At 40.6% G+C, this 144,179-nt stretch overlaps 2 protein-coding genes across 2 annotated transcripts; one reads left to right on the top strand and one right to left on the bottom strand.

The window, feature by feature from the left end:
- Window positions 1-32,849: 32,849 nt before the first annotated feature.
- Window positions 32,850-105,035, top strand: aadac (arylacetamide deacetylase). Its single transcript, XM_034168275.1, has 5 exons — window positions 32,850-33,114; window positions 47,855-48,083; window positions 54,894-54,963; window positions 78,370-78,541; window positions 104,035-105,035. The coding sequence occupies exons 1-5, from the start codon at window positions 32,974-32,976 to the stop codon at window positions 104,653-104,655; spliced, it is 1,233 nt and encodes a 410-aa protein (XP_034024166.1). The 5' UTR covers window positions 32,850-32,973; the 3' UTR covers window positions 104,656-105,035.
- Window positions 105,036-119,540: 14,505 nt separating this feature from the next.
- LOC117509237 (succinate receptor 1-like) lies at window positions 119,541-121,014 on the bottom strand. Its single transcript, XM_034168951.1, has 2 exons — window positions 120,841-121,014; window positions 119,541-120,648 (listed from the first exon to the last, which is right to left on the bottom strand). Exons 1-2 carry the CDS (start codon window positions 120,841-120,843, stop codon window positions 119,701-119,703), a joined length of 951 nt encoding a protein of 316 aa, XP_034024842.1. The 5' UTR covers window positions 120,844-121,014; the 3' UTR covers window positions 119,541-119,700.
- Between the last annotated feature and the right edge of the window lie 23,165 nt (window positions 121,015-144,179).

The raw sequence follows: 144,179 nt of genomic DNA, 5'->3' as shown, positions 1-144,179 counted from the left end.
GGATGTAGGTGCATCTCTCATGAAATCAGTCACAAACATTATCGATGCATGATCTAATCTGTAGCATTTTATTATTATTTTCACTGTCATCCATTGTGCACATCTCTTGTGCTTCTTTGTCTTTCGGCCATTTTCTCCTCTGCTTAACCCTATTCAAGACTTTTGGCAATTGCTTTCTCCATATTATGCTCACTAAAGTCCTGAATAGGGTTAAATAAACTCTTAAGAGTCTGAAAAGTCCTCTTAATTTCTAACATTCTCTCACCTTGGGATCTTTTTAAGGGTTAAAATTCTTTATGAACAACATCTTAATAAGGATTTATGCTTGAATTTTCAGGGAGAATGGCAACAATTCTAAAATCTGTCTTCGAATTTCATTTCTAGGAGCAACTCTGAAGTAGGAGGCTTTGTGAATACAAGCCCAGGTGTTTAGAGTCTGTCTGGCACTCCCAACTGGGCCAGTAGATTGATGAGTGTTGACTTTCTGTATTGTGGCTCTCTCTCAATTGGGCAACAAAACCCCTGACTGCTCACCTGCAGAAGATGTAGTGTAGGTTCAAGGTTTCTTTATTGTCCCCATGGGGCAATTTGTTTGCAGCAGTAATTACAACTCAAACAGTATAACAACAGTACAACTACAACTAAGACATTTACAAACGTGCATTGAGACAGCGAATAGCATTTGGAATCAGGGACTTTCTAAACCTGTTAGTTCTACACCGAGAGACAACATAACGGCGGCCAGATTGCAGCAGTCAGTAAAAAGTCATGCCAAAGAGGATGAGAAGGGTCAGCTATAATGGCCTTAGCTTTTTTTTAAAAATCTGACCTTAAATATTTCATTAAGATCGTTAAGTGAACCTCTGGTGATTTTACAGCACACCTTCACAATGTCCATATGACGATTTCGCTGCTTGATGGACAATCAATCAAACCAACAAATATAAGAAAAGGTTAAAATAGATTCAATAAAACATGAATAAAATATTTTCATAAAAGAAGTGCCCACATGAAAGTTTTGAAGCTTCCGTAAAAAATACATGCGCTGGTTGGCTTTTTTACAAGCTGCATCCATTTGGGGCTCAAAGCACAGTTTATCATCAGTGATGGTCCCCAAGTATTTGTACTCCTGGACCCGCTCTACACACCGGTCATTTATGAGAGCTGGAGGGAGAACAGAAAGTGACCTGCCAAAATTAATAACCATTTCTTTGGTTTTGGTCACACTGATATCTAAAAAGGATGTGTTGCACCAGTCAATAAAATCTGATCAAATTGGACCATGCTCGAGGTCTTCCTTATTTTAAAAGTGACACAATGACAGAATCGGCAGCAAATTTAACAATGTGACGATTAATGTATTTACTCTGACAGTCATTGGTGTATAAAACAAATAAAAGAGGAGACAGAACACATCCCTGTGGTGCTCCGGTGGAGGAAAAAAGAACATCTGACAGCTGCCCATTCACCCTAACGCGCTGGGACCACCCAGTTAAAAAGTCCAGAAGCCAGCTAACAATGCTCGGTTCAAAATCAAAAAGGTTCATTAGTTTATCTGCCAACACATGAGGCTGAATACAGTTAAATGCAGAGGAAAAATCTACAAAAAGTAAATGAACCAAAGATTTTGCTCCCTCCAAGTGCTTAAGAACCAAATGTAAAGGTACCCCAGTGGCATCATCAACACCTCTACCCGGTCTATAAGCAAACTGTAGAGGGTCGAGTTTGTCTTGTACCAAATCCATTAGTGATGTCTTGACCAATTTCTCAAAGGTTTTCATCACTAATGAGGTAAGTGCCACAGGTCGGAAATCATTCACTTCCTTTGGGGATTCATTTTTTGGAATGGGAATGATAATTGATTCCTTCCACAGACGAGGTACACAATGTAACTGTAGAGACAACTGGAAGATATAAGTGAAAATCTCTGCCAGTTGCTCAGCACAGTTCTTTAAAAGCCTACCTCCAATGCCATCTGAGCCAGGACTTTTCCGCTCATTAATTGAACAGAAGGCTTTCCTCACAGCCTCTCTATCAATTATTACAGTGGGAGGACCGAGAGTAACATCTTTAAAGACAGAAACCTCCTTACTAAAATCATGAACATCAAATCTGTTATAAAACACATTAAGATCGTTGGAGAGGTCCAGATCAGTTTTCTCATTAAATGAGACAGTGTCCTTTATAGATAACATTCCCATCATATTTTTCACACCTTCCCATGCAGGTCGGGCATTTCCAGCACTCAGTAATGTTTCAACCTTATTTACAACCTTGCAAGTTTAAGCTCTTTTTTAACTTGCTTCCTTAACTCACTGTACTGCTGAGTGTCTCCTTGGTTAGTAGTGTAGGGTGGTTCTCTCCCTTTTTGAGTGTCAGAACAGTCAACAAACTAATTGTGCATGGCAGGAAGATTGGCACCACCATTGCGCTGCAGAGCCTTGGTTTTATAACCTATCACTGCCTTAATTCAGCTCCATATGCTGCAGGGGTTGTTGTATATTAAGTGTTCCTTAATGTGCTGTTTGTATTCATGCTTGGCTTCTTTGATGGCTGTCTCAAGGTTCTCTTGTGCTGTTTTATAGGCTTACATTTGCTTTTCATGGCAGCACTTCTGCAAGTCAGCACTGCTCTTGGCCACAGCAGTGAAAGGAATGGGTAATCAAACAACAGAGGCATTTTGGAAGGTGATATGCAGCCCTCCCAAATCTCAACATCATGTTGAACCTATAGTTGATGAGCTTGAACCACAACACAATCATAGAAAATCAGCCGCTCCCTTGTCTTCACTCTGGGTTGCCACAGCAGATTCAAGATGGATCTGTATGTTGATTTGGCTCTAGTTTTTTCACCTCTAATATTAAACGTGATTAATCACTTTACTTAAAGCACACAGGAAATCCACATAAAAGCTTTCTTTTAATGTATATTATCTCCCCAGGACAAATAAAATGGAATGCTATTGGGAGTAGGTGGTGTGGCCTAAAACTTATGGCATATTTTTTAATCATGGAGGAAAACAATATATCCATCATTTCAAATTGTCAGTCTAAATGGTATGTCAGTTGCATTGCAGCTATCAATTATTTAACTCTATTACTAGGGCATATTTCACATTATGAAGGGGTAATAGAATATAACGTATTTTATTTCCCTGATTTTTTTGCTTCATATAGTGGGTTGAACTGTGAGACCTGGGGCCTCATGTACAAAGCGTGCTTTCAACAAGAAGTTAGTTATATGTTCATAAACAGGATAAACAGACATTCTGTAATGAAGACACTGTTAGGTCAGATTGAAGATTTGTCAGAAACACTTTAGAAAACAAAAGGTAACATTCTGGCACTTCAGACTCTGGAACAAAGCATGCTTACGCACAAAAACGTACGCACACCCATCTCCACGCCAACTTTTTGATGCATCAACAGTGACATGACTGAAAATGTGCGGGACGTCATGCAAAAATCCTGGCTGGTGTACACGTGTGTGGAGAAAACATTTTATTATGTTGTTTTGCACCTGTCTTAAAGTAACCCTGATGATGTATTATTACACTAATTGCACAAATTTGTTTTTGTAGCCACTAACGACTGGGAGTGAAGCATGCTGGGGTCATTCTGAACTGGGAGTGAAGCATGCTGGGGTCATTCTGAACTGGGAGTGAAGAGCTGGGGTTATTATGTTTTTGTAAGAGAGAAAGAGACTTTCAGATGCCTGTTGATTAAAGGAATTATGTGCGCCTGGGAGTTTGAGATGGCCACTCACCCTCCCTTCGCGCACACACTAGAAAAGAGGGAGCAGAGCCATGCTCCGATAGAGTCTGCTGCGGGTTACGTGCAAACGCCCAGCCGGTTGACAAGCGCACTCTGCCGAAGGTGTTGGCTCTCCACCTTAAAGGCGTCACGGTAAGAGAGAAAGAGATATGCGCTGCAACCACTTGTGTTTGATGTAACTGCTTTTGTGGGGAATAAATATGCGCCTGTTTGTTCTAGCAAAATGCAGTCTGTGTGATCATTTCTGTGTGCCGATCTGACCGAACCTTGTTTCAAAACATTTTTGGCGTTGTCGGCAGGATACGGTTACGCTCAGACTACACACAGAAATGTCTTGTTTTAGATTGGGAAAGAGAGATGCGGAGGTGGCATCTCAACAGGAAGTAGTAGTCCCGGGGTGGGATGGGATTACTTTTAAAGAAATAGGCCAGCTTCTACGGTGACATGGGGGACACCCTGGGCCGTGGACTGGAGCAATTCCCACCGCGACTCCACCAGTTTTATGTGAGATGTTAAAGCGGGTGGAGGTTAAAACGAAAGCTCCATTGGGAGGTATTTTAGAGACGATGATGGATTTGTGTGCACTCATTTTGACACGTCTGTCATGTTCAGGAATGTTAAACACACCTGCTGTCTTGAGTCTTGATTTTTTTTTTTTTTTATGTATAAGTTTACAATGAATTAGTTGCAGAAATGTTATATGTGGAAAGTGGGAATTTATTATTACTAGCACTGTATTTTCTGGTGTATAAGTTGCACCTGTTTAAAAAAAGCCTCTTGAAGATGAAAAAAAAATTGCACCTTTTTTCTGCATTATCACTACTTTGGGACTTTTGTGCATCTTGTTTTTGGCATTTCTTCTTTTGTATGGGGGGAGGAACAACAATGCTCATTTGATATGGCAAAAGAAGCCATACAGCAGGCTGTGTCCTTAGGAAAAATGCAATCAGGACCAGTAGAACTTCAAGTGTCTGCTCTAAATGATTATGCTAATTGGAGCTTATGGCAAAAACAGAACAGGATACGAAAACCTTTAGGGTTCTGGTCGAGGAAACTCCCAGATGCGAGGATGCGTTACACGCCCTTTGAAAAACAGCTCTTGGCATGTTATTGGGCGCTAATTGAAACTGAATCACAAACGGTAGGACATGAGGTAATGATGAGAACACACATACCCATTTTGACATGGGTAATGAGTAATCCTACCACTCATCGAATAGGGACAGCTCAGGAGGCTAGTGTAATTAAATGGAAATGGTATTTATCAGAGCGGGTAAAATCAGGTGAAAAAGGAGTTTCATTGCTGCATGAACAAGTAGCTGATACTCCTGAGGAAGATGAGGTGCCTTTTGAAGTTCAACCATTGGAGGAATCTCCTGTAAAAGCAGGAAAAAGTGGGATGATTTGTCAGATGATGAGAGAAGTCGAGCATGGTTTACTGATGGATCCTGTCAATATCAAGCAGGAAAAAGGCGATGGAAAGCAGGAGCTTTTAACCCACAATTAGGCCAGTCTCTGGAAGAATTAGGAGAAGGAAAAAGCAGTCAGTGGGCGGAGTTGAAGGCCGTGCATATGGTGGTCATGCAGGGAGGACCACAGGGCCTCCATATTTATACAGACTCATGGTCAGTGACCCAAGGACTACTTACCTGGATGCCTACATGGCATGCCACTAATTGGAAAATACATTCTAAGGAAGTTTGGGGAAGAGAATTGTGGGAAGACATTTGGGAAAAGGCTAAAACAATTCCTATTACTGTGATGCATGTAGATGCACACACTAATGGACAAGACTCAGAAGCTTTATTTAATAAAGCTGCAGACCAGTTGGTAAAAGTAATGACAGAGCAAAGACAATCGAGTCCAGGATTGGCGAGATGGGCTCATGTCAAAGCAGGACATTGGGGAATACAAGGTACTCTTAAATGGGCAAGGGACCGAGGTATTGATTTAAAATTGGATGATGTAAAAACTGCAATAGCTGAGTGTGAACAATGTCAACATTATCGGAAGGGTGTTCCTCAACATTTGCATGGGCAGTTAAATCGTGGTAAAAGTCCCGGTCAAATTTGGCAGTTGGATTTTATTGGACCACTGCCCATGTCCAAAGGATGCAGTCATGCATGCACTGCTGTAGATACATTTTCTGGGGTCTTGGTAGTGCATCCATGTAAATTTGCAAATCAAATGGCCACACTTAAGTGTTTGGGAATAATACAGCAGTATTATGGATTACCAGTACAAGTTCAAACTGATAATGGTATTCATTTTACAGGGAATAAAGTAAAAGAGTGGGCCAAAGAAAATCATGTTGAATGGATTTATCATATTCCCTATTACCCGCAGGCGGCGGGGTTAATAGAGCGAATGAACAGGCTTCTTAAAGAGACCCTACGGAAGCTGTCAAAAGATCGCACTATGCGACATTGGAAACAGGACTTGACTACTGCTGTGGATCAGTTGAACAATCGGCCAATAGGGTCGGGATCCACACCCTTGATAAGAATGATTTCAGGAGAAGAGATAGAGCATACTACAGAAAGCATCAAAATGTGGAAAATTGATCCACAAGCGGAATTACCTGTCAGAGCAACTCCAGGCTCAGCAGGACTGGATTTAAGAACATTGACAACCGTAACATTGGTACCTGATCAAATTCAAGTGATAAAGACAGGGTTAGGCCTGCAGTGTCCAAAGGGGACATATGGACACATTTTACCACGTAGCGGTTTATCACTCAAAGGTTTAACCATTCAAGCCGGAGTGATAGATGCAGATTATCAAGGTGAGATTGGAGTGGTTTGTCGATTATTTGGAGAACAACCCCTGATATTGAATAAAGGGGATAAAATTGCTCAATTAATAATCAAACCCTGTGAAATGGGGATGGTACAAGAAATACCAAAACCCATAGTAATAACTACACGAGGAACGCAAGGCTTTGGTTCCTCAGATCAAGCAGGTGCCAAAGTTTGGGTTAAACAACCTAACGGACCGCCTAAAGCGGCAGAAATTATAGCTCAAGGGAATGATGCAACTGTTAGTATACTCTATCAGGGTGAAGAAAAATGGGTAAATGTGCCTGTATCAAAGTGTTATGTAAGAGAAGACTAATCATTGTCATTCTACATATAGTTATTCTTGTATTGTTTAGATTAATGCCTTGGTGGGAGTTGCTGATCGGGCGATCAAGGACCACAGGAGGTGAACGTCGTCATGGCAACCAGTGGAAGCCCCGGAATTGGAGGTGTCGGCTGTTGGGTCATACTCCTCCTTGTAGGAGGTGCCATGGTCTCCAGTTGTTGGGGGATGACAGAAGGAAACGAACTTGAAGAGATATCATTGTTTCAAACAGGATGGAAGAACTCTGCCAACAACAGAACGCAAGCACTAGTAATTGCAAACTATGGCGATGTGTGAACTGTTTTGCCAGACACCATATACCAGTATTTACTATGGGATGTAATGTCACTCTTCGTGCTAGGGTGAACATGTGTGTTTTTAATATGACAAGTTATTCATGTAGTAATGTCAATGGAACCACCTGGACTATTAAACCGTGGAGTAAAGTAATGATCAGTAATAGTACTGAAATTAAAGGGAGGAGATCATTCCTGTATATGCTGTGGGTACTACCAATAGAGGCTAAGGCAACACAAACCCAGGTTGCACCTTTAATTGATACCTGCACCTATTTGGCACAAGCAACAGTGAAGACAAAGGTATATTGGCAAGTTACCTTTCCAAATATTCCAACTTGCAAAAGGCGCCGAAGAGTGTGGTATGACACTTTATTAGGAGGAACAGGAACTGTCCTAGGAGTATCAAATACAGTTGATAATGAAGTGACCAGAACCATGTTGTCAAACACAGGTCAGTATTCTTCTCAGGTATTACATCAGATAGGAGAGTGGTTACCAACAGCACTGGTGGGACAAGTACAAAACGCTGATTTATGGCAGAAGAATTTTCGATGGCAATTGAAGTTATGGAATGAAACCTACAATTCATTGAAAAATCTATCCCATATAGGAAATTGGACAGTATGTGCAGTACAAACTATTCATGCAGAAGCTCAAAGAGAAAGATTTCAGCGTATAGTTACTGCAGGGAACTACTATGATTGGAGATGGATTTGGAATATAACCGATACCTTATGGTTAAAGTTACGTCCAGAATTTACACAATGCAATGAAACAGTGTGTACTGGGCATTGGACCCAGTACAATGTGACACAACCAAAGGTTGTTTGTAAATATCAGGTATTACCTGTAATAACAGCTACTGGTTATTGGTTTTTGCATATGGACGGAGAGTGGTTAGAACCAAAAACCAATACGACTTTTGATACTAAAATGTGTGACATCACTGATAAAGGAATGGCCTGTGTGCTGCAAACTGGATATGCTAATCCATGTCTAACCGACTCAGAGGTTGTACTTTGTGATTGGACTAGGGAAACACCCAGAGAAATGTTGTGGCAAGTTGGCCCACATGCTCTGTGTGTCGCAACAATGAAAAATAATTCACAGGTACCTTCGGTTCCGTATACTGGCTGCCTGAACAATGTGCACCTGTGGCATTGGGGAAACCGGACTTATCGTTTGACTAATTATTCTGTATCAAGTCGGCTGACTTCGGTACAATGGGATGTATTGCATTCCCCATGGAGTCTTTCCCTGGAGCATTTCAAATGCGCATTGGAACAATCTACGGAAATTCAGCAATTAATAGAGTCACATAAGTCCAACGTCTCCAGTATCATGGTGTCTACATTAATAACCAGTGACTGGGTAAAACATGTAGCAAAATTAGTACAGCAAGCATCAGCACACCACTGGTGGGACATCTTTTCAGGAATGTCTATTACTGCCAGAAACACCTTAGTGCCCCCTTTAATAGTGTTAGTAATAACAATATGTGTTATGACTTTTTGTAATATTTTTACATGTATATATGTTATACGATTAAGACGGGAAGTGGAATGGGTAATATTTCAACGAATGCGATGAAATTGACACTGTTAATTCATGATCCTTTTGGAGTAAACCAATATAATGTCACATTAGACCCCACAACATCGGGTTTTGTATATGAGTATATTGTTTGGAACAGGTATAATCAAGACTATATTACTCAAAATTTTGTTTGTGAATCACTAGAAGAAATGTGGGAAATGCTATGGCAGGACATAATCGTTGGAATAGGCTGGAGCCCAGCATTACCTGAATCTGCTAGTGGTTACATAAATTGACTGGTGCAAAACACCAAGAGTGGAATGTGTGGAGAAAACATTTTATTATGTTGTTTTGCACCTGTCTTAAAGTAACCCTGATGATGTATTATTACACTAATTGCACGAATTTGTTTTTGTAGCCACTAACGACTGGGAGTGAAGCATGCTGGGGTCATTCTGAACTGGGAGTGAAGCATGCTGGGGTCATTCTGAACTGGGAGTGAAGAGCTGGGGTTATTATGTTTTTGTAAGAGAGAAAGAGACTTTCAGATGCCTGTTGATTAAAGGAATTATGTGCGCCTGGGAGTTTGAGATGGCCACTCACCCTCCCTTCGCGCACACACTAGAAAAGAGGGAGCAGAGCCATGCTCCGATAGAGTCTGCTGCGGGTTACATGCAAACGCCCAGCCGGTTGACAAGCGCACTCTGCCGAAGGTGTTGGCTCTCCACCTTAAAGGCGTCACGGTAAGAGAGAAAGAGATATGCGCTGCAACCACTTGTGTTTGATGTAACTGCTTTTGTGGGGAATAAATATGCGCCTGTTTGTTCTAGCAAAATGCAGTCTGTGTGATCATTTCTGTGTGCTGATCTGACCGAACCTTGTTTCAAAACAACACGTTTCTACAGTTATTGTTCAACTGCCGACATGTAGAGGTGATGCTGGTATCCTTTAATAGTGTGAAAAGAAGTCATCAGAGTGATGTGCATACCAGAAACACAGTGGTGAACATTTAAAACACCCACGTGTTTGCAGTTATATGGGTGGATATAAAAGTGATGCGTAAAATGGCACTAACAGTGGCTGCATTAGCGTTATAAGAGGACCTTGCAAATGGTGCAATCCAAAGTGAGCGTGTAGTCAGGGGACGTGAGGATTTTTTTGTAAATGACAATAATTGGCTCATAAACCGATTTCACTTACCAAGGGTACTGTTACTGGAGTTGCACGCAGAATGCGGTTGGCCCAGCGTGCAGTACAGTGAGGAGCCAGGCAGTTGTCTGTGCCCACAAAGGTGCTGACCATGCTGTGGTTCCTGGCATCATGGGCATTCCAGCATGAGCTGGCTGACCAGTCAGGAGTGTCCCAGTCAACCTTGAGCTGAGCCATGCCAGCTGTTTGGAACACAATCATCTGAATGTCATCCAGGTAAATCACATTCCTACATTTACCCTCAGGGGTCCGAGGGCAGTTTTTGGATGGTTCACTCGCCTGGCATAAATGTTTTATTGCTGTTAAAAGCTCACCCTGTATCCCACAATCAACTAGCATGTCTTTTTTCAGGACAACCTGTGCTTTCAGAATATATATGCTATAGTTGTGTTTTATAAGTATAATAAAGGTTTACAATCAGAAATAAGAAAGGAAAAAATAAAGTGGAGAATAATTTTCACACATTTATTCAAAACACACAGCAAACTATAATAACTATTTAACACTTTATAAAGGTTGTTTGGGATCTTGTTTAAAAAATGTAGAAAAATAAAGATTTTAAAATAAATACAAATGCACATTTTGAACAATATATACAAAATGGTCTATGCATTTTGTTTGTCTTTATGCCACATCTCAAAGCAATTTCTGTCTGCTTTTACACAAAGGCTTACAACACAATTTTTTTATTCTGATGGAGTTTGACTCTCTCTTGGAATGTGTTCCTGCAGTGTAAACAGCCGCTCCTCAGACTCTCTTGAAAACAGCATTGGTTTTCAGGGACTTTTGCAACCACTGTTTGCATTTTGCTTCGTGACTTCATGTGCCAGGCCCATTTCATGAGCTCCCATTAACATGAAGTCTTTTGTGTGGGCAGCATTCAACATTTGGTCCCTTAGCTCCTGGCTGTGAACACCACAAACAAATCTATCTCTTAGACTTAAAGTATTGTTCAAAAATGCTTCAAATTTGCATTTTGAAGCCACCTTTCTGAGACTAGTCATAAATTCACTGATAGATTCATCTTCCCTTTGCCTTTGGATGTTAACCTTATCTGTCAGCGATAAAGTTTGTTTTTTGGCACAAAGTGGGTGCACAGAAGACTTATTAAATCGGTCAAATTGCATTCAGATGGCTTTAATGGTAAACAAAAGTCCATAAGCAACATCTGGTTTCATTTTCCAATGACGGTCAAAACACTCCCAATATTTTAGGCAGCTTAGGCAGCCACGAAGAATTGCTCTAACCTTTCAACATAGGCTTCAAATTCTCCATGTCTCCATGGAATGATGTGTTCTAAATGCAGACAGTATTGGCTCAAAGAGATTATTCTCAGTGAGATGGTCCACAAGCTGCTGTGAAACCATTTTTTTTTTTCCAGAATTTTAAAACTAAATGATAGGTTTGATATTAGCCTAAGTAATGGTTTAATCACTGGAGATTTGAAACATTTAGAAACAGAGCCTGAGGTTAGTGACAGATTAATAATTTCCAACACAATAGACCCAAGAGTGGGCCACAGGTCCTTAAACAGTTTTGTTGGATATGGGGTCAAACAGAAGTATGGTTAGACCTTACTTGTCTGAAATGCCTTGAGGCAACTCTGTTATGATTTGGCGCTATATAAATTAAAATAATTTGAAAAATTGCAGTACCATACTATGCCAGTATGCTAGTCATACGAAAGGCAGAATAAATGTTTCTCAAGTCTGGACTTGAATGTTTTCACAGAACCAGACTGTTTTACAGTGGGGGAAATAAGTATTTGATCCCCTGTTAACTTTGCAGGTTTTTCCACCTACAAAGAATGGAGAGGTCTGTATTTTTTATTGTAGGTACACTTCAACTGTGAGAGACAGAATCTAAAAAAAAAAAAAAAAAAATCCAGAAAATCACATTGTATGATTTTTAAATAATTAATTTGCATTTTATTGCATGAAATATGTATTTGATCCCCTACCAACCAGCAAGAATTCTGGCTCTCACAGACCTGTTAATTTTTCTTCAAGAAGTCCTCCTATTCTGCATTCTTTACCTGTATTAACTGCACCTGTTTGAACTTGTTACCTGTATAAAAGACACCTGCACACACTTAATCAATCACACTCCAACCTGTCCACCATGGCCAAGACCAGACCATGGCCAAGATTAACAGAGGATCAAATACTTATTTCCCCGACTGTATCTCCATGGGGAGATCATTCCACAAAACACGTGTGCTATAAGAGAAGGTTTTGTGGTCAGCAGACTTTTTATTCACCCTAGGGACACAAAGTAGTCCTGCACCCTGAGAATACAGAGCCCGGGCTGGTGCATAGGGTTTGATTAGGTCAGCTAAGTCGGGAGGTGCTCATCTGTGAATAATTTTAGAGGCTAATAGTAGAACCTAAAAATCTGACCTCACAGAGACAGGAAGCCAGTGTAGAGTCGCCAAAATGAGTGTAACGTAGTCGAACTTTCTGCTTCCTGTCAAGAGTCTGGCAGCAGAATTTTGAACCAAATGGAGAGCCCTAATGCTGGATTGCAGTAAACCAGAAAATAGAACATTGCAGTAATCCAAAAGAGACAAATGCATGAATCACGGTCTCAGCATCAGCCATAGACAGGATGAGATGAATCTTCACTATATTTCACAGGTGGAACCATACATACATAAAAGACTATACATAAAAGTCGTACAGCACAAACCGTTTGTACAAGTAAAATTTGCTTTGCCATGTCACGTTGCAATACCTCCATATTGCCACACCCTACCCCCACTTTGGGAACCACTATTTTAGGGGAAGCATAAAATAGTCTTTGTTGTCATTATACCAATGGGGGGGTACAATGAAATTGAGGCTGCTCACGCAGACCTACTGTTCACCACAAAAAAGAAAAACAAGACATCTTAGCATGACAAAAAGGTAACTGTTGGTACTTGTGAGACAGAGGAGCTGAAATTTGTCAGTGTGCAAAAGTGATTAGTTCTGCTGTCTCTTACATGAAAGTGGACCATGAAAAAAAAAAAGCTGAAAACTTCTGGTAAGAGCTGAAGGCCTGAAGCCTCTGGTGGGGGTCCGGTGGTCCTCCACCAGAAAAATTTGAAATCTCAAATGCTCTCAGATGCATTCTGGTAAATTTTCAGTTCTATTTACTGCCAGCAACTGTTTGGGCATGGAGCATTAATGGATTCTGAGGTATGCTATCAAAAATAACCCAGAAACGATGACTAGGAATCATCGATTTCCGGGAATTTCCAGAAAACTTTCGTCACTGCTCTTTGCAATCAAGATTAAAGTGAAGTTTGTGCAGTGTTTTATGTATATCAGACAGAACGTACATCGTTTTGACTCACATTGACCTAAACCACATGACTCCACGTGACTTTAGAGTTATGATGTATTACGATCGTTTCAAACATTCTCACAGCAGAGGTGGATATTTTAATTGCCCAGTGTTTAAAAGAAGACAAGTGTCTCATCCCATTAACCATCAAACACTAGTTATTCAGCCCCCTGCTGTTTAGATACAGTATGGGGCTTCAGGATCCATGGTGTGATGAGATTTTAGTGAACCCCTCTGTGAGACTGATCACTGCAGAGCACTGGAATGCTAAATTACTTCTTGGAATACAAAATTACACTTCACACACTGAGGGATTCCCTGTGGCATTCCTGCCTGCTTTTTCACTTCCAACCAGTGGTTGTATCTCAGCTTCGAAGCAAAATCAGCTTAGTTAGTTGGTAAAACTTTAATGGAGCTCTCTTCACTTTTTGTGATCCTGGTGGGAGATGCATGGGATATGCGTGGGTGAAGTTATCTTCATCTACAGTACATAGAGCCATGCTTTGCAATGCTATCCCATGTGGTGTGCAAATATTCTGCTGTCTGTGAGGGCTGGCAACCGCACCAGCAGATTTCTTCACTCAAACAAGAAACATGGGGTCTGAAGTATGAAAGTGTTTGCTTACATTGTAATTCATGTCGGCAGTAATGACACCCGGTTACACCAATCGGAGGTCACTAAAATTAATATTGAATCGGTGTGTAACTTTGCAAAAACAACGTCAGACTCTGTAGTTTTCTCTGGGCCCCTCCCCAATCAGACCGGGAGTGACATGTTTAGCCGCATGTTCTCCTTTAATTGCTGGCTGTCTGAGTGGTGTCCAAAAATGAGATGAGCTTCATAGATAATTGGCTAAGCTTCTGGGGAAAACCTGGTCTTGTTAGGAGAGACGGCATCCATCCCACTTTGGATGGAGCAGCTCTCATCTCTAGAAATCTGGCCAATTTTATTAAACCCTCCAAATCGTGACTATCCAGGGTTGGGACCAGGAAGCAGAGTTGTAGTCTTACACACCTCTCTGCAGCTTCTCTCCCCCTGCCATCCCCCCAATACCCCATGCCTGTAGAGACGGTGCCTGCTCCCAGACCACCAATAACCAGCAAAAAGCTATTTAAGCATAAAAATTCAAAAAGAAAAAATAATATAGCACCTTCAACTGCACCACAGACTAAAACAGTTAAATGTGGTCTATTAAACATTAGGTCTCTCTCTTCTAAGTCCCTGTTAGTAAATGATATAATAATTGATCAACATATTGATTTATTCTGCCTTACAGAAACCTGGTTACAGCAGGATGATTATGTTAGTTTGAATGAGTCAACACCCCCGAGTCACACTAACTGTCAAAATGCTCGAAGCACGGGCTGAGGGGGAGGAGTAGCAGCAATCTTCCACTCCAGCTTATTAATTAATCAAAGACCCAGACAGAGCTTTAATTCATTTGAAAGCTTGACTCTTAGTCTTGTCCATCCAAATTGGAAGTCTCAAAAACCAGTTTTATTTGTTGTTATCTATCGTCCACCTGGTCGTTACTGTGAGTTTCTTTGTGATTTTTCAGACCTTTTGTCTGACTTAGTGCTTAGCTCAGATAAGATCATTATAGTGGGTGATTTTAACATCCACATAGATGCTGAGAATGACAGTCTCAACACTGCATTTAATCTATTATTAGACTTAGTTGGCTTTGCTCAAAATGTAAATGAGCCCACCCACTACCTTAGCCACATTTTAGATCTTGTTCTGACATATGGCATAGAAATTGAGGACTTAACAGTATTCCCTGAAAACCCCTTTTTGTCTGATCATTTCTTAATAACATTTACATTTACTTTAATGGACTACCCAGCAGTGGGGAATAAGTTTCATTACAGTAGAAGTCTTTCTGAAAACGCTGTAACTAGGTTTAAGGATATGATTCCTTCTTTGTTATGTTCTTCAATGCCATATACCAACACAGTGCAGAGTAGCTACCTAAACTCTGTGAGTGAGATAGATTATATCGTCAATAGCTTTACATCCTCACTGAGCCCAACTTTGGATGCTGTAGCAAGAGCCTTAAATCAGAAGTGCCTGACTCCGTGGTATAACTCACAAACTCGCAGCTTAAAGCAGATAACCCGTAAGCTGGAGAGGAAATGGCGTCTCACTAATTTAGAAGATCTTCATTTAGCCTGGAAAAAGAGTCTGTTGCTCTATAAAAAAAAAGCCCTCCGTAAAGCTAGGACATCTTACTATTCATCACTAATTGAAGAAAATAAGAACAACCGCAGGTTTCTTTTCAGCACTGTAGCCAGGCTGACAAAGAGTCAGAGCTCTATTGAGCCGAGTATTCCTTTAACTTTAACTAGTAATGACTTCATGACTTTCTTTGCAAATAAAATTTTAACTATTAGAGAAAAAATTATTCATAACCATTCCAAAGACATATCCTTATGTTCGACTGCTTTCAGTAATGCTGGTATTTGGTTAGACTCTTTCTCTCCGATTGTTCTGTCTGAGTTACTTTCATTAGTCACTTACTCCAAACCATCAACATGTCTATTAGACCCCATTCCTACCAAGGAAGCCCTACCGTTAATTAATGCTTCGATCTTAAATATGATCAATCTATCTTTATTAGTTGGCTATGTACCACAGGCTTTTAAGGTGGCAGTAATTAAACCATTACTTAAAAAGCCATCACTTGACCCAGCTATCTTAGCTAATTATAGGCCAATCTCCAACCTTCTTTTTCTCTCAAAAATTCTTGAAAGGGTAGTTGTAAAACAGCTGACTGATCATCTGCAGAGGAATGGTCTATTTGAAGAGTTTCAGTCAGGTTTCAGAATTCATCATAGTATAGAAACAGCATTAGTGAAGGTTACAAATGATCTTCTTATGGCCTCAGACAGTGGACTCATCTCTGTGCTCATCCTGTTAGACCTCAGTGCAGCTTTTGATACTGTGTTATGTGTCGACACGGGTTGAGGAGCGGACCTGCGTCTGACGGAACCCAGCGCTAAAACAACCAGAAAGCGGTTCCAATAACAACACAATTTATTTTCCCCCTTTGGTGCATAACAAAGTGTACAAACAAAAACTGCGTCGGTCTGGCGGAGTGAAGGACGGCACGCTCTCCAGCGCCCAAAAGGATCGAAGCCCGGCGCTTCTGGACCCACGTTCACTGCCAAACACCCCCCAGGTGGACACGACAAACCGACTCTGCGAAGGATAGAAAAGGTGAGGTAAGTCAGCAGCTACAACTAATATCCTTCAAAAGGCACACACTAACAGCAACACATTCAGGTCCGAATTCAAGCTTTATGTAAATGAGCAGCTTCTCACAACAGGTGGAGGATCATCAGTCCGCATGCCACGGCAGTGAGAAGCGAGCTGCACAACTCTCATCAAAGTTCAAATATACTACGTAACAAAATACCAAGTTACTGTTAACAATTATTCAGATAATCAATCACCTCTGATGTGTGCTGACAGCATGTGTCTCTCACCCTTCCTCCTTCACAGGCACGATGTGTCAAACCCAGGCGCGGTCCTCAGCGTCTCACAAACGAACGTCACAAGGTCGAGTTCCCAGCAATTCTGCTTGAATCACACATGACTTAAATGCAGAACGCCATCTCATTATCTGCTTCAGCTGAAAGTCTTTAAGGTTGCACGTGAGCACCATCCACAGGTGCTGCACATCATGTTGACGAGGGTGAAGGACTCTTCTGCCAGCACCTTCTCCACAGACAATAAATCAGTTTGCATACCACCTGGAGAGCAAAGAAAAGAAAAGAACACCAAAATGTCCAGCCACACCCCCCAACACACAACAGTACCCCCCCTTTAACGGGAAGCCTCCCGGCGACCGAACAGACCAGGTCCGAGAACAGCACCTCCCCCCGGGGTCCTCGTCAGGAAGCAGACAGCGTAACGCTCCCAAGGTCAACCACAGACAACAGGACAGGGCACCGCAGCTGGAAGGCTGGCTGGCATCAACAAAAACCCCAAAACAGTCCAGATCCCTCCCAGAGCCTTTCGGCGGCTCATTTTGGCGAACGGCACAAAACATCAAGCCGGGGAAGGGAACAGGAAAAACTAACCCGGCCCCAACCCCAAGGCGCAGCGGAAAACCGGAAATACATTCGGTGCCCCAACTCGACCATACCCCAGCCTATCGGGAGGGGTGGAACTACCGAAATGGCGAACGGCAACAGATCGGCCCACCCCTCCGACTGAGGTATGTTCCCGCTGCACCACACCCCGGCAACACCAATGACGAACGGTACAAAGGCCCACTGAGGCTGGAGTGGAACCGGGCCCTAACCAAACCAGAAAAAATGCACCTAACAACCCCCCCCTAGGTGCAGAGGTCTTCTGAGAACACTCAGCGTGACCAACCTGCACCACCCCACAACCCACAAGACGAACGGTCTTGGGGCGAGTGAGGTTGGGGTTAGGGAAGTAGGGAAATAAAAAACAACAAAACAAAACGACCCCAGACCCAAACAGAAAATACCTAAATACAAATAATAAAAACCAACGATTAACTGAGTCCAGGATGGGCTTCGAACCGCCTGTCGTTCACTCCACCAGATACGCCCCTGAATCCCCAAACAATTTATAACCCCTTTCAGAAAAAAAAAAAACATTAGCCCAAACAAATGTTTTTTTTTTTTTTTTGTGTATTATTTCGCCTGTCCCAGAACACCTGGAGAGACGTCACCACTATTTTTCTTGACGCTTCTATGACAGGGCAATATAGCGGCTTCAGCTCGTCCGAGCTGCATGTGCTCATCTGCAAGAGGAGCCAGAGGTCTCGTTGGAGGAGTCTCAGTGGGGCGAAGAAGAGGCAGCCCAGATCTGTGTCGGGGAAAGCCCCGAGACGAAAAAACCCGTTCTGATGGCCGCCCTCTCTCGCATCCATGGTCCTTCATCCGATCATCTAGACGAATCACCAACGATATTAGCTCATCTAAATCATTTGGCTCATCACAGACTACTAGCTCGTCTTTTAATGGATCATTGAAACCAACCACAAACACTCCGCTTAATGCTGCGGCATTCCAACCGGACTGAGCAGGATAAATTCGGAAATCCACAGAATAATCCGCCGCACTCCGCCTCCCCTGCCTGAGATTCAGCAACCGCTGGGCAACGGTATGAGCAAAAACCAGAGAACATTGCATCAAAAACGGAGCACAAGCTTCAACTTTTCCCGCATAAGGCTCCGGACGACAAATAATCAATTCGGAAGCCGAATCTCTGGGTGACGAAGTTATCTGCACCGGTATCGATGGTGCCGCAGCTGGAGCAGCAGGAAGCGAAACGGCTTGCGCTGCAAGCTCCGTAACGCGGACATCTGTTTGTTTAATTTGGTTTGTGAGATGCTGTAATTGCTCCCATATTTTCTCCAAGTGTTCTTGAACTCTTTCGGCGAATGGAACCGCCTCTGCCGCTGGGTCCATTATGGAATGGCCGGGAACTACTGTTATGTGTCGATGCGGGTTGTGGAGCGGACCTGCGTCTGACGGAACCCAGCGCTAAAACAACCAGAAAGCGGTTCCAATAACAAAACAATTTATTTTCCCCCTTTGGTGCATAACAAAGTGTACAAACAAAAACTGCGTCGGTCTGGCGGAGTGAAGGATGGCACGCTCTCCAGCGCCCAAAAGGATCGAGGCCCGGCGCTTCTGGACCCACGTTCACCGCCAAACACCCCCCAGGTGGACACAACAAAACAACTCTGCGAAGGATAGAAAAGGTGAGGTAAGTCAGCAGCTACAACTAATATCCTTCAAAAGGCACACACTAACAGCAACACATTCAGGTCCGAATTCAAGCTTTATGTAAATGAGCAGCTTCTCACAACAGGTGGAGGATAATCAGTCCGCATGCCACGGCAGTGAGAAGCGAGCTGCACAACTCTCATCAAAGCTCAAATATACTGCGTAACAAAATACCAAGTTACTGTTAACAATTATTCAGATAATCAATCACCTCTGATGTGTGCTGACAGCATGTGTCCCTCACCCTTCCTCCTTCACAGGCACGATGTGTCAAACCCAGGCGCGGTCCTCAGCGTCTCACAAACGAACATCACAAGGTCGAGTTCCCGGCAATTCTGCTTGAATCACACATGACTTAAATGCAGAACGCCATCTCATTATCTGCTTCAGCTGAAAGTCTTTAAGGTTGCACGTGAGCACCATCCACAGGTGCTGCACATCATGTTGATGAAGGTGAAGGACTCTTCTGCCAGCACCTTCTCCACAGACAATAAATCACTTTGCATACCACCTGGAGAGCAAAGAAAAGAAAAGAACACCAAAATGTCCAGCCACACCCCCCCCAACACACAACATACTGTTGACCATAAAATTTTATTACAGAGAATAGAGCATGCCATAGGTATTAAAGGCACTGCGCTGCGGTGTTTTGAATCATATTTATCTAATAGATTACAATTTGTTCATGTAAATGGGGAGTCTTCTTCAGGGACTAAGGTTAATTATGAAGTTCCACAAGGTTCTGTGCTAGGACCGATTTTATTCACTTTATACATGCTTCCCTTAGGCAGTATTATTAGAAAGCATTGCTTAAATTTTCATTGTTATGCAGATGATACCCAGCTTTATCTATCCATGAAGCCAGAGGACACACACCAATTAGTTAAACTGCAGGAATGACTTTCAGACATAAAGACATGGATGACCTCTAATTTCCTGCTTTTAAATTCAGATAAAACTGAAGTTATTGTACTTGGCCCCACAAATCTTAGAATCATGGTGTCTAACCAGATCCTTACTCTGGATGGCATTACCCTGACCTCCAGTAATACTGTGAGAACTCTGTGAGAAATATGTAGAACTGCTTTTTTGCATTTGCAAAAGTGATGCTGAAAGTGATGCTGAAAAGCTAATTCATGTATTTCTTCTAGGCTGGACTATTGTAATTCATTATTATCAGGTTGTCCTAAAAGTTCCCTGAAAAGCTTTCAGTTAATTCAAAATGCTGCAGCTAGAGTACTGACGGGGACTAGAAGGAGAGAGCATATTTCACCCATATTGGCTTCTCTTCATTGGCTCCCTGTTAATTCCAGAATAGAATTTAAAATTCTTCTTCTTACTTGTAAGGTTTTGAATAATAAGGTCCCATCTTATCTTAGGGACCTCATAGTACCATATCACCCCAATAGAGCACTTTGCTCTCAGACTGCAGGCTTACTTGTAGTTCCTAGGGTTTGTAAGAGTAGAATGGGAGGCAGAGCCTTCAGCTTTCAGGCTCCTGTCTTGTGGAACCAGCTGCCAGTTCAGATTAGGGAGACAGACACCCTCTCTACTTTTAAGATTAAGCTTAAAACTTTCCTTTTTGAAAAAGCTTATAGTTAGGGCTGGATCAGGTGACCCTGAACCATCCCTTAGTTATGATGCTATAGACTTAGACTGCTGGGGGGTTTCCCATGATGCACACAGTGTTTCTTTTTATTCACCTCTTTTTGCTCTGTATGCACCACTCTGCTTTTAATCATTAGTGATTGATCTCTGCTCTTTTCCACAGCATGTCTTTTTCCTGATTCTCTCCCCTCAGCCCCAACCAGTCCCAGCAGAAGACTGCCCCTCCCTGAGCCTGGTTCTGCTGGAGGTTTCTTCCTGTTAAAAGGGAGTTTTCCTTCCCACTGTCACCAAGTGCTTGCTCATAGGGGGTCGTTTTGACCATTGGTGTTTTTCTGTAATTATTGTATGGCTTTTGCCTTACAATATAAAGCGCCTTGGGGGCAACTGTTTGTTGTTATTTGGCGCTATATAAATAAAATTGATTTGATTTGATTTGATTTACAGACAAACAGATTCTGGTTGAATTCTTTGTTCATGTTCATCCTTGATGTTAACACATTTACTGTGCCTCACCAAGTTAGGCTGCATAGTGACCAAGTGGCTAATGTCCTCCTTTCTGGAGCACAGAAATTTCCACAGAAAGGTTCCTGGTTCAAGGCTTCCCTGACTCACTCTCCATGTAATGTTGAGTTTTGTCAGGAAGGGCATCTGACATAAATGTTGGGCCAAATAAACATACAGATCCGGACTGGTAACCCCAAAATGAAAATGGGAAAAGCCAAAAGAACTGACTTTTACTATGGCACATCAAATTCTTATACTTAAGGAATTCAACAAACACCTCAAGTGGTAATTATTAATATGAGCAGCAAATTTTAGAACTTTTTAATTCACAGAGCTCCCACTGAGAGAAGCCTGAAGTCGCTTTGGGTTCAAACAAAACACGACAACTATATGGGGTGTGACTTTTTTTTCCAAACTCCTCAGTTTAAGATCCTGTAAACCATAAAGTTATGGCATAATTAGTAGTGTGGTCACTTTGAGTGACAGCTTGTCTGCGCTACTGAGCTGAGACTCAAAGAAGAGAGGCCACGAGCTGTGGCTGCTAGCTGTTATGAGCATTTTATTACACATATCTGTAGTAATATGGCTTTTTGTGTAGTTAATTGTACTAATGGATCATGCAAGACATCTGTGCTTCAGTATTTCTGTCGAGTGAACCTTTGTTTCATTTCAGGTGTGAATGACATTAGCACATGTTGCAATTATTGGTGGCTTGATGACATTAGGTTCACTTAAAACATTATTACTAAGGATATAAGTGGGTGTGCAGTGTTGTGCAGCCCCACTCTTCCTTCGCCGCATGGATAGAGGTACACATCATAACCTGGATAGTGTATTCTCCACTTCTTTAATATGCTCCTGCAACTACATTCATGGATCACTGATACAGCTTAATGGCTGTGACTGAACAAACGACATAATAAAAAGACACAAAGGGGGCGATGGCAATCGGCTGTGTAATGACCGTCATGTGGAACTTGTGGATCCTTGAAATATCAAAGCACATTAAGCCCTGTGAAACAAGAATCAGTATCGGACAGCAGGACAAAATTCTCCATGGCTGCTGTGTACAGCTTAAAAAGGAAACAGCAGGATGTGGTTGTGTTGTTGTCCAGTCTGGTTCACAATTATTGGACTGTTCCTTTGTTTGTTTTTTTGTGTTGGCTGCACCAGTTAAAGCACAACTAGAAGAATGGCTGACTGTAAATCTCTTAAAAGGGGAGGCCTACCAGAGTGTCAGGGGTACAGGCATGCGGCTGACCAAGAGCAAGTATAGCCACTAGAAAGGCTGGGAAGTCTGTTAAGCTGCAGTCAGAGAGTAGCTGGTGCATCACGCAGATAGACAGGAGGCCAACGGGGCAGTCGGGGTGTTGAGTAAGCAAAACTGGGAGAGAGAAAATGGATTTGAAAGCTGCAGTGTCTGGGTTCCTGGCTTCATTTTCTGGTTGGATTATTCTGTTATGACTTGTGAGGATTTAACCCAAAAAGCAAACAGCAGCCACACAGGAGTTAATTTTCTATACCCACTTATTCCAATTAAAGGTTGTGGGAGAGTGAGAGCTTATACCATTGGTAACTGGGCAAGTGGCAGGGTACAACCTCAACAGGCCATCAGTAATTCGTAGAGTGACACATAGACAAGCATTCACACTCACAAGCACACCTACACCAATTTAGTGTTTCTAATTCATCTAACCTGCATGTCTTAGAACATGCAGGAGTAATAAGTCAATCATTTATTTTTTCCTTGACAAAGGGTTGACTCCAAATTATGTTACAATGTGAGTTCCAAACTGGGAAACAGTCCAAATGATCAGGAGCAACAGTGGTGAGTCAGCAGCAGCAAAGAGCAAACGGGAGATGATAAAACATAGGACTAACACAGCAAACAGGACAAAATAATCCAGCAATTAAAATGCTGAAAAGTGACAAACTTGAATAGTGACGTTAACAACATGACGCCTGTGCGTGTTGGGAACACCAAGTCACAGGACCACGAATAATATACTGGTCTGTTTAAAGTTCCTTGTGACAGTAACAGTCCTATCTGGGTGTGCTGAAGGATGTAATTTTCAGAATCCTACTTTATTGGATAAACAGCCACATTTAATTTTGTGGTGATTTCTCTTGATAGATAAAATGGTCAACACTTCAAGACAATGTGTGAGTGTTAGTTGAAGCAGCAACAGTGTAAATACTAGCAAGAGCAACCATCTTTATGTAAAACAAAGTAGCGAATCATCCATCCATTTTATAAACCTGCATTTTCAAATTAAGGATCATTACGGGGCACCGGAGCCTATTCCAGTGGCCAAGAGGCAGAGTACACTCTGGACAGGTTGCCAGTCTATCACAGGACTGACACATGTAGACAAACAAACACATTCACAGTCAGTCACACCTCAGGTCAATTTAGAGTCGTCATGGCCTACATCCGTCTCCACACTCACGTTCAGATGTATCACAAGTGAAATGATCATGGAAACGTACGGTACTTTACGCAAAAATCCTGGCTGGCGTACGCATGTTTCTACAGCTATTGGGCCACCTCTGACATGTAGAGGTGATGCTGGGACACTGTTAATAGTGTGAAAAGAAGAAGTCATCAGAGTGATGTGCACATCAGAGACACAGTGATGAGCAATTACCACACCCACGTTTGCAATTATATGAGTGGATATAAAAGCATGTGCAAAGTGATACGTAAAATGGCACTAATAGTGGCTGTGTTAGCGTCAGAGGACCTTGCAAATGGTGTAATGCAATGTGAGTGTGTATTCAGGGAACATGAGGATTTACTTGCAAATGACGATAATTGGCTCAGATACCAATTTTGATTTCCAAGGCCACTGTTACTAGAGTCACACACAGAACTGTGGCCGGCCCAGAGCAAAATACAACCAGTAGCCAGGGGCTGTCTGTGCCCACACAATTGATAACCACACTGGGCTTCCTGGAACAGGGGCTGGTCGATCGGTCAAAGGTGTACCTGAAGTGAGCAGCTGTGTGTTGAATTAATTGATTATAATGGAGAAAAACATTAAAGAATAAAACAATTGTTCTGAAATAAAGGCTGTAGTCTGTGTTCATTTCAGAACAATTTTAATGGTTTCAAAAGCAACAGCTATCACTGAACTATAATGTTTGGTCAGTAGTTTGGGACTAATCTCCCTGCTTTGCAGTAGGAACAGAGAGCATTTATAGTGCATGCAGACTGGTTGTTGCTCTCAGTCCAACCAGAGAAATGTTTACATTTTCTGGAAATCAGAATATTAAATACCAACAGCTAGCCTCATATATTTATTTTTTGTTATTCTAGAGTATTAGTCTTGCAGCAAATAATTTAGGATTTTCCTCAGAGCCTGGTTTAAACTGTTTTACCAGTGTCATGTGTTAGTTTCTCCACTAGATGGCGCCTTCAGTTTTGTTTCACACTGAATCAGATGAGTGACTGATTATTGATAGACTCTTACCCTGACTTTCTGTTCATGTATTGCCAGATACTTGTGTGCCGTGTTTGTCTGTTGCCTTACTTGCCACGTTTTGCCTCGCCAGCTTCCAGAGCTACCTTCAATGATCCAGGCAGTCTCCAAGAGGATCAAACCTGAATGCCGCCCTGTGACCATGACTGCGTCTTCCAGCTGTGCGCTTAAGACACTGAAGCATCCCGCAGCAAAAGCTCAGTTCTTGGTCTCGGAGGCAAGCATTCCACCTGGTGCTGAACCCTGAAACCTTAGTTGATATTATCCTTCAAGACTGGCTCGGGATCCTGCATCTTTTCAAAAATATGGGAATGATAGTCAAAAATAATATGTATATCTCACAGACATGAATGGGCGAAGCTCTTCAGCATCTCACCATGTCATTTAGGTCCTTCAGACTTTTTTCGTAAATGCTTCTGGAGAGCATTAGCACGGATAAAAATCTTAAGCTCCCATGAGATCTCCTGTCTTGTCAGTTCAGGAAATGTTCAACATTTGACTTCATTTGACTTTCTTTAACCCTCTGGGGCTGACGCCGTTGTGTACGACGGCTGAGACCAAGCTTTACTAAATTATAAATAACTTTTTAATGATATGAGATAGAAACTTACTCTCTTTTTTTGCTGAAAAGTTAACTCCGTGGACTTTCGAGCCAGCCATCGGCCATCATTGTACTCCTCATAGAAGCTGTGTGATGAGGTGCACAATATGAGTGTCCAATCAGAATTGGTTCACCATCACATGGTTTTCCAAAATCTAATTGTAGGGCAGATTTACCACATGTGATAAACCAAAGATCGTTTTTTTAGCAGTGATGTGTTACGAGGTGGCCCGTTTGAGTAGCCATCTGGCTGTTTGCGCCAATGCGCCCTGCGCTATTACGCACAGCGATCAGTGAACAGGGTTGGGTAGGATTACTTTGAAATGTAATCCAAAAGTAATCAGATTACAAGTAATCCAAATGTATGTACATGTCAAAGTAATCCTACCCAACCTTGTCAAACCTTGTCAGTGAAAGTGAGCAGATGGAGGGCCTCTGATGACAATCTCACGTGCTCAAACACAGATTGTGTGCGTTTTAGAGATGCTCCACTCCTCATTACCTGTGAATGTTATTGAATAAGCCTGTGGCAAGCTGTCTCGCTCCGGTGTAAAGCATGGTTGACCATATCAATGGAGCGAGGGGGGAGGGGCCGCTCCTCAGAGTGTAAATGGGTCAAAGTGTCAAAGCTGCTTTCAGAGCAGGACAGAACACTCCAAAACACAGTAGAAGTAGAAGTTTGTGATGTGACCTTTGTGTAGTAGCAGACAGACACTGCTTTGAGATGAAGATGAACAAAACGCATAGACCATTTTGTATATCCTTTCAGAGGATTAAATACAACAAGAACAGGTTAATTTAAAAGAAAAAGATAAAAACCGGGGGGGACTTTCTAAAGTTAAACACACTTGACATTTCTTGTTTCACTGTGGACTCAAACTTTGGCACTTCCTGTTTCAGTCTCAAATTGTCACTAAATTCCCACAAGATCCCATGAGATGTCCTGTCTTGTCAATCCAGGAAGTGTCTGACATTTGACATTTCCTGTTTCACTGTGGACTCAAAATTTGGCACTTTCTGTTTCAGACTCCACCTCCCACTGAATTCCCATGAGATCCCATGAGATGTTCTGTCTTGTCAATCCAGGAAGTGTTCAACATTTGACATTTCTTGTTTCACTGTGGACCAGTGGCGGCCCCAGGAAATTTTTGTTGGGGGGGTAAACGTTGGAGGGGCTCCACAAAATGTCATCGAAATGAACAATATATAGTAAATTGCTTTATAAATACCAAGGTATATGCTTTAGTCACCCGTGCTCCTCTAAAATGTGGTATCAATGCACACACACACACACACACACACACACACACACACACACACACACACACACACACACACACACACACACACACACACACACACACACACACACACACACATCACTTAGAATGATTACAAGTTAAGTAAACTTGCACATAGGTATAAATAAAGATAAGTGAAGTTTTAAGAGTGGCCGTAATAAATATTTAGGAAACCTAATTTTTTGGAGTATAGAGTTAAATTTGTCTCATTAATACTTGCAAATGCGCAGAGGGTGATTTACAAATATCCTTTGATTTGTACACGTACTTTATGAGCCACAAATACAAATTTCTGATTTGTAACGTGTGTGGGTTTTTACAAATAAAAGCTTATTTGCAAAACTGAAAATTCTGTTTGTGAAGGGTGATTCAGCATTGGTGGACCACCAAACACACACATTCATCACTTTGCTCAGTTATGCAATATTGAGACATTCTCAGCGCAAAACTGCAGTTGAGATCCACAAATATGTCAGTCGCTATTCACATTATTGGCAGAATTATTGGGGGGCTGAGGTGGGGCTTGGCTCATTATTGGGTGGGCTTAAGCCCTCCCAAACCCCCCTTGGCGCCGCCACTGCTGTGGACTCAAAATTTGGCACTTCCTGTTTGGGACTCGCTGTACCACCAGCGAGCTTCATGCCGCTTCGCTCATAATATGCATATGTCGCAGACATGAACGACCAAAGCTCGTCAGCATCTGACCATGTCATATGTCCCCCCCACCACCTTTTTAAGCATTTTTCTTTATTTGCCTCTTACATGCCTAGAAAAGCTCCTCACCATCTAACCATGTCCTTTAGGTCTTTCACACTTTTTTTTAGTAAAATGGTTCTTGGGAACTATAACCTTTAAAAGGTGGGGGGGGGGGGCTTTGTAAGCATTTTCCTTATTTTGCCTTTCAGCTTCTGGAGGGGCTCTGCTCCCCATACCCCCTACCTTTTTAAGTATTTTTCTTTTTTGCCTTTCTGCTGATCCACCTAATTACAACCCTCTTAACCCCCTGCCACTTTAAGCATTTTTTTTAAATGAAGATGAAAATTAATATCCAACGTTTTCAGCTAGTTGACAGTAGGGCTGCAGGGCTGGATCCAGAGTGAAAATCTGACATGCATTTTTGCCCATTGATAAAATAAAAATTGTACACGTCATTATTCAATAATCTTCATTTTTTTTTATTTGTGTGCAACATACACTGTCACACTTCTTTTAATATATTTATTATACTTCATGGACCATAGTAAACACTTATTATTTGTATAAATATGATGTCCTAAAAAAACAACACTATAACAAAAATTGACTGTAAACAGGATCAAATTTATTGCCAAAATCTTTCAATTATACCTGAATCTATATATGATATTTTTCAATTGATAATTCAATAAAAAGATGACTGCATGTACAACCCCTGGCAATAATTATGGAATCACCGGCCTCGGAGGATGTTCAATCAGTTGTTTAATTTTGTAGAAAAAAAGCAGATCACAGACATGACACAAAACTAAAGTCATTTCAAATGGCAACTTTCTGGCTTTAAGAAACACTATAAGAAATCAGGAAGGCAAACATACTGGTAGACCAAGGAAGACATCAAAGCGTCAAGACAGAAAACTTAAAGCAATATGTCTCAAAAATCGAAAATGCACAACAAATGAGGAACGAATGGGAGGAAACTGGAGTCAACGTCTGTGACCGAACTGTAAGAAACCGCCTAAAGGAAATGGGATTTACATACAGAAAAGCTAAACGAAAGCCATCATTAACACCTAAACAGAAAAAACAAGGTTACAATGGGCTAAGGAAAAGCAATCGTGGACTGTGGATGACTGGATGAAAGTCATATTCAGTGCTGAATCTCGAATCTGCATTGGGCAAGGTGATGATGCTGGAACTTTTGTTTGGTGCCGTTCCAATGAGATTTATAAAGATGACTGCCTGAAGAGAACATGTAAATTTCCAGAGTCATTGATGATATGGGGCTGCATGTCAGGTAAAGGCACTGGGGAGATGGCTGTCATTACATCATCAATAAATGCACACGTTTACGTTGATATTTTGGACACTTTTCTTATCCCATCAATTGAAAGGATGTTTGGGGATGACGAAATCATTTTTCAAGATGATAATGCATCTTGCCATAGAGCAAAAACTGTGAAAACATTCCTTGCAAAAAGACACATAGGGTCAATGTCATGGCCTGCAAATAGTCCGGATCTTAATCCAATTGAAAATGTTTGGTGGAAGTTGAAGAAAATGGTCCATGACAAGGCTCCAACCTGCAAAGCTGATCTGGCAACAGCAATCAGAGAATGTTGGAGCCAGATTGATGAAGAGTACTGTTTGTCACTCATTAAGTCCATGCCTCAGAGACTGCAAGCTGTTATAAAAGCCAGAGGTGGTACAACAAAATACTAGTGATGTGTTGGAGCGTTCTTTTGTTTTTCATGATTCCATAATTTTTTCCTCAGAATTGAGTGATTCCATATTTTTTCCCTCTGCTTGGTCTAAAAAAGTAACCGTTACTAACTGCCACAATTTTTTTTTCCTGATTTCTTATAGTGTTTCTTAAAGCCAGAAAGTTGCCATTTGAAATGACTTTAGTTTTGTGTCATGTCTGTGATCTGCTTTTTTCTACAAAATTAAACAACTGAATGAACATCCTCCGAGGCTGGTGATTCCATAATTTTTGCCAGGGGTTGTATTCTTAATAATAATATATTGAGATACAGACAGTTCACAGAAGACATTTTCCATTGATACCAATCAAAATTAGAACCAGTCAAGCAGGTAACAATATTCATCATGTCCATGACTAAATATACTAAAACAAATGAATCACAATTGTACACATATCACATTTGTGATATGTGTACAATTGTGATGTATTTGTTTTAGTATATTTAGATTTTGTTGTGATTTGGCACTTTATAAGTTGATTAAATTGAAACTGAATTGAAATTGAACAACATTTTATTGAGTCTTAAAGTAAATCAATATGAAATTGGTCACTGGATCCTTAAAATGTGGACATAATAAACTCTACATGGTGGATCCTTGATCTCTGGACATAAATAGGAATAAACAAAATCTGTAGTTTTTGTCAAAAGCATTTCCTTTCAGACATTATTGGCATGAATGTCTTTCCATACATCTGAGCTGAGATCTTGCAGCCGCTGTGCTTCACATCAGGATGTAATTTGTAAATATGTATAAAGTGAATAAAATTGGTCCTAGCACAGAACCTTGTGCAACTCCATAATTAACCTTAGTCTGTGAAGAAGACTCCCCATTTACATGAACAAATTGTAATCTATTAGATAAATATGATTCAAACCACCGCAGTGCAGTGCCTTTAATACCTATGGCATGCTCTAATCTCTGTAATAAAATTTTATGGTCAACAGTATCAAAAGCAGCACTGAGGTCTAACAGGACAAGCACAGAGATGAGTCCACTGTCTGAGGCCATAAGAAGATCATTTGTAACCTTCACTAATGCTGTTTCTGTACTATGATGAATTCTAAAACCTGACTGAAACTCTTCAAATAGACCATTCCTCTGCAGATGATCAGTTAGCTGTTTTACAACTACCCTTTCAAGAATTTTTGAGAGAAAAGGAAGGTTGGAGATTGGCCTATAATTAGCTAAGATAGCTGGGTCAAGTGATGGCTTTTTAAGTAATGGCTTAATTACTGCCACCTTAAAAGCCTGTGGTACATAGCCAACTGATCATATTTAAGATCGAAGCATTAATTAATGGTAGGGCTTCCTTGAGCAGCCTGGTAGGAATGGGGTCTAATAGACATGTTGATGGTTTGGAGGAAGTAACTAATGAAAATAACTCAGACAGAACAATTGGAGAGAAAGAGTCTAACCAAATACCGGCATTACTGAAAGCAGCCAAAAATAACGATATGTCTTTGGGATGGTTATGAGTAATTTTTTCTCTAATAGTTAAAATTTTATTAGCAAAAAAAGTCATGAAGTCATTACTAGTTAAAGGAATACTCGGCTCAATAGAGCTTTGACTCTTTGTCAGGCTGGCCACAGTGCTGAAAAGAAACCTGGGGTTGTTCTTATTTTCTTCAATTAGTGATGAGTAGTAAGATGTCCTAGCTTTACGAAGGGCTTTTTTATAGAGCAACAGACTCTTTTTCCAGGCTAAGTGAAGATCTTCTAAATTAGTGAGACGCCATTTCCTCTCCAACTTACGGGTTATCTGCTTTAAGCTGCGAGTTTGTGAGTTATACCACGGAGTCAGGCACTTCTGATTTAAGGCTCTCTTTTCAGAGGAGCTACAGCATTCAAAGTTGTGCTCAATGAGGATGTAAAACTATTGATGAGATAATCTATCTCACTCACAGAGTTTAGGTAGCTACTCTGCACTGTGTTGGTATATGGCATTGGAGAACATAACAAAGAAGGAATCATATCCTTAAACCTAGTTACAGCGCTTTCAGAAAGACTTCTACTGTAATGAAACTTATTCCCCACTGCTGGGTAGTCCATTAAAGTAAATGTAAATGTTATTAAGAAATGATCAGACAGAAGGGGGTTTTCAGGGAATACTGTTAAGTCTTCAATTTCCATACCATAAGTCAGAACAAGATCTAAAGTATGGTTAAAGTGGTGGGTGGACTCATTTACATTTTGAGTGAAGCCAATTGAGTCTAATAATAGGTTAAATACAGTGTTGAGACTGTCATTCTCAGCATCTATGTGGATGTTAAAATCACCCACTATAATTATCTTATCTGAGCTAAGCACTAAGTCAGACAAAGGTCTGAAAATTCACAGAGAAACTCACAGTAACGACCAGGTGGACAATAGATAACAACAAATAAAACTGGTTTTTGGGACTTCCAATTTGGATGGACAAGACTAAGAGTAAAGCTTTCAAATGAATTAAAGCTCTGTCTGGGTTTTTGATTAATTAATAAGCTGGAGTGGAAGATTGCTGCTAATCGTCCCCCGCGTGCTACGAGCATTCTGACAGTTAGTGTGACTCGGGGGTGTTGACTCATTCAAACTAACATATTCATCCTGCTGTAACCAGGTTTCTGTAAGGCAGAATAAAGCAATATGTTGATCAATTATTATATCATTTACTAACAGGGACTTAGAAGAGAGAGACCTAATGTTTAATAGACCACATTTAACTGTTTTAGTCTGTGGTGCAGTTGAAGGTGCTATATTATTTTTTTCTTTTTTAATTTTTATGCTTAAATAGATTTTTACTGGTTGTTGGTGGTCTGGGAGCAGGCACCGTCTCTACGGGGATGGGGTATTGGGGGGATGGCAGGGGGAGAGAAGCTGCAGAGAGGTGTGTAAGACTACAACTCTGCTTTGTGGTCCCAACCCTGGATAGTCACGGAATGCCACACTACTATTATTGTGAACACCCCCTTTTCTACTTTTTTTTTTTACTAATAGCCCAATTTCATAGCCTTAAGAGTGTGTATATCATGAATGCTTGGTCTTGTTGGCTTTGTGAGAATCTACTGAATCTACTGGATCTACTGGTACCTTGTTTCCCATGTAACAATAAGAAATATACTCAAAACCTGGATTAATCTTTTTAGTCACATAGCACTACTATTATTCTGTAGCAGTAAGATTTTCATTGGGCCCAAAATCCCTGGCAGCTCCCCTGCCTGCTCACCTGAACATAACGACCTCACTCAGGTGTGCCAGTGATGACGTGGCAGACATCTAACTGGTTCATCAGATGTGAGCAGGGTCAAATAATAATGTGCCTCATTTTGTGCAGCTGGTTGGAGTCATCACCTGATTATGTCACTTGCAGATCTCAGCTTTTGTCAAAGTACTCAGTGAATCATTTTCTTACACTGATCGCTTCTAAAGCACGAGTGGGGAGTCACGCTGGCTGCTGACAGCCAATCCTACCACGAAACGACACGTGTTTGACACAGTCAACAATATTATAATTAGCTTAAGCTACCCTGCAACTCTGAGTGTTGAGCAGTTCTGAGCCCTCACTCTCTCACCGCTTCCAAAAAATCAGCGCGCACTGCGTCTGCTGTGGATCAGCCACCCTCCTCCCACTCAAACCAAACCGGCTTCAAACAAACAACAACAACAACAACATTTATCAATGTGATTTAACGCCGCACTTGTTTTCACTTCCTGATCGTTGCGTCTCAGCTCAAAGTTTTGCTTCGTAAACATGCATGCGCGCCGCTGCCTAATATGCGCGCTGGCGCTCCCGTGCGCGCGCACTGCTCCCACTTTATCCACTGCACGAACACACGTGGTTGCCAAAGGCAAAGTGCACTTTAATGAGCATCAAACGACACTAAACGTCGGTCACATTTAGGTTCGGTGGCACTGAAGTAAAAGCGGATCCTTTGGATTAGACGCGTCCTGTTTGCGCGCTGCGTTCGCTGGCGGCCGGAGACGCACTTTTGTGGAAAAATGAGGTCGACAAGCGTCGTTTTAGTCGTCGTAGTGTGCTCATTTAGCGCTTATTATATTTATGAGCCCATTCCTGAGAATATTGAGCAGCGATGGAAACTCATGTTGACCAACACGTTCTTCAGAAGTCTCAGCCACCTGGTAAGAAAAAAAAAGATTTAGTTTCTTTCAAACTCCCTCTCAGTACTTCAATTTATTTTAATTCTTGCCTAGTTCAGCCACTTCCAGCCTGACAGGCAACTGCAAAGTTGGTGCCAAAGTAATACAGTTAATTTGGCATTGCAAAAGTTTTTTTTTTCTTTTTGTGTTGGGGTCGATGTGCTGGTTTCACCAGATTATGTCAGATGATAATCCATCCGTTGTATAGGCTGCTCACCTGTTCCAAGAATAGAACATATTAAGGGAAGTGTGACTCAATCTGATTTATACAACATACTAAGAATAAAACATAGTTAATTCATATTACTGCACATAATCAATTGATTTCAATACATTCCTGCTGCCACTGAAACTTTATATATATATATAGTGTGTGTGTGCTAATTAGACACATGCACCCCCACCTCCAAAAAAAAAAAAAAAAAGTTGTGATTGTCAGGTGTGTTTTAATTTTGACAACCTCTTGACAAACAAATGTTTGGGAGCCATGTGATTTTAAATGAATGAATGAATGACTAAACAAATTTTTAAAAAAATACCAGGAAAAACAGCCAATTCTAAAAGTTAGCGTTTGGTTCTCTTTCATGACATATGGCTAAAGTTTTTGTGCATTTTCAAAATGAAGTGGCTATTCTTCCTCGACTGGAAGTGGACTTGCGTTGGCTGTTTGTCCAAATTACCATGTGAAGGGAGCATGAGAGAGTGATGCAGGGAGGCCTGGGGTGGTCTGGGGGGTTAAGGTTAGGGAGGCGAGGGTGACACAGGGGGGTGATGTGAAGTCTGAGGAGTTATAGTTAGGGGAAGGGAGAGGGTTTGAAACAGCAAAATAACAAAAACCACATCATGAAAATATTAAAAACCCAATGAGTCATGTGATGATGTCATCGCACTTGACTAATCACATGTTCCGGACAAATTAGCCAAAGTCCGTCCTCCAGAGAGAACATAGAGAGGGCCGACTCCCACAAAATGATGTAATCTGGACGCCATTTTGATTGTAACTGGGGCAGCTTGGCTGCTGCAGTGGAGTGACGTTTTGTAAACAAAACTTCTCTTGAGTGTAGTAAAGGCTACTGTAATGCACTATTTGACTTTAGAACACAAGGAACTACTATTACCAACATTTATTTAAACAGCTGTTATGATTGTGGAGTGTCCAGAGTGGAAAATAAGGCGCTGTAAGTATATCATAACCTAGGCAGCCTGATTTTTTATTTTTTTGTTTTTTAGTTTTATATTTATTTTCTGTTGTGTTTTTAATCAGGTTCTTTTTGTCACTTTCTCTAAAATTGTATTGTAACATTATTAGTTATTACTATTGTTATTAATATATAAACAAAATAAAATTAAAACTATTACAATTTGTAATACATCTGACTTTTATGACAACAAACGCTGAGCCATTATTATACAGAAAACAAATGCACACAAACGTGCTGACAGCTGCAACAGTTTAATGCTAACTTTAACATTGAAAATGCCATAGACATGCTAACGCATTAGCATCAGTCCAGTTTTTTTAGTTATTAAAGACATCTATCAACTGTTTTAGAAGACCATAACGGGTTTAACATAAAAAGTAAATATTACTCAGAGACATATGCTCTTTAGGGTGTTAGCGGGGGAAAATTAAGATAAAGTGAAATAAAACAATGAATCAACGAAGCATTAGATCGAAGCACTGCTTTGATCTGTGAATCACTGCTTCTATTGATTCAAAGCAAAGCTGCGCTGCAGAAAAGTTGATTACAGACCCGCTGCAGGGTCTGTAATCAATATAGAGAAATTATTTTCCTGACCAACACCCCCAAAAACAATGGCCACTCTGAAGGACTGATAAGGGAACTGTTAAGCAAAAAGGTTATTGATGTCTGTGAATCGAATCATTTCTTAACGATACCCTTGGAAGGAGTAGAATGCCACTTCCTTGTTTGTTTTGGTGTACTTGGTGCAATTGATAGCCGAACACTCAGTTCCTTTAGATCTTGATGCTTGTCTGATGCTGCTGGTATGATAGTTATGATCCATGGTCATGAAAAATGCACATAAACAGAAACTTTTGTCTCTAATACGACTCACAAAGACTGCCATTGTGCGTCTGTAGCAACACCCAGCTACACACATTCAAAATGGTGGCCGGCGCTTAGCCAATTACAATGCAGCATATTGGAAGTCGGAAGTCTGCCGTCCTTCTGGTCACTGAAGAATTTCCACTGCCTTTTCAAAATGGATATTTCTGCAATTTTTTTGCACCAGCTTCATGTTAATGGCGCCAGTCCTGGTGAGGGTCCTCAAAGCTTTCTTAACTCCTTTTTAAAAACTAGCTATACTGCATGTTCATCTCTGACATTTGGCGTGTTCACAGGTACAGATAAGGACCAAAAAAACATGTTTTGGGCCATGTTGGCATCTTTTAACATGGAAAATGCCCACAATGTAAAATCTGGACAGGTTAAATTGCTTGTGAAGGGTTGTTAATCGTAGGATTTTAGCACACCAAAGACCAATGATGCTTGTCAAAGACTGCTTTCTATATATCATATATCATTTATACTTTTAGTTCAATTAGAAGAGCATCACAGTAAGTTGTTTTTTTTCCAAATTCAAATAGTTTAAAAATTTTAGAAAGTGACTGAGTGATGCCTTTTTACTTTCTGCCCCCCCCCCCCCCCCCCCCCCCCCCCCCCCCACCCACACACACACAAACCCCTAAAATAGACAAGTATAATTATGTTTCAGGTTGGACTTGTTTTTGTCCTTTCTCCTCTGAAGCAAATACTTAGTGGGTTTTTGTTTGCAAGCGAGTGGGAGGAGTCAAAAACAATGCAGAGCAAGTCGCTACACTTAAATAAAATTAGCAACATAACACAAGACAAGCAGTTTAGCTCTACAGTAATTTCTATTTATGTACACGTATGAAAATGGTCAATATGACTTTGACGTTGCTGTGCACCTGCTATGCTTTCTTTGGCCTTGGTGATGTTGGATGCTCCTTTTGCGATGACTGAAAATTAGTTTCCGGGTCGTCCCCGTAAACCCATGTCTCATCACCAGTGAAGACTGTGTTGAGGAAGTTGTGGTTGCTGTTCGCGCAATCAAGCATGTCCTGCGACACTTATAGACGCAGAGGCCGCTGCTCTGCCGTTAGCAACTTCAGCACAAATTTTACTGGCACTCTCTGTATGCCCAAAAGCTCCATCAAAATGGAATGTACTGAACCATCCATGGCCATAGTTTATATTCTGCCAATCACTTGGTGATTTCAGCTTGTGGATGGCCTTCCGGAATGTGATGTGTAGCTATTTTTGGAGTGGTTAGACCACTGTGTTGTTTGTGTTATGCTCACGGCATCATTGCCAAAAGCCTGTTGAATCTTGAGTGGTTTCCGCTTGAGTATTATGTAAGTAAATCTGTGCCATCAGAGGTTGAGAAAAAAAAAAAAAAAAATGTGTGTATATATATATATATATATATATATATATATATATATATATATATATATATATATATATATATATATATATATATATATATATATATATATATATATATAAAGCATCAAAATATTCAGCCTCAAAAAATACGAGGTCTGTTAGAAACGTATCGGACCTTTTTATTTATTTATTTTTTTTCAAAAACCTGATGGATTTGAATCACGTGTGCTTGCATGAGCCAATCTTGAGCCTTCGTGCGCATGCGTGAATTTTTTCACGCCTGTTGATTGCGTCATTTGCTGGTAAGCAGCCTTTGTGTGAGGATGGGTGTAGTCTCTCTTCGTTTTTTCTTTGCAAGGAAAATGGCGGAACGACTGGAGCAGCGCGACTGCATCAGATTTTGCCAGAAACTGGGCGACAGCCAGGTGGAAACCATTCGGATTATTCAGACGGCTTTCGGTGACGATGCTATGGGCATCACACAGATTAAGGAGCAGTACAACCGGTTTAAAGACGTCTGCACAATGGTGGAGAGCGAGCTGCGCTCCGGTTGGCCATCAACATGCAGAAATGACCAGATCATTTCCAAAGTGAATCTGTGGTGATGCGGAACCGTCGTGTGACTATCCGAGAAATTGTGGAAGAGGTGGACATCAGCACTTTTTCAGCACATTCCACTGTGACAGAAGATTTGGCCATGAAAAGAGTTGCAGCGAAATTCATGCCGATGGCTTCGGAATGAAGCTGATGGCGGAACAAAAGCACCATCTGTTGAAGTCTCACAGGATATGTTGTGACATGCTCACCTCTTCTACAATTTCTCGGATAGTCACACGACTGAAAAGCCACCGAAAGCCGTCTGAATCTTCCGAATGGTGGAAGAGGTGAGCATATCACAACATGTCCTGTGAGACTTCAACACGGTGGCACTTTTGTTCCGCCATCAGCTTCGTGCCAAAGCCATCAGCATGAATTTCGCTGGAACTATTTTCATGGCTAAATCTTCTGTCACAGTGGAATGTGCTGAAAAAGTGCTGATGTCCACCTCTTCCGCAATTTCTTGGATAGTCACACGACGGTCCCATATCACCACAGCCTTCACTTTGGAATGATCTGGTCATTTCAGCATGAGCACGGCTCGCTCTCCACCGTTGTGCAGACGTCTTTAAACTGGTTGTACTGCTCCTTAATCTGTGTGATGCCCATAGCATCATCACCGAAACCGTCTGAATAATCCGAATGGTTTCCACCTGGCTGTCACCCAGTTTCTGGCAAAATTTGATGCAGTGGCGCTGCTCCAGTCGTTCCGCCATTTTCCTTGTAAAGAAAAAACGACGAGAGACTACACCCATCCTCACACAAAGGCTGCTTACAAGCAAATGATGCAATCGACAGGCGTGAAAAAATTCACTCATGCGCATGAAGGTTCAAGGTTGGCTCATGCAAGCACACGTGATTCAAATCCATCAGGTTTTTGAAAAAAATAAAAAGGTCCAATACTTTTCTAACAGACCTCATAGAAAAGCAGGGAGAAGCAATCGATCCCTGTTTGTCATCCAACGTTTATGGAAGTAAATCTGTGATGTTGTATGATCGAGACAGGGATCGATTGCTTCTCCCTACTTTTCTATTTTTTTGAGGTTTAATTGTTTTTTTTGTTGTTTTTTTTTTTTTTTTAGGTTGAAGTAGGGCTGCTCGATTATGGAAAAAATCAGTATCACGATTATTGAAACGATTATTTTTTTTTTAGTTACACAATGCATTTATTCAGCATTTCTCACTCTTAAAAAAAAAAAAAAAAAAAAAATTGTTGTAGACAATGTGCGCAAAACCTCCAAATTGAAAATGTACTGTACCTTACCTGTATAAAACATAAAATGAATAAAATAAATATTAAAAATATCATTGTATTATTTTTCTGTTTTCCTCTCCCTTCCCTGTTGTCACTGACCAGTTGGTCAGTGTCTTTGGGCATCTCCCTGACTTGTACTACTAGGACATAGTGCGGCTGCATTGTTTTTGTTTCAATTTATGTTCATTAGTTTGTGTGTTTGTCATCATTCCCTTGACCACGTCTCCTTACCTCCTTTTGGAGAAATTTATCTGTTCATTTATTGTTAAAATATAAATTGAAACAGCTTTTTTAAAAATAATAAAATAGTTGCTGCTGAAAGAGCCTTTTATTTAGAAGCAGATGATGTTATGCTGGATTCTCGGGACCAGATGAAGGTGTCTTCTGCAGCTTTGAACTCTGGTGCTGTTTCTTTCAACTGGACGTGGTGTTCAGCTCATCAATGGAAGTTTGGTTGTCTGCACAGCAAATGTTCCTGATTAGGACAAATAAAAATATTTCTTTAAATATAAAGAAACACTAAACAGTTTATATATAAAAAAAAGGGAAAAAACGGGGAAAAACTATGGAAAAAAAAAAACACCCGAAAAAATAAGTTATTTAAAGTTAAGCTTTTGTAGTGTCTGAAAAAAGCTGTAGCTTTATTTGGTAAAAATAAAAAGACTGAACCATTTACAAATTAAAGCGTTCACTCAGATCAACTGTGCTAAAAGGCTAAGCTAATGTTAGCCGATCATTAAACTTTCACAGCAGTTCAGTAAATGTCACGTTTTATTTTTACATTATTCTCACCTCGATAAAGCTGCAGAACTAAACTCCATTGGGCAAACTGGGACTTTGCATATATCCAAAAAGTGGGAGATTTCGGACTGAGTAGGTTTGCTGCCTGCCTCGTTCTGCCCAGGAATGATGCCTGAAGGCAGGCTTCTCCGTGCGGATTGGCTCGCTGTCGCGGTTCGATCGATATCCCACCAAGTCGTCAGTCCTCCCTTGGTCGGCGTCACTCCGAAAAGTAGCTGAAAAAAAGCTTCTCCCAGCAGGGTGATGGGAGAATCGTTCTACTGTTGTTTTTTAAAGCTTTTTTGTGGTTCAGGCGACGCAAATTCAAGAAGGTGATCGCTGAACTTTTTTCAGGTTGTGGAAACAGCTAGTGTGATGTAGCAATCCTGCCCCCTTGCCGCTTCCGAAGCGACGCATCTGACGTCATGCGTCTTGGGACACGTTGACGGATTGGCCTGATGAAAGGCCCTTAAATTGTTTCACTCGATTATACGAGTTTGGAGATCGTTTGATACAAATATCGATATTGCGATCGAAATTCGGTTAATTGCACAGCCCTAGGTTGAAGTTTTTTGAGGCTGAATATTGTGATGCTAAACAAACTCAACCTTAGAAATTCAACTTCAAACTCTGATTTTGATGCTAAAAACATTCGACCTTAAAAATTCAAATTCTGATGGCACAGATTTACTTCCATAGAGAGTATCGCCACGATTGTGGCAAAATTTGATGCAGTACTTTTTGCTCAAGTTGTTTCATTGTGTTACAGCAAATGAGAGTCCAACAGGTGCTCAGTACATGTTTATTCTTAAGGCTGACTGCTAGGGACTGATGCGTTCTGCGGGCAGGAAAAAACTCATGCATGTGCATTGTGCAATAAGGTTCCCTGCACCTCCCAATCAAATGACAATTTGCACGCTTCATTTGTTTCCGTGGGATAAAATGAGCTTGGATTCGGTTTTAATGTACTCTCTGTGTGTGTGTGTGTGTGTGTGTGTGTAGCCACCTAATTGAAATTAGAATAAAAATGCAATGGGCCACAGTTTAGTAAAACCATACCATGTTCAAATTGGTATGAACAGACATTCAGTAATTATAAATTGCATGAAAGGTGTACATCTTTACTCTAATTTGACCATATAATTTTGATAGGCAAGCTATAACATACATTTGAAGCACGATAAATAAAGGCTTTAACCCTTCCACCAAATTCTTCTTAACCTTCGTAATGCACAGTATTCAAGTACTGGCACGTAAGATTCACCCAGTTACATGCCTTTTATGTGTTGAGCAGCAAAAAATTAAAAATGCAGATTTCTTTAATCTTGTCAAAACTGTATCAGCTGTGTTTTGAATCATTTGAAGAGTTGCTATACTTCTTCGTGGTAAGGTTAAAGAAAAAATAAATAAGATAAAACATTGCAGTAATCAAAAACATGCTCATTTAGGGTCTACGCCCGACCAAGGCAGCATCTTTACATCTTCAGCTGGTGAAGTAAAAGGATGCCGTTCATATATACAATGTCTGGAATGACCAGTTTTACTCAGATTTTCAGAGTCATGTTCTACCACCAGCATGTACCACATTTGCTGCCTTCAGCCTTAAATAAGGGCCACCTCTAACGATGTAATCAGGGTCACAGAAAGAATATATATATATATATATATATATATATATATATTTTTTTTTTTTTTTAACAGCCTAATATTCCCTTTTCTTCAATTTCTGTAAAGTAATACCAAATTGGATAAATTTTTTGGAATTTGGAATAGAATGTGCAGTGTTTCCAATGCATTTGCGTGTGTGTAAATATAAGCTTTTACAAGGATTTTGAGCAGTTCTCAATATTTTGAACACTACTGTACAGTGACCAGTAGTATAAAATGCACTCTGCTCCAACAGCACAAGTATTGAAGAGGAGGCTGCCTCAATAGCTGATAACAGATCATTCACCACTGTTAGTGCACTTTCAGTGGAATGGTGTGTTTTAAAAGCAGACTGCAGAGGTTCAAAAGATTGTTCTCTGCTTTTTGCTTTCTCAAGAAGTTTGGAAAAGGAGTTGTTTATAATTTGTCAATATGCCCTTGACCCGGTTAGATTTCTTAAAATGAAATCTTAAGAATGGCAGTTTTAAAACAAACAGGAACAAGTCCATTTTCCAAGTGACATGTTAACAGTGTTAAACACTATAAAAGTCTGAATAATGACTAAAGAATCCAACTTTGCTTCTTGGTCTCTACTTGTTCAAGCAAGCAAAGAGTACACACCATACCTACCACCTCTGACTAATTCTTGAAAGAAATGGTGCCAAATTCTGACAGAACTGGTTTTGAGTGAGTCATTAATTCATTCTGAAGGCTTTCCTTTTATAGCTAAGGAAGAAGGCTGAAATATTGTATTCCTAATATGAAGTCGCTCCGAGGCGACGTCGTCATCCTGTTTCAAGCTGAAAACCTCCAAATTTAAGCCTCTGTTGACCCAGGACGTCGTGAGAGAACAGAGAACTTTCAGAAGAGGTCGGAATCAGCAGTTTATCCGGACATTCCACTGTTAAAGGAGATTTTTTTTAATGAAAGACGTGTGGTCGGATTGGCGCGTTGGCTGGCAGCCGGCGCAGCGCGCCTGCCACAGGAAAAACACCTCCGTTGGAAGCCTTAAGGACAAGTTGGAACATGCCCTGCTGTTAAACAATTTCTCAGATACTCACTCAACTGAAAGCCACCAAAAGCTGCCTGGATTTTACAAATGGTTATCAACACGGAGGTGTTTTTCCTGTGGTGGGCACGCCGGGCCGGCTGCGAGCCGATGCGCCAATCTGTCCGCACGTCTTTCATTAAAAAAAATCTTTAACAGTGGAATGTCTGGATAAACTGCTGATTCCGACCTCTTCTGAAAGTTCTCTGTTCTCTCACGATGTCCTGGGTCAACAGAGGCTTAAATTTGGAGGTTTTCAACTTGAAACAGGATGATGACATCGCCTCGGAGCGCTGCGCGATGTCCCGCTCTGTGGGAAGTCCTTACAGGGATAGAAACAATCCAAAATCTCTCATCAGCCATTAAAATTTACACCGAAAACCTGCTGAATTTCTCAAATGGTGTCCACTCGGATGTGCCTCACAGTTTTTGAAAAATTTTTGATGAAGCACAGCACCAGTCTCTCACCAACTTCTCAGACAATGAAAATCTGACGAGGGGGCTGGACCACTCCTTCCACAAGGCGTGCTCACAGGCGAATGACGTCACTGACAGGCGTGAAAAAACTCACGCATGCACACGAGGGTTCAAGCTTGGCTGATGTAATCACATGTGATTCAAATCCATATAGCTTTTTAAAAAAAATAAAACTGTCGGTTTCTTTTCTAATAGACCTCGTATTCATACCATTGAAAGAACGTAAAAACATTATTTGCTTTATATAATAGCTAAAATTAGATCCTTGTCATTTGATATTTTATTAATTTATAAACAGAAAAGGGACTTACATTTTGGTGTTCCACTGTAACGTGTAGTCCAGTGATGCTGTGCACTGACTTCGGACTTCCGTTAAAAAAAAGACTGTGTAGTTCCTCGGTCCAGCCAAAAATCACATCAGTGTTTCATGTGATCAGCTCTTCATACATCCAGACAGCTTACAGCGGAGTGGATTTTGTGTGTGTGTGTGTGGCAGCGTCAGTTAGCTCAATCAAATTGTGTCGTTGTCCCCTGCACATGTGCGTGCATGCAACTGGCTCAGTCGATGGTGTATGTCCTCAGTGCAGCAAAAAAAAACAAAACAATCACATCAGAAATGAGTCCTGCTTTTCTTTCTCTCTTCCTGCTAACAGACAGCACAGTGGATTTGTTTTGTGTGTGTGTGTATCTTACAAGAATTAGGAACATCAGTTAGCTCAATCAAATTATGTCTCGGGAGAGTCGTTTTCCCCGTGCGGTTACATACGTTTGGTGCCATTGCACTCTGCACACGGGCGCATGCGCGCACACACATACACACACACACAGCCTGGTCGGTGCTTGTGTGTGTGCCGTGTGCTACCAAAAAAAAGAATGTTTGTCCTCAGTGCAGTGAAAAAAAAAAAAAATCACATCAGAAATGAGTCCAGCTTTTGCTCTCTCTTCCTGCTAACAGCCTCCAGGCAGCACAGTGGATTTGTTTTGTGTATGTCTGCGTGCGCGTATTGCACAAGCATGTGTGGGCATGCACATAATCGCGATCATGTGTGCATGTGGACGTGTGTGTGTGTGCATGCGTCCGTTTGCAGAATGCAATGGCACCAAACGTATGGAACCAAATTTGCACTCTAAATGGAACCAAGCCGTGCTCTGAATATAATGCAACACCACAAATGGGATAAATTAATCCATGTCATGTGACATCTCTGGTTCCCTCCCCTCCTGTGGTAATGATGAGGTGTTTAGCAGGCTGACATCGTTAAATAGGTGGCTTGTGCAATTTTGTATACAGCAAGGTTTTAGCTTTATTGATAACTGGCCAGAAAATCCACTATGGTGACAGCGCAGTTTATCTGCCAGGGAGGGAAATTCAACAAGTTGAGACTATGGCCTGCTTCCATAGACGTGACCATAAAAATCATAGAGGGATATGCTTTGCAAACTTAATCCCCATTACTACATTCAATGATGTTGAAACTAAGGATGGCCCAGTGGTTGTTCCAGCAATGGCAAAAATTTTCTTGTCTGCTACCGACAATGCGCATGGAATGTCTCAAATGTAAACCTACTTCTAGGCATCTTATATATGCTGTTCTGGAACCACCCCAAAACCAAAACAGTTCAACTGTCAACCCCACTGAGGTCCTTAGTCTGTGTCTCATTAACATAAGATCACTATCCTCAAAATCATTGTTGATTAATGATCTAATTATTCATCATCACTTAGATATGATTTGGTTATGTGAAATCTGGCTTAAACCTACAGCTGTCCTCCCCTTAAATGAGGCCTGCCCACCAGTATATACATTTAGTCACATCCATCATAATGCGAAGCAAGTCGGGGGTGTTGCTCTTATTTATAAATCTGGGTTTAGCTTATTAACTGTTGGATCACAAATATAACTCGTTTGAGCATCTGATTCTCCACTCTGCTCAAGATATTACGCATTGCCAAGGTCAGAAGAATAAAAATCAGCCATATTACTTTGTCACTGTATATAGGAATCCTGGCTCATATTCTGAATTCTTAGATGAATTTGGTGCATTTATCTCTAACTTGTCAAATAGTGCAGATAACATTCTGATTATTGGTGACTTTAACGTTCATATAAATAAGCCTTCTGATCCCCTCTGCAAATCATTTATGGAAATTGTGGATGCATTAGGATTTCCGCAATGTATTCAGGACTCGACACACATTAGTGGAAATACCCTGGATTTGGTTCTCGCACTTGGTATTGCTGTCACGAATATTGACATCATGCCTCTTACATCAGTGGTCTCTGATCACTCAAGTTTACAGTTTCGCTGCCGTGTTTAGTGGAACAACAACCTTATATATCACTACAGCGATGCATCAACTCCTCAACTAAGACTGAATTTGAAGCTAAACTGCCTGATGTCTTAGCATCACATTTGGCAAATACCCAATCAGTAGACAGTCTTGTGGATAGTTTAAACTCAGTGCTTAAAACTACACTCGACATGATTGCGCCACCTGTGTTAAAACCGCACTCCCCCAAAACACAGTCACCTTGGTTCATTGATTACCTTTGTGACCTCAAGCATAAGGCAAGAGGTCTAGAATGGAAATGGCGTTGTTCAAAATTATAAGTTTTCCACCTTGCGTGGCGTGACGCTATCTTAGACTATAATCAATCAATCAATCAATTTTTTTATATAGCGCCAAATCACAACAAACAGTTGCCCCAAGGCATGCATTACTGGCTACAGAGTGGATCTATTACTCTGATTTGATCAACAAAAACAAGCATAACTCAAAGTTCTTGTTCAACACGGTGGCAACACTTATTCATGGACAACCACCTGTAGTTCACTCTCCTTTTTCAGCACAGGATTTCCTGCATTACTTTGAGAAGAAAATGGAAGACATTAGGTTAAACAGATCCCAGCATGCCCTAACTCAGCCACTATGCCCTGCTATTGAGGTGGGCGCCATTACTGAGGTATTACCTAGTTTTACAGAATTTGATAGTATCTTACTAGGCATGCTGACAAAACTCATAATGTCAACAAAAAGCACAACCTGCTTATTTGATCCGATACCAACAAAACTGTTTAAGGATCTGTGGCCCACTCTTGGGCCACCTGTGCTGGAAATGTCTCAAATCTAACCTTATCTTGACCCTAGTGTATTGAAAAACTATCGGCCGATATCAAATCTATCATTTTGCTCTAAAATTCTGGAAAAAGTGGTGTCACTATCTTACTGAGAATAATCTCTTTGAGCCACTGCAGTCTGCTTTTAGAAAATATCATTCCACAGATACAGCTCTCACTAAAGTGGTGAATGATCTTCTGTTTACAATGGATTCCGACACACGGTTCTGGTACTGTTAGATCTCAGTGCTGCATTTGATACCATGGATCATCATATTCTACTTGATAGGCTGGAAAATCATTTTGGGATTACTGGGAGTGCCCTTGCATGGCTAACATCATACTTGACCAGTCATTCTCACTGTGTTTTGTACAGTAACACTACCTCTGACCTTAGTGACATGAAATTTGGGGTTCCAAAGGGGTCCGTCTTAGGCCCCCTGCTTTTCTCCCTTTATATAGCTCCCCTTGGGCACATATTGCGGCATTTTGGGATTACCTTTCACTGCTATGCTGATGATACTCAGTTATACATGCTGATAACTGCTGGTAATCTCGTTCACATAAAATCCTTACATTACCTTGCATCAGTGAGAAGTTCGATGTCTAGAAACTTCCTACTTTTAAACTCTAAGACTGAAATGATGGTTCTTGGTCCAGTGAGACATCTGCATCAATTTGGCCAGTTAACGCTTAACCTAGGCTCAGGTGTCATACATCACACTGACAAAGTGAGGGATCTTGGAGTAATTTTTGATCCTACATTGTCCTTTGACCTCCACATTAGAAATATTACGAAGACTGTTTTTTTTTTTTTTTTCCACCTGCAAAATATAGCGAAGATTCGTCCCATCCTGTCTATGGCTGATGCTGAGACCCTGATCCATGCGTTTATCTCTTCTAGATTGGACTACTGCAATGTTCTATTTTCTGGTTTACTGCAGTCCAGGGGTCTCCAGTTGGTTCAAAATGCTGCAGCCAGACTTCTGACACGAAGCAGAAAGTTCGACCACATGACACCCATTCTGGCATCCCTTCACTGGCTTCCTGTCCCAGTGAGATAAGATTTTAAGGTTCTGCTACTAGTCTAGAAAATTGTTCACAGACTGGCACATCCCTACCTAGCTGACCAAATGAAACCTTACATACCGGCCCGGGCTTTGCGTTCTCAGGGTGCAGGACTACTTTGTGGAGACTTTCAAGTCCAGACTTAAGACGCACTTATTTTCCCTTTCGTATGGCTAGCATACTGGTATAGTTTTGTTTAATGCTTTTTACTTTTTTTTAATTCATTTTATTAGGAAACTGAGCATGCCACAGCCTCAACTTTACCTAAATACTGTGTCTTTTAGTGAAGCTTAGGGCTAGTGGCCGGTGATCACCTTAGTATTTCTTTTTTTTTTTTTTTTCTTGTTGTTTAATGCTGACAAATTATACTGTATTTCTTGTCTTTCTGATGTCTGGTTGTTTTTTCTCTCTAAGGTGCAGCTCCATCCAGAGATGGGAATTGTATTTGTGCTGGAAACTCTCCTGTCCTATGCACCAACAGCATTTCCTGTATATTCGTTCTGTGAATAGTTCTGTAATTTATGTCTGTAGCATGGCCCAAGCAGAGGGTCATCCCTTTGAGTCTGGTCTGCTTGAGATTTCTTCCTCAGAGGGAGTTTTTCCTTACCACTGTTGCTCTGGGGGTTACTAAGGTTAGACCTTACTTGTGTGAAGCGCCTTGAGGCAACTCTGTTGTGATTTGGCGCTGTATAAAAGAAAATAAATTGAAATTGAAAAAAAAATTGGAATACAAAGCACCAATCAAATGACAAGGATCCACTCAGCTATATATATATATATATATATATATATATATATATATATATATATATATATATATATATATATATTTTACTATAAAAGGGGATGGGGGAAAAAAAAATGATTTAATACATCTTTTATCAAAAAGTTGTTCCTTTCAACAGAAATTATTTTTCCCCAGACTGAAATTTTTGCATGACAATAGAAGCTTAGAAATTATGACTTTGGTTCATTTGTTGTCATCACAGTAGATAGACTTCATCCGATTATCCACATGCCAGCAAACCACTGTACCTCAGCAGACTTTATGAAACTAAATATCTTCAGGGCACCTTGGAAGAAGCAGCATTCACATGACTCCAGCCTCCATGCCTTCTCTCCCTCTTTACGAAGGTCACACTTTGGAATTTTAATCCTTTGCCATTTTAAAAGCTGACTGTTTTCAAATCATAAACTGGCTTTGAATGTATTATATAGATGAGCAGTGGCTTTGATATGATGAATGGGGTAAACGCTCATGTGTGTTGCCTTCTGACATGCTCTCTTCTTTTCCAGGCAGACTTCAGTGAATTAATGGGTCTAAAGGACTACATGGGGGTTATGTACTTCATTACTGTGGTTGAAAAGGTCGTACCAGTGTCAGACCAGCATGTCAAAGTGTCAGAGGAATTATTTGATGGAGTGGAAGTGGTGACATATCAGCCAAAGCAGCATGGCAGTGACGGTGACCTTCAAAGTGCCATTATTTACCTGCACGGTGGAGGATGGTGTCTGGGCAGCTCACGTGAGTAGATTAACTGTACCACAGTCTGTGACTTAAAAGGATAACTAGCTGCTATACATGTCCTCCTTACTAATCTTTTCATGGTACAAAAATTCATCCATTACTCAGAGGGAGAATGGATTTGATCCTAATACAGCATTTAGAGCTTCATGTGGACTCAGAGTCCTAAATGATGAAGCTCTTCAACACAGTCTGCCTTCTGGGTCATTCCTGTTTGCTGGTAACATTTTGGCTACAAAATTATAGAAAACAAAACAAAAAATCAAACAGATTTTTCATGTTTTTAGCATTCTGCCAGAATAGTGACATGTTAAAGTTTTAGGAATGCATATTGGCCAAGTTCAGGGACGCAAAACATGATAATTATGGGCAGATCTGGTGGGCTTCAGCTCCAGAACCATTCTCCTTGATAGGGGTTGGACCTTATTCTTCTCTGGAGTTGCCCAGGGTGTGAGGCTTTGGGCAGATGTGGGGATACTCACGAGTCCCCCAAATGATTGCCGCTACGTTGGAGTTTACCCCGGTAGATGAGAGGGTCGGCTCCCTGCACCTTCGGGTGGTGCTGGTTGGGAGGGGATTCTGACTGTTTATGTGTATGCACCGAACAGCACTTTGGAGAATCGGCACAGCAGAGGCTGTATTGCATTTGCTCAACCATATTTTTGTGGCGAAAAGGGAGCTGAACCAAAAGGCGAAGGTCAGTCTGGTCAGTCTTCATTCCGACTCTCATCTATGGTCATTAGTGTTGGATCATGACTGAAAGAACTCGATTGTGGGAACAAATGGCCAAAATGGGCTTCCTCAGAATGGTGGCTGGTGTCTTCCTTAGAGACAGGGTGAGAAGCTCGGTCATCCGTGTGGAGCTCAGAGTAGAACCGCTGCTCATTCATGTTGAAAGGAGCCAGCCGAGTTGGTGTGGGCATCTGTTAAGGATGCTCCCTGTACACCTCCTGAGAGAGGTGTTCCAGGTATGTCCATCTGGGAGGAGACCCCGGGGAAGACCCAGGACTAGGTGGAGAGATTATATCTCCACACTGGCCTGGGAACGCCTCGGGATCCCCCAGTCAGAGGTGGTCAACGTGGCACCGAAAAGGGAACTCTGGGCTCTCCCGCTGGAGCTGTTGCACTCGGGACCCAATCCCGGAGAAGCGGTTGATGACTGAGTGATAAGTGTACAGACACTGGTCATGAAGATATTCCACACAGATAGGGGCATATGTGTTATCGCAAAAATGAGCTCATCTTGGATGTTTCTTATACCATCATAGTATTTATTATATATGTGTGTGTATTAAAAAAAAAAATTCTAAAATGCTCTTGGCTGTATGAGCATTGTGTTCTTTATAATTTGCTGTTTAATGAATTATTAAGAGCCTATTGTCTTACATACAATTTGTACATGTTCAATAAAGCCCCTCTGTCAATTCATCAAAAACAATATTTACGTTTTAACAGCAGAAGTTGTGCAGTTCAAGGAATATTTGTCGATCACCCTCTGTGCATTTGCAGGTGTTAATGAGGCAAATTTAACTACGTAGAAAGTTAATTTTGAGTTGGCGTAAATTAGCATGCATGCTAACATCTGCAAAATGTCCTGTAAATGACTCCAGAGGTGTTATCGGGTTACAAAAACAGCATTTTCAGTTTTTGAAGTGTTCATTTCTTGCTAGCTTTTACCAGTGGTGGGCACAGTTCGCTAATTAGCAAAGCTAACTTTTTTGGTAGCTGATTAGCTTTTCAGCTAACTTTGAAAATCATCAGCAGACCAATTAACTTGCGCTAAATTTACTTCCCATAACTTTTAGACAGCTAATATCTTGTTGCGGGCATAGTGAATAAAGCTGAACAGTTAAAAACATTTGTAAAGCCTGAAATCAGATATTTTAGTTCCTGCCTGTTAAGTGTTTTTTAGCAGACATCTTCTGCCAGCAGAGGAGACTTGGCTACCATAAAGAAAGGAAGAGAAACCTCAAACCTTCAAAATTAGTGCATTACTTTAAAACTAAAACATATAGCTGATATTTTCACTTCATAAGAATGACAGAGGTGCCTTGGGCAAGGTCCTTAATCCCCTAGTTGCCCCCGGTGTGTAGTGAGTACCTTGTATGGCAGCACCCTCACCTTGGGGTGAATGTGAGGCATTAGTCGTAAAGCGCAGAGTTGCCATCTCTCACACATCTGGCATGACACTCTCACTTTAAGCATCAGTCCCACGCTCAAATAAGAAATGTCACACCAAAATAAAAATATCTCCCATTTATTTTCTATTGATGACTAGATTAGACCAGACCACAGCGCACTGTTTCTTAATGAAAAGAGTGTAAAGCATGCACGCAAAACAGCTGTTAAGAGCCAATTTTTGTAAGGATCAGGCGGGCTGTGATTTTTGCTTTGAACTTTGATGACCCCTGGCAAGGTCACCGTTTGGTTTTTGGTCGAGAAATTTTGGGAAAGTTTGTTCTTTTTAGGTTCCATCTCAGAGCCAAGTTTCTTTGAAATCCGAGTCGACTTGAATCACTAATGTAAACCTGCCTGAACATCTGCTGACAACATTCTCCCTGCAGTATATGTGATCATTTATGAAGACTTTAGAGAGTTCGAGCAAAGCTTCAGAGCTTATGGTTCTGAGTCAGCCACTGAGGCAGCATAAAAAGGTTTGGATAACAAGGTAAACCCATCAAAAGCCTAACTTTGGGTCCCTTGCTACTACAGATGGAGCCCATCAGACTAATTGTGTATTGAGACTGTCGGCTACAGACTTCAACTGGTTCTAAACTAGGTAATTTAAAGGACATATTGTACATTATTTAATGTCCTGGTTTGCAAGAATTAATGATTGTAAGTCTATCTCTGCACGTTCTGAAAATGTGTGGTTGCTGATGCATTGTATTGATAATTCTAATGACTGAGAACAAGCGCTTTGAACCACTAAATCAATATGAAGCAATTGTGTTGAAATGGTTGTTTGGAGCAATTAAATATGGCGACATCTGCTGGCCAATCTTTAACATAACACTTGCATGGAATGTTTTGAATTCATATAAAAATGCAAAAAATACAAATATATTAACTAAATAATAAAATACAGGGTAACAAAAAATGTATAGTAACTTTTTTCTCTAATAAATAAATTGATTGTTCTCTTGTTGAACCAATTCTTAGAATAAAAACTGTCTAACCCCATTTTAAAAAAGAGGTTTTGCTTCACAAACTCTTAATTTGATGAGGCGGACCATTAAATAGATTTAGCTCCAGTGGACTTGAAGGATGAAGCCCCACGAGTCTTCACCTGAGGAATGACCATATGGCATATGTCGGTTCTTGTTTGTTTGTTTTTTGTGGCAAAATATTGACCATTCTAAATTTAGCCAGGCCTATGTGCGTCCAGGGTTGTGCAGAGAGGAGAAAGCCAATGATCTTGTTCTGCATAATCTGTCACCTCCCTTGATTACACTTGGTCAGGCCAGAATACCAGGCTGCACTGGCATAGTCCATATGACCCTGTATCAAGGCTGATGGAAGAAGTTTTCTTGTATGCAAATCCAAATCTTTTGGCCTAAACTTGCTCATCACTTTGTCAGCTGTAAGATCACCAGATTAGGTCTGATCTAATTCGAGACCAATATATTTTACACAGGATTTACTCATAATTTTATTTTACCAGCATTGTCATTCCCTAGGATGAAACAGTCAGGTGTTTAACCCCTTCTAAGCCTGTATATCTCATTGATGGGAAGTTTGACTTCATATTTGTGAGATACTGACAAGCCAAAAATGAATTGGGTAGTAGGGGGGTTAAAGACATTAATAATATACTTGTTATAATGTGATTGTGCCATTATAAAATACTGTATGTCATAGAGATGCAAATTGTGAAACGTTGTTCAACTAGGACTTTTATGACCATCTTGTACAAAAAAGGGGGATTTGGGGGCTCTAAAGGTGTTTTTTTTTTTTGTTTTGTTTTTTTTTTTTTTTTTTTTTTTTTAAACAAGATCATTTCAGCAGTGTATGTTCCTCTTCTCTACAGTTTTGGCGAAGACTCTCACAGGAACGGAAGCTGCTGGCATATGAAGATAGATTTTTGTCCATCTTATAAAAAGCTGGATAATCCGCTGCCTCCAAAATGAAAATGGCCCTGGGGAGCATTAGCATGGCTAAAACCCTTCAGCTTCTGTGCAGCTTCACCCCCCCCCCCCCCCCCCCCAACCAGGGCCCACTTCATCCCCAGCCATTTTAATCATTTTTCATTATTTGCCTCTTACATGCCGGTATATGAGCTTCCTGAAATATTTTGGAAAAAAGGAAGGATCACAGACATGGAGAGGAGAAGAATCACTTTTCCCTTCTGTTATTATTTTTATTAGTAAAGGAGGACTTTTTTTTTTTAATTAGGGTTAGGGTGACGACAAATTTTCGGTGTGCGCATGTCACTCCAGCCAAGATCCCAAATTTGGCAACCCTGAAAGTGCTTTGAATGTCTGATGCAAATGGAAAAGTGCTATATAAATGCAGTCCAAAATACAACAAATTTATTATTCTTAAATAAAACTTCAGGGTGAGAAAAGGCCAAAATAACAAATAAATCAAACCACCAAAAACCCTGTTCTTACTTAGTGCTCAAATAAAACAACCAAACAGTGGTCTGACCTCAGCTCCCAAGCAAAAAACAGGAGAAAACTATCAAAATAACATGGCTTCTCACCCCTACTAACAAAAGGTGTTGGACTGCTTTTCAAAACAAATAGTTACTAAATTTGCAAAAGGGGGTTAACAAATTGCCAAGTGTCCTCAGACATGCACATGTCTGAGGTTGGGAGCAGGAAGAAGATGAAGCCCTGGAGGTTAGTTTCACCCTCCTTTATTCGGTTAAGTGTGACGTAACGCATCATGTGATTTTCAACTTCCGGCTCCAAACAAAAAAGTTGCGCTGTCATTAACACTGAGAACTGCACTGAGACGATCTGATCAGGCTGCACTTAAACCGTTGCACATGGACAACAGCATTAACATCGCAACATAAAACTCTTTGTATATTTTGCCTAAAACTCTCCTACATACATTAACTGGGTTTTTAGACGTTGTTACTGCATTTGTTTTATGTAAAAATGTCAGACGCTCAGGTTGTTTCTCCGTTATTTTCAATGGGAGTTGCTGCGAGCTGCGATCGCTTCCTGTTCATGTCGTTCGGGGGAAAGTGAAGTTTGCACTTTAACGTCCTGTTTATTGTAATAAATATTTTTTATTAACAAACAGGCATGTATATTTTACCTGTGTATAATAAAATATGTAAAGTAAAAGAAAAATTTTATTAAGTGTTCAGACCATATAACCAGACAAATGCGGTTAATGAGGTGGAGGTGGAGAACGGAGGGACGGAGGTTTGTGCACAACGTAAACACAAACTAAACTTAAACTATAGATCCTTAAAAGGATCAAACAGACGTAACTTTAATTGGAAACTTGGAGGTCTTTGGACCCGGAAACAGATTTATCACGTGATGCATTACGTCAGCGCTTAACAACCGGATAAGCCGGGGCCTTCATTGCTGGACCAATCAGCTGGTGCCATCTGTACAAGCTCACCTAAAAAAGAGACAAACAGCGCCTCACCGAGGTGGGGAGGGTAAATACACACATGCCACAAAAACACATGACCTCAGGGTCATAACACCTTTTTAACTGCATTTCATGCATAAAAGGCAGACAAAAAACAAATAATTTGCATAATCTTGTACAAAATACTGTACAGTAATTATAACAGACAAATTTTGCCCTACCTGGACAGAAGAGACTTGATGTTAGTTCCTCCATCACAGCAAGGGCTGCAGTGCCCAGATGTTCTTGCTTCTTCTTTTTTCTTCTCCTTTCAAGTGTATTGACAGATTGCAAACAAACATGGTGAATTACTGTCACCTTCTGCGGCAGCAGTTGTTTGTGAACCAAGACTTTGTTTGAAAAGTGGTGTGTTTTTCATTCAAAAAATATGGTCATGAACTGATTTGTTCATAAAGCGAGCCATTCAAGAGCCGAGGTTCTACATTTAGCTAGCTAACCTTTTGCAGACAAAACTTTTATAATTTTGTCAAAATTTTGTTTATCGAACAAACATTCTCTATAATATAGCCTAATAAGATGGAGCTGTGTTTTGATGTTAGTCTTGCTTTCTGTTTCTTCGGCTTTGTAAAACCTTTGTAAAAATCTTGTAACTGTTAGAGGGGCCTCAGCAGTGGTTCACCCCTCTGACTCTGGTCTGCTTGAGCTTTCTTCCTCAATATCATCAGAGGGAGTTTTTCCTTACTGCTGTCTCCTGTGTGCTTGCTGTAGGGGTTGGTAAGGTTAGCTCTTACTCGTGTGAAGCACCTTATAGTCACAGTGAAGAGTGTTGGGGGGGGCGAAATGTTTTCCTCTTGCGAGGGGGAGTGTAACAGAAAATAATTGAGATGCACTGGATTAGAGGCATTGTAGCCTGGTCTATAACATAATATATTCTCAGGTTTTTCAACACTTCATGTTTTATCTGTCTTGTTGAAGTTGATTACTTTGTACTGAGAACATGACAAAACTGAATGCATATGTCAACAAAATGGAGTGTCAAACCCAAAAAGCTGTTTTTAATGACTATTTTCTCTGTTTCAGCAGTTAAGTAGAGCTAAATATATAATTTAATCCATTAGTATTAAATATGTGACTAATTTTAGATTATAATATTACATTATGTAGCGGGTACATCTCTGTTGTTGATGTTTTAGATGTCAGTGTTTGTGATGCCAGTCTGTGATCTTACCCATCATTGTTCTCTCTGTGCAGGAATGGGTCCATATGATCTTCTGGCCAGAGAAATGGCCACAAAGCTAAATGCAGTGGTGCTTGCTGTTGAGTGAGTATTTCATAAGCATAGTTTGTATATCCTAATTTGCTGCTTAACGGTGTTTAAGAAAAATACTTACTGGGCCAGAGCCATTTAACTTGGAGACATTTATGATCCAAGAGTATTTCAGCATTTAGCAGTGGCCTCAGTATTTTATTTAACTGAAAGATGGAATAGTTTGACAATTCTGCATAGTGTTTGAATAGAACAGGACACATTGTCTCTGATTGCTTAAAAACTCAACTTTTTGTGAGGTTATAACTTAATTTCTCTATCACACAAATTATTCCTGTTGACCTAATTAAAACTAGAGCACCGCGCTCGTAGATTCCAAACCTCCACCAACACTAGCTTGGAATTCCACAAAATTATAACTTGGAAAAAAACATTTTTGAGGTGAAAGTCCTGTTAGAAGTGGCTTTTCATAGTTTTTTCAGTTTCTGAATTCTCTTTCCGGTAACTTTCACAGAACATTGGTTATCTCTGGTAAGCACAATTTGTCATTGCTTTTTGGCACTTGGTTTCCGACCGATAACTGTAAGATAAACAGGCCTAAAATTGGAACCTCCATCCAATTTTGTTGGCGTAAATCCATAACTGAAAAATGAACGTGATTGAGGCACTTTTGATTGAGATATAATGCAAAATGGGCTTTCAATATTAAATTCAAATGTCCTCGGTCCAGATCAAACTTTGTGAGGCGATAGTAAGTGCCAGTCTTCACCTCACCCTCAAATATATGTGATTGGGGCATGTTTGATTAAGATATAAAATATACATTAATTGGGGTTTCAATGTTAAATTTAAATGGCCACAAAATCAGTTATCTGGATCTGATCAAGATCAAGCTTTCAGTCGATAAAGGATACCATCCTACATAATGCTCTCAAATATGAAATAAATTTGATCTTTTTTGAAAGTCCTGTTAAAGATGGGGATTTTCCTGACTTTGACCTATGACCTTGAAAATTGAATCAGTTCTTTCCTCTCTTAAAAAAAAAAAAAAAAAAAAAAAAAGAAAAAAAAAATTTACATAATGATATATGAAATATTGTGGGGTCCAGGCTGTTCACAAACAGAAAAAACATAACCTCCGCCCAACTTCGTTGGCGGAAGTAACCAGGTCACTCTACACTATAGTCTATCTTTCGCTGCCTGTCTCGTTTCCTCATTAAAGATAAAATGACATCAGGTTTGTCATTATTGCTGTGGTAAAGTTGGAAATTATTAAAATTTGATTACAAGTGTTGATGTGGTTATTGCACTCGCAGCTATCTGTGGTGTAATTTTCCATTGTCCTATGATTGAACACACCGTAACATCCGATTTACCATTTTCCGCATGCAGCAAACGTGAAGGCAGCCTTGGTGTTACGGGCTATAAAATGCAATGTACACATTGATTTTTTTTTTTTTTTTTTTTTTGTATATCTGTTAAAAAATTTAAAAAGATGTGAGCTACAGGGGCTAACATGGTGCAGGTTTTCCTTGCAACTGATCACCTCAGCATGTGGTTTTACTGAAAAGCTCCTCCCTTCAATTTATGTTGCATTCACACTCTGAAGATTAGCCTGGTGGTTGCTGATGGTTAGTGAAAATTGAACATTGACAAGCACCGAGGTAATCCAGACTCCTTGGGAGCGAAGTGTGTCAGTTGGTCAACACTTTGTCGTGGTCCTGGGAAAAGTTTTCAACATGCTTAAAATCCCCTATACCTACGTCACCGCTATTACACCATTACTGGTCAGTTTACCTCCGTTGGTCAACGTCGTAGGCTTGACTGGACGTATCACCTCTTCTGGATCCCTTGGGCATGAAGTGTGAATATGTAGAATCTGTAAATCTTGACACACCAGTAACCAGTTCACAAAATGGCAGATGTTGAGGTTCTGTAGGCTATGTCACTTGATGCAAATGTTAAGTTGATGGTCAGCTCTGCGAAGCTATGCTACTGCTCAGTGGAAGATGCTACCAATGCACCTGCCTTCCGATGGTGAAAATTGAACTGCATCCAATAGTAAGTCACTGGACCATTGCCGAACATTCAGCTCCGCCAGGCTAAGGTCACCCTCCATTGAGATGCATCGACCTGCCTTGAAGACAGGAAATTTGGACCTGTGGAGAAGCCTTCTGTCATTTGAGATTTTTGTGGGTCTGTGTCAGCCAGCATCAGCCACTTCAAGTCATCAAGTTGATGAGCCTTTTAATGTCCTGACATTCTGTGAAATCGGCTGCTGAGATGATCAGTTGCAAGGAATGTCTGTCCCTTCTTGGCTCATGATGGTGCACTTTTGCCTAACACTGCTCTAAACTGTAACTGCTTTTTTTAATCCTGTGCTTTTTTTTTTTCCTTTTTTTTTTTTTTTTTGCTTGTTGAGAATTTTGTTCTCCAGTATAGTCAGCATTATTCTTAGTAATCTATTGTATGCCAGGATTTGTGTTGAGGCATGACTCAAGAATTGAACCCTCCACAAATCCTAAGGCTCATTGTGCTGGTACTTATCCCTTGGATGCTGCAATGTGGAGGAGATGAGTTTATATCAAGGCTGAGTGGATCCTTGTCATTTGATTGATGCTTTGTATGTCACGTGACATGGATTATTTGTTCCATTTACCATGCAAATTTTGTTCCATACATTTTTGCACCATTGCATGCTGTGAACCCCACCCACGCACACACTAGTGAGGGCGGTGTTTAGCTAAACATGGCAGTTTGTTTTGCTGACGCACAGCAATTTGAACGAGCTAATTGACGGTGCTAATTCTTCTAACACACACACACAAAAAACAAATCCACTACTCCATAAGCTGGCTAGAGGCATGAAGAGCTGTTAATGATGAAAAGCTGGACAAATTTCTGATGCAATTTTTCGCTGTTCACTGGCAGTGTTAATTTAACACTGGTGATTTTACTGTGTAGCCTTGTTCAGTCACCTTGTTTTTCCAAGTTGACTGAGAACAATTTTGGACTCCTACTTAAAGTTTGTGTTGGATTGTTGATTTCAAAGCAACAGTGGCGCACACCAAAATGCAAGTCCCTTTTCTGTTTATAAATTAATATAATATCAAATGACAAGGATATATTTTACCAGTTATATAAAACAAATAGACTGTTTTTACATTCTTTCAATGGAAATATTTAATTTGGTGAAAGCTGGAATAAACCATTCAACTCGGCTTCGCCTCATTGAACGGAACATTCCATCTTACACCTTCATGAAATATTCGTACCACTGAACTCAAACATTCATTATTTGGATACTATGACTTTCCAGGTTTAGGGCACCAGACTGTTGCATGTTACTTCTGGGTCCAAGGCTACACAGTAAAATCACCAGTGTTAAATTAACACTGCCAGTGTACAAATGGTCCCACTCTGACCAGAGTGGGACCATTTACAGCTTGGTGGACTGGGACTATTCAGATGAAGTGTCTTGATCAAGAACACAGACGGGTAGTCTGAAGCACACATCTGAATTCAACCACAGTTAGATTCCAGATGCGGTCCATCTCTTGTTCCACAGAGCCACATGATCTGCACATACCCAGCATACTTGGATTGCTATGTTCAGCACCTAAAGGTGGCATTGGTGTTACTGCAACTAGAGGTTCAGATTGTTTAAGTCCTTATCTCAAATGAAATTGAGAGGGAAAGATAACCTCCAAATTTTAAACTTTGTAAATCAAATGCTTCCAAAGCTGGGCTGTAGGAGGACAAATTCTTCTTGGTTTGCTGTATGGGTTTGGAACCTGAGGGATCTACTACGAAGAGATGTTACCATGCCCATAATTTTTAAAATTGAGATGTTTTAATATACTGTGAAATCTCTAATTGAATTATTTAGTACACAACAGTGGTTATTAGGTTTGCTTGTAAATCATGGATTTTTGGTTTAGTCTCTGTGCGTACCACTAAAAGAGGGCATGTAACGTGATATGGACTGTTCTTCCGCCACAGTGGACCAGTCATCTGCTGCATATTTTAGTCATGAAGAGCCTTTTTATGGGGTGCCGTGAGGATTATGAAGTCCTCATTACAGCTAAAGAGACAAAACTGTTGCTGCCAAAAAAAAGAGAGGAATGCCGGGCGTGTAAATTTATAACTTAACGAACACACACATGTATCTATCTTTCCATCTAGCTGTCTCTCTTTATATATAAATAATTATTTTTATTTTTTTAAGGCCTACTGTGGGAGGCTCAAGCCAAAGTTTGAGCAATTTATTTGTCTCATCTGTGCCTGGATTGTTTAAAGTGTAGCAGTTGTATAGTGTTGCAATCATTTTAACATCAGACTAACATGAAATATTTTAAACACCTTTTACTAGACATTTTATGACTGGGAAAGAAGCAAAGTAGACTTTTTTTTCTTTTTCCCTAACTATTTCAAGAATTGGGGGGGAAGTCACATGACTGCTGTCTGGCTCCTTTTTGGTTTTTCACTTTTAGATACAAACATATAAGTGCATTGATTCATTCAGTGTGCATCAATTCAGTTGATGGGCTGAGTCATGTTGCATCGCTCGCTGTCTGCTTACATTGAATGCACCGCGAACGGTTCGGGACACTGGAGCAGCCAGTGTTATTGAGGGTGTTTATCGAGAAAATGATTATTTCTCTGTTGATTGCAGACTGCAGCGGGTCTGCTTGAAGCAACGAAGCAGCACTGTGACCCGTTGTTCTCTGCGTTGCTGGTTTTCAGAAGCAGCAAGTCCACTGGCGTGAGCACCAGCCGGTGGGTAAACTGACATTGTCCACAAAGTAAAGGAAATAATAATATCCTCTATTTGTGGGACTAAGTGCACAGCTCCAAAGAGCCACGCAGATTCCGGTCTGAATTAATAACTTCAGAGCGACTCGCCATTTTAAATCAAACGACACCTCTTTCCAAACTTTATAATATAAACTACAACAGACCAAAACTGGGTTTCACCCCCCCCCCCCCCAAAAAAAAAGACATCCTCTGTTTCTTATGAATTACATCCCGACGTGCAGCGCAGCTGGCTGAAGAGCTCAGTGCAGTCTGTGAAGTTACAGTTGTCATTAATATCTGAAAGGAAATGCTTTTGACAAAAACTTATTTATTTTTATTATAATAAATAAACAAGTTATAACTTGTTTATTTTTGTCCAGAGATCAGGATCCACCATGTACATCAAGGATCCAGTGACCATGTACAGATTTTCTTATTTTTATTTTACGTATATCCAGAGATCAAGGATCTAGTGACCAATTTCATATTTATTTACTTTAAGACTCAATAAAATGTTGTTGACATAGAAAACCTATAAAGCCTACTTTTAGTACACAGAAAATTCAGAGGAGGGAATCAATAATGGTATCGATATTGATTAAAATCTTATAAATACTCATCACTCACTCATCTTCAACCGCTTTTCGGGTCGCAGGGGCAACAGCTCCAGCAGGGGACCCCAGACTTCCCTTTCCCGTGCCACATTGACCACCTCCGACTGGGGGATCCCGAGGCGTTCCCAGGCCATTGTGGAGCTATAATCTCTCCATCTAGTCCTGGGTCTTCCCCGGGGTCTCCTCACAGATGGATGTGCCTGGAACCCCTCCCTTGGGAGGCGCCCAGGAGGCACCCTTACCAGATGCCTGAGCTGAGGTGGGTCCATGCGACTGATCTTATCAATACCCATTCCTAATTGTATTGCACCAATTCACATTTTGAGGAATTGAAATGCCAAAAAGCGCATCGAATTGGGAACAGAGGTGAATCGTATCTCTATATGTATCGCTGGTAGTGTATCAAATCATTGTCAGTGATGAGATTCACATGCCTAGTATACAAGTATCAACTCTCATACTAGGTGAAAACCACACTTTCATGTTGTCAAATATGGCACCACAGTCTTCCTGCATGTACACAGACTGAATAGATTGTCACCATCTGTGCCACTGTGTAAGAGGATCAAAATATTATCTGGCATGCGCAAACACAATTAATTTGACAATTATTTGCATGTTTATTTTAATCACAAATCAAAACTAACTAGTGTGTTGCCCGTTGGATCTACGGGCTCTAGATAACAATTTCTATATACACAATAGACCTATTTCTGTGAAATATTGTCTACAAATCTGTCTAAATCTGTTCGTGAGCACTCCTCCTTTGCCAAGATAATTCATCCCACCTTACAGGTATGGCACATCAAGATGCTGATTAGATATCATTATCTAGGTGTGCCTTAGGCTGGCCACAGTAAAAGGCCACTCCAAGATCTGAGACCAGCCACTTGGACAGCTGCTGCAACAGTCGGTTTGCAGAACCAAAGAATTTCTGCACAAACTGTCAAACTCAGAAGTTCATCTGCATGCTCATCGTCCTCATCAAAACAATGTCGGACTCTGTAGTTTTCTCTGGGCCCCTCCCCAATCGGACCGGGAGTGACATGTTTAGCCGCATGTTCTCCTTGAATTGCTGGCTGTCTGAGTGGTGTCCAAAAAATGAGGTGGGCTTCATAGATAATTGGAAAAGCTTCTGGGGAAAACCTGGTCTTGTTAGGAGAGACGGCATCCATCCCACTTTGGATGGAGCAGCTCTCATTTCTAGAAATCTGGCCAATTTTCTTAAATCCTCCAAACCGTGACTATCCAGGGTTGGGACCAGGAAGCAGAGTTGTAGTCTTACACACCTCTCTGCAGCTTCTCTCCCCCTGCCATCCCCTCATTACCCCATCCCTGTAGAGACGGTGCCTGCTCCCAGACCACCAACAACCAGCAAAAATCTATTTAAGCATAAAAATTCAAAAAGAAAAAATAATATAGCACCTTCAACTGCACCACAGACTAAAACAGTTAAATGTGGTCTATTAAACATTAGGTCTCTCTCTTCTAAGTCCCTGTTGGTAAATGATATAATAATTGATCAACATATTGATTTATTCTGCCTTACAGAAACCTGGTTACAGCAGGATGAATATGTTAGTTTAAATGAGTCAACACCCCCGAGTCACTAACTGTCAGAATGCTCGTAGCACGGGCCGGGGCGGAGGATTAGCAGCAATCTTCCATTCCAGCTTATTAATTAATCAAAAACCCAGACAGAGCTTTAATTCATTTGAAAGCTTGACTCTTAGTCTTGTCCATCCAAATTGGAAGTCCCCAAAACCAGTTTTATTTGTTATTATCTATCGTCCACCTGGTTGTTACTGTGAGTTTCTCTGTGAATTTTCAGACCTTTTGTCTGACTTAGTGCTTAGCTCAGATAAGATAATTATAGTGGGCGATTTTAACATCCACACAGATGCTGAGAATGACAGCCTCAACACTGCATTTAATCTATTATTAGACTCAATTGGCTTTGCTCAAAATGTAAATGAGTCCACCCACCACTTTAATCATATCTTAGATCTTGTTCTGACTTATGGTATGGAAATAGAAGACTTAACAGTATTCCCTGAAAACTCCCTTCTGTCTGATCATTTCTTAATAACATTTACATTTACTCTGATGGACTACCCAGCAGTGGGGAATAAGTTTCATTACACTAGAAGTCTTTCAGAAAGCGCTGTAACTAGGTTTAAGGATATGATTCCTTCTTTATGTTCTCTAATGCCATATAACAACACAGTGCAGAGTAGCTACCTAAACTCTGTAAGTGAGATAGAGTATCTCGTCAATAGTTTTACATCCTCATTGAAGACAACTTTGGATGCTGTAGCTCCTCTGAAAAAGAGAGCTTTAAATCAGAAGTGTCTGACTCCGTGGTATAACTCACAAACTCGTAGCTTAAAGCAGATAACCCGTAAGTTGGAGAGGAAATGGCGTCTCACTAATTTAGAAGATCTTCACTTAGCCTGGAAAAAGAGTCTGTTGCTCTATAAAAAAGCCCTCCGTAAAGCTAGGACATCTTTCTACTCATCACTAATTGAAGAAAATAAGAACAACCCCAGGTTTCTTTTCAGCACTGTAGCCAGGCTGACAGAGTCAGAGCTCTATTGAGCTGAGTATTCCATTAACTTTAACTAGTAATGACTTCATGACTTTCTTTGCTAACAAAATTTTAACTATTAGAGAAAAAATTACTCATAACCATCCCAAAGATGTATCGTTATCTTTGGCTGCTTTCAGTGATGCCGGTATTTGGTTAGACTCTTTCTCTCCGATTGTTCTGTCTGAGTTATTTTCATTAGTTACTTCATCCAAACCATCAACATGTTTATTAGACCCCATTCCTACCAGGCTGCTCAAGGAAGCCCTACCATTATTTAATGCTTCGATCTTAAATATGATCAATCTATCTTTGTTAGTTGGCTATGTACCACAGGCTTTTAAGGTGGCAGTAATTAAACCATTACTTAAAAAGCCATCACTTGAGCCAGCTATCTTAGCTAATTATAGGCCAATCTCCAACCTTCCTTTTCTCTCAAAAATTCTTGAAAGGGTAGTTGTAAAACAGCTAACTGATCATCTGCAGAGGAATGGTCTATTTGAAGAGTTTCAGTCAGGTTTTAGAATTCATCATAGTACAGAAACAGCATTAGTGAAGGTTACAAATGATCTTCTTATGGCCTCGGACAGTGGACTCATCTCTGTGCTTGTTCTGTTAGACCTCAGTGCTGCTTTTGATACTGTTGACCATAAAATTTTATTACAGAGATTAGAACATGCCATAGGTATTAAAGGCACTGCGCTGCGGTGGTTTGAATCATATTTGTCTAATAGATTACAATTTGTTCATGTAAATGGGGAATCTTCTTCACAGACTAAAGTTAATTATGGAGTTCCACATGGTTCTGTGCTAGGACCAATTTTATTCACTTTATACATGCTTCCCTTAGGCAGTATTATTAGACGGTATTGTTTAAATTTTCATTGTTACGCAGATGATACCCAGCTTTATCTATCCATGAAGACAGAGGACACACACCAATTAGCTAAACTGCAGGATTGTCTTACAGACATAAAGACATGGATGACCTCTAATTTCCTGCTTTTAAACTCAGATAAAACTGAAGTTATTGTACTTGGCCCCACAAATCTTAGAAACATGGTGTCTAATCAGATCCTTACTCTGGATGGCATTACCCTGACCTCTAGTAATACTGTGAGAAATCTTGGAGTCATTTTTGATCAGGATATGTCATTCAAAGCGCATATTAATCAAATATGTAGGACTGCTTTTTTGCATTTACGCAATATCTCTAAAATTAGAAAGGTCTTGTCTCAGAGTGATGCTGAAAAACTAATTCATGCATTTATTTCCTCTAGGCTGGACTATTGTAATTCATTATTATCAGGTTGTCCTAAAAGTTCCCTGAAAAGCCTTCAGTTAATTCAAAATGCTGCAGCTAGAGTACTAACGGGGACTAGGAGAGAGCATATCTCACCCATATTGGCCTCTCTTCATTGGCTTCCTGTTAACTCTAGAATAGAATTTAAAATTCTTCTTCTTACTTATAAGGTTTTGAATAATCAGGTCCCATCTTATCTTAGGGACCTCGTAGTACCATATCACCCCAATAGAGCGCTTCGCTCTCAGACTGCAGGCTTACTTGTAGTTCCTAGGGTTTGTAAGAGTAGAATGGGAGGCAGAGCCTTCAGCTTTCAGGCTCCTCTCCTGTGGAACCAGCTCCCAATTCAGATCAGGGAGACAGACACCCTCTCTACTTTTAAGATTAGGCTTAAAACTTTCCTTTTTGCTAAAGCTTATAGTTAGGGCTGGATCAGGTGACCCTGAACCATCCCTTAGTTATGCTGCTATAGACGTAGACTGCTGGGGGGTTCCCACGATGCACTGTTTCTTTCTCTTTTGCTCTGTATGCACCACTCTGCATTTAATCATTAGTGATCGATCTCTGCTCCCCTCCACAGCATGTCTTTTTCCTGGTTCTCTCCCTCAGCCCCAACCAGTCCCAGCAGAAGACTGCCCCTCCCTGAGCCTGGTTCTGCTGGAGGTTTCTTCCTGTTAAAAGGGAGTTTTTCCTTCCCACTGTAGCCAAGTGCTTGCTCACAGGGGGTCGTTTTGACCGTTGGGGTTTTACATAATTATTGTATGGCCTTGCCTTACAATATAAGGCGCCTTGGGGCAACTGTTTGTTGTGATTTGGCGCTATATAAAAAAAAATTGATTGATTGATCAGGGTCTCGACCTGACTGCAGTTTGTCATTGTAAATTACTTGAGTGGGCAAATGGTCACATTCAATGGCTTCTGGCTACTGATTAACTGTATGTGAAGATGTGTTGCACTGCGTAAGGTAGTCGGTGGTCACACCAGATACTGACTGGTTTTCTGACACCCCCCCACCCCCCAGACTCCCCCAATAAAGCAAAAATGCACATTTCAGAGTGGCCTTTTATTGTGGCTAGCCTAAGACACACCTGTGCAATAATCATGCTGTCTAAACAGTATCTTGATATGCTACACCTGTGAGGTAGGATGGATTATCTCTGCAAGGGAGAAGTGCTCACCAACATAGATTTGTGATCAATATATAAGAGAAATGGGTCTTTTGTGTATATAGAAAATGTTTTAGATCTTTGAGTTCAGCTCATGAAAAATGGGAGCAAAAACAAAAGTGTTTATATTTTGGTTAGGCTTGAGCCGGATACTCGTTTAATTTTTGATGAGCATGATCCGAGTAAAACCTGTCAATATCTGTGTTCGTGCTGAAGGAAAATCCTGATTGGCTAACTGACTGTCTTTACACTCTGTGATTGGCCTGTCACACACAGTGCCTGCCCCTCCCTACACAGACACCTCTCTGCAGCTTCCTGCATGCACACACACACAAAGGATATCTCTCTCTGTGCTTGGCTTGACTTTAGCTCATGTTGCTGTGTCAGTATTTAATTTTTCTTCAATTTGCCTCTGTTTTGGTTTGTATGGTATTGAAAGTTACTTGGGGAACTTGGTTCGTAACGTACGTGGTGCATTTGACAAGACAGAGCTGAAAGCAGCTCGTGTTGTTGGTCACTGACTCCACTCTGTTCATTTTTTTTTTTTAAACAGTTTTTTGCTGACTGTGATACAAAGTCAGTTGGAAAACTTTGCTTGAACTGAATGCAGTGCTTTTGAGAAGAATACAGTGAACAAGGCTGACATATATTGCCCGAACAGGGAGAGAATATATTCACAAGAGCAATTTAGTTTGCCATCACCGAATGTTTGCATGAATCACCAAGTTTACACAGATCACTAAAAAAACACAGTCTGAGACCAACCTCTCACTCAGTCACACAGACACATTAATCAAAAGGCCGAGAACATTAGGTAGTAAAAATAAATAAATAATTGGAAAAAAAGCAGTTTGATCATAAAATTTTAAATAATAAAATAATAGTAATAATAATAATAAAGAAAGTTGTGTTGAGTATGACAACTGTTGTTCATAGATACTTAGTAATTCATAATTTCCTACTACATTGAATCTCAATTCTGAGGCTTTTGTTATTCATTCATACCTTTAAGAATATTCATGTTCTGAGTTTATAAAAAAAACTTGTTCTGTACAATAGTTCCTTTAATGTTGTGATCAAAAACATTGAATGTCAATTCTGAGGCTGTTCTGTAAATATTTATTCATACACTTAAGAATATTCATGTTCTGAGTTCATAAAAAACTTGTTCTGTAAACAGTTCTCTTACTTTTGTGGTCAAATCATTGATTTGAGGCTGTTCTGTAAATGCTTTCAAATAAACAATAAATACAGCAACATCTGATCAATCCATATCAATTTCAGACTTAAAATAATGTACACATGTAAGCCCCACCCATTTCCAGTTAAACCACGCCCACTTTCGGTTCAGGCCCGTCCACTCCAAGTACAGATACAGATCATTTAGATGGTTGAACGGATACAGACAGTGGTATACTCGCTCATCCATAATTTTGGTTCAGTGTAATTACAGTAGATTAGGTCACTCGGGTGTCTTGAGCAAACCTTACTAATAATGGAAAATACCTGACAGATGTGATTCTGGACTCTTTTACCCCATTCCAGTGCAAATGCACCAAATCCAGAACCCATCCCATGTTAAATACCATGACCATCTCCTCAAGCAACACTGCAGACAGGCTGAATGAAGGTGAAGGAAAGACAAACCACATATCTCTGAGTATACTGAAGTACAGTCTAACTGCCAGAATGCTGTGTAGGAGACAAAATCTCAATATTCATCTAATTTCTATCAGCTTTTCTTATCAGTGTTATTTAAATTATATAATGGCTGAGAAGCTAATGTTTTCATTATCAGATTAGCTTTTCAGATAACTTTGAAAACCATCATCGGACCAATTATCTTCCGATAAGTTTTTTTTTTTTTTTTTTTTTTTAAGACCCCTAACATATTTTTGCAGACATGGTGAACAAAGCTTAACAGTTACAAACATTTACAATGTCTAAAATCAGTTGAGTGCCTACCTGTTAAATGTTTTGTAGTTGATGTGCAGTTCTATCCTCTGCAAACAGAAGAGAACTGGTTCCAGAAGAAACCACTCTATCCTCTGCAGGCAAAGGAGAACTGGTCACAGAAAAGAAAAAAGCTAATTTATTTTGACCCATACAATGCGCTGGCAGTATCACCCAAGTCATCCAGAGGCATACAGTTTTAACTTATGGTTAAAATTTTAACCAAACTAATTTCGGACATGTTATTTAAGTTAACGTCACATTTGAAGTTTTATAAAGTGAAAATATCAGATATATATTTTAGTTTTAAGGTAATGCACTAATTTTAAAGGTTTTAGTGTGGCCATGCTGTGTCCAGGTGCATTATGGGTAATCTCTACATTTACGACCGAAGAAATGCATTTGAGACACTCTGATCAGGCTCCACACAGACAACAACATTAAACTCTTTGTATATTGTGCCTAAAACTCTTGTGAATATATTCTCTGGGTTTATAGACGTTGTTACTATGTTTTATGTAAAAATGGCAGAAGAAGCTCAGGTTGCTTCTCCATTATTTTTAATTAGAATTATTGCAATCAAGTCCTGTTGTCAGGATCTGTGGTGACGTTGCGCGGCAGGCAGGTGGACACCAATGCAGACTCGTTACTCAGATGGAGTATTAGTAAAGGTTTAATCAGAAACAGGCTTGGTCGGTGCACAGGAAGACAATCGGACAGGCGGCGGTACAGACGGTTGTCAGGCGGAGGCATGGTCAGTAAACAAGCAGAGTTCCAGCACGGGCAAACAGGTACATAAGAGGTGGCAAAAAACAGTCAAAAATAGGCTGGGTTCAGACACGGAGAAGCAGGTTAACTGGCTCAGGCAAAAGGCAAGGTCAAGACAGCCGAAGGTCATACCCGACAAGGAAACAGACTATGGCAGAACGAGAGGCTTGAACGAGGCAAAATGCACACGAACTAGCAGTGAGTGATGGAAGACAAGGGGTTTAAAAGCAGAGGATAATCAGGGCGTGTTGAGGTGCAGGAAAGAAGGCGTGGCTGAGTGAGACAAGAGTGGAATGACAGGTGGTCGTGTCAGACAAAAGCAGCAAGGAGAGGAATGTGACAATGACAGAACAAATGTTAAACAATTCCTAAAATCCAAAAGTGAGAAACAGAATCAACAAATGAAAAGGCAGAAACAGAACAGAAAAAAAATTAAAGGCTGGATCAAAACTAGAGAAGAACTCATGTGGCAGGAGTGTACAGAAAAACCTAAGGGACTAATGTGCTCAAAACAGAGTGAATAACCAGAAAATAAGATGGACTAAACTAAAACATAACTCAGTAAGTGGCTGACGTGTGACATAATCCTCAAAACCTAATGTGATAACACAGAATGACTAAATAACGAACACAGATTAAACTAGAACCAAACTTAACGTGGGTGAAGTGTAACCAATCATAATAAAAGGGTCGGACAGAAGGACAAAGAGAGGGAAACAGATGGAGACTGGGGGACAAAATCAGATTCTGGGCAGGTCCAGGGCTAAAACATGACACCTGTTTGTGCTTTAGAGTCCTGCTTATGTCAAACACTGTCTGACGGTTTTGTTCCAGAGTAATGTAATATATATATATATATGTGTGTGTATATGTATGTCTGAAATTCAGGTTGCGTTTATTAAATTCCATGCATCTTAAACGTAGCAGACGCAGATTATTTGGAATTTGTTTTGGGCAGGTTTTCACATATGTCCTATTTATTTTGACACCGGTTATATCAGATGGTTGTTTAATTACAACTTGGCTTTGTTTTACAAATGCCTTTTTTAACAAATAAAAAAAGTCATTTTTACAAAAGCACATTTACATGTAAACACCAACACACACCTCACATTAACGTGTTGGTTTTTACATAGAATGAATGAGTCAACCAATCAGTGTTAGCAGAGGCTCATTTACCCATAATCCCTTTGGCATATGTCTGTTACAAAACTTCAGAATTAGTGCATTATTTAAAATTAAAAGATATGTTATATTTTAACTTTGTACAAATGACATAATTGACATTAAATGAGTTATTCTAACGGCATTCATTTTATTTATAAACCAAAACCATAAGTCAGCACTGCTTTATTTTCCAAGACCTCTGCCTCACTGCGATGCTGCTATTGAGTAGAGAGTTGAGCTTCTCTGCTGCAAGCTATGTAGTAAACAGGAGCTTCCAGCAGTGGGCATGTTGCTCAAAGACAGAAGTGCTGACTCATTGTTTGGTTCTGTGGTCACCTGTGATGCTACCAGAAGCGATTGTGGTGTTAAAACTCAAAATCAGCTTGTTAGTAGGTGCAAGTGTACCGGAGACAATACTGGAACTTATCGGTTAGCTGTAGCTTCCGATAAATTTTTGGGTGGTTTATCGATTTACCTTTATAAAAGATAACTTTTCAGTTGGCTGATTATCAGTTATCAAAGCTAACTTTTTGGTTAGCTGTGCCCACCACTGAGTGAATCCTTGTCATTTAATTGGTGTCTTGTATGTCATGTGACATGGATTATTTGTACCATTTGCCATTGTGTTTCATTTACACTGCAATACTTATAAGCGTGCAATTTTGGTGTTCTATGAAATGTGCTATTGCACGCCCTGACCACCGCGTGTGCTCACACCACTGGGGATGGCTTTTAGCTAAACATGGCAGAATTTGTTTTGCTGACAAATGACTATTTGAATGAGCTAATTGACGCTGCTAATTCTTCTAACACCAAAACCCCCCCCCCAAAAAACAAAGTCCACTATGCCATAAGCCGCCTGGAGGCAAGAAGAGCTGTTAGGATGAAAAGCTGGACACATTTCTGATGCAGTTTTTCACCGGACTGAGGGAGTACACAGTCTTCTTTATTGTTGTTGGTTGTTTTTTTTTTTTTGTTGTTGGTTGTTTGTTTGAAATTACGCAAAGTCAGTGCACAGCATCACGGACTACATCTCTGACTGTTTTTCCAAGTTGACTAAGAACAATTTTGGACTCATGAAATATTCGTACCATTGAATTGAATATTCATTATCTGTATATTATATAATGGCTAAGTGGATCCTTGTCATTTGATTGGTGCTTTGTATGTCACGTGACATGGATTATTCGTCCCATTTATGTTGCATTGCATTTAGAATGCAGTTTGGTACCATTACATTCTGCACGTACATACACACACACACACTTTTTTTTTCTCTGCATTGAGGAAAGTTTTTTTTCTTTTTTTTTTTGTACACGTGCACAAGTGGCTTTCCGCTTGTGTGAGCGTACCATGCGCATGCTCACACAAGCCAGGCGGTGCTTAGCTTTGAAACAAACATGGCGGCGTTTGTTTTGCTGACGGACGATGATTTGATGCACGGCATGGCAGACTTCATAGTCAGAATTATTTTTGGACTCCTATTTAAAGATTGTGTTGGATTGTTGATGTCAAAGCAGCAGTGACGCACCAACGCTGGATTAATTTCTGACTTATTTTTTTCATTGCACTGAGGAGGTACCAAAATGTAAGTCGCTTTTCTGCTGTTTGTAAATTAATATAATGTAAAATAACAAGGATCTATTTTAGCCATTATATAAAATAATGAATATTTTTACATTCTTTCAATGGAATGAATATTCGGTGAAAGCTGGAACAAACCATTCAACTCAGCTTCGCCTTGTTAAATGGTATGTTCCAGGTTTCACCTCCATAAAATATTCGTACCATTGAACTTGATAAATATTCATCATTTGTATACCATGTTGTAAACCTGTGTACCTCTCCTTTGATAGATGCTTCATCTACCACCTGTGAGAAGTTTCTTCATTGATAATGTCATCAGTCAGATAGAATGCTGATGATAAATGTAGTGTTGAATTGTCTGCTGTGCCTGAGTAGTTTGAGCCCGTTTTTCTTTCGTTCCTCACTGAGGTCATGAAGCGCGTGAAACCTACCAACTGCCTCTTATTTTTTTTTTACTTTTTTTTTTTTTTCAGTGAAGGTGCTGAAAGAGGTTTTTAATACTGTTGGGTCTCCTCACTTGTCAACACTCTAAGTTCAGTCTGTTCCAACTGCTTTAAAACATGCTGTGCTTAGGCCCCTTATTAAACAAAAACCTCACCTCGATTCTTCAGTTTTGTCCAATTATAGACCTATTGTTCATCTGCCATTTCTTTTTAGGGTTTTAGAAAAGGTTGTTATGCAGTTACAGTGCTTTTTTTTTTTAATTCCAGTCTACAATTAGATCTCAGTATAACACTGAGCCAACACTTTTTTAAAAAAATGCATAATTACATCACATTCTGACACAGGGAGTCCTGTTGTACTGGCACTGTTGGATCTTAAAGCAACCTTTGATACTGTGAATCACACAGTACTTGTTTCTCATTTAGATAAATAATTTTGTTGGCATTCATGGTGCTGTATTTATGGTTTAAATGCTATTTGGCTGTTTCTGTTTTGATTGAACTTTCCTCATCACATGCTCCTCATGTGCCTCAGGGCTCTATTCTTGGCCCATTTCTCTTTTCATTGTATATGTTCCTTTAGGGTCAGTTACAACAAAGCACAGTTGGCCCTTATATTGCTACACAACTAATCTGAAGATCTACTTGCCTATGAGGTCTATTGCAATTGATGCAAAGATTTAATTGTATTAATGATATAAGGTAGTGGCTGTCACAAAATTTCCTTTTTCTGAATGACAGTAAAACTGATACTATTGTTTGCACACTCATACGTGCCAAATGCTTTTGGTGTTGTGGCTAATTATTTAAAACCAACAGTTAAGGATTTGGAAGTGATATTTGACAGCTGTTTGAGCAACATAAACTCTGTCAAAACAATATATATATTTTTTTTTTTCACTCCAGCATCATCTTATGGCTCAAGTAAACCTCTTCCTCAGTAGAGGTGATCTTGAGAAGACCATTCCCTCTTAGGTTCAGACTTGATTATTACATTATTTATTTATGACATCACTTATTACATCAACCAAGGATGTAATTAAAAGCATTGGCGTTTATTTGTGTATCTGTCTGTTAGCAGGATTAAGTCAAAACTACTGAACTGATTTTGACAAAATATTCACCACAGATACATATTAGGCCATAGAAGAACCCATTAAATTTTGGAGGTGATCGGGATCAAGTTTCACTTTATATAGGCTTTGAAAGATTACTGTTAGCGGGATAATGTCAAAACTCCTGCACAGATTTTGACAAAAGTTTCAACACGGATACATACAGTTGTATGCAAATATTTGGGCAGCCCTGATAATTTTCAAGAAATTCCTTCCATGGGTTGTCTGGATCAGAAATTTCGCTTAAATGTATCATATAGCAGATGAACACAGATATTTGAGAAGTGAAATGAAGTTTCTAGTATTTATAGAAAGTGTGCAATAATAATTTAAACAAAATTAAGCAGGTGCATAAATTTGGGCACACTTCTTGATTGACTTGACTATTGACTTGAATACATTTAGCACCAGTTATTGGAACACAGAATTTGTTTGGTAAGCTCATTGACCCTTGACCTCCTTACACAGGTGAATCCAAACATGAGAAAGGGTATTAAGGTGGCCATTTGCCTCTTTGTATCTCTTCTAATGAGTGGCAACATGGGAGCCTCTAAACACCTCTCAAATAAGCTGAAAACAAAGATTGTTCAACATCATGGTTTAGGAAAAGTATGCAAAAAGGTATCTGAGATTTCAGCTGTCAGTTTCCACTGTGAGGAAAATAGTGAGGAAATGGAAGATCACAGGCACAGTACTAGTTAAGGCTGGAGGTGGCAGGCCAAGAAAAATCTCATAAGCTGAAGCGAAGGATGGTGAGAACAGTCATAGTAAACCCACATACCTGCTTCAAAGACCTACAACATGATCTTGCTGCAGATAGTGTATCTGTGCATTGTTCAACTATACAGCGCACTTTGCACCAAGAGATGCTGTAATGTAGAGGAAACCTTTTCTGCATGCACGCCACAGACAGTCACTTGAGGTATGCTGAAGCACATTTGGACAAGCCAACTTCATTTTGGAAAAAGGTGCTGTGGACTGATGAAACTAAAATTGAGTTATTTGGATATAACAAGGGCCGGTATGCATGACTGAAAAAGAACACAGCATTCCAAGAAAAACACTACCTACAGTAAAATTAGGAGGCTGTTCCATTATGCTGTGGGGCTGTGTGACCAGTGCAGGTACTGGGAATCTTGTTATAGTTGAGGGTCACATAGATTCCAGTCAATATCAGCAGATTCTTGAGAACAATGTTCATGAATCAGTGACAAAGTTGAAGTTGCACCGGGACTGAATCTTTCAAGACAACAACCCTAACCACTGCTCAAAATCTACTAAGGCATTCATGCAGAGGAACAAGTAGCAGGCTGTCCATGCTCAGAAACCAACAAACCTGAGATGTTTTGTAAAGAACACTGGTCCAAAATACCTTCAACCAGAATCCAGACTCTCATTGGAAGCTATATGAAGCATTTAGAGGCTGTTATTTCTGCAAAAGGAGGATCTACTAAATACCAATGTTTTTTTTTTTGGTTTTTTTTTTCTGTTGAGGTGCCCAAATTTATGTACCTGCCTAATTTTGTTTAAAGAATTATTGCACACTTTCTGTAAATCCTATGAACTTCATTTCATTTCTCAAATATCACTGTTTGTCTACTGTATGATATATTTAACTGAAATTGCTGATCCAAACAACCAATGATTTATAAAGCAAAATCATGGAAATCATCAGGGGTGCCAAACCTTTTACATACAGCTGTATTAGGCCATGAAAGAATCAATTAAATTTTGGAGGTGATCCGGGTTCTGGATCAAGTTACTCTTTATATAGTTTTTGAAGGATTACTTCAAAACTACTTCACAGATTCTCACCAAATATGCACCACAGATAGATATTAGGGCATGGAAGACTCCACTGAATTTTAGAGGTGATCCGAATCCAGATCTGAATTCTGGATCAAGATTTCCCTTTATATAGTCTTTGAAGGATTTATTCAAAACTACTTCGTGGATTCTCACCAAATTTACACCACAGATAGATATTAGGCCATTGAAGACTCCACTGAATTTTGGAGGTGATCTGGATTCTGGATCAATATTTCTCTTTATATAGGCTTTTTAGGATTACTTCATAACGAGTTCATGGATTCTCACCAAATTTGCACCACAGATAGAGGCATGGATTCCACTGAATTTTGGAGGTGATCTGGATAGGTGGATGGCAGAAATCTGATTGCTCTTGTTGTAACATGCTTTATGCTGGTGTTAAGCAATTATCCCTTGTTTCAAAATACTGTGGCTGTTTCAAAATACTGATAGTCTTTTAATGAACATTTCCAGATGTGATCATATGTTAACCCCCAAAACGTGAATCAGCTACAAATCATGAATTATCTGCAAACCGTTAATTGCAAAACGTGAATCCTGAAAAAAGTCTCCCAAAATGTGAACGTGGGTCTCGCAAAACATAAATATCATTCATTATACAAAGATAGATTGATTCAGTTTCATTAGTTTATGGATTTCAATTAATGGATCCATTACTGCAGGTGAAGAGAGGGACAGAGCTGTCAACTGATCACTACCTAGTGATGAGTAGGCTCATATTGTGAGGTAAGCCACTTAGCTGACCTGGAAGAACTAAATGTGCGATGAGGATTTTTTGGAGGGGGGACATTTGGTGGAAGAGCCTCTCAGTATGGCCTTCAACTCTGAAAAAACTTCCCCTAGATCCCTAGGGAGGTTGGGGACATGGAAGCAGAGTGGTCCATGTTCAAGGCCTCCACTGCTGAAGTGGCTGCTTTGAGCTGTGGCCAGAAGGTGGTCTTTGCTTGTTGTGGTGGCAACCAAAGAATCCACTGGTGGACTCCAGTGATAAGGAAAGTCATCAGGCTGAAGGAGGCCTTTCATGTTTAGTTAGCACAGAGTTCTCCGGAATCAGCGGATGGGTACCGGCAGGCCAGAAGGACTGCAGCTTAAGTGGTGGCTGAAGCAAAAATGTAGGCACAGGAGGAGTTTGGCAAGACCATGGAAAATGACTTTCAGTCAGCCTCAAAGTGGTTCTGGCAGCCTGTCAGGCGTCTCAAGAAAGGGAGGCAATTCTAAGCCCAGGCTGTGTTTAGTAGTGGAAGAGAGCTGCTAAACTGGACTGAGGATATTGTCAGGCAGTGGAAACAACACTTTGAGGATCTCCTCAACCCTACTGATATGCCCTGCATCAAGGAGGCAAGGATGGAAGACTTGGGTGGATCTGGTGCCATTACCCTAGTAGAAGTCACTGAGGTTGTCAAAAAACTCTTCGGTAGTAAGTCATCGGGGGTGGAAGAGATTCGTCCTGAGTAGTTGAAGTCTCTGAATGTTGTTAGGCTGTCATGGCTGACACACTTATACAACATTGCGTGGAAGCCAGGGATAGCACCTCTGGATTGGCAAACTGGGGTGGTGGTCCTCATCTTTAAGAAAGGGGACTGGAGAGTGTGTTCCAATTACAGAGGAATCGCACTTCTCAGCCTTCCTGGGAAAGCCTTTGCCATGGTACTAGACAGGATACTTAAGTCATTAGTTGAACCTCATATTCAGGAGGAGCAATGTGGGTTCTGTCCTGGTTGTGGAACTATGGACCAGCTCTTTACCCTTGCAAGGATATTAGGTGGGTCTTGGAAGTATGACCAATCAGTCTACATGTTTTGTGGACTTGGCAAAGGCATTTGACCGGGTCCCTCTGGGTATCCTGTTGAGGGTGCTGCAGTAGTATTGGGTACTGGATTCGCTGCAACATGTGACCTGGTCTATATGACCACAGTAGGAGCTGTGTCTGTATTCTCTGCATTGCATCACACCTGTTTCTGGTGATACTGGACTCAGTCAGGGCTGCCCATTGTCACCAATCCTGTTTGTGATGTTGATGGACAGGATTTCAAAACTCAGTGAGGGACCGGAGGGTGTCCAGTTTGGTGACCTCAGAGTTGCAGCTCGTTTTTTTGCAGATGATGTGGGTTCTGTTGGTTTCATTAGGCAGTGACCACTGATGCGCACCACTTGTGATGCGCACAAAGTGTGAAGCAACCGGGATGTGAATCAGCACCTCCAAATCTGGGACCATGATCCTCTTTCAGAAAATGGTGGATTGTGTCCTCTGGGTCAGGGTAGAGTTACTGCCCAAGTGGAGGAGTTTAAGTATTTTGGGGTCTTGTTCACGAATGGGGTAATTTGGAGCATCGAATGATAGATTGGGGCAGCGGTTGAAATTTTACAGATGCTGCACTGGACTGTCATGCTAAAGAAAGAACTGAGCTGGAAGGCGTGGCTCTCAATCTACCAGTTGATTTATTCTCCTGTCCTCACCTGAATGAGAATGAATCAAATGAGACTTCTCCATCTGGTATCTGGGCTTACACTCCTGGACAGGATGAGAAGCTAGACTATCTGGGAGGGCCTCCGAGTAGAGCCGCTGCATCAAAAGGAGCCAGTTGAGGTGGTTTGAACACCTGGTGAGGATGCCCCAGGTTGTCTCCCTTGGAAAGTCTTCCAGGCATGTCCAACCAGGAGGTGAACCCAGAGAAGTCCTAGGACACACTGGGGAGATTATATTTCCCAGCTGAGTTATGGGACTTGGTCGAGGATAAGGAAATGTGGGATGAGCTGCTTGCTTTGCTGCCACTGTGACCTGGACCTGGATAAGCAGTTGAAAATGAACTGAAAAAAATAGCATGAGGAATAAACAAAACAATTTGCTGTCCGTTTATAGAAGAAATGTCTTTATTTTCATTGTACATACATGGAAAGTAAATCAGGTGTGTGTGTAAATTGGGAGTGGAGCAGACAAGGATTTTCTTTCACCAAAACATTAAATCTAGACTTGCCCATCCATCTGTGGCTCCCTGTCCCCCCTGTTGGTTTGCTCCTCCCTGGCCTCCGGTGCTTCTCCGGGACTGCCCGCCTCCCCCCGTCCCGTGGTTTCTCTGGCACCTCTGCCGGATCTGGGGTTGGGCTGGGGGCCCGGTGGGGCCAGTGTGGGTGGCCTCCTCCCCTTGCAGAGTCTCTCCCTCCGCCTGCTGCTTGGGGTTGGGCCTCACGTGTCACACCCTTTTAATGCACTTCACCAGGTTAGCACCTGCACGCACATCATATTGGGTTGCAAATAGCACATTGTAGGGTTCACATGATTTGCGGTAGAGTGTTGGGGATGGGTTTGCAGGGCAGTCTGTGGAGCAGCTGTGCTACAGCCATCCACTGTGATCTCCTTCCACCACCCCTGCCTTGCAGTTTTAATGCACACACCTTCTGCTGCACGTTTAGTAAACACCTTAACCTATTTAGAGTCAGGGTCAATAGGCGGTGGTGGGTTTGCAGGGCTGGCTGTGGCACAGTGGTGTGCCGTGGCCACCCACAGCAGTCTGCCACCTGCCATCTCTTGCCCTGCTTTTAATGCAACACTTTATCTTTGCACACTTAGGGGGTCATGCACAGCAAGGGAGATTAATTGTAACAACTATGGTGGGGTTGGTAGGTAGGGTGAGTGTGGCACGTGGGGTTGGCCCCGGGTGGCTGTGGTCGCCTGGGCCTTTGGGGTAGGGGGTCTGCCTTGCTAGTTCTCCGTGGTCCCCTGTCCCTGCTCTGGGCCTGTGGGGCCCATTGTGGGGGTGGGTGGTGGTGGTGGGGTGCGGGTCTTGGCACTGGGGAGCTGGCGGCTGCTGAGGGGATGGGGGGTTGTGGTCTACATTTACTTATTTATTCATTTTCCACTGCTCATCTGTGTACACGGCATGGTGCCAGCCATGGTCCCACACTTCTGCATTTATACCATCCTAATTGCAGTTTTACACAGTGCAACCACTAGGAGCAGTGGGCCGCCACAGTATGGCACCTGGGGACAATCGCCAGATGTGGAGACACTGCCTTGGTCAGGGGCAGAGAAAGGAGCGGACCCTAATGTGCATGTTTTTGATGATATACATTTAGAATGTCCATGTGCAATGGCCTTCAAGGTATTTACCGTTTTGTTTTGTTTTTTTCAGGTACCGCCTTGCACCTCCTCATCATTTTCCTGTACCATTTGAGGATGTTTACCGTGTGGTCAAACATTTTCTCCAGAAAGGGATGCTGGCCAAGTACTCTGTGGATCCAGGACGAATTGCTATTTCTGGGGACAGTGCTGGAGGAAACTTGGCAGCTGCAGTAACCCAGCAGGTATTGAGTGTATCATTAATAATTGTATAGCTCTTTCTAAACTGTAAACATTTTTTTTTACAACAAGCACAAAATGAAAGATTGAACAATTTAAAAGCAAAATCATTGTCCAGAATCACAGTTTGACTCCAGCCAATAGTTTTTCCCACTAATGTGGAGCTGTACGACTTCTTTTTTTCTTACCCAGGCATTGGACAAATGTTCCTTGTTTTTTCCTTCGTGATTGAGTTTTTTTTGATACATTTGAGCAGAGGTGGTGGCCAAGCGGCTTAGTGCACTTGTTTCCAGAGCAGAAGGTTCCAGGTTCAAGACCACCCCTGCCCATTCTCCATGTTATCTGGAGTTGCTTCAGGAAGGACATCTGGCAAAGCAAATGTACTAAATCAACATGCAGCTCCATCTCTCATTGGCTGTGGAGACCCTGAGTGGGGAACGTGCTGAAAGAATCTACTGTAGTCAGTTTTGACACATTATATATCCTTTTAATTCCCCTCTATATTACTTGCAGTGCATATGGAAAGCATTCACAGTGCTTCAATTTTTCCACATTTTGTTACATTACAGCCTTATTCCAAAATGAATTAATTTTTTTTTTATCCTCAATATTCTATGTACAATACCACATAAAGACAATGTTTTTAGATTTTTGCAAATTTTTTAAAAATAAAAAACATGAAGAATGTATTCTCAGCCTTTACAAAGTTCAAAATTGAACTCTGGTGCAACCTGTTTCCACTGATCATCCTTGAGATGTTTCTACAGCTTAATTGAAGTCCATCTGGGGTACATTCAGTTGATTGGACATGATTTGGAAAGACACACACCTGTCTACATATTGGGTCCCACAAGCTGACAGTGGATGTCAAAGCACAAACCAAGCATGAAGTCAAAGGAACTGTCTGTAGACCTCCAAGGCAAGATTCTGTCAAGGCACAAATCTGCGAAAGGATACAGAAACATTTTTTGCTGCTTTGAAGGTCCCAATGAGCACAGTGGCCTCTATCAGCTGTAAAAGGAAGGAGTTCAGATCAACCAGGACTCTTCCTAGAGCTGGCCGCCCGTCTAAACTGAGCAATCGGGGAGAAGGGCCTTAGTCAGGGAGGTGACCAAGAACTCGATCACTCTGTCAGAGCCCCAGTATTCCTCTGTAGAGAGAGAACCTTTCAGGACAACCATCTCTGCAGCAATCCACCAATCTACTGTGTCATAGATGGGCCAGATAGAAGCACTCTTTCAGTAAAATACAGCCCACCTGGAGTTTGCCAAAAAGCACCTGAAGGACTCTCAGATCATGAAAAACTAAATTTTCTCATCTAAGATCAAAGATTGAACTCTTTGGTGTGAATGCCAGGTGTCATGTTTGGAGGAATCCAGGCACCATCCCTACAGTGAAGCATGGTGGTGGCAGCATCATGCTGTGGGGATGTTTTGCAGTGGCAAGAACTGGGAGACTAGTCAGGATTGAGGGAACGATGAGTGCCGCAATGTACAGAGACATCCTGGATGAAAACGTGCTCCAGAGCGCTCTTGACCTCAGACTGGGGTGACTGTTAATCTTGTAGCAGGGCAAGGGCCCTAAGGACACAGCCAAGCTATCAAATAGTGGTTTCAGGACAACTCTGTGCATGTCCTTGAGTGGTCCAACCAGAGCCCAGACCCAAATCTGATTGAACATCTCTGGAGAGATCTGAAAATGGCTGTGCACTGACGCTCCCCATCCAACCTGATGGAGCTTGAGAGGTGCTGCAAAGATGAATGGGTAAAACTGTCCACAAATAGGTGCGCCAAGCTTGTGGCATCATATTCAAGATGACTTGAGGCTGTAATTGCTCCCAAAATTGCTTCAACAAAGTATTGCGCAAAGGGTGCAAATACTTATGTACATGTGATTTCTCAGTTTGTCATTAATTTGCAAACATTTCAAAAACCCTTTTTCATGTTGTCATTATGGGGTGTTGTGGGTAGAATTTTGACAGAAAAATTAATTTCCACCATTTTGGAATCAGGCTGTAATATAACATGTCGAAATAGTGAAGCACTGCAAATACTATGTGGATGCACTGTAGCTGGACCTGAAGCAACTACTGGTGATCTTCATTATAGCATATCACATCTAAGTTTGATTTACATTGTTGCAGAAATGTGCAATATCTATATTTTAAGTAACATTCTCTCATTATTTCTGACCAGATAAGGATAGTTTAAATTATCCATTGGATAGCAAAGTTCCTTCTTATTTAATCAGTCACTACTGCTGCAGGCAGTACAGTTTTACTTGAATTTGTTCATAGGTAGAGTCAGCATTCAAACATGGCTAATGAAAACTGCTGCTAGTTGAAACATTAATGATGAGCACAGTCATGTCACTAAGTGTACATGCTGTGTATGGTTAAAGATGCATTTGAATACTATTTCTGTTAATGGTCACATCAGCAGTGTTTTAGAATCTCAGCAGTGGCACTCTGTGTTGCCACAGTTACTTTGAAAAGTTACTTTGTTACTTTATTTAGTTTATACAGTTACTTCATTAGCAGCTTTATGCAGTTACTTTTTAGCAGCTGCTGATAGCTTGTAATGTAACTAGTAATCTAACTTGGTTGCTCTTAAGATTTAGTAATCAGTAGCATATCTAATCAGCAAACTAACTTAGTTACTTTCTGAGTACTCAATCTTAAAAATAACCAAGTAAATTATTTAGTTTCAGCAGCTGTCGACTAGTTGTCTGCAGCTGCTAATGAAGTAACTGTATAAAGTACCAAAGTAACTTTTCAACACTTGGCAAAACTTGGCAACACTGCTGGCACTCTGCTACATCATAGTTTGATTCAAACACAAAAATGTTAACGAGCAGAAAAGTTTGTCTAATTAATTTGAAATAATTACCAAATTGGTTTAAGCAAGAAAAATGTAAGCCACTCAGTGTAAATTTAAATTTTTACCCGAGGCCAAAATATGGCCGACTATTCCAAAGGCCTGGTGTCTTGTCTGTCTGTCTGTGCTCAGCGTAAGTCAAGTCCTACAATACTACTGCCAGGGTCTTCAAATTCACAGGGAACATTCTTGGGACACAGACCTCAGACAAGTTCAAAGATGGTTAACCTTGACCTTTTTTAAGAGGGCAAAAGGTCACATTCTGTTTCCTATTTTTATGCTCATACAGCCGAGGGTATTTTAGCATAGTTATATTCTGGATTGAGAAGATGTTAGCCAGACTTAAAGTGTAGGTGACGCCAAAAAATGTGCACAAATAATCACTAAAAATGATGAAATGTTGATTTTTAAAAAATCTTGCACAGGTGAAGGATAAACAGCTGTCTGAAGCCTGCGCTTTCTTTCAGCCATCAGCCACGACCATATTGTTGCTACGTAATCACAAGAACAGCACCTGCTGATTCAAGCCCAAATCATTTCTAAACATGACGGAGGTCGAGCTGTTTTTGGTCAAGTTTTTTTTTTTTTTTGGTTCAGTCTAAACGTGTGTTGGAACAAACTGTGTGGGAGACAGCTGTATGGTTTTGAGCCTTATTTAGACCACAATGAGGGAGGCAAAACTTTGGAGGAAAACCTTCAGTTTGACAACAGTGACGATATTGACAGAGTTGAGAACACAGAATGGTGATTAGAAAATAAATAAATGGGTGATTCTTTAACTACAGGCACTATTGGCCTTGTAAATGTAATTTCCACCACACCATTGCCTTACAATATAAAGCACCTTGGGGCAACTGTTTGTTGTGATTTGGTGCTATATACATGTGCTCTGATGTCACAGTTTATCTCCATAGAAACTACCCAAACAATCTTTCATACAAATGGTTTTAAAGGGACATTACAGTGTTGTGGTGGAAATTACGGCAATAGTGTGGGACAACTACATTCTGTTTAAAAAAAAAAATCACAACAGTTGTATGACATTGAATACCCCAATTATGTTTGATTATTTTACTGATATTTTATTCAGAGATATTTTAAAACATTAGAAAAAATGTTTCAACGTTTCTTTACCATTCATTTTTATCATTGAAGATCAAAAGTCTGGGTGTGGGACAAGCACAAAACGGCAAGATTTGCATATAATGATGCTGAAAGAAGGTGAAAAAGTCATCATAGACTACTAGAACAAATTTCTTAACACACTTTCATTGTAAAGATAACTATAAAAGTGTGAAATTTCCCCTTTTTTTCTGTTTTTCATACAATATGATCAAAGGACATAATAAGTGCCCGTAGTTGAAGAATCACCCAAATACTGCAGGTGATTTCGGCATGCGGGTGATACTTTTTATGCCAGCTCTTTGACTACAGTTAATGTACTGTACGTTAGTCGCCTACAGAGCCCATCGCAAAATATTTTGCATATGGAGAGAATGTGTGCACATTTTACTATACTGTGCACACATTTATTATATTTTGTGCACATTATTAAATATTAAAACCATTCACACAAGGAGTAAATGTGTAGTCTTACCTCTCCATTTCAGTGAGATCATTGTCTAAAAATAATTTAATTCGTTGTCCTGGCTGAAGAAAAGTCCATGATGGTACGAGTCTCTGCTGTACTGATCCAACACCGACACGGTCAATTACAGGTGTAATCCATTCATTGCATCTGTGGCTGATGGATTAAGTCTCTCTTGTTTGCACTGCAAGTTAAGAGTGTGGAGATGCCACAAACACTATGCGTGCGCGTTCGTCAATAAGTGCCTCACTTGCCAATCAAAAGGATTCTGTCGGTGAAAATGAACCATTCTGACATGTATTAAAAAAATAAAGTGCATCGCTGATCCGAACCACTCTGTGGAAATTGGGCTGTCAGTAGCCTGTAAAAATCCATAAATTAATGGGACTATTAAGATATCCAGCTTTATCTATCCATGAAGCCAGAGGACACACACCAATTAGTTAAACTGCAGGAATGTCTTACAGACATAAAGACATGGATGACCTCTAATTTTCTGCTTTTAAACTCAGATAAAACTGAAGTTAGTGTACTTGGCCCCACAAATCTTAGAAACATGGTGTCTAACCAGATCCTTACTCTGGACGGCATTACCCTGACCTCTAGTAATACTGTGAGAAATCTTGGAGTAATTTTTGATCAGGATATGTCCTTCAATGTGCATATTAAGCAAATATGTAGGACTGCTTTTTTGCATTTGCGCAATATCTCTAAAATTAGAAAGGTCTTGTCTCAGAGTGATGCTGAAAAGCTAATTCATGCATTTATTTCCTCTAGGCTGAACTATTGTAATTCATTATTATCAGGTTGTCCTAAAAGTTCCCTGAAAAGCCTTCAGTTAATTCAAAATGCTGCAGCTAGAGTACTGACGGGGACTAGGAGAGAGCATATTTCACCCATATTGGCCTTTCTTCATTGGCTTCCTGTTAATTCTAGAATATAATTTAAAATTCTTCTTCTTACTTATAAGGTTTTGAATAATCAGGTCCCATCTTATCTTAGGGACCCCTTAGTACCATATCACCCCAATAGAGCGCTTCGCTCTCAGACTGTAGGCTTACTTGTAGTTCCTAGGGTTTGTAAGAGTAGAATGGGAGGCAGAGCCTTCAGCTTTCAGGCTCCTCTCCTGTGGAACCAGCTCCCAATTCAGATCAGGGAGACAGACACCCTCTCTACTTTTAAGATTAGGCTTAAAACTTTCCTTTTTGCTAAAGCTTATAGTTAGGGCAGGATCAGGTGACCCTGAACCATCCCTTAGTTATGCTGCTATAGACTTAGACTGCTGGGGGGGTTCCCATGATGCACTGAGTGTTTCTTTCTCTTTTCATTCTGTATGCACCACTCTGCATTTAATCATTAGTGATTGATCTCTGCTCCCCTCCACAGCATGTCTTTTTCCTGATTCTCTCCCCTCAGCCCCAACCAGTCCCAGCAGAAGACTGCCCCTCCCTGAGCCTGGTTCTGCTGGAGGTTTCTTCCTGTTAAAAGGGAGTTTTTCCTTCCCACTGTAGCCAAGTGCTTGCTCACAGGGGGTCGTTTTGACTGTTGGGGTTTTTCAGTTCAAAATCTGAATATTTATCTCTTCAGTCACTGCGCACCAGGAAAGGATAAATCTCACTACTATTGCTTAATTTTAGTCTTAAGTTGAATGAATGAAATTACATTTCATGTCACCTACACTTTCATGAAAGCTTTCAACCACAGCAATCGTGGCTGTACCCAACATGCTTTTTACTTTTATATAAATTTTGGAATATCTAGCTGCTTGACATGACAGGAAGAGAGACACTGACTTCTTTGCATATCTTTTAACTTTCATTTTGCTGTACAGTAAGTTACTTATAATTAGTTATAAAGAAAGTAATTACAGTAAGTTACTTTCTTTACATTCATGTTATTTTTTACTATCATGCATAAATTAAAAAAAAAAAAAAAAAAAAAAAAAACAATGTGGTCACTTGGTTCAAAATTAAGCTCTGAAATGAGAAATGGAACAGACATACTGTTTTCTGCACCTGATTAATATAAAGTTCTTATTGCTTTTTAATTTGGTGCATATGACTCTCTTATAAACTTGGATCACACAGTTTAGAGTTTTGCTTTTGTGAGGTAAACTGTTAGAAAATGAGGACTGACTTGATGAAAGATCTATTTCAAAAATAGATCTTGTTGTAATAAAAGTTAAACTGGGGTCTGCTGTTTCGGTCCAAATAGGTGCTGATAGCTTTTCTTTACTGATGCGTTGGGTTGACCTCAAATGTCAGGTTTTTGTCATTTATACTGTTGAGGTACTCGCGTCCAATTGATTCATTAATTCATTTTCCATACCTGCTTACTCCAACCAAGGGTCAGGGGAGCTGGAGCCTATCCCAGCAGTCATAGGGCGAGAGGCAGGGTACACCTTGGACAGGTCACCAGTCTATCACAGGGCAATACATAGACAGACAGACAGACACATTGACAGTCACATGCACACCTACAGTCAAGTCAGAGTATTGAAATTCACCTAGCCTTTGTCTTGTCTTTGGAAGTGGGAGGAAGCTGATGTACCCAGAGGGAACCCACGCAAACGCCATACAGAAAGGACCAGGCGGGAAACAATCCCAGGAAGCAACAGTGCAAACCACTAAGATAGAGTTGATGGCATCTAAAATTAATACACATTTTAGTTTTTAAGTTAAGGAGTATGTAGCCACATCACCTTGTATTTTCTCCATTAAAGTGGAGCTACTCAAGACATCACCTCAGGTGCTACTGCCCAGAAAGCATTAAAACAAACAAAGTAAATCCACAACCATTTATTCAGCTGACATCTTTATATTTTATCTTATTCTTTCTGTTCTTGACAACTTGACTGCTTTCCGTATATGGTGTGCCCTTTGGCAGTGCAGTATTGTGCTTTCACTATTACATGAGCATAGCTTTCATATGTTTATAATTTCCCGTGGGACCCATGCACTCGGTCACTTCCCCGCTGCATGTGTTATCTTCCTTTGTCTGTTCATTCAAATGTTCATACAAATGTTTTCCAGTGAAACCACCCTGACTTTGGGGCTTAGTATCCATTATTCACCTGCTTTACATACAATTGTAGTTCTTTGTCTTGGTAAACATAATCCACGTCTGTTTACCTTTATCTGTGACCACAGGTACGATCTTGCACATGTGCGAAAACTTGGGAACAATAAGGAAGGTGAATGCTCATGGTTGTAAAAACAATTATTTGTATCTCTCTAGGAAAGCAAAACATTCTGAGATCAAGTGTTAAGAAATGAAAGAATACTTTCCATTTTAAGAGGGATAAAACTAGTGTAGCATTTACAGGGAAATGGCAATGTCCACATTCAAAACTGAACTGAAGCTGTGGATTTGGATTTCTAAGTAGATATCTAAATTGATAAGATTTTATCCATATTGATTCCGCTTATCGATCTGATTCCTTATCGATTCCTTTTATGAATTTTCTGTGTACTAGAAGTAGGCTTTATAGGTATTCTTTGTCAAAATTTTACTGTCTTAAAGTAAATAAATATGAAATTGGTCACTGGATTCTAATCTGTAGTTATTGGCAAAAGCATTTCCTTTCAGACATTTTGGCATGAATGTCACGCCATACTTCTGAGCTGCAGTTGCGGTTACTGCACGTCAGTGCAGGATGTCTCATTTTGGGAGGAAAAAAATGTTTTGATCAATTGCAGTTTATTGGTTGTATTACAATGTTTGGAAAGAGGTGTCATTTAATTTAAATGGCGATTCGCTTTGAAGTTATTAATTCTGTCCGGATTCTCTTTCTAACTTGACTTGGCAGAGAACCGCGCAGCATTCGGAGCTGTGCGAACACAAAACAGGATGATTCCCGTTTCTTTCTCACAGCAAGATAGGAGTTCCAGTTGTGACTTTAATCTGTACACAAGTTACTCACGATTGACATATTTTAATGGCTTTGAGAGTGGTTAAGAAGCAGAGCTGCCACTGCTGAAAAGCAGCGAAGCAAAGAACTAATGAAGCAGCGGGTCGGAGCACTGCTTTATTCCTTCAAGCTTCAAAGCAGAGCCGCACTGCAGAAAGGGTAGAGACCCGCTGCAGCATCTGCAATCAACACAAAAATTATCATTTTCCTGACATCCACCCCCCAAAAACAACAGCTGCTCTGAAGGACCGATAAGGGAATCATTAAGCAAAAAGGCTATTGATGTCGGTGGATCAAATAATTTCTTAACAATACCCGAAAAGATCCGGTTCCCAATACTGAACCCTACTGCTCAGCTAATGGATGCATGACCCTTTGTCTTATTTGACTTGTGGTTTTAGAAAATACAGTAAAACTCGCCTAAACCTTCATCATATGAACCGGACATTTGCACTCACCAGACAAAAGCAAAAGTCTCAGTGCTTTTGCATAGTTTTCCATGTAATTGTCAGGCCGGGCGGGAGCCCGGCACCCAGAGAGTGTGGACCCACAGTACAGACTCCCAGATCAGGCTTTGGAGTAAAAGTAGTTCTCGTGGTTATTCCAGGCTGAGGTTCAGGACACAAATTGTCTGCAAGCGGAGCAGAGGTACAGACAGGGTAAGGCAAAAACACAGTCCTATCCAGCAGGGGTTGGAGGCACGAGCAAACACTGACATAAGGGCTGAGGCAAAAGGCGCAGTCAAGAAACACAGAGCAAGATTCAGGTACACAGCAAGGCAAAACAGGACTGAGTACAAAAGGCTGGAATGTGTGCTCGAAGTGATGACAAACTGGCAAAGGTGTGGTGGCTGGGAGGACATTAAATAAGCAGGTGTTAACAAGGTGCACATGAGGAGAAGGATCTAGGAAGAGGGCGTGGCTGGTGGACAAAGAGTATGGATGGGGCAAGACAGTGAGGAAGGGAGTGTGCAAAGTGGAGTGAATCAATAGACAGACACGTGAGCTGGTGCAAGAGCGGGAGTGAATGAAAACACAAAGCAGACTGGATCAAAGTGTGAGAGGAGGGCACAGAGCTGGTGAAGTGGCATGACGTGACACAGAGATGCGAGAGGGATGAAGACATAATGGCAGGTGCAGTGCTTGGAGTGAAACAGGGAACTATGAACCAAGCTAAACAGAAGACAGAATAAAATATAATACTGAACCGGGCAAAAACATAAGAACTGTTCAGGGAATGCATGAACAAATGAATGCTAACGCAGAACAAGAAGAAAAACAGATACTACATGATAACAGATACAAAGCCCAATGTTACAATGTGACTGATAACACAAATGAGAAAATAAACAAGTGATAAACTAATGATCAATAATGCAACCACAAAACGGCTAAAGAAAACTAGAACAGAAGCCAAAAAACCTGATACTAAAGCAGAACGGATAATAATAGAAAAGAGAATAGCCAGTCAGTTAATGTTTAAATGTGTGCACCAACAGGCCCCAATGGTCCTCAGTGACTGTATAGTTCCTCTCAGGTCTATGGACTCCAGGACCAGAGGAGCTCAGAGTGGAACTGTCAAATACCAAGACGGAAAACATAATTTGGTCAGTCTGCTTTCAGTGTGCAGGCCGCTAAAGTCTGGAACTCTCTGCCCACTGATCTGAAGGGAGAAACAAACTGAGTCCTCTTCAAACATAAACTCCAGGACTTTTTAATCAGAGGTCAGATGTGTGACCATCACTGACCGCTTATTAAGTTTGTGTTGTAATGTCTTTTATTGTTTTTTTTGTTTGTTTGTTTGTTTTGTTTTATGCAAGACCCATCTAGGGACGGACATTGCAAATTAGCACTTGCTAAAATGTTGTAGTATGTAACATGACTCGTGGAACGTACTTGTCCCTATTCAAATAAACCTAAAAAAAAATAAAAAAATAAATGGATGATAGCTAAATGATAAACAACGAAAAGACAACCTGAACAAAAGAATGGAACTATACCATGGCAGAAGTATGAAAAGTAACAAAGGAATTAAGTGACAAAGCAAAATAGAACGGAGAAAAAGCATGATGAAAAGAAATGACTAATAAAGCAAAGCAGGAGCAGATGGTGGGTAGAGGAAAGGAGGAAAAAACAAAACAATCACCCTGCTCATGGCCAAAACGTGACAGTAATAAACATAGTATATACCGGATTTTGTATAATAGATTTTCGCTCACGTCGGACAAAACATCCTGTCTGATCGCAGTGTACTTCCATTTAAAGCCCTTGCATATACTGGACAGAGCGGTCTGGACATGCACAGTAACGGAGGTACAAAACGAAGTTCAGCACTGACACTCTTATTATTATTATTTTTTTTTTTCCTTTTTTGAAACCGACGGGTCTTGCAATCTGTGCACCTGCTACATCGGACACCGCAAAAGGCTGTGATCACTTTTCCGTTTCACTCCTTTCTGTCCCATCATATTTTAAGTTTTTTAATGGACATAATGCCTGCCACTTATTTAAAGCAGGTGTTTATTTTTTCAGAGGAATTTTTCACCTGTTCATTAAATGAGGCAGGTCCTGATTCAGGATTCCCCTTAGGTTGTTTGGCGCATTCTGACTAATTTGTTACATCCACATAACAGATTTTGTCCATTTTATACATATACCGGATTGTGCTTTCACTATTACATGAGCATAGCTTTCATATGTTTATTATTATTTCCCATGGGACCCATGCACTCGGTCACTTCTCCACTGCATGTGTTATCTTCCTTTGTCTGTTCATTCAAATGTTCATACAAATGTTTTCCAGTGAAACCACCCTGACTTTGGGGCTTAGTATCCATTATTCACCTGCTTTACATACAATTGTAGTTCTGAAGCTGTGTAAGCATTTGGATTTCACTACTAAGTAGGGATGGGTATTGATAAGATTTTATCCATATTGATTCTGCTTATCGATCTGATTCCTCATCGATACCGCTTGTGAATTTTCTGTGTACTAGAAGTAGGCTTTACAGGTTTTCTATGTAAACATTTTACTGTCTTAAAGTAAATAAATATGAAATCGGTCACTGGATTCTTGATCCCTGGACATAAATAAACAAAACAGACAAAATTCACTGGTCCACCTGAATCCATTATATGCGCGTTTTACTGTATAGCATAACACGGTCACAAAATGTGGCACCACGGCAATGCAGCACATTACATCCAGTTTTGTAGTTATTTAATTTACATAGACATTCAACTCATATCACCACACCACCACCCCAGATGGTGTGCACTATCAATGTTCCTGATAGTTTTGAAAAAGGACAAGATGCTGGCAAGAAGTGAGGGCACATTTAAGCATGACTTTGTAAAATATGGGAAGCTGCAAACACATCCGTTCATTATTAAAAAATGCAAATTATAACAAATTAACAGCCTACTACAAAATGAATTATCAGTCTATTTAATTCTCTTTACACTTGAAACAAAGTAAAAATTAAAAAAAACCCTGAAAACACAAGTAGTAGTAGTAGTAGTATATTTAGAACTTCAGCCAAAGACGTTGTCAGAAAACTGGTATGCAAAAACCTGAAACGGTCTGGAATTACTATTTACGTTAAATGTGATGAAAATTTCATATTTCATTATTTGGTGGTGTTTTTCACATCATTTATTATACATTGGCCAGGAATAATGTTTTAAACCTTAAAAACACATTAATTTCTATTTTCACCTGTGTTCAGAAATGTGGAAATATACTCAACAAAAATATAAACGCAACACTTTTGGTTTTGCTCCCATTTTGTATGAGATGAACTCAAAGATCTAAAACTTTTTCCACATACACAATATCACCATTTCCCTCAAATATTGTTCAGAAACTAGTCGAAATCTGTGATAGTGAGCACTTCTCCTTTGCTGAAATAATCCATCCCACCTCACAGGTGTGCCATATCAAGATGCTGATTAGACACCATGATTAGTGCACAGGTGTGCCTTAGACTGCCCACAATAAAAGGCCACTCTGAAAGGTGCAGTTTTGTTTTATTGGGGTGGGATACCAGTCAGTATCTGGTGTGACCACCATTTGCCTCATGCAGTGCAACACATCTCCTTCGCATCATCCGTGAAGAGAACACCTCTCCAACGTGCCAAACGCCAGTGAATGTGAGCATTTGCCCACTCAAGTCGGTTACGACGACGAACTGGAGTCAGGTCGAGACCCCGATGAGGATGACGAGCATGCAAATGAGCTTCCCTGAGACGGTTTCTGACAGTTTATGCAGAAATTCTTTGGTTATGCAAACCGATTGTTTCAGCAGCTGTCCGAGTGGCTGGTCTCAGACGATCTTGGAGATGAACATGCTGGATGTGGAGGTCCTGGGCTGGTGTGGTTACACGTGGTCTGCGGTTGTGAGGCTGGTTGGATGTACTGCCAAATTCTCTGAAACGCCTTTGGAGACGGCTTATGGTAGAGAAATGAACATTCAATACACGAGCAACAGCTCTGGTTGACATTCCTGCTGTCAGCATGCCAATTGCACGCTCCCTCAAATCTTGCGACATCTGTGGCATTGTGCTGTGTGATAAAACTGCACCTTTCAGAGTGGCCTTTTATTGTGGGCAGTCTAAGGCACACCTGTGCACTAATCATGGTGTCTAATCAGCATCTTGATATGGCACACCTGTGAGGTGGGATGGATTATCTCAGCAAAGGAGAAGTGCTCACTATCACAGATTTCGACTGGTTTGTGAACAATATTTGAGGGAAATGGTGATATTGTGTATGTGGAAAAAGTTTTAGATCTTTGAGTTCATCTCATACAAAATGGGAGCAAAACCAAAAGTGTTGCGTTTATATTTTTGTTGAGTGTAGTAGCTAGGAGCGGGGGTAATACTATTAGCTACTAGTAGCTAATAGTAGCGGAGCAGGTGATGGTCTTGGGGAGGTGATGGTCTAGTGGTTAAGGTGTTGGGCTTGAGTCCAGAAGATCATTGGTTCAAATCCCTGCCTGACTGGAAAATCACTAAGGGCCCTTGGGCAAGGCCTTTAATCCCCTATTGCTCCTGGTGTGTCGTGAGCACCTTGTATGGCAGCACCCTGACATCGGGGTGAATGTGAGGCATTATTGTAAAGCGCTTTGAGCATCTGATAGAGATGGAAAAGCGCTATATAAATGCAGTCCATTTACCATTTAGCTTGAATCTTTTAACTCATTGCGCAACATGTTGAGCCAGTTTCGTGTCATATCATTTCAATTTTGTGCAAATAACAGAATCTCATAAAACCTCACTCCGTAGAGATTAAAAATCATCATAGGCACTGTCGCTATTTTACAACCATCCCATCCGTGAAATCATGAACGAATTAAATGGACTGCATTTATATAGCACTTTTCTATCTGCATCAGACACTCAAGTGCTTTACAGTTATGCCTTACATTCATCCTGATGTCAGGCTACTGACATACAAGGCACTCGCCACACACCGGGAGCAACTTGGGGATTAAGGACCATGCCCAAGGGCCCTTAGTGATTTTCTGCTCTGGCTGGAATTTGAACAAAGGTTCCTCTGGGCTCAAGCCCAATGCTTAACCACACCACAAATTCATATAAAATGTCAACATTTGTAGTAAATAGGCTGGTTTTCTGACTGCGCCCCTTACACACAGAGCAGGCTTATCTTGCCTCCAAACTTCCTGTGAACTGCATAAGCCCACCCCCTTTTTTGAAGAAAGTTGATAAACATCCACCTAAAGTTATTATTTTTTTTAAATTAAAGTTTATTAAATGGCCACCTAAAATAAATTGATTCAGTGATCCCCAAATATTGTAAAAAAAAAAAAAAAGTTTTCACATTGTTTTTCTAATCTCTTACGAGACAATGATTTGTGATGACTTCATCCTTTGACCTGTGCTCTAATTTTGAAAGATGTACAAGAAACAGGAAGTGTTCTGTGACAATGGCTAACTTTGTGGCCCCATTTGCACATTAGCTACTCGAGTAGTGTTGCCAACTTGGCAATTATTGAGACCCCTCCAGTGGCTTTTTTTAATTTATTTATTTAAAGCAACTAGGCGAAATCGAGCAACTTTCCCTGGTGTTAATGGAGACTTTTGGAGTCTCTTCATGTGAAAGCATGTATTTCTCCTCCATTAGCAGCAGGTGGGACTGGGTTCCTCCATGTCCCAAAACAGTCACAGGAGACTGCCCGCCTCCGCCGCTTACATGGAAAAAGGAGGCGCAGAACCAGCAGTGAGTTACTCCATTTCATTGGCTGAGAGCTCCTTAGTGAACACTTCTGATTGGCTCACACAGATGCAAGAGGCTGGTTCCTGCCTCTGTCTTTGCAAATCTGCATTGTTTATTTTTGCCAGATAAATTTCTATTCATAAATCATTTTTAGCTCAACTGCTCTGTTTTTGTCACTGATGCACAAAATTTACACAGAACAGCAGAATGATAACACTATGTAACACAATTTTTGTTCCTGGCTTCTAAGTGTTATATGTCAACTGCTTATGTCTAAAGTCTATGGAAAAATTACTACATTCAGCACAAACTTTGATTTTATTTTTATTTTTTTTTACGTTCTAGAAAGTTCTAAAAGTTTCTTGAAATTTCTAGATAATTCTGGAAACTTCAAGAAAATTCTGGACAGTTCTAGCAGTTAAAGAATATTCTAGAAGACTACTCAGTAGTAGTGAAGGCGAATCGAGAATATTCTTGAAAACAGACAAATTTCAAAATATCATTGTCCTGATCACAGAAGCAATGTTTCCGTGGAATAACAAGGTTAGGAAAACACACTGTGTACCCAGGAACAAAACAAGAATAAAAATTTGTTACATAGTGTAATTAAATGGTCCCAACTGTCTGTGTGTCACGTCAATTCCAGGCATTTTTTTCACTGCACTAAATATCAGACTGAAGAAAACTAAAGTAAAAAAAAAAAAAAAAGTAACTCCGCTAGAGTCTCTTTTGGATCACTTTTGTTGGTTACAAACCCAAGAATCAATAGTTTATTCGTAGTTTTAAACATGTCACATTTTGTTCCTCCCAAGTTAGTCAAAGTTTTGTGTTCGGCATGTGAAACTCATCACTGACAACGATTTGATATGCTCCTCGATACACTACCAGCGATGCGATGCATATAGCGATACATGATGATACTGACAATGGGATATGATTCACCCTGCTCCCGATTCGATGTGATTTGATATGTATTTGATGCCGATTCAATTCCTCATGATGCGATACCATTAATGATGGGTATTGATAAGGGCCCCTTCATACATCATTTTCCCAATAAACACCCTCAAAAACAACGGTTGCTTCGGTGTCCCGAACCATCCGTGGTGCATTCAATGTGCCTTGGAAAAAAACAATGCCAGTAGGCAGCGAGCAATGCAACACGATTTCACCCGTCAGTTGAATCAATGCGCTCGCATCGAGATACCAATTCATATCATTTAATCTCCACATGCCTATTTTGTCTGTGTTCAGAACTTTAAGGTGGCGTGTGAGTGCACCAGCACTGACTCAAAACCTTAGGACCTCAAAGTTCTTTGCACTCAACACAAAACGTCAGAAGATAATAGCCTGGAATCAAAAATTCTTCTTTTTGTCTGTTTGAATGAATGAATTTATTCAGCACACCGACTCAACAATAACAAACAACTCATAAATGGGACAATTTAACAGTGAACATATGACTGAAAAGGTGTGGGCAGAAGCAAAAGCTTATAAATGCCCACCTCTTTTACTACAAAAGTAAAATGTACATTATATAAACACATATACACATAGCACAGCACAGTATAAATGAATACATAAAAAACAAATTCCAAACACAACCTAACACGCAGTGCACAATCCCCAAAAACAAATCTATAAACCTAGTTATTTTAGTGATTATATTGTTTTTACAGAGCCTTTTAAAGCCAACTAAGATAGCAGATAATTTGCTGTTATCAGGACAATTATTCCAAATGCTAACACCTTTAACAGAAATGCAATGACTTTTTACAGTAGTTCAAATCTTTGACTTCAAATACTAACATTCCTCTCAAACTGTAAGTAGACTCCCTTATTTTAAACAGATCCTGGACATGTTGAGAAAAAAAAACAAAACTGTTTGTAATCAACCAAGTCCCCGAATTTTAAAATATGTAGACAAACATGGGTTCAGTGGCTCATGGTTGGGTTTACTGATAACGCTTATGGCTTTCTTTTGTAGTAACAATATTGGTTTTGTATGCATTTGTATGTGCCCAGTTGGGCACAGCCTGAAAAGGCAATGTGGACCTTCCATCTCCACCTTGTGGGCTCACCACCCACAGGAGGAACCGCTGGTGTCGGGTGTGCTGTCCCATGGGTGGCAGTCAGTCGAGGGCCTCAACGGACCAGACCCAGGCGGCAGGGGCTGGCTCTGGGGGTATGGAACATCACCTTGCTGTGGGGGAAGGAGCTGGAGCTGGTACGGGAGGTGGAGCGATACCAGTTAGATCTGGTGTGCCTCGCCTCCATGCACAGCCTCGGCTTCGGAAACACACTCCTTGATAGGGGTTGGGCCTTATTCTTCTCTGGAGTTGCCCAGGGGGGTGAGGCACCGCTGAGCGCCGCTATGTTGGAGTTTACCCGAGTAGACGAGAGGGTCGTCTCCATGCACCTTCAGGTGGCGGGGGGGAAACTGACTGATGTTTGTGCATATGCACCAAACAGCATTTTGGTGTTCTTGGAGTCCCTGAATAGAGTCCTGTATGGGGCTCCAGTGGTGGACTCCAGTTGTTCTGCTGGGGGACTTCAACGCACACGTGGACAATGACAGAGACACCTGGACATGTGTGATTGGGAGGAACGGCCTCCCTGATCTAAATCCAAATGGTCGTTTGTTATTGGACTTCTGTGCTAATCACAGACTGTCCATAACGAACACCATGTTCGAACATAAGGATGCTCATAAGGGTACATGGTACCAGATCACCCTAGGCCGAAGATCGATGGTCGATTTTGTGATTGTATCATTTGATTTGAGGCAACATGTTCTGGATACTTGGGTGAAGAGAGGGCCAGAGCTGTCAACTGATCACCATCTGGTGGTGACTTGGATCAGAGGGTGGGGGAGGACTTTGGACAGACCTGGTAAGCCCAAATGGATAGTGTAGGTGAACTTGGAACATCTGGAGGAGCCCACTGTCTGACAGATTTTAAAGTCACACCTCCGGCAGAGCATTTCTAGCATTCCTGTGGTTGGGGGCATTGAACCAGAAGGGGCAATGTTCAAAGCTTCCATTGTTGAAGCTGCAGTGGGGAGCTGTGGCCTGAAGGTCTTAGGTGCCTCAAGGCGTGGCAGCCCTTGAACACCGTGGTGGACACTGGTGGTCAGGGAGGCCGCCTGACTGAAGGAGTCCTTCTGGAATATGTTATCTCGGAGGACTCCAGAGGCAGTTGCAAGGTACCGACAGGCCTGAAGGGCAGCAGCCTCTGCTGTGGGGAATGCAAAGCAGAGGCTTTACCTTCTCCAAACCATGGAGAGGAACTTTCGGTCGGCACCAAGGTGCTTCTGGCAGACCGTGAAGCACCTCAGGAGGGGATAATGGGGAACCATCCAAGCTGTCTACAGTAAGGATGGGACTCTGTTGATCTCAACTGAGGATGTAATTTGGCAGGAACACTTTGAGGAACTCCATCAGACCGGAGCACCCTCTATAGTAGGGGCAGAGCTGGAAGCTGATGGAGGATTTTCAGCAATTTCCCTGGTGGAAGTCAGGCGGGAGGGATTGTCTTAGATGAGACATTCAACATTGCGTTGAGGTCTGGGACAGTGCCTAAAGAGTGGCAAACGGGTGGTGGTCCCCATATTTATAAAAGGGGGACCACAGAGTGTATGCCAACTACAGGGGAATCACACTACTTGGACTTCCTGGTAAAGTCTACTTCAGAGTGCAGGAAAGGAGGGTTTGGCCGATAGACGAACCGCTGATTAAAGAGGAACAATGCTGGTTCCGTTGTGGTCGTGGAACAGTCAACCAGCTCTTCACTCACAAGGATCCTGGAGGGTGCCTGGGAGTATTCCCACCCAGTCTACATGTGTTTTATGAACTTGGAGAAGGCATATGATCGAGTACCCCGGGAGATACTGTGGGAGCTGCTGCAGGAGTATGGAGTGAGGGGGTCCCTTCTCAGGGCCATCCAATCTCTGTACTCGCAACGCGAGAGTTGTGTTCGGGTGCTCGGCAGTAAGTCAGACTCGTTTCCGGTGGAGGCTGGCCTTCGCCAGGGTTGCGCCTTGTCACCAATTCTGTTTGTGATATTCATGGACAGGATATCGAGGTGTAGTCGGGGGGAGGAGGGTTTCTGGTTTGGTGGGCGCAGGGTCTCATCACTGCTTTATGCAGGTGATGTGGTCCTGTTGGCTTCATCGGCCGGTGACCTCCAACACTTACTGGATCAGTTTGCAGCTGAGTGTGAAGCGGCTGGGATGAGGATCAGCACCTCTAAATCTGAGGCCATGGTTCTCAGCAGGAAATCAATGGATTGCCTACTACAGGTAGGGAATACGGTCTTGCCCCAAGTGAAAAAGTTCAAGTACCTTGGGGTCATGCTCACAAGTGAGGGGACAATGGAGCGTGAGATTGGCTGGAGAATTGGTGAAGCAGGGGTGGTATTGCATTCGTTCTTCCGTACTGTTGTGACGAAAAGGGACCTGAGCCCAAAGGCGAAGCTCTTGATCTATTGGTCAATCTTCATTCCTACTCTCACCTATGGTCATGAGGGTTGGGTCATGACCAAAAGAACTAGATCGCTGGTACAAGCGGCCAAAATGGGCTCCCTCAGGAGGGGGGCTGGTGTCTCCCTTAGAGATAGGGTGAGAAGTTCGGTCATCCATGGGGAGCTCAGAGTAGAGTCGTTGCTCCTTCGCCTTGAAAGGAGCCACCTGAGGTGGTTCGGGCATCTAGCAAGGATGCCTCCTGGTTGCCTCCAAAGGGAGGTGTTCCAGGCACGTCCATCTGGGATGAGACCCCGGGGAAGACCCAGGACTAGGTGGAGAGATTATATCTCCACACTGGCCTGGGAATGCCTCGGAATCCCACAGTCAGAGGTGGTCAATATGGCATGGGGAAGGGAAGTCTGGGGTCCCGAGCTGGAGCTGTTGCCCCCGCGACCCAAACCCAGAAAAGCGGTTGAAGCTGAGTGATGAGTGAAATGTGAAGAACAGCCCTAAATCTTGAATGTATGGACGTTCCTGAATTTTACTAGTTGTACATCATCTGTTTCTATAAACATATAGCCATCCTCAACATGCTCAAGCTTCCAAGTCAGTACGTAAAGATAGACCAAAGTGGTGACTGAAAAACCAAAAACAAAAAATGGTAATAATCCTTCTGTTTGAGCCAAGTCTCCGCTTAGTTCCATGGTACAAGATTTCTAAAACTCAGGTCAGTGTTGAATGTAAGCCTGAAGCTAATCCTTTTTTTTTTTTTTTTTTTTTTTTTTTTTTTACTCCAGAGGGATTGAGCATTAGCCAAAATGATAGAGGGAAAAGGAATGTGGGACAAGCGCTGCCATCTCACTCGCACACTAAGGCCCTTTCTTCGTCTGTACTCTTTCATTTTTCTCAGAGGAGAGCTGATCATTGTTCTGGTAGTCCACTGCTGAATGTTAGGGGTGACAAAATGAATGATGTCATACAATGATTGTAATGCAGTCAATCTTTTGTGATTTTGATCCTCACTGGCTGTGGGTTAGAACACAAAACGTGGCAACATGACAAGCCATAGCCTCCACTTTAAAATGATGAAATTTTGGTTGCAACTGTACACATCCTTCAGAGGTCAGCACATATAGCAGGTTCAAGGTCACTGTACAGTTCAGATCATGGTAAATTACTGTCAGTTACAAGTACAGAACAAGACTTGCATCTTCCTAGAAACTCTGGGTCCCTCCTCTGAACGTGTCCAAACCACCTCAATCTTACTACTTTGATGTTATCTCCAAATGATCTGACCTGTTCTGTCCCTCTGTTCATTCCTAATCCTGTCCATCCTCATCACTCCCAGAGAAAATTGCAACATCTTCAGCTCTGCCTCCTGTCTTTGTGTTATCACTACTGTCTCTAAGCCGTACATTATAGCCATGCATTATAGCTCGTCTCACGGCCATCTTGTAAACTCCCCCTCTTGCAGGTATCATTTTGATACAAATCATACATGTCACCTTTCTCCACCCACTCCAGTCTGCCTGCTCTCTATTTTCTGCATGCATTGTAAACTATGCCACAATGCACAAAAATCCATAATTAACCCCCTGAAGGCTAAACTACTTTGGTTTAGCCTTCATAATTTACCCTAAACTGTTTACTTTGCCTTGTTTGCAGGGAGGTGATGGTCTATCAATCAATCAATCATTTTTTTTATATAGCGCCAAATCACAACAAACAGTTGCCCCAAGGCGCTTTATATTGTAAGGCAAGGCCATACAATAATTATGTAAAACCCCAACGGTCAAAACGACCCCCTGTGAGCAAGCACTTGGCTACAGTGGGAAGGAAAAACTCCCTTTTAACAGGAAGAAACCTCCAGCAGAACCAGGCTCAGGGAGGGGCAGTCTTCTGCTGGGACTGGTTGGGGCTGAGGGAGAGAACCAGGAAAAAGACATGCTGTGGAGGGGAGCAGAGATCGATCACTAATGATTAAATGCAGAGTGGTGCATACAGAGCAAAAAGAGAAAGAAACAGTGCATCATGGGAACCCCCCAGCAGTCTACGTCTATAGCAGCATAACTAAGGGATGGTTCAGGGTCACCTGATCCAGCCCTAACTATAAGCTTTAGCAAAAAGGAAAGTTTTAAGCCTAATCTTAAAAGTAGAGAGGGTGTCTGTCTCCCTGATCTGAATTGGGAGCTGGTTCCACAGGAGAGGAGCCTGAAAGCTGAAGGCTCTGCCTCCCATTCTACTCTTACAAACCCTAGGAACTACAAGTAAGCCTGCAGTCTGAGAGCGAAGCGCTCTATTGGGGTGATATGGTACTACGAGGTCCCTAAGATAAGATGGGACCTGATTATTCAAAACCTTATAAGTAAGAAGAAGAATTTTAAATTCTATTCTAGAATTAACAGGAAGCCAATGAAGAGAGGCCAATATGGGTGAGATATGCTCTCTCCTTCTAGTCCCCGTCAGTACTCTAGCTGCAGCATTTTGAATTAACTGAAGGCTTTTTAGGGAACTTTTAGGACAACCTGATAATAATGAATAATAATAATAGTCTAGTGGTTAAAGCATTGGGCTTGAGACCAGAGGATCCTCTGTTCAAATCCGATCCTGACCAGAAAATCAGTAAGGGCCGTTGGCAAGGTCCTTAATTCCCAAGTTGCTTCCGGTGTGTAGTGGGCACCTTGCATGATAGTAGCTTCACTTCGGGGTGAATGTGAGGCATTAATGTGTAAAGCGCTGAGCGTCTGATGCAGACATTCTATATTAACATGAAATTCACACAAAAACATAAAATTGGAACAAAAGTTTTGTTTTTTGTTTTTTTACTATGAAAACCACAAACATGTTTAAAAAGCCATTTTTATAACGGAATGCAAATATGATTTGTAAATTTCAAAAACGTAAAAATGTAGCAGTTATTTACAATAAAATTCAGGAAATGCTTCAGATTGTTTGTACAATTATTTACATGCAGTAACATCCCACACAAATTATATTTGTACCACTCAGGAAAAACAAGTCTTGTCCAAAACAAGAATTCTCTGACTTGTATTGGACATGTAATATTGGACCTTTGAACGACATGCTACTTTGTCATTCCTGCTGCTGCCCATTTGGAGGCAGCATTTGTCTCTGGTAGCTTTTTTTTTCCTTCAACATGAACCCCACATGGGGTCACTGATCAATCCATGTGGATTTGGTGGTTTTGATTGGTTTACGTCATGTTTTTACACCAGTGATAAAGGAGAATACATTTTCTCCCCCTGGCCACAGAAGAGAAATGAGGAAAGACGTTTGCATACGTGTGCACTGAATGCAGGGCCTCTATAACCAAATACGTGGGTTTATGATCAATTTTGGTTTGGTTTAGAATGTGTGTTTAACCTGAAATCATAAAGAGACAGTCATGTTTTCTTTCCCCTTGTAAGTGATGTGGGCAGAGAAGAGAACAGAGGGAGAGAAGTCTTGTTTGTGCACGTGTTGGAGTGCGTAACAGAGAAGTGCTTCACACACATTACCATAGTAAATCAGTAAAAAGCCTTCCGAAAAGTATTGATCATTATTATCACTTACTGAGGCGTTGCTGGGCCGGTAGCGTAGATTTACATTTACGCTACCTGGCTATACCTGCCCACAGCTGCCCACAGTGGGCGGGTATCCGGATACCTGCCCGCTGTGTGTAAACTGATGATGTCATAGCGAGCGCGCAGCCAAAGAACTGTCTGCAGAGGAAAAGATGAAAAGGCGAGAAGTATGTGTTGGTCCCATTATAGGTATTCCAGATGATTTTCTCATGATAGTACGACAACGAACAGCCAAAGCAGCCAGCTTGATAAGGATGCACTGGCGAATTTGCAGAGCAGGGCGCGCCAGCCAACACGACAAAAGTTAAAGTGAGCCAACTTTTTATGTACGCGTTTGCTTGGGTGTTGTGATTTTGAAATAACATTAAATATTGTTATGACATATATTCGCCCTCATCTAACTCGTGCGAATACAGTAGTGTTCAGAATAATAGTAGTGCTATGTGACTAAAAAGATTAATCCAGGTTTTGAGTATATTTCTTATTGTTACATGGGAAACAAGGTACCAGTAGATTCTCACAAATCCAACAAGACCAAGCATTCATGATATGCACACTCTTAAGGCTGTGAAATTGGGCTATTAGTAAAAAAAAAAAAGTAGAAAAGGGAGTGTTCACAATAATAGTAGTGTGGCATTCAGTCAGTGAGTTCGTCAATTTTGTAGAACAAACAGGTGTGAATCAGGTGCCCCCTATGTAAGGATGAAGCCGGCACCTGTTGAACATGCTTTTCTCTTGGGACAAAATGAGACGTTCAAGACATTGTTCAGAAAAACAGCGTAGTTTGATTAAAAAGTTGATTGGAGAGGAGAAAACGTATGCGCAGGTGCAAAAATTATAGGTGGTTCATCTACAATGATCTCCAGTGCTTTAAAATGGACAAAAAAACCAGAGATGCGTGGAAGAAAAAGGAAAACAACCATCAAAATGGATAGAAGAATAACCAGAATGGCAAAGGCTCACCCATTGATCAGCTCCAGGATGCTCAAAGACAGTCTGGAGTTACCTGTAAGTGCTGTGACAGTTAGAAGACACCTGTGTGTGAAGCTAATTTATTTGCAAGAATCCCCACAAAGTCCCTCTGTTAAATAAGACGTGCATAAGAGGTTACAATTTGCCAAAGAACACATCAACTGGCCTAAAGAGAAATGGAGGAATATTTTGTGGACTGATGAGAGTAAAATTGTTCTTTTTGGGTCCAAGGTCCGCAGAGTTTGTGAGACGACCCCCAAACTCTGAATTCAACCCACAGTTCACAGTGAAGGCAGTGAAGCATGATGGTGCAAGCATCATGATATGGGCATGTTTCTCCTACTGTGGTGTTGGGCCTATCTATCGCATACCAGGTATCGTGGATCAGTTTGGATATGTCGAAATACTTGAAGAGGTCATGTTGCCTTATGCTGAAGAGGACATGCCCTTGAAATGGGTGTTTCAACAAGACAATGACCCCAAGCACACTAGTAAACGAGCAAAATCTTGTTTCCAAACCAACAAAATTAATGTTTTGGAGTGGCCTGCCCAATCCCTGGACCTAAATCCAATTGAGAACTTGTGGGGTGACATCAACAAAGCTGTTTCTGAAACAAAACCAAGAAATGTGAATGAATTATGGAATGTTGTTAAAGAATCTTGGAGTGGAATAACAGCTGAAAGGTGCCACAAGTTGGTTGACTCCATGCGTCACAGATGTGAAGAAATCATGAAAAACTGTGATTATATAACTAAATACTAGTTTAGTGATTCACAGGATTGCTAAAAAAGCAGTTTGAAAAGAATAGTTTTGAGTTTGTAGCGTCAACAGCAGATGCTACTATTATTGTGAACACCCCCTTTTCTACTTTTTTACTAATAGCCCAATTTCATAGCCTTAAGAGTGTGCATATAGTGAATGCTTGGTCTTGTTGGATTTGTGAGAATCTACTGTAACAATAAGAAATATACTCAACCTGGATTAATCTTTTTAGTCACATAGAACTACTATTATTCTGAACACTACTGTATATGTCATTTTGCGCGACGGCATGGACATCAGGTCTCTGAAAATGCATACCGCCCTCCAAAAGCATGTTGTTGTATTATTATTCAAGTCTCTCAACAAAATTTTAAAAGCTGGTATATATGGTGAAGTCTGCACTTTCAACAAACATTCAAACTGAAAGAGTGTGGAGTTTGGTGGGAGGATGGCTTAATTTGGTCATGTGACTTTGATGTGTATCCGTGTCAAATGACTCCAGGGGGTTAAAAAAGTGACAAATGCAAGAAGAAAATGTGACTTGCATTCTGGAAATATGGTAAAAAAAACAAAACACAGGTATTATGTTCACAATGTGGAAATGCTGGACCTTCAAGCCACCACGTGAACATTTCAACTGATATTATTCCATCTTTAATCTTGTGTAAGCCTTTTGTTTTATACTTGCAGCTGGGCAAGAATGATCTTAAAACAATCATTTGTACCTAACGTGAAGGGCACATAACATTATAAGCATGACAGCATGGTTAATAATAGGGTTAAACATTTCATTACTACTGCAGACAGTTAACACTGCCACAACATTTTATTAAGGCAACAATATAAGAATTATCCAATAACTTTAATTAATCAGTGAAAAAATGAACAAAACAGAAGAACACCTTTCTTCTCATACACAACCCTTCAAAAAAAACAAACAAAAATGATTTATTGCAGAATAAAATGGCATTATTTAGCAAACTAAACTGTCTTTAACCACAGCATCACTCTGGTAACTCAAGCTCCCCTTCAGTTCCCTGTAATTTTGAACTATGATTATTTATACACATGCTCACTTGTCTTTCTCACCTTCTTTCCTGATGTAGTTGCAGAAAGAACCTGGGCTTGAGATTCAGTTGAAGGCTCAAGCACTCATCTATCCGGCGCTACAGGCTTTAGACCTCAACACACCTTCATACCAACAGAACCATAACATGCCCATTCTAACACGCACCCTCATGGTGCATTTCTGGAGTGAGTACTTTACCAATGACAAGGCCCTTTTCAGAGCTATGATGACCAACACCCACAACAGTTTGGAGTCTTCCAGCCTCCTAAAGTTTGTTAACTGGAGCACCTTCCTGCCAGAGTCTTTCCACGGGAATTACAACTACAACGCCCCAGCTGTGGTACAAGGAGTGGGAGGGGAAACAGTTGCAAAGGGTGGGCATTCTATTACTGATCCAAGGGCATCACCCTTACTGGTCCCAGACACTGTATTACATTCTCTACCCAAAGCCTACATTCTGACTTGTGAGTATGATGTTCTTCGAGATGATGGGATCATGTACGTCACACGTCTCCATGCTGCTGGAGTTGATGTGACACACGAACACTATGAAAGTGGATTCCATGGTGCACTGTTGTTCACTGTGTGGCCAACTGACTTCCTGATTGCACGGCGCATGATAGACAACTACATCAAATGGCTCAAGGAAAATTTATAGAAAAACAGAAAACCTATTAACTGTTGATGTGTATTCCAGTTTTTCCACAGACAGCACCATGGTTTGTTTGGATACCCTCATTTGATTATAAAATTTATGTTAATATTTTTTGGTAATGCTGTCTTTTGTAAATCAAGATCATATCTTTACCCAATTCATTGATTATGGCAAATTAGTGATATTGGATGTCATTATGAATGAAGCTTTTGAAGGAGTAGTTAAGATTTTTCATGCAAGATGGAGATGAGCTCAACCAAACATCAGAACTTCTCCTCAAAAGATGGTATACAGTGGTGTGTTATTTTAAAATGCACAAATATTCTGTAATTCCAAATGTGGAAGAAAATGCAAACTAGAGAATTACACAAATATATTGTCTTGCCTATTTGTTGGCTTTTTGTGTGGTGCTCCGCTTTTTTTTTTTTTTTTTTTTTTTTTTTTTACTCTTGACTACATTCCATCACGAGACCTAACCTGGTCACTATAGTATGACTAGTATCTTAACAAAAAAGAAAAAGATATGTAATCAGATGTTCTAGAGAAAAATTACACTTGTTTTGTGTAAATTTAATTGGCATGTGCTAATGTGCAGAAGATGAAACCTAAGACAACTTGATTGTTCCAAGTTGATATCTTTGATGATCATTTGTTAGGGGCATGGTTAGAATTTGAAATTTCACTCCAAAAATCTAAGAGTCATTTTAATTGCAGTTGCCATGAGTAGTGTATCAAAAGAGAAACAAGTGTATAAAACAAGCAGCTTGAAAAACATACAATAAGTGCATATTTTCTCAACCCAGTCTCACACCCTTTCGTGATGGTGTCATGAAAAGTAAATTAATCCACTGGTTCATAATACCGTCAAACGTTTTTGTAACGGGAGTGCTAATTCATTTTGTGACTATATCACAAAATGCGGGGTGACGTTGAGGTCTGTGGGGATTATGGTTATTGGAAGAGAGAGGGTTAGAAATGATAAAATGCCTCAAATGTCTCTTCTCGTGATGGGAGCATGAAAAAAAAGTGAGAGACTTGACTGATATTTACACATTTTTCTCACCAGATGTGTTAAGTTTATCAGTAATTTTGACATTGTGGTCAAGCAATATGACACAGCGAAAGATATTGCTAAAGCGGAAATGGTAGTGTTGTACTTGAAACCCAAGTAATTTTTTTTGCAAATCCAAGTTCAGTTCTTAAGTCCTTCCTCATAAGTCCGAGTCAAGTCTCTGTTCTTTCCCTAACACTACATTGTTAAATATTATTCAAATTCTCAATTAAAGCTATACAATTGCATGTTCTCTGGGGGGAAAATTTAGATAAAACTTTTATTCATCTTAAATAATTTGTCATATTTATCAGTAATATGATTCTTTTTATACCATAGCAACTTTAATAATATTTTGCACATCACATTCTATAATACTTTGATTTGAGCTTTTCTTATGGTGTCCCTCACATGATAGAGTTCTACAGTATTTTCATGTAACTAGTCTGTTCTTTTAATTTTAATCTACTATGTCAGATGATTCCTCTGGAATGTCCTTTACATCAAGATATATACAGTAGCATCACCAAACACTCATAATGAAGCATTTGATGGCTTTACAGCTTCAACACTAAAATGAAACTGATCTGACACCACTCAGACCTTTCTCTTTGGTGAGGGTTTCATTTTTATTTACCAATAATACATCACAGCTCTCTGACTCCATTGTAAGTGAGGGCGATATGAAGGAATCCATCATAAGGGTTGGACCTGGCGAAACGGTTATAAGTTCATCTTCAGAAAAAGCACTGCACGCAGTGTCTTCTTAGTTTTTTTTTTTTTTTTTTTTTTTTTAAACGGTGTTTTACTTGGGTTGAAAAATGTTTAACTTTTTAGAAAGATGCTGTCACAGTACTGCAGCACCTTTTCAGGCAACCATGAGGAGAGATTTGGTTTTGCTTTTTCTGTCTACAGTCTGCCGATTTGTCATTCAAATCTATCACAATAGATTTAAAAAAAAAAACATCAGAAAACAGACTTGACAGATGCTATGTTCCTGTTGAGGGTGGGTACTTTTAAACACCACACATTAACTAGTCAATAGGTGTTTGTTACCAATGATGCAAATCTCGGGGGGGGGGGGGGGGTTCCCCCTTCCACTGAAATCACTGGGATAAAGTGTTTCTCACTGTGGTTTTCCCATTAGAAGAAATTGCTACATGGTCACAGCCATGAATAGCTATAAACAGTCCCCCATCTGCAGCTTTGATGTCCATAGGCATCAGTTTAATTTTTTTGTTCTCAACACTTTTCAATGAAAACATGGAGAGACAGTGGAAAAGAACAGTCATGGTGGTGGTGAAAAATGCACTTCATTGTGTACTGTATGGAGGAATTTTATACTGTGTAGACTGACTCAACCGCACCAAATCCTTTTGGCACCATGTGGTTGAAGCATATCCTGTTAGATCTGTTGAGTGCTTATATTCCTCAAGAAGACACAGATGACCATTGATTCGCCGAGATGTAACCTCGAGACCACACTTCTATGGCTAAACGCACAGATTGACTGGGGTTGGAAAAGCTCTTTATTTTTTAAAACAGCAGACTAAGTAGGAATGTGACAAATTTTTTTTATAAATGACTCAAAAAAGGAAGTCATTATTCATCAGAGTTGGGGTCATTACTCAAATAATGTATTACACATTACTCGCTACTTTAAAAAAAATAATGTATCTTTATTGTCGAGACGTAACTCGTTACTTTGGTGTTATAGTGGGGCGGCATAGCAAAACAATTGTTCTTTTGTGATAAAAGCATGGAATTTGGCACACATATTCGTAATTACAACCCCTGACAAAAAATTATGGAATCACCGGCCTCGGAGGATGTTCATTCAGTTGTTTAATTTTGTAGAAAAAAAGCACAAAACTAAAGTAATTTCAAATGGCAACTTTCTGGCTTTAAGAAACACTATAAGAAATCAGGAAAAAAAAATTGTGGCAGTCAGTAACGGTTACTTTTTTAGACCAAGCAGAGGGAAAAAAAAATATGGAATCACTCAATTCTGAGGAAAAAGATTTTCAATTGGATTAAGATCCGAACTATTTGCAGGCCATGACATTGACCCTATGTGTCTTTTTGCAAGGAATGTTTTCACAGTTTTTGCTCTATGGCAAGATGCATTATCATCTTGAAAAATGATTTCATCATCCCCAAACATCCTTTCAATTGATGGGATAAGAAAAGTGTCCAAAATATCAACGTAAACTTGTGCATTTATTGATGTAATGACAGCCATTTCCCCAGTGCCTTTACATGACATGCAGCCCCATATCATCAATGACTGTGGAAATTTACATGTTCTCTTCAGGCAGTCATCTTTATAAATCTCATTGGAACGGCACCAAACAAAAGTTCCAGCATCACCACCTTGCCCAATGCAGATTCGAGATTCATCACTGAATATGACTTTCATCCAGTCATCCACAGTCCACGATTCCTTTTCCTTAGCCCATTGTAACCTTGTTTTTTTTTCTGTTTAGGTGTTAATGATGGCTTTTGTTTAGCTTTTCTGTATATAAATCCCATTTCCTTTAGGCGGTTTCTTACAGCTCGGTCACAGACGTTGACTCCAGTTTCCTCCCATTCGTTCCTCATTTGTTTTGTTGTGCATTTTCGATTTTTGAGACATATTGCTTTAAGTTTTCTGCCTTGACACTTTGATGTCTTCCTTGGTCTACCAGTATGTTTGCCTTTAACAACCTTCCCATGTTGTTTGTATTTGGTCCAGAGTTTAGACACAGTTGACTGTGAACAACCAACATCTTTTGCAACATTGCGTGATGATTTACCCTCTTTTAAGAGTTTGATAATCCTCTCCTTTGTTTCAATTGACATCTCTCGTGTTGAAGCCATGATTCATGTCAGTCCACTTGGTGCAACAGCTCTCCAAGGTGTGATCACTCCTTTTAGATGCAGACTAACGAGCAGATCTGATTTGATGCAGGTGTTAGTTTTGGGGATGAAAATTTACAGGGTGATTCCATAATTTATTCCTCAGAATTGAGTCCATATTTTTTTTTTCCCTCTGCTTGGTCTAAAAAATTAACCATTACTGACTGCCACAATTAATTTTCCTGATTTCTTATAGTGTTTCTTAAAGCCAGAAAGTTGACAATTGAAATTACTTTAGTTTTGTGTCATGTCTGTGATCTGCTTTTTTTTCCCTACAAAATTAAACAACTGAATGAACATCCTCTGAGGCCTGTGATTCCATAATTTTTGCCAGGGGTTGTAACTGTTTATTTTCAGATATGGAGCCATCCTGGAGCTGACCACTAATGACCTATTGGTTGAAATAAAAGGTTTAATAAATGGAATAGTTTTGATTCTTTTGAGTGCTTGGTCTCCAAAGTAAAGGTCAAACAAGGTCGACGTCCATTGAATTCTATTGCATATGACAAATGTTACCCCGTAATATGATAACCACACAGATGATGCAAACCATTCCTTTTTTAAAATGCTATTAACCAATAATTTGCATACTTTTTTACTAAAATTGAGCAACTTTAACTTTTGACCCCTGTACAAACTGAAACTGACCATCGTCACCATTTTTGCTGTTTTTACCCCATAACTCCATAGATAGCCCAAGCTATACCTTTTTGGAAGTGTTATGATCAGACAAATGTGGTATAGTTTTCAACATGATTGGAGCATTTTTAAATTTGACTCCTGTGTAATTCTTTATTGACCCCTGTAGCTCAGTGGAGGTCAGCTCTGGGATGGCTCCATATCTGAAACTATTAGTTAATTTAGAATGTGTGCCAAATTCCATGCTTTTATCACACAATTAACAATTTTATGGTAATTTTAGCTAAGCTGCACCACTATTAATCAGAAAAAGAATGCAGTCAAACTTTAAACCTGTGTGCTGCACAAATACTAAAACAAATTCCTACTGTTATAAGGATGTATCTCTCCCTCCCCCCACTCTGTCTCTCCTCTTTTTGTCTCTACCTCTTTGCCTCTTTCACTCTTTCTTTATCTCTCTCTCTCTTCCTGTCTGCCTCTCTGTCTCTTTCTGTGTGGCCATGTTTAATTAATTAGCATAAAAGCCTATGGTGTGTTTTACCTCAACAAGTAACGGGCAAAAATCTTTCGATCAGAGGTGCCTGTGTATATACATACGCTGAACAATAATATAAATGCAACACTTGTTTTTGCTCCCATTTTTCATGAGCTGAACTCAAAGATTTAAAACATTTTCTATATACACAAAAGAAATTATTCTTTGCCAAGATAATCCATCCCACCTCACAGGTATGGCATATCAAGATGCTGATTAGACAGCATGACTATTGCACAGGTGTGCCTTAGGCTGGCCACAATAAAAGGCCACTGTGAAATGTTCAGTTTTATCACACAGCACAATGACACAGATGCTGCAAGTTTTGAGGGGACGTGCAGTTGGCATGCTGACTGCAGGAATGTCCACCAGAGCTGTTGCCCGTGACTTGAACGTTCATGTCTCTGCCATAAGATGTCTGTAAAGGCATTTCAGAGAATTTGGCAATACATCTAACTGGCCCCACAACTTCAGACCACGTGTAACCACACCAGGCCAGGACCTCCACATCCGGCATGTTCACCTCCAAGATCTCGGAGACCAGCCACCTGAACAGCTGCTGCAACTGTTGGTTTGCAAAAGCAAAGAATTTCTGCACAGACTGTCAGAAACCATCTCAGAAAAGTTCATCTGCATGCTCGTCATCCTCATTGGGGTTCGTGTACCCAGTAGAATTTATTCAATCCAGCTAATATTCAACAGCTATTTGATAATAGCAATGAAAAATTGCTATTATCAAATTTTAAAATTGGGTACAAGTTGAATTTTGGCGCACAGCCTTAGGAACTGTAGTATGATTACTGAAATTACAACAGTAATGCGTGACCTTATTGCATTACTTACAAATGTAATGTGATTACAGTTATACATTATGTAGCGTGGGCATAAGATATGTACCTACAGGGATGATATAAAAGGACGGACACCACAGGAAGGGGTGTGGCATTAATGGATATACATGTGGGATCTACGTGAGGAACGGCATTAAAAAGAGTTGACTGTCATGAGTGTCTCCCCTGTCCCGTCTGGTAATAGATATAGATTACAACTACCTGAAGAGTGCATGTTACACATTACATCCACCACTGCCCAACTGAAGTCAACTGAAGCCACTCCACCCATTTCCAAATGCAGAGTGGACGCTTGTCAAAGCACAATGGTCCTCTGCATCTCTGTGCTATGTGTGGATCCTGCATGATTGTGTGGACATATTTAGCAACATCCTTTGTGGTGGGATTGCCCTAAAGTTTCTTCACTATGACAGATTTAATAATAGCAGCATGAAATCCATCAATCCATCCATTTCTATACCAGCTTACTCCAATTATGTGTCATAGGGGGTGCTGGAGCCTGGAGTCATGGGGCATGAGGTGGGGTATACCCTGGACAGGACACCAGTCTGTCACAGGGCAACAGCATGAAATTATTTCTGCAAACACTGTATGCTGTGCTTTTGCCTGGGTTCTTCACAGGTGCTAAAATTTCTGTACATGAGCAAGTTTACATCACTGCTATTCACAAATAGCCACTTTGGGGAGGAATAAAGACATTTGCCAGATGAAGCACCATTGTTCATCACATCTGGAAATAATCCACATCACTTAAAACGTTGAACTGCTGAAAAATATTTAAATCAAAGCCAATACAGGCAGAACAAGAGCACTCAGGGAGCATGTGCTGTTGTCTGACCATAATACGTTTCCACCAGGTGACTCTCCAAACCAGATGCCTCTGAGCCCAGAGAAGTTGATGCTGCTATTGGATAAGGTTTCTTTTATGCACAATAAAGTTTAAGTGGCATTTGTTAATGTAGTGTTGTACTTGACAAACATTTCCCAAAATAATCCCTTGCACATGTAATTATATCAGCTATTGTCATATATCATGTCATATATCATCATATATCAGCTATTATGTCAGTTCTTGGTGCAGTGCCGTCTCAGGAATTAAAGATCACGAGTGTTCAAATTATGCTTGTGCCCTTGCGTACTTAAGTTTTGCCAGATTCCTTCAGTTATTTGATATCATGCACTGTAGATGGAGAAATATGCAAATCCATTCTGATCTTTCTTTGATGAACTCTGGTTTGAAACATTTCAATCATACTGTCCCACAGTTGTTCTGCTTTTGCAGTATATTCCATTCACCTATTGACCTATATATTTTTTGTTCAATTTTCCTCATTACTAGTTACATCCAAACTTTGGGAATGTGTTGCAGAACTGAAATATAGGAATTGATGTATATTGCTGCATTTTGTTAAGTTGACAAGAAAAAACATGAACTATACCAATATCAACCAATCAGAATGGCATCTGTCATCCCTTTAAACCAGCGATACACTGCAAAAAGGGGTGTCTACAAACAAGATAAAAATACACTAAATCTAAGGGAAATTATCTTGCTGTCTTGAACTAATATCGTTCAATCGAGAAATAAGCAGGTCGAACACTTAAAATACAAAATTAACTCTTAAGATAAATTATGTAAAAAAAAAAAATCTAGGACAGTGGCAACAAAAGACTGGGAAAGTTGATGATTGCTCAAAGAACACCTGTTTGGAACAGTCTACAGGTGAACAGGTTAATTGGAAACAGGTGAGTATCATGATCAGGTATAAAAGGAGCATCCCCAAAAGGCTCAGCCATTCAAACCAAAGATGGGGCGAGGATCACCACTCTGTGAACAACTGTGTGAAAAAATAGTCCAGCACTAACAATGTTTCTCAATGTTCAATTGCAAGGAATTTAACGATTCCATCATCTACAGTCCATAATCAGAAGATTCAGAGAATCTGGAAAACTTTCTAAACGTAACCGTGTGGGCTCAGGAACACTTCAGAAAACCATTGTCAGTTGACACAGTTCGTCACTACATCTACAATGCAAGTTAAAACTCTACCATGCAAAGCGAAAGCCATATATCAACAACATCCAGAAACGCTGCCGTCTTCTCTGGGCCTGAGCTCATTTGAAATGGACAGACACAAAATGGAAAAGTGTGCTGTGGTCTGATGAGTCCACATTTCAAATTGTTTTTGGAAATCATGGACGTCGTGTCCTCTGGAAAGAAGAGGAAAAAGACCATCCAGAATGTTAACAGCGCAAAGTTCAAAAGCCAGCATCTGTGATGGTATGGGGTTGTGTTAGTGCCCATGGCATGGGCAACTTACACATCTGTGATGGCACCATCAGTGCTGAAAGGTACATTCAGGTTTTGGAGCAACACATGCTGCCATCCAAGCAACGTCTTTTTCAGGGACGTCCCTGCTTATTTCAGCAAGACAGTGCGAAGCCACATTCTGCATGTGTTACAACAGCATGGCTTCGTAGTAAAAAGAGTGCGGGTACTAGACTGGCCTGCCTGCAGTCCAGACCTGTTGCCCACTGAAAATGTGTGGTGCATTATGAAGCGCAAAATACAACAACGGAGATCTCGGACTATTGAACAACTGAAGTCGTACATCAAGCAAGAATGGGAAAGAATTCCACCTACAAAACTTCAACAGTTAGTGCCCTCAGTTCCCAAACACTTATTGAGTGTTGTTAGAAGGAAAGGTCATGTAACACAGTAATAAACATACCACTGTCCCAGTTTTTTTTTTTTTTTTTTTTTTTAAATGTGTTGCAGGCATCATTTCAAAATTAGCAAATATTTGCAAAAAAAAAACAAACAAAAAAAAACACAATAAAGTATATCAGTTTCAACATTAAATATCTTGTTTTTGTGGTGTATTCAATTGAATGTAGGTTGAAGAGGATTTGCAAATCACTATTGTTTTTATTTACATTTTACACAAAGTCTCAACTTCATTGGAATTGGACTTGTAACACTTCTAATATATATATATATATATATATATATATATATATATATATATATATATATATATGTATATATATATGTTGTGTGGGCCGCCAGAAGAGGATGTACTGCTGGCCCACCACCAAAGGGCGCCCTGCCTGAAGTGCGGGCTTAAGGCACGAGAGGGCGCTGCCGCCACGGACACAGCCGGGAGTGACAGCTGTCACTCATTAATTCCTGACAGCTGTCACACATTCTTCATCGTCGCACTCCATAAAGACCAGACATCTCCACCTCATCGCCGAGATATCATACTTCATTGGAGGTAATATCCTCAGCCGTTTGTGTCTTTTGCAATATATCTGTATATTGTGAGTGTTTTCAGGAGTACCGGTTCCTTTTTCTGTGGAGGCTGAGTGAGTGCAGGACTGCACTCTTTTCCCCTGAGGAATCACTGCGGTACTCTGCAACATATTGAGTGAGAGGTGGAGGTGGCATTCCCACCGTTGTTACTGGGTGTACACACACCCACACTTGACTGTCTTTGTTCTTCGCCAGCAGTACCAGATCCGACAGTCGGGGACGGTGATCACCTGGGAATTCGGGACTTGGCGGCTCCAGTTTTCACCAGGTTCTGTGGGGGCGGAAATCGTGTGGTTCCGGCTCTTCTCAGGACAGACGTCTTCTATCCTTGAGCCTGCCCACACGTCACCTTTGTAATTTGACTGTAATTATATTCTGAGATTGTCTGTATGTTCGTTGTGCACGTTTCACAACATTAAATTGTTACCTTTTGGCTCATCTATTGACCGTTCATTTGCGCCCCCTGTTGTGGGTCCGTGTCACTACACTTTCACAACATATATATATATATATATATATATATATATATATATATATATATATATATATGTGTGTGTGTGTGTAAGAATCAAATACCATTGTACCAAAATTAAAAACAAGTGTTTTCTTGTTTTAAGAGTTCATTTTTTTTATTTTAAGTGTTCAACATGCTTATTTCCAGATTTAACAATCTTATTTCAAGACATCTTGTCATGTGAAATTATCTGTCCATGCAGCAACATATTTTCCTGTAGATTTAGTTTTTTTTGTTGTTTTTAAGCTCCCTGAGGTAAAGCAAGAAGAAGCAGTGTGTGGTTTTGTGTTTTTGAGCATTTAAACTAATTTCCTTTATTTGTTTTCAGCTGTTTTTTGTAGTGCATTTTTACAGCACATTTTTACAGTAATATCACACCTCTTTTTTTTGCCCATTATCAACAAGACACTGATGTCAAATGTGCCCATTAGTGAGGTGCAACAGCTTTGAACATGAATAGTAACATTACCATATACAGTAGTGTTCAGAATAATAGTAGTGCTATGTGACTAAAAAGATTAATCCAGGTTTTGAGTATATTTGTTATTGTTACATGGGAAACAAGCTACCAGTAGATTCTCACAAACCCAACAAGACCAAGCATTCATGATATGCACACTCTTAAGGCTATGAGGTGTCCCCTATTTAAGGATGAAGCCAGCACCTGTTGAACATGCTTTTCTCTTTGAAAGCCTGAGGAAAATGGGACGTTCAAGACATTGTTCAGAAGAACAGCGTAGTTTGATTAAAAAGTTGATTGGAGAGGGGAAAGCCTATACGCAGGTGCAAAAAATTATAGGCTGTTCATCTACAATGATCTCCAATGCTTTAAAATGGACAAAAAACCAGAGACGCGTGGAAGAAAACGGAAAACAACCATCAAAATGGATAGAAGAATAACCAGAATGGCAAAGGCTCACCCATTGATCAGCTCCAGGATGATCAAAGACAGTCTGGAGTTACCTGTAAGTGCTGTGACAGAAGACGCCTGTGTGAAGGTAATTTATTTGCAAGAATCCCCACAAAGTCCCTCTGTTAAAAGACGTGCAGAAGAGGTTACAATTTGCCAAAGAACACATCAACTGGCCTAAAGAGAAATGGAGGAATATTTTGTGGACTGATGAGAGTAAAATTGTTCTTTTTGGGTCCAATGGCCGCAGACAGTTTGTGAGACGACCCCCAAACTCTGAATTCAAGCCACAGTTCACAGTGAAGACAATGAAGCATGGTGGTACAAGCATCATGATATGGGCATGTTTCTCCTACTATGGTGTTGGGCCTATATATCGCATACCAGGTAACATGGATTAGTTTGGATATGTCAGAATACTTGAAGAGGTCATGTTGCCTTATGCTGAAGAGGACATGACCTTGAAATTGGTGTTTCAACAAGACAATGACCCTAAGCACACTAGTACACGAGTAAAATCTTGGTTCCAAAGCAACAAAATTAATGCCTCGCAGATGTGAAGAAATCATGAAAAACTGTGGTTATACAACTAAATACTAGTTTAGTGATTCACAGGATTGCTAAAAAAGCAGTTTGAACATAATAGTTTTGCCTTTGTAGCGTCAACAGCAGATGCTACTATTATTGTGAACACCCCCTTTTCTACTTTTTTTTTACTAATAGCCCAATTTCATAGCCTTAAGAGTGTGCATATCATGAATGCTTGGTCTTGTTGGATTTGTGAGAATCTACTGGTATCTTGTTTCCCATGTAACAATAAGAAATATACTCAAAACCTGGATTAATCTTTTTAGTCACATAGCACTACTATTATTCTGAACACTACTGTAAGTACATAAACATGTAGCTTTGTGTGAGTGTAACAAAGAGAGAAAGGGGAAGTATAAAGATCAGCTTTTATGTAAGTTTATTTTCTCTCTCTTCTCCCACTCAGTTTTTTTTTTCCCCGTAATGGCCATAACATGTCATTTAACATGCAAATGACCTGAATTATTGCCATTTATCATTTGAACCTCACATCCAGAAAAGTTTTTTTTACACGTGTTTTTCTCCTCCTCCAACTCTCCTGGAGCTGATTAATTCAAAAACACACTGAAACCTGACCAGTATTTCATCCTTGCTTGTTTTCTTTGGACATTCCAGGAGAGACACCAGCATCCATGAAGTATTGGATCGAGCCTGCCGTGATATGTCACAACTGTAAATAGTTGAAACTGTCTGCTGGTTTAAAGGCCTTTGAAGTTTCTACAAGCACATGTAGATGGAATCAGAGGTCACCAAAATTCATAGAAAGGTTATGAGATTAAGCAACATGTCAAAGAAAAAATGTTTTGTTTTAAAATGATGTTTTGACACTGGTTTCCACTTACATTATAACTGACAAAGCACTTCCAAAGGGCAGATACAAGGATTTTTCAACTTTTTTGAGTTTCAGGCATTAGAAATGTGTGTGTGTGTGTGTGTGTGTGTGTGTGTGTGTGTGTGTGTGTGTGTGTGTGTGTGTGTGTGTGTGTGTGTGTGTGTGTGTGTGTGTGTGTGTGTGTGTGCGTGTGGGTGTGCGTATGTATACTATATACCCATACGTATCAGATATTCTCAAAAATGCTGGCTGGATTTTCTTCAACCTTGTTTTGAATATTACTTGGATAGGTTTCGAGAGATCATTAGAGTACTTTGGTCAAAATTCACGGGAAATGTCGTGTGCAAAAATGCACACAAAAAAGTCTTGGTCTCTCAAAAACCAAGCAGCCCAAATTAATCAAATATAGTGGGGATATTACTTGGATAGAGATCTAGAGGTGAACAGATTTTGGAGTAGTTTGGCCAAAGTGAAGAAGACATGTTTTAGATGGATGGTGTCAAGCACATAGTGCTCAGCAGATATTTGTGACTGACTGATATGAATGACTTAAGAATTAATTCACACAGAAGTCATATGATGAATGCATACACAGTCAGAAACATAATTTCAGACGTATATACATACGTATTTACATGTATATACATTTATATTGCGGTGTGTAGAGTGCACATGGTATGAATCATCCCTCTAATGCCTTTTATTTATTACCCAAGGTTATTTTCAATGTTTCATAGTTTGATATTCAATATGTACTACAAACCAAAAAGACAAACACAGTTGTCGTCCAGTGGAGATTTTTTGTGTGTGTTTGTGTGTGGTTGTAATACATCTTTGTTGGCTCTTACACTCATCAATTGAAAATAATACATAAATTCATATGAATTTACAAAATAAATAAATGAGAGTTTTATCCTGCAGGGTACACATTGCATAATCTGTCAAATGCTACCACCTGTATCGCATGTGTGTGTCATCCATGTGGAATATGTAGTTTGTAATAGTCTACCTGTGTGTAGAGACCTGAGATTTCATGCAATATGGGTTACCGGACTTGCATGTAACACGGTAGCAGAGATAATAATTCTTCAAACAGATGTAGGAGGAGATACCCAGATGTGACTTTCCTTCTTCAAATTCTTTGCTGTTCTGAAAAAACAAAACAAAAACAAGAAACAGAAAAGCAAAAAACAGGAGCTGCAAAGACACAGATACCCATAAAAACTCATATTTCCACACAATTAACACAAATGAGACCATACGCTGCAAAAGCATACAAGACTGTATTTTAATAGATGGCATTGACTTGGTTTGAATCATATTTGTCTAATAGATTACAGTTTGTTCATGTAAATGGGGAATCCTCTTCACAGACTAAAGTTAATTATGGAGTTCCACAAGGTTCTGTGCTAGGACCAATTTTATTCACTTTATACATGCTTCCCTTGGGCAGTATTATTAGACGGTATTGCTTAAATTTTCATTGTTACGCAGATGATACCCAGCTTTATCTATCCATGAAGCCAGAGGATACACACCAATTAGCTAAACTGCAGGATTGTCTTACAGACATAAAGACATGGATGACCTCTAATTTCCTGCTTTTAAACTCAGATAAAACTGAAGTTATTGTACTTGGCCCCACAAATCTTAGAAGCATGGTGTCTAACCAGATCGTTACTCTGGATGGCATTTCCCTGATCTCTAGTAATACTGTGAGAAATCTTGGAGTTATTTTTGATCAGGATATGTCATTCAAAGCGCATATTAAACAAATATGCAGGACTGCCTTTTTGCATTTACGCAATATCTCTAAAATCAGAAAGGTCTTGTCTCAGAGTGATGCTGAAAAACTAATTCATGCATTTATTTCCTCTAGGCTGGACTATTGTAATTCATTATTATCAGGTTGTCCTAAAAGTTCCCTAAAAAGCCTTCAGTTGGTTCAAAATGCTGCAGCTAGAGTACTGACGGGGACTAGCAGGAGAGAGCATATCTCACCCGTGTTGGCCTCTCTTCATTGGCTTCCTGTTAATTCTAGAATAGAATTTAAAATTCTTCTTCTTACTTATAAGGTTTTGAATAATCAGGTCCCATCTTATCTTAGGGACCTCGTAGTACCATATTACCCCATTAGAGCGCTTCGCTCTCAGACTGCGGGCTTACTTGTGGTTCCTAGGGTTTGTAAGAGTAGAATGGGAGGCAGAGCCTTCAGCTTTCAGGCTCCTCTCCTGTGGAACCAGCTCCCAATTCAGATCAGGGAGACAGATACCCTCTCTACTTTTAAGATTAGGCTTAAAACTTTCCTTTTCGCTAAGGCTTATAGTTAGGGCTGGATCGGGTGACCCTGGACCATCCCTTGGTTATGTTGCTTTAGACGTAGACTGTGGGGGGTTCCCATGATGCACTGTTTCTTTCTTTTTTTGCTCCGTATGCATCACTCTGCATTTAATCATTAGTGATCGATCTCTGCCCCCCTTCTCGGCATGTCTTTTTCCTGGTTCTTTCCCTCAGCCCCAACCAGTCTCAGCAGAAGACTGCCCCTCCCTGAGCCTGGTTCTGCTGGAGGTTTCTTCCTGTTAAAAGGGAGTTTTTCCTTCCCACTGTGGCCAAGTGCTTGCTCATAGGGGGTCGTTTTGACCGTTGGGGTTTTTCATGGTTATTGTATGGCCTTGCCTTGCAATATGGAGCGCCTTGGGGCAACTGTTTGTTGTGATTTGGCGCTATATAAGAAAAAAGTTGATTGATTGATTGATTGACTTACATTGAAACATTGTAGAAAACATAGAAATCACAGTTTGAAAACAAAATAAACAGTAACACGTGCATCCGCACACAGTTCAGTTCTGTTTCTTTTTATACAGGTGTTTTATACAGGTCTTTTCTTTTTGTACGGGTCTCTTGAGTTTTAAGATTATGGTTCCCTTTGTCTCTCCGTCTTCATTACTGCCTGTCTCAGTTTTGCTAACAGTAACTCTCTGAACTTATCACCCATGAAGAAGTAGAAGACTGGGTTGATGACACTGTGCAAAAAGGCAATCGGTCGGGTCACAATGTACACAACCTCTATGTATATCATTGTGCATGACTCCAGCCCTACCAAGATCTCCCTTGATGCTATTCTGACATTCCTCATCACGTGGTATGGTGTGTAAAGAACCAGAAACATGGCTGCAGCTGCTGTAACAACCCTGAGAGGCCGCTTGTATGATTTAGTGCTGTGCTCCAGAGCTCTTTCTTGAGCATGGAGAATTTGTGCAATTTGATGGGATGAAAAGCAGAGCACAAGCAGAGGCATAACATATCCGGTCAGAGTTAGTCCAAGACTGTAGCCTAACAGACTGATGTCCCCAGTTAGACTTGTAAAATCCTGACAGATACTCCTGTTTCCTGTCCGCAGGTCGTGGACCATGAGACTTATCAGGGGAGCCACCTCCACGTTGATAGCGACCCAGCTCAGCCCTGTGACGATCAGCGCCGCCTGTGGCCTCAGCAGGAAGTGGTTCCGTGTTGGATGTCTAATAAGCAGGAAGCGGTCCATGCTAATCCAAACCATAAAAAGGATGGAAGAGTAGAGGTTGACATGCAGTAAATAGCGGTTGACGATGCACACATAAGGACTGGTTTCTGATTGGCCAGCTCCATAGTGGTAGGAGAGCTTCGGTAATGTGGAGAGGAAAATAAGGTCAGACACAGCCAGACTGAATAGGTAAATATTGGTGCTTTGCCACTTTCGCAAGCAAAATATGTAACCAAGAACAACCAATAGGTTGCCGGGGAAACCAAAGCAGAACTCAAGTCCATAGAAAGGCGACAAGTAGTAGCGCTCCAGCAGGTTATTGAGGTTTGAGCAATTTAACACCTAGAAAGAATAATTGAGAGGAGGAAAGAAGGGGTGGGGGTGATGAGAGGAAAGGAGGTGAGAAGAATGAAAGAAATAACAGAACTTGACTTCTGATGGTGAAGTGTAAGCACAATCTTATCATAACTCATTCATAGATTCCATACGACGTCTTGGTTCATCCATCTGTAATAAGTGTTAAGTAAGTCTTACCATGCTGATCTGCTTGTAGTTTGTGTTGGTGTGAAGAGAACGCAGCGCTGCTCTCGTAATGACCAAAAGCAGGTGGAGCTGCTATGTGCAAACAGGAAACAATAAATGCTGGGCGTTGACAATGGTGACAGTGACAACAGTGAGTTACAATAAGATATTTTTTCTTATGTAAAAAAAAAAAAAAAAAATGCTTGACAAGATTATTTTTCTGTTTAGACAAAAATTAAGTAAAATTTTTCTTTATTTATTTATTCATTTATATAGAGCCAAATCACAACAGAGTGCCTCAAGGCGCTTCACACAAGTAAGGTCTATCCTTACCAACCCCCAGAGCAGCAGTGGTAAGGAAAAACTCCTTCTGAGGAAGAAATGTCAAGCAGACCAGGCTCAAAGGGGTGACCCTCTGCTTGGGCCATGCTGCGGACATAATTACAGAACAATTCACAAAATGAACATACAGGAAACGCAATTGGTGCACAGGACAGGAGGGTCTCCAGTACAAATACAAAACCCATCTCTGGATGGAGCTGCACCTTAAACAGAGAGAAAAAACAGAATTAGACATCAGAAAGACAAGAAATACAGTATAACTTGCCAGCATTAATCAACAAGAAAAACAGAATAAATACTAAGGTGATCGCCAGCCACTAGCCCTAAGCTTCACTAAAAGACCCAGAATTTAGGTAAAGTTGAGGCCGCAGCATGCTCTGTTTCCTAATAAAATGAATTAAAACAGTAAAAGCGTAAAACTATACTATGCCAGTATGCTAGTCATACAAAAGGGAAAATAAGTACATCTTAAGTCTGGACTTGAAAGTCTCCCCAGAATCAGACTATTTTATTGACGCAGGGAAATCACTCCACAGAACAGGGCCACGATAAGGGAAAGCTCTATGACCCGCCGACTTCTTATTCACCCTAGGGACACAAAGTAGTCCTGCACCCTGAGAACGTAACGCCCGGGCCGGTACGTAGGGTTTAATTAGGTCAGCTAAGTAGGGAGGTGCCAGTGAACAATTTTATAGACTAGTTGCAGAACCTTAAAATCTGATCTCACTGGGACAGAAAGCCAGTGAAGGGATGCCAAAGTGGGTGTAATGTGGTCGAACTTTATCCTTTGTGTCAAAAGTTTGGCTGCAGCATTTTGAACCAATTGGAGAGCCCTCATGCTGGACTGTGGTAAAACAGAAAATAGAACATTGCAGTAGTCCAATCTAGAAGAGATAAACGCATGGATCAGGGTCTCAACATCAGCCATAGACAGGATGGGACGAATCTTCGCTATATTTCACAGATGGAAGAAAGCAGTCCTCATAGTATCTCTAATGTGGAGGTCAAAGGACAATGTAGGATCAAAAATTACCCCAAGGTTCCTCACTTTTTCAGTGTGATGTCAGTGTTCTTTAAACAAGTCTTTTTTTACTTTCTTAAATATCAGTTTTTGCAGTGTTTTCAGTACAGCCCATGTGAGCAGTGAACGCTTCCTTTCTCCATGTACACAGTTTTGCAAGTATTATCAGAATCAGAATCACCTTTATTGTTCTCTTTGCAGTTCTGCAAATATTATCTGTCTTTAGTTGTGTTCAAAGCATCTGTAGCACCTCTATCAAACTACCAGGGGATGGTGGTGGTTTGGAAGAAAGTGTTTCAGAGGTTTGGCTCACTGCTCTACTGAGTGTCCTTCTGGTTGTGTGGGATTTTAATAATAAAAGGGTTACCTCATCCAGCTGCTTGCTATGTGATCATATCCCCAAATCTGCATTCACTCTCATCTGTAGTGGCCTGATGTACAGTGTTGTGCAAAGGTTGTCCTGTACCTAATACTCAAAAGTTGCAAAATGTGTAATATTTAAGTTGAAAATCATCATTGCCCCTTTCTTTGTGTTATCATGTGCAATACCATGCAGTACACCTACAGTGAAGCAGTGAAGTTGTTATTATTATTATTATTATTATTATTATTATTATTCCATCCACCAAGGATGTAATAAAATCATTTGTGTTTATTTATTTATTTGTCTGTCTGTCTGTTAGCAGGATTACATAAAAACTACTGTACGGATTTTGATGAAATATTCACAACAGATAGATATTAGGCCATGGAAGTCTCCATTAAATTTTGGAAATGATCCAGATCCTGGATCACGTTTCACTTTATATAGGCTTTGAAGGATTAGGTCAAAACTACTTCACAAATTCTCACATTTGCACCACATTTACATGTTATTGCCCAGAAGACTCCATTGAATTTTGGAAGTGATCTGGATCCTGACTGGTGAATGTCAGAAATCTCTGATGGCTGTTGTTACTATTATCATTATTATTATTAGTAGCAGTAGTAGAAGTAGCAGTATTAGTATATAGAGGTTAGTGCGCTTGATTCCAGTGTGGAAGGTTCACGGTTCCAACCCCACCTCTGTCCATTTCTCCATGTAATGTGGAGTTGCATCAGGAAGGGCATCCAGCATAAAACTTGTGCCAAATAAACATTAAGCTCCACCTCAGATAGACTGTGGTGACCCCGAGTGAAAACAAGGGAGCAGCCCAAGGGACTTACTATTATTATTATTATTATTATTATTATTATTATTATTATTATTATTATTATTATGGCAGTGTGGTGGCCAAGCGGTTAGTGTGCTTGTTTACAGAGCAGAAGGTTCAAGACTACTGGCTCAAGACTACCAGTGCCCAGTTTCCATGAAATGTGGAGTTAGCTCAGGAAGAGCATCTGGTGTAAAGGTTGTGCCAAATCACCATGCATATCCGTATCTGATCTGATGTGGCAACCCTGAACAAGTAATATTGTAGTAATATAGGTGCATCACTGTAGCTTAGTAGTGTTGCCTCAGTGAGAGGGTCGTGGGTTCATTTCTGACTTACCTTCCTGTATGGTTTGCATGTTCTTCCCGTTTGTGTGGATTCCCTCTGGGCACTCTGGCTTCCTCCATCTTTCAAAGATAAGCACCTGAGGTTAATTGCTGCCTCTCATTTGAATGTAGGTGTGAATGTGTTTGTTTGTCTATATGTGTCAGTGCTATGATAAACTGGGGACCTGTACAAAGTGTACATGCCTCTTGACCCCTCACAGCTGGGATAGGTTCCTCCCCACCATGACCATTAAGTGAAATAATAGAAAATGAATGAATTATTGTTATTAGTTATTAAAACTTTATGCTCTTGTGAACATTATGGTCTTGGTGGAACTCCAGTCAGGAGCATAAGTACTGGGGCAGTAACACAATTTTTAATATATGGAAAATATTTACAACCATTCACTTATTCCAAAATGTAGTACATTAATTTTTCCCTCAAACTTTTACTCACAACCCACCATAATAACAACATGAAAAGGGTTTTCTGATTTTTTGCAAATGTATTAATATGTGGAGCATTGTGTTATGTTATAGGCTTATTCCAAAATGGATGAAAGTCATTTTTTTTCCTCAACATTCTACACACAATACCCCATAATGACAATGTGATTTTTTTTTCAGATTTTGCAAATTTATTAAAAAAAAAAAATCAAAGAAATCACATGTACATAAGTATTCACAGTGTTCTCGACGAACCTCAAAATTGAGCTTAGGTGTATCCTGTTTCTACTGATCCTCCTTGAAATGTTTCTGCAGATAAATTGGAGTTCACCTGGGGTAAATTCAGTTGATTGGACATGATTTGGAAAGGCACACACCTGTCTACACATAAGGTATCACAGTTGATAATGTATGTCAGAGCACAAACCAAGCATGAAGTCATAAGAATTGTCTGTAGATCTCCAATGCAGGATTGTCTCAAGGCACAAATCTTGAGAAGGGTACATAAATTGATGCTTTGAAGGTCACAATGAGCACAGTGGCCTCCATAATCCATAAATGTAAGAAGTTTGGATCCACCAGGATTCTTCTTAGAGTGAGAAGGGCCTTAGTCAGTGAGGTGACCACAAACCTGGTGGTCACTCTGTCAGAGCTCCAGCATTCCTTTGTGGAGAGAGAAGAACCTTCCAGAAGGACAACCATCTCTGTGGAAATCCACCAAACAGGCCTGTATGGTAGAGTGGCCAGACGTAAGCCACTCCTTAGTACAATGCACATGGAAGCCCTCCTGGAGGTTGCCAAAAGGCACCAGAAGGACTCTCAGACCATGAGAATCAAAATTCTCTGCTCTGATCAAAGACTGAACTCTTTGGTGAATGTCACACATCATGTTTGAAGAACACCAGGCACCATACCTACAGTGAAGCATGGTGGTGACAGCATCATGCTGTGGCGATGTTTTTCAGTGACAGGAACTGGGAGACTAGTCAGGATTGAGGGAAAGATGAATGCAGCAATTCACAGAAACATCCTGCTCCAGAGCGCTCTTGACATCAGACTGGGGGAACAGTTCACCATTCCGCCAGACGATGTCTCGAAGCACACAGCCAAGATATCAAAGGAGTGGCTTCAGCACAACTCTGTGAATGTCCTTGAGTGGTCCAGCCAGAGCCCAGACCTGAATCCAATTGAACATCTCTGGAGAGAAATAAAAATGGATGTGCATCAATGCTTCCCATCCAACCCACTGGAGCTTGAGAGGTGCTGCAAGGTGGAATGGCGAAAATTATGTGTACCAAGCTTATGGCATCATATTCAAGACAACCTGAGGCTGTAATTGCTGCCAAAGGTGCATCAACAAAGCATTGAGCAAAGGGTGTTAATCCCTATGTACATGTGATTTGTTAGTTTTTTATTTCTTAAAAATTTCAAAAAAACATTTTTTCATGATGGTATTATGGGGTGTTGTGAATAGAATTTTGAGGGAAAAAATGAATTAGACTGTAACATAATAAAATGTGGAAAGAGTGAAGCGCTGTGAATACTTTCCGGATGCACTGTATATGAACATTTCAAAGTAAATATCTCTTGAAGTTCATTAAATTCAAACAGTAGTAAATGTAAACAGTGCAGTACCATGTGGTGTATCTCTATAAAGCCAACCATCCTCAAAACAGAGTCAACATGTAAGTGAGAGACAATTGCAGGAAGCCACCAACACACCCATGACAATTCTGAAAGAGACCAAAGCTTCAGTGACTGTGCGTTGAGGAACTTTGTGTGTAGATTGACGAACAAAGAATTCAGTACTCTGTACACAGTAAAATCACCAGTGTTAACACTGACAGTGTACATATGGTCCCACTCTGGCCAGAGTGGGACCATATGTTAGCTGTCAGTGTTAATTTGACGCTGTCAGTGTCATACTGGTGATTTTACTGTGTAGGCCCTCAAGCCCATTGGTGGTTATCCCCAGATTTTGGCGCATAAAGCAGATTAGAGTCTGCGACTACCCCTGGATGGGTTGCCAGTGTGACGCAAGTTACTTCCCCAACTAAGGTCGGTACCCATTTACAGTAAAGTGGACAGGGGCAAGGTAGATGAAGTGTCTCATCCAAGGACACAGACAGGAAATTGTACTAGGAATCAAACCCAGGTCTATATTTTGGCAGCCCAGCTTTTTATTCCACTGTTCTACCTGCTTTACAAACAGAGAAGGACACTGCCAAAGAGATGTGAAAGTTTAAATTGACCTTCTCTGCAAATTACATTAAGCAATACTCTGCTAAGTGGTTAGCACTGCTGCCTCACACCAAAAAGGTCATGTGATCATTTCCCATATGGCCATATGGCCTTTCTGTGTGGAGTTTGCCTGTTCTCCCTGTGTTCATATGGGTTCAAAGCCGGTGCGCCGGCTTCCTCCCACATCCAAGGACATGCAGGTTTGGTGAATTGGAAACTTTAAAATGACCGTCAGTATGTATTTGTGAATGTTTGTCGATATGTGACCCTGCGATTAACTGGCATCCTGTCCAGAGTGTACTCTGCTTCATATGACATCCGCACAATGGTGGAGAGCGTGCCACGCTCCGGTCGGCCATCAACATGCTGAAATGACCAGATCATTCCAAAGTGAACGTTGTGGTGATGTGGGACCGTCGTGTGACTGTCCGAGAAATTGCGGAAGAGGTGGACATCAGCACTTTTTCGGTACATTCCACTGTGACAGAAGATTTGGCCATGAAAAGAGTGGCAGCGAAATTCATGCTGCTGCTAACGGCGGAGCAAAAGTGCCTCCGTGTTGAAGTCTCACAGGACATGCTGTGACATGCCCACCTCTTCCACAATTTCTCTGCTAGTCACACGACTGAAAAGTCACCGAAAGCCGTCTGAATCATCCGAATGGTTTCCACCTGGCTGTCGCCCAGTTTCTGGCAAAATTTGATGCGGCGCTGCTCCAGTCGTTTTGTCTTTTTCCTTGAAATGAAAATCCGCCGAGCGCACTGCATACGTCCTCCCACAAAGGCTGCTTGCCAGCAAATGATGCAATCGCCAGGCATGAAAAAGTTCACGCATGCGCACGAAGGTTCAAGGTTTGCTCATGCAAGCACACGTGATTCAAATCCATCAGGTTTTTGCAAAAAAAAAAAAAAAAAAAAAAAAAGATTTGATACTTTTCTAACAGACCTCGTATTTTTAAATTTCTTTTTTTATACTTTCATCTATAGCTTTCACATGCTGTGACATCACCAAACACTGATGGTGATGGTCCAATACTGGCCAGAATTACTGGATCGGATATCGACAAAATATGAATAAAAAACAAAACAAAATAAATATCCAATGTGAGTCTTCTGTTAAACATCTCATCATGTGGGCTATGCATGTTTTCCTTTATTGGACTTGGATGTTTGTTTTATAGTTTATGCTGGCTTGGTTAGCAAACTACATTCTGACAAATGTATTTATGAACAAATCGTTGTTTTTAAGACAGGGACAAAGGTATGAGATTGGTTACAGTCTCAGCAGATACTGAAGGTTCCAGTATCTTTGTCATATCATACATGAAAATCCTTATATCTTGAATATAAATCAGAATTAACAACAGCAATGAGAGATTTCTGACATCAGCCAATCCAGATCTGGATCACCTCCAAAATTCAGTGGAGTCTTCCATGCCCTGATATCGATCTGTGGTGCAAATTTGTTGAGAAACCGTGAGGTAGTTTTGACTCAAACCTTCTCAATGATCAATTCTCAATTTTATTTGCGAAGAGGGACAACGTAAAATAACGAACATTTTCTTTTTAAAAGAAATAACAATAAAATTGTAAATGTACACAATTGCAGCCCCTGCTACTGAGAGACAAGCTCATGGAGATGGAGGTGGACACTCATCTGGTCACCTGGATCACTGATTATCTAACTGGAAGACCACAATGCATCAGACTCAGTAACTGCACCTCGGACACAGTGATCAGCAGCACTGGAGCACCACAAGGAACCGTGCTCTCTCCAGTTCTGTTCACTCTGTACACATCAGACTTCAATTACAACTCGGAGTCGTGCCACATGCAGAAGTTTTCGGACGACACTGCTATTGTGGGATGTGTGCGAGAGGGACAGGAAAGAGAGTACAGGGACCTGATACAGGACTTTGTGGAGTGGTGCAAATTAAACCACCTGCAGCTGAACATTACCAAAACAAAGGAGATGGTAGTGGACTTTAAAAGGTCCAGGCCCACTCTGCAGCCAGTCTCCATTGAGGGGGTCGATGTGGAGGTGGTCCAGACTTACAAATATCTGGGGACACTTATGGACGATAGATTGGACTGGTCAGCCAATACTGACACCCTCTACAGGAAGGGACAGAGCAGACTGTACTTCCTGAGGAGGTTAGGATCCTTCAGGATCTGCCATAAACTCCTGCGAATGTTCTACCAGTCTGTGGTAGCCAGTGTCCTCTTCTCTGTGGTGGTCTGCTGGGGGAGCAGCATGAAGAGGAGGGACGCCGGGCGACTGGACAGGCTGGTGAGGAAAGCTGGTTTAGTGCTGGGAACAGAGCTGGAGACACTAACATCAGTGGCAGAGAGAAGGACCCTCAGTAAACTGCTGGCCATCATGGACAATGTTGAGCACCCTCTGCACAGCGCCATCATCAGGCAGAGGAGCTCATTCAGCGGCAGACTGCTGTCCCAGTCCTGCCACACGGACAGATTTAGGAAGTGTTTTATCTCTCAGGCCATCAGACTGTTCAACTCTTCCCATCTCAGCAAAAAATAATCCTGTGATACATCTGATTAGACCTTTTATTGCTTTTTTTTTTTTTTTTTTTTGCACTACCAACAATGTTTACACTGTTTACTTCTTTGCACAACCTACATTGCTTATATTGTGTACTGTTTACATCTGCACTACCTCCTCATTACTGCACTACTTCATTTACTCCTCCGTTATATTCTGTGAGACTGGATGCTGTATTCGCACACAAATTTTATTTTTATTTTTAGTTAGTGGTTTTTATTGAGTAGTCTATTTTCTTTTATTTATTTAATCTTATTTGTGTGTCTGGTGCAATGTGTGTGTCTTGTCTAATGTGTAAGCTGCTGGATGCCTTGAATTTCCCTATGGGATCAATAAAGTATCTCTCTCTCTCTCTCTCTCTCTCTCTCTCTCTCTCTCTCTCTCTCTCTCTCTCTCTCTCTCTCTCTCTCTCTCTCTCTAGGCTGATTTCAGTCCCCCTGCCAGATGGTACAGGCAAATTCCTAAAGTTGTAAAACAATGGTTTTGGTTTTGGTTAGGGTTGGGGATAGGAGTAGGGTTAGTAATAGTGAGTTAAAAAAAAAAAAAACCCTGTCATGAAAATTTGACTCATTTCATGACGGGAGCACGAAAAAATAACAACCTGTGAGACTGGATTGGTACAACTCCTCAATTGGAGGGGGAGTAACAGGGAGACAGAAGACAGGAATGAGAGGAACAGTAGTAGCCAGTAAACCAGTATTGATCAGTATGTTTGGTATTTATAGTGTGTATTTATATGTATATTTGCAAACTGTTTTTCTTTTTTACTTTCACTTTTGATACTGTGTGCTTCTAACCCTGTGTGCTGCTATACAATGCTGCTGGAGCCATAATTTCTCTGAGGGAGTCTTCCCAAGGGATCAATAAAGTACTATCTAATCTAAAGTCAAATCTTGATCCAGGATACAGATCCGGATCACCTCCCAAATTCAGTGGAGTCTACATACCCTAATAGCTCTCTGTAGTGCAAATGTGGTGAGAATCCGTGAAGTAGTTTTGACATAATCCTTCAAAGCCAAAAAAAGTGAAACTTGATTGAGAATACGGATCAGGATAAAGATCACCTCCAATATTTAATGGAGTCTTCCATGGTGTAGTATGTATCTGTGGTGCAAATTTGGTGAGAATCCATGAAGTAGTTTTGACATAATTTTTCAAAACCTATAAAGTGAAACTTGACTGAGAATACGGATCCGGATAAAGATCACCTCCAAAATTTAATGGAGTCTACCATGGCCTAATATCTATCTGTTGTGAAAATTTTGTCAAAATCTGTACAGAAGTTTTGATGTAATCCTGCTAACAGACAAATACATAACTAAATAAACACAGATGATATTATTACATCCTTGGCAGCAAGGTTGGATAGGATTTCTTTGAAAGAATACACCTGGATTACATGTATGTATGTAATCTGATTACTTTTGGATTAGAAAAAGTAATCCTACCCAACCCTGCTTGGCAGACATAATAACTAGAGGTGGGCGATACCGGGAATTTTGGTATTGATCCGATACCAAGTAAATACAGGCCCAGTATCGCCGATATCGATACCGATACTGATACTTTTTCATATTTAAGTTTCATAGATCCAAAGGATCCAAAAGACCTAGGGTAGAATTTTGCCAAACATTGTTTGTGACAACAAAATACTTTATTATCACAATCAACATTTTTGTTTAAAAAATATCACTCAATACAACTTAAAACAAAATCTCCTGAGGTAGAGGGCTGACAAACCCCAATACAAGGGTGCGCTGCTCCGTGTTGTGTGACACAGCGCAGCGCTGCTCTTACAGAGAGGAGACTTTGATGAATCTGCGTGTGCAGCAGTCAGTGCGTGTGGGAGAGAAAAAAAGCTTTAGTATCGATCTTTTTACACGAGAATCGTTCAATATCAATACCAGTGTTGGTATCGATATTAGGATCAGTCTGCCCACCTCTAATAATAACCAGGGAACTCTCTCCTTGTGCACATCCTTGTTTAAAAGTAATCAAGCAAGCCAACATAATCTTTTTAAACATTGTGTCAGTATCAGTTTAGTATCTGTCACACCAGAGACAAAAATCATTTAGCTGTGAACATAATACACTTACAAAAAAAACACTGATGTCCACAGACCTGATAAAGTTTTAGGGGAGAAATTCTGACATCAAACAACATTAATTATTTGTGGCGTAGCAGGCAGTTTAGAGATTAAGTGTAAAAATGTGGACCGTGTACATGTAGAAAGCACTGTGGTGTGTTTGTGCTGAACAACATGAATTTGAATGTTAAATTATCAGTGTGGGAGGTTTGTCTAGCACCCTTGCACCCTTCCTGTGGTTGCATAACATGCCGTGATGTTGGTGATGTTGACTCTGATAAGGAGGCTGCAAACTGCAAGACCAGGTTCGGCTGCAAAAAGCACATGACCTACTGAGACCCATGTGAGCATGTGTGATTCAGTTTCACCCTGCAGAGAGAGAAAAAAAAATGATACAAAAGACTGTTTCATTAAAAGACACCAAGCCTGACACTGGCTTTGTGTGTGTGTGTGTGTGTGTGTGTGTGTGTGTGTGTGTGTGTGTGTGTGTGTGTGTGTGTGTGTGTGTGTGTGTGTGTGTGTGTGTGTGTAACCAAGATGGTTCTGTCATCATTCCTGCCTTAGCTTTAGGATTAAGGGTACTATGGGTCATCAATGGGGCAACATCAGAACTCTCTTATTATTACTGAAACAAATCAGTGTGTCTTATGGTAAATTTGGTTTCATTTATAAAGGATGTCACAAAGTAAAGACTTAGATAATAACTTTCAGCCCTTGCTTCCAACATAAATCCAACAAAACTGCTGCAAGTCTGAATCAATTTGAAGGGCTCATATTAATCACATTTTCATCAAGATATTATAACAAAGCCCATTTAAAAAATCAATAGTGAGTTTAAAAAAAAACACACGTTGAACTGTTGCATCATAAAAGAAACTATTTCCGAAACATCAGAAAAGTTTGTGTTGCTTTAAAGTGCATATCGTATTTGACGCTATCTCAAAAAAAAGTATCAAATTATGAATTATTATTTTGTCTCCAAATGTAACATGGTATTAATATGGCTTTAATTTGGTTTTCAAACCAAATTTTGATATTTTTTAATCAACATATGTCCGCCTCTGCCTCTTTGTAAACCCGGGTTGTATTCAGAAAAAAGGGGGAAAAATACATCACATTCGTCTCAAAAAGATTGAATAATCATGATTACATACCTTGAAAGTCATGTCTGTTTTCACTCCCGTTGTGTTCACAAACAGAGCCATGTAGAGCTCCACTGTGTGATGCTGTGTTTTCTCACCAGGAAAACAGTTTCCTCTTTAACCTTCTTAGGATGTCTACCGGTAGCTTCGCTTAGTTTAGCCATCAGTTTGGCTCAGCTTAGTCAATAACATATAACAAATGTCTGGAAGTTGATCCATGTCACGGTTCTCCTGTTAACAGCGTTGTACGACTGTCCGTCTCGTAATCACAGAAGCGGGTTCGTCAGCGAGACTCCCAGGCATGTAGCATCTTAGCTTAGCTTAGTGCAACACCATGGCACAAACTCCAAACATGGCCAGTTCCACGCTTTCATGAGAGGAAACATGCTTTGTTGATAACAACTTTGTTTAAACATGCTCTGAGTTGATAAAGGGAACAGATAAAATCTGTGGTTATATCCATCCATCCATCCATTTTCTTCCTCTTTATCCAGAGTCGGGTTGCGGGGGCAGCAGCTCAAGCAAAGCCGCCCAGACCTCCCGATCCACACACACCTCCCCCAGCTCCTCCGGGGGAACCCCAAGGCATTCCCAAGCCAGCCGAGAGATGTAGTCCCTCCAGCGTGTCCTGGGTCTTCCCCGGGGCCTCCTCCCAATGGGACGTGCCCGGAACACCTCTCCAGCGAGGGGTCAAGGGGGCATCCGGAAAAGATGCCCAAGCCACCTCTGACTCCTTTCGACGTGGAGGAGCAGCGGCTCGACTCCAAGCTCCTCCCGTGTGGCCGAGCTCCTCACCCTATCTCTAAGGGATAGGAGATAGGGTGATAGGATGGTTATATCCATTTTTACCATTCTCATACTGTGGTTGGCTTCACTTCTGTTCTGTCACAGAGGGAGTCCTTACAAATAAAAGTACTCTTACTTTTCAGAATGTTGTCTTTGGAAAATCTCTCCACCTAATAAGCAACAATAGTCATGTTATTCCATCCTTGCAAAATACACATTTTAACAATTTTGACGTATTCACACAAATATATTCAAACATATTCATACACAACGTATTAAAAAAAAAACAAAAAACAAAACAAAACACTGATTTCATAAGGTAAAAAGGTATGTTTTCTCCCCATTCATTTTAGGTGCGTGACCTGAGATGATGTATTAAAGTTCATTTTCCTGTCAGCTTGAGGTTTCTGAGCATTTATCAACAGCAGGTGAAACCATGCTAATTTCTCCATGTTTGACTTCATTTTTCAAGGCATATGACATCAAAAATAAAATGAAACACATCAATATATTCACAATTTTTTTTTTATAGTAGTCAGCTTACTTGACATTTTATTTATGAGTGATACACACTTTAAATGGAAAGACTTTAGCTGGCCATGCACCCTTTGAAGTAGGCCTCTCTGGATTTGTATTTGCAGTTCCTTGACTAGCAGCTTGAGACTGGCTCCAAAAGTGAGTAGGTTCCCAATGGATCCTTATTAAACTTTAGAGCATAAATAAACATGTTTACAGCCTGGTACAAAAACAGTTTTGGTCTCTTTAAATATACAAGTAATTTCTTCCTCCATGACAACTGTACGAGGGGTGAATGTTGTTCTAACTTCTCAGTTTAAGATGTTTAAAGACATAAGGTTCTGTATAATTGGAGACATGGTCACTTTGAGTGACAGCGGCTGAGACGAGCATCTCCTCCTCTTGTAGCATCAGTAACTGGTCTGATGACACTGACTGCAATGTGTTGTGGAAGGCCAGGGGTCATTTTGAGCATTTTGTTAGAAACACCTTGAATATAATACAGTTCAGTCTAAAAGTATTTGGTCTCTCGTTATGTCACACAATTTAATTTGTTTGTGCCATTTCAATTACAAAAAAAAAAAAAAAAAAACTACAAAAAAATTCTAATTTCTAAAAATTTCATCCCTAAACTCAAACTCAAAGCAAATATCTACAACTTGATATAAATTAATTAAAAATATAAAAGCCAATATGATGGGAGGCATAAGCAATGGGCCACTTTGGTATAATACCTGTAAATAATCAGTTTTATTGCCAGTTTGTTTCAGACAAGTCAGGGGGTGGATACATGAACATTTACAAGTCACTGAATATGTCTTGGATTTTATTTACATTGGTTACGAAGAAATACAAACAGTATGGCACTCTGGTAAATCTGTGTGGAGAAGACAATTCTCAAAAACTGAGTGACTGTGCAAGAAGGAAAAACAGTGAAGAAAGCCACCAAAACACCCAGAAGAAGTTATAGGCTTCTGTGGCTGTGATTAGAGAAATTGTGCATTGTTGGATTTTGTATCCCCAGTTATACAGCTTCATGATGAAGTGGAACAGAGGAGGGTTTTCTTTCACAAAAACATCAAATCTAGGCTTGCATCTCAGATGTACCTTCTGGTACATTGTCGTTGAACTGTCAGATCTTATTATTTTTTTTTTTAAATCCTTTTCTATACATCTTCATCATGAGGAATCAGATGACAAGGAAATGTAGAGTAATTGGAAAATCAAAGGAAAGTTTGTGATGCGCTAAAAGGAGGAAAATGCTCTCAGCTGAAGAAAAGGAGGAAGAATGTTAAAGGGAAAAACTCAAATAATTCAAAAACTGGGATAGAAAACGAAGGGCTCCTGCAGGATAAAAAACAAAGGGCATCCAAGGTGAGGAAAGAAAAGGTTAATCCAAGAATTGTCAAACGAAGAGCTCCTGACATCCTTGTGTCAGTGTAACAAAAATATCAGTAAAAAGCCTTTAACATTGTAATATTAGTTCCCTTTTTCTTTTTAATAGTTATGCTCAATAGTAGCATTTACTGTCACATAGTGATGGGTAGTCAACACACTAGTACAAAAGAAATAAATAAATACAGTGGTCCCTTTTGCGGCCTTGAAGTTTCGCAGATTTTTTTAGTCCAATGTTGCATGCTTTTTTTTTCTTTTTTTTTACAGCGCATTGTGTTCTCATCAAGCAGGCCGGTCGCGGCACCGGTCGGCATCACCGCGAAGGGAGAGCACACGCATTGTGTTCTACGTGTGTCTATTCATAAGAATATTCTCACCCAGAAGAAAAAACAGTGCCAACAACTACCCATAACTGTGTTCTTCACTCGAAAAAAGACACCTGCACCGAGGTGTCACTCAGTGGAAAAAGATGCGACAGTGGAGCGGCACCAGGATGAAGAGGCGTGGTCAGAGGAACTGTGAAATACTGGTCAGTCACTATTAATAATTTCTTATGTGTCCAACGTCGTAGGTTGTTCGTTAAAATTAAATTTGTTAGTTCTAAAAGCCATCATAATTATTTATAGGAAAACGTTCTATTTTTATTTCTCAAACAAATGTTTGGTCCTGAAAACAGGTTTTGATCTTTGGTTTCATTCTATAATACTGGACTTATTTTTCTACTAAGGTTTGAACTTTGAGAGCGTTTACACAGGAAAGAAAAGTGAGAAAATGTTAATGCCTGTTTGGGAAAAGTGTATAAAGTGTGTAGTGAATGTTTTTACAGCCTTAAAACGTCTATAATAATTGTAAAAAATAACGTTGACTACTTCGCAGATTTCGCCTATTGCGTCTTATTTTTAGAACGTAACTTCTGCGATAAACGAGGGACCACTGTACATAAAAAACAAGCACATACAAAAAAAAAAACCTGCATCAATTTTACAACAGGTTGCATCAAAATATGACTTTAAATTTGTGAAACCACTTTCAAATACACATAACAAACAAATGTAACCAACAGTACATGCAACAATTTAATGTGATAACACACTGTCTGCAAATTCAGGCGGCACACATAAAAACACAGCTACGCTGCAGATATCCATGACAGCTCTTCACAATGGAAGTTGTTAGGTTTGCAGTTTCTGGAGCGAACTCCAAAATGCAGGCAGTAACCATATGGGGAGTAAGGTGAGTACAAAGGTCAGTCCACGAAACAGAGTTCAAAGGGTTCTACAGGAGTCCATAACAAAACACAAAACCAAAACGCGGGCAGAGGGAGGCAACAAACAAACTGGATTAAACAAAGGACAAAGACTAAAGGGATGTGATACAATGGCAAAAACTCACAGAGGTGTCAAGGAATAATCAAAACTTACAAGGAGAACCACTGTTACATACTGGAGGTGACAAGAATAATCAAATATTCACAGCACACCACAGAAAGAGCCAAGGAATAATCCAGCAACTAAAAAAGGAAACAGTACAGGACTAAATAGTCAAACACAGATGAACAGGAGAGCTACAGTTGTGGCGTGCACAGGAATAGGGCAGACCAGAAAACAAGACATGCACAGAAGCTGAAACACACAAAGTGACACAAGGGGGTGAGTAGAACCGAAAACATCTCATAATAATAATTAAACTAAAAGGAGAACCACAAAACAACCAAGGACAAAATCCAAAGAAGAAAGGGCAGCAAACCAACATGGAATTCAAAGATGTAACCTAGTGCAAACAGGTTAAAACAACACGACTGACAGACGTGAGGAGACGGAACTGAAACACGATAGTCACCATTGGGACACAGACAGGGGCCAGATCACAAGGATAACAGAAAGCCACAGACAAAACATAATGACATAAGAGCACAGACAGGGGCCAAACCACAACAGGAGGTATTAAGAACAAAGAGTGGAGTTTATAAAATGGGGGAAAAAAGGACAAAGTTGATAAAGCATGGGCCGCAAAACAGCAGATACATGGCACCATAATCTCCACAGTGCTGGTGAAGGTTTAATGTCATTTCAAATAAGTAAGACCTCCACTACTGAGGTGTCCACTACCATTTGTGTATAATTCTTCATGCACAACTTCAAAGGCAGCCTTCTTCTTCAAGCTGTTTCACCAGTTAGGAGGAAATGCAAAGTTGGAATGAGCTGAATTAATTGTGCTTGTGTCAGAGTAGTCATTATCAGAAGTGCACTGATGTTGTGAAATGTCTGACACTGAAGTCTTCTTCTTTGTTGCTATTCATTTCCTTCTTCTTTGTGAGGTTAATGTGTCAATCTTCAACCAAAGATCAACCATCTACAAAAGTGATTATCATTTTGGTAAAAGGTAGCAGAGGCAAGACAAGTGACACTCAATACGCGCACTCACACACACACACGCACACACACACACACACACACACACACACACACACACACACACACACACACACACACACACACACACACACACACACACATACTAGCGCAGGGGTGGCCAAGTTCGGTCCTCGAGAGCCACATTCCTGACGCTCTTAGTTGTCGCCCTGCTCCAACACACCTGAATCCAATAAAAGACTCACCGAACTTGGCCATCCCTGTACTAGCGTATTGCCCATGAGGATCCACAGGCTCTATATTGGGTAATATTTAATAGGTAGCTAATATTTTTCAAGAGTGGTAATATATTATGTAAATGGAGTGGTAATAAATTATGCAAAGAAGAACACAACATGTTTATTTCCTGTTAATTATGTATTTTATGTTAATTTACCATCTTAATGTATTTATAAATTGTTTAGGTTATTTTTATCATATACACAGCATTATTATCATCGCCAGTATTATTTTTATTATTTTATTTCATTATTACTTCTATTTTGTCATAAATAATTTCCTTCAGGATAAATAAAGTTGATCTTATCTCAAACAGCGACAGTGTGTACAAACATACTGCACTTCTCACTCATGGTAATGGCAACATGACACTTAACTAAACTGACTAAACCAATCGAACTACAAAAAGACAACAAATCATTGACACTAACAACACTGTTAAACTAACATGAACCACAATAGCATTTAAACCCCCAAAACCACAAACTCCCATGGTACACTGCTGCACAATGTCCATTGTTGGAGGACATCTTTCTACTCATCACTAATTGAAGAAAATAAGAACAACCCCAGGTTTCTTTTCAGCACTGTAGCCAGGCTGACAAAGAGTCAGAGCTCTATTGAGCTGAGTATTCCATTAACTTTAACTAGTAATGACTTCATGACTTTCTTTGCTAACAAAATTTTAACTATTAGAGAAAAAATTACTCATAACCATCCCAAAGACGTATCGTTATCTTTGGCTGCTTTCAGTGATGCCGGTATTTGGTTAGACTCTTTCTCTCCGATTGTTCTGTCTGAGTTATTCTCATTAGTTACTTCATCCAAACCATCAACATGTTTATTAGACCCCATTCCTACCAGGCTGCTCAAGGAAGCCCTACCATTATTTAATGCTTCGATCTTAAATATGATCAATCTATCTTTGTTAGTTGGCTATGTACCACAGGCTTTTAAGGTGGCAGTAATTAAACCATTACTTAAAAAGCCATCACTTGACCCAGCTATCTTAGCTAATTATAGGCCAATCTCCAACCTTCCTTTTCTCTCAAAAATTCTTGAAAGGGTAGTTGTAAAACAGCTAACTGATCATCTGCAGAGGAATGGTCTATTTGAAGAGTTTCAGTCAGGTTTTAGAATTCATCATAGTACAGAAACAGCATTAGTGAAGGTTACAAATGATCTTCTTATGGCCTCGGACAGTGGACTCATCTCTGTGCTTGTTCTGTTAGACCTCAGTGCTGCTTTTGATACTGTTGACCATAAAATTTTATTACAGAGATTAGAGCATGCCATAGGTATTAAAGGCACTGCGCTGCGGTGGTTTGAATCATATTTGTCTAATAGATTACAATTTGTTCATGTAAATGGGGAATCTTCTTCACAGACTAAAGTTAATTATGGAGTTCCACAAGGTTCTGTGCTAGGACCAATTTATTTACTTTATACATGCTTCCCTTAGGCAGTATTATTAGACGGTATTGCTTAAATTTTCATTGTTACGCAGATGATACCCAGCTTTATCTATCCATGAAGCCAGAGGACACACACCAATTAGCTAAACTGCAGGATTGTCTTACAGACATAAAGACATGGATGACCTCTAATTTCCTGCTTTTAAACTCAGATAAAACTGAAGTTATTGTACTTGGCCCCACAAATCTTAGAAACATGGTGTCTAACCAGATCCTTACTCTGGATGGCATTACCCTGACCTCTAGTAATACTGTGAGAAATCTTGGAGTCATTTTTGATCAGGATATGTCATTCAAAGCGCATATTAAACAAATATGTAGGACTGCTTTTTTGCATTTACGCAATATCTCTAAAATCAGAAAGGTCTTGTCTCAGAGTGATGCTGAAAAACTAATTCATGCATTTATTTCCTCTAGGCTGGACTATTGTAATTCATTATTATCAGGTTGTCCTAAAAGTTCCCTAAAAAGCCTTCAGTTAATTCAAAATGCTGCAGCTAGAGTACTGACGGGGACTAGAAGGAGAGAGCATATCTCACCCATATTGGCCTCTCTTCATTGGCTTCCTGTTAATTCTAGAATAGAATTTAAAATTCTTCTTCTTACTTATAAGGTGTTGAATAATCAGGTCCCATCTTATCTTAGGGACCTCGTAGTACCATATCACCCCAATAGAGCGCTTCGCTCTCAGACTGCAGGCTTACTTGTGGTTCCTGGGGTTTGTAAGAGTAGAATGGGAGGCAGAGCCTTCAGCTTTCAGGCTCCTCTCCTGTGGAACCAGCTCCCAATTCAGATCAGGGAGACAGACACCCTCTCTACTTTTAAGATTAGGCTTAAAACTTTCCTTTTTGCTAAAGCTTATAGTTAGGGCTGGATCAGGTGACCCTGAACCATCCCTTAGTTATGCTGCTATAGACGTAGACTGCTGGGGGGTTCCCATGATGCACTGTTTCTTTCTCTTTTTGCTCTGTATGCACCACTCTGCATTTAATCATTAGTGATCGATCTCTGCTCCCCTCCACAGCATGTCTTTTTCTTGGTTCTCTCCCTCAGCCCCAACCAGTCCCAGCAGAAGACTGCCCCTCCCTGAGCCTGGTTCTGCTGGAGGTTTCTTCCTGTTAAAAGGGAGTTTTTCCTTCCCACTGTAGCCAAGTGCTTGCTCACAGGGGGTCGTTTTGACCGTTGGGGTTTTACATAATTATTGTATGGCCTTGCCTTACAATATAAAGCGCCTTGGGGCATCTGTTTGTTGTGATTTGGCGCTATATAAAAAAATTGATTGATTGATTGATTGTTCACTGTTGTTGGCTAGTATCACTAATTTATCCAAAAACATTAGTCCTGTCAATTTTCCATTTTTGCAGTGTTCATCCTTGATCCATCCTTCCACCCATCCTTGATCCAGCATAACAAATGCCAAATGTCAGCTCTCCCCAGTTCCTCTGTGATTGAAGCCATACAGATGCATGCACACATGCATACACACATACATGTACACAGAGGCCACCTTGCTATTACAGTATAATATAGTGTGTGTGTGTATATATACGAGGGCTGTCAATAAAGTATAGGTCCTTTTTATTTTTTTCACAAATTATATGGATTTCATTCATATGTTTTTACGTCAGACATGCTTGAACCCTCGTGCGCATGCGTGAGTTTTTCCACGCCTGTCGGTGACGTCATTCGCCTGTGAGCACTCCTTGTGGGAGGAGTCGTCCAGCCCCTCGTCGGAATTCCTTTGTCTGAGAAGTTGCTGAGAGACTGGCGCTTTGTTTGATCAAAATTTTTTCTAAACCTGTGAGGCACATCGAAGTGGACACGGTTCGAAAAATTAAGCTGGTTTTCGGTGAAAATTTTAACGGCTGATGAGAGATTTTGAGGTGATACTGTCGCTTTAAGGACTTCTCACGGTGCGAGACGTCGCGCAGCACTCTCAGGCGCCATCATCAGCCTGTTTCAAGCTGAAAACCTCCACATTTCAGGCTCTATTGATCCAGGACGTCGTGAGAGAACAGAGAAGTTTCAGAAGAAGTCGGTTTCAGCATTTTATCCGGATATTCCACTGTTAAAGGAGATTTTTTTAATGAAAGATGTGCGGACGGGTCCGCGCGTCGGGACGCAGCTGGCGCGGTGCGGCGGCACAGGAAAAACACCTCCGTGTTGATAACCATTTGTAAATCCAGGCAGCTTTTGATGGCTTTCAGTGGAGTGAGTATATGAGAAATTGTTTAACAGCTGGACATGTTCCAACTTGTCCTTAAGGCTTCCAACGGAGGTGTTTTTCCTGTGGCGGAGCGTCGCAGCGGCTGCGAGCCGACGCTGCAATCCGTCCGCATGTCTTTCATTAAAAAAATCTCCTTTAACAGTGGAATATCGGATAAAATGCTGAAACCGACTTCTTCTGAAACTTCTCTGTTCTCTCACGATGTCCCGGGTCAACAGAGGCTTAAATGTAGAGGTTTTCAGCTTGAAACAGGCTGACGACGGCGCCTGAGAGCGCTGCGCGACGTCTCGCACCGTGGGAAGTCCTTAAAGCGACAGTATCACCTCAAAATCTCTCATCAGCCGTTAAAATGTTCATCGAAAACCAGCTTAATTTTTCGACCCGTGTCCACTTCGATGTGCCTCACAGGTTTAGAAAAAATTTTGATGAAACAAAGCGCCAGTCTCTCAGCAACTTCTCAGACAAAGGAATTCCAACGAGGGGCTGGACAACTCCCCCCACAAGGAGTGCTCACAGGCGAATGACGTCACCGACAGGCGTGGAAAAACTCACGCATGCGCACGAGGGTTCAAGCATGTCTGACGTAAAAACATATGAATGAAATCCATATAGTTTTTGAAAAAAATAAAAAGGACCTATACTTTATTGACAGACCTCGTATATATACACTCAACAAAAATATAAATGCAACACTTTTGGTTTTGCTCCCATTTTGTATGAGATGAACTCAAAGATCTAAAATTTTTTCCACATTCACAATATCACCATTTCCCTCAAATATTGTTCACAAACCAGTCTAAATCTGTGATAGTGAGCACTTCTCCTTTGCTGAGAAAATCCATCCCACCTCACAGGTGTGCCATATCAAGATGCTGATTAGACACCATGATTAGTGCACAGGTGTGCCTTAGACTGTCCACAATAAGAGGCCACTCTGAAAGGTGCAGTTTTGTTTTATTGGGGGGGGGGGGGATACCAGTCAGTATCTGGTGTGACCACGATTTGCCTCATGCAGTGCAACACATCTCCTTCGCATAGAGTTGATCAGGTTGTCAATTGTGGCCTGTGGAATGTTGGTCCACTCCTCTTCAATGGCTGTGCGAAGTTGCTGGATATTGGCAGGAACTGGTACACGCTGTCGTATACGCCAGTCCAGAGCATCCCAAACATGCTCAATGGGTGGTGTCCGGTGAGTATGCTGGCCATGCAAGAACTGGGACATTTTCAGCTTCCAAGAATTGTGTACAGATCCTTGCAACATGGGGCTGTGCATTATCCTGCTGCAACATGAGGTGATGTTCTTGGATGTTGGCACAACAATGGGCCTCAGGATCTCGTCACGGTATCTCTGTGCATTCAAAATGCCATCAATAAAATGCACCTGTGTTCTTCGTCCATAACAGACACCTGCCCATACCATAACCCCACCGCCACCATGGACCACTCGATCCACAACATTGACATCAGAAAACCTCTCACCCACACGACGCCACACACACTGTCTGCCATCTGCCCTGAACAGTGTGAACCGGGATTCATCCGTGAAGAGAACACCTCTCCAACATGCCAAACGCCAGCAAATGTGAGCATTTGCCCACTCAAGTCGGTTACGACGATGAACTGGAGTCAGGTCGAAACCCCGATGAGGACGACGAGCATGCAGATGAGCTTCCCTGAGACGGTTTCTGACAGTTTGTGCAGAAATTCTTTGGTTATGCAAACCGACTGTTTCAGCAGCTGTCTGAGTGGCTGGTCTCAGACGATCTTGGAGGTGAACATGCTGGATGTGGAGGTCCTGGGCTGGTGTGGTTACACGTGGTCTGCGGTTGTGAGGCTGGTTGGATGTACTGCCAAATTCTCTGAAACGCCTTTGGAGACGGCTTATGGTAGAGAAATGAACATTCAATACATGAGCAACAGCTCTGGTTGACATTCCTGCTGTCAGCATGCCAATTGCACGCTCCCTCAAATCTTGCGACATCTGTGGCATTGTGCTGTGTGATAAAACTGCACCTTTCAGAGTGGCCTTTTATTGTGGGCAGTCTAAGGCACACCTGTGCACTAATCATGGTGTCTAATCAGTATTTTGATATGGCACACCTGTGAGGTGGGATGGATTATCTCAGCAAAGGAGAAGTGCTCACTATCACAGATTTAGACTGGTTTGTGAACAATATTTGAGGGAAATGGTGATATTGTGTATGTGGAAAAAGTTTTAGATCTTTGAGTTCATCTCATACAAAATGGGAGCAAAACCAAAAGTGTTGCGTTTATATTTTTGTTGAGTGTATATATATATATATATATACTAATGATGTGTTGGAGCGTTCTTTTGTTTTTCATGATTCCATAATTTTTTCCTCAGAATTGAGTGATTCCATTTTTTTTTTCCCTCTGCTTGGTCTAAAAAAGTAACCATTACTGACTGCCACATTTTTTTTTTCCTGATTTCTTATAGTGTTTCTTGAAGCCAGAAAGTTGCCATTTGAAATGACTTTAGTTTTGTGTCATGTCTGTGATCTGCTTTTTTTCTACAAAATTAAACAACTGAATGAACATCCTCCGAGGCTGGTGAATCCATAATTTTTGCCAGGGGTTGTATATACACTGCACCTGACAGGTGGATGGATTATCATTGCAAAGGGGAAGTGCTCAATAATATGAGTGTATTTGTGAACCAAATGTCAGAGCCTAAGCCTTTTCTATGGATGAAAAGAAATCTTAGATCTTTTACTTCAATGCATGAAAAATTGCTATGAAAACAACAGTGTTGCATTTATACTTTTGTTGAATGAAAAAAAAAACTGACTTTGAGGGCAGTTTCAGTACTATTCACCTGATTCAAATTTCAATAAGACATTAATCTCATATTTATTTATGTTTAGTCCCAACATGGTGTTATATACATCTGCATTAAAAACTGATTTTCCATATATGGAT

This window comes from Thalassophryne amazonica, chromosome 4 (assembly GCF_902500255.1).
Source record: "Thalassophryne amazonica chromosome 4, fThaAma1.1, whole genome shotgun sequence".
NCBI lineage: Eukaryota > Metazoa > Chordata > Actinopteri > Batrachoidiformes > Batrachoididae > Thalassophryne > Thalassophryne amazonica.
This window is presented reverse-complemented; position numbering and strand designations above follow the sequence as displayed.

Coding starts and splice junctions, on each gene's coding strand:
- aadac (XM_034168275.1), top strand. CDS start 32,974: ATGAGGTCGACAAGCGTCGTTTTAGTCGTCGTAGTGTGCTCATTTAGC. Junction 33,115..47,854: donor TCAGAAGTCTCAGCCACCTG/GTAAGAAAAAAA, acceptor CTTCTTTTCCAG/GCAGACTTCAGTGAATTAAT. Junction 48,084..54,893: donor ATGGTGTCTGGGCAGCTCAC/GTGAGTAGATTA, acceptor CTCTCTGTGCAG/GAATGGGTCCATATGATCTT.